The following is a 116,437-nucleotide window of genomic DNA, read 5'->3' as shown; positions in this document are numbered from 1 at the left end:
GAAAATAATGAAAATTAAACAGCTGCCTAGAGGTTAAAAGGCTTGTGGTGGTTCCCATGTAGCAGTTTCAGAAATGAGAGCAGAGGTGTGAAGAGGTTAAGGGCAAAAGCAGGGAGGGAAGTAGCAGGTCTTCAATGGGATTTAACCTTTTCTGTATTGAGCGGGAGCCCTCAAGGTGAATCTGATGGAGGGGAGCAACAGGAGCCGGTGAGATGTAGAGTTAGAAGCTTTCTGGAAAAAGAGAACTGCTTGCAGAAAGGTGGTCATTTAACAGTACATGGACTTTACTAGGCAACTAAATCTAAACAACAAATGAATTATTAATAATGAAATTAAATCCTAAATTATGTTCAAAAGGAAAATGTTATTCAGTTTTCACATGGTGAAGATGATGTAGAAATCAGCAGGGTGCAAATGTCTGCACAGGAGGTGAAATGGAGCCTCTCAAAACTTAGGAGTTTGTACTCTAATGAAACTGAGGCCAAGGATTTCATGTGCTCTTCTCTCTTATATCCCATCTGCTCCCATCTATTGTTGGCTGGGGAACCTAAAACTCTGCTGAGTTCAGCAGCGCTTGCCCAGGTGTGGCTGTGTAGCGTGAAGGAGACTGTAAAACCAGGAGGGCAGGGCCACGTGTGGGAGGATGAGAAAGGCATGGGGCAGCTTGACAAGACCGTGTGGGCGAAGGGAGAGGATCACTGTCGGCTGCTTTCATCCCAATGGGGCCAAAGAAATTTGTCAGGATTTGCATATTACAGAACAGGCAGGAAAATGATGGTTGAAGTACAGGAAAACCAGATTTCAAAGGGAGAGGGGTAAGGCCTGGCTGCTTTTAATGCTGCCTGTAACCTGTACATAGTCTGCTAACCTAGATTCAACAGTGCCAGCTATATTAGGCAAGAGTAAGGAAGCTAAATGATTTAAGTGGATGGTTTAAATTAAATTTCCTTATTTCTAAACTGGGGTTAGTAAAGTTCAGTGAAAATTGAAAATGAAAATGCATCAAGTTAACATCAGTATCTACAATAAAAGGTAAGAATAAAGCAGAAAAATATTACAGCTGAAAATCTGTTCTGATGAGAAACTCAAAAAATTTTAATTAGAAAAATGCATTAACTACATTAATATAAAAGTGTAAATAGAATTAGTATAATTTTATTACATCCTTATTGTATAATAAGCTATGTGCATAATTTCAACTGATGCACAAATTAAATACATAAATATATTAAAACCAATAAATTAAAAAAATGCATTTGCATAAAAAACAGAAGCAAGAAAAACAAAGTCATATAACAGTAGGTGGTTATATTAAGATGATTCCTCTTTCTTAAGATTTCTCCTCCAGTATTGGAAATTGTTAATGAAAATGTCAGATATTTCTCAGTGAAAATGAAAGATGTCAATATCTGGAGAGAGAGTGATACATCAGTAGATATGAGCTGAGAAACTTGCATTTTACTGAAGAAATCACAAGGACTTTTGAGCCAGCATTGAACTTAAAGACAAGACTTGCTTCTGGAAGTGGTGCCATCTGTGCCAGCAGCCAACTGCTTGTGGCAGTCGCTTGGTGGTTGTGAACAGGCACTTCTTATTTAACACTAGATGTATGACTGCAGAAACCATTTTAATTAAAAACTTCATTTCACTTGCATAATTTCTAAATATAATTAAAGAAATGGGATTGGTTAGGAAATAAGTAACTACTCATTAAGTATGTAGCTCCTCTTGGAAGCTATTTGCAAGCACATGAAAGACAAGAAGGTGGTTGGGATTTACTAAGGATGCACTGTGCTCCCCAGCCAGGCTGTTTTCTCTTGTGAGATGAGTGGGCTGGTGGGCAAAGGTTTTCCAGTTTGACATCACCCAATTTGACAGAGCTGGCGACGTGGCAGCCAGACAGGGAGCTGCACTTTGGCTCAGTGAGGACCGGGGTGATGGCTGGCACCTGAGCAGCTGGGACCACAGCGCAGTGCTCTGCAGGTGGACATCCAGCTGCAACCAGTATGGAGTGGTGTCCCTCAGGGGTCAGCACTGGTGCCAGGGCTGTTTAACATCTTCATTAACCACAGACACCGTGGAGTGGTGGTTGACATGCTGGAGGGCAGGGCTGCCACTCAGAGAAACGTCAGCCGGCTGCAGAGGGGCCCTGCAGACCCTCCCAAGCTCAGCAAGGGCAAAGGCAGAGTCTGCACCTGGAACAGGACAGCCCTATGGCACAGGACAGGCAGACCCTGCTGAACAAGTTGAACATGTCAGTAGTGTGCCCTTGCAGCAAGGAGAGCAAACCACATACCAGGCAGCATGAAGAAGAGTGCATCTAGGAGGCTGAGCAAAGTGGTTATTCCCCTTCATCCAGACTCACCAGGCCACATCTGGAGCCCTGTCTAAGAATTGGACAACAGGACTCCAGGAGTGCAACCATTGCTAAAGAAAAGCAGCAACAAGCCCGATCACCCACGCGGCTCAGCCCCATCCCTCAGCACACAACAGGTCCCCTCTGTTTCATGTCATAAAAAGCCCCCTGATAGGCCGCCTGCTGCACAGCCCTCCCCTTTTCCAAGCCCTAGACCTGGAAAAGCATGGAAAAATATTATGTCTTTGGTGAGACCAAAGAGGCACCATGAGGGGCCCGGAGGGGACCCAGGGCTGTGTGCTGCACGCCATGGATGCGGGCAGCCTGCTCCCGAGCCAGGCACAGCCGCATCAACTTCACAGGCTCATCCCCTGTCCCTCTTCTGCTTCACAGCAGCAAACCATGACAAGAGGAGGGCCATCAAGAGCTGCACATTCATACGTGTGTGAGCACTGTGTGTAGAAATTTCCCTTTGGGAACCCAGGGTTTTTCCACCACCCTGCAAACAAACTGACTCAGAGCTTGGTGTTTCCCCTGAAAGGCTGGAGGAAAAGTTTGGAATAAAAGGAGCAAAGATTTGTAAATTACAGATTTTCCTCTGTTTTTTTTTCTGAACAAAGAGTGAAATCTGGCTGCACAGAGCTGACAAAAGTCCTTGATACCTTTATTTACCCACAGAATTGCACAGGAGGCCAGGGGAACCTCTCTCTTCTTGACCATGTCCAGCTGTGACAAATATGGGATTCTCATCAAAAGTTTGTGTGTGTGAGTGAAAACAAGCATTGCTTTTCTGAAGAGGTTCATCAAGACAGGACAGCACGATGGCTACTCTATGGACTCTGCTGAAGGGCTCATGGCCACTGCAGTAATTTGTCAGGACACTTGTTACTGACCAGTGGACATCTCATGTCCCCACAGGGGGGTTGCTGGTCTAAGCACTCTCTTGCTTTAACAGTCCATCAGGGTTCAACCAGTGCCCGCTTTCCTCATCCAACCGTACTGGGCTGCCCATCAGCATCCAGCGCACTGCCACGATGCTCTGGCCTTGAGGTATTGCAGCCAGACCTGGTCCCTTTGCTGCGCCAACTTCTCAGCTTAGAGCCTTTTGTTGTGTTTAATATACCCAGAGTGCTCAAAGGTGGACTGATGTTTGCTTTCCCCACCTGGTATTTAATACCTGTATTGCTGACCTTGGGCTGGCCACTAAAGGGAAGGACAGCCGAAGGCAAAAGTCGTGCAGGAGCATGGGGGTAGCACAAGGCTGGAGGGGAGACCATGGCCCAGATTCCCCTCCTGGGGTGGGCAGCTGTGCTGGCACTAGTTTTGAGGGGAACCCAGGGCACGCTCTCCCACCCAGCCCAGACATGGTGGTGGGCAAAGCTAGGCAGGCTCCATGCATTTTTCCTCTGTTGCTGACTTAGGCGTGAGCAAAGTGAAACCTAGCCTCAGAGAGAACCAGACCCTCCAAAAAAGTAATGGAGAATGTGTTTGGGAGAGCCGCATCACTGTGATCAGAAGTAGTTGAATTTGTACGTACAAAGAGAGAGGTAAAGCCCCTTCCTCTCCCATTGATTTGCACAATTAGCAAGTTTGAGTAATAATCTTGAAGGCCTCTTCTGGAGCCCTACGCCTTAAAGGTTAGATCCAGCCTGAGAAGTTATCCCTTGGAGATGTTGCCCTGAGCAGGACTGGATGCTGGCAGGCCTCGGTCGGTGGTGGCTAAGCCTGCTTTATGCAGAGCTCCTCACACGCCACGCCTGCTCGCGCTGCTTTAAGTTTGCCCAGCACCAGATGGGAGCTCGGTGTCAATGTTAATAAAACATTAACTTCGTTCACTTGTGATAATGGCACCAATTCCTCCCTCCTGTGGAGGCTGTGCAGGAGGTGTGGGGTGGGGGTGGAGGGGGAAATACCAGAAGGGACAGGTCACTGCCTGCTGCCTTCCTGGAGCACCACCACTGCCATGCCGGAGGGTCAGCCTGCAGGTTTCGGGTGGCTCTATGGTGCTGCCTCTCCAAGTGCCATGAGCGCAGCCCAGCTCCCCAAAAGAGGTGTGCATCGTGTGCTGCCTTGGTGCCTCCCTGGTGTGTGACATGGACTGCACAGGCCAGGAGGAAAACCCACCCCGGTGTAGTGGGATGTTGAGGGAGGCTCCCATGGGCTCCCTCCCCGCTGTGCCTGGGGGTTATATGTTAGGGCTGACATTTGAAGAGAATCTCCTGTGGGAGAAATGAGGTTTATGTCTTTCTCTTTGGCCCGTGGCTGTCTTCTGTCAGCAGGTGATCAGACATGCCAGGCTTTCTCTGCCTTTCTCATGGGGATAGTAAAAAAAAAATTTCTGAAAATTTCTGAAATCTAGAATTTAGAGTGTAAGAGAATGCAGCAGAAATCATTGCCAGTGCCTCAGACGGTGGAGCATGGTGAAGGGATGCTTTTCATGTCCAGTGTTGTATTTTGTTTTATTTGATTTGGGCTTTTTTGGGTTGTTTTGTTTTTAGCGGGATTGTGTGTTTCACTAGCGATCCCTCTCATTTGCTTCTCTGTTGTATTTCACAGGTGTTGTGGTTTAAACCCGGCTGGCAGCCAAATACCACCCAGCCACTCACTCCCCCTCCCCCGCCCGGGGGATAGGGGAAAGAATTGGAGGGGTAAAGGTAGGGAGACTTGTAAATTGAGATAAAAAGAGTTCAATAATTTAGACGAAATAAAACAATAAAAACAATAATAGAAAGTACAAATGGGTAATGCACAATGCGGTGCTTACCATCCACCAACTGATGCCCAGCCCGTTCCTTGCTAGCGATCCTGGAAAAGCCAAGATCCCAAAATCACAATGCCAGAAGCAAGAGAGAACCCCTTCCTTCCCGGCCAACCCTCCTCTATATACTGAGCATGACACTACATGATATGGAAATTTCCACTGGCCAATTTGGGTCTGGTGCTCTGGCTGTGCTCCCTCCCAGCTTCTTGTGTACCTGCACATGGGCAGGACATGGGAAGTTGGAAAGTCATTAATTTCTTAGCAACAACTGAAAATGTCAGTGTATTATCAACATTCTTCTCATACGAAATCCCATACTGAATCCAAAGCACAGCGCTATTCTAGAAGAATTAACTCTATCCCAGCCAAAACCAGGACAGCAGGTTGACAAGAAGAAAACCTGTTGGCATTTTTCTGACTTGGGGAACACAGTTATTCTGCATCTGAGAATAAAGACATCAGATCTGCAGCCTGAGCAATTCAAGGGAAGAAAACAGTGAAAACGTCTTGGCGTTGAACTGAACTGATGTTCCGACTGTTTCCAGCCTCGGGGCAAGTGATAAGAGGAAGCAGGGGGTTTGTCAAAAATGCAATGCTGGGCTTATAATAGCACAAAATGATCAGGGCTGTGGAAAAGGCAAAGCAGCCTCTCTTCAGGGCTGACCTGCCGCTCAGCCTGGTTCTCCAGAAGGAATTTGGCTGCTCTCTGCTTTTCTCTCCTGCTCCTGTTTGTCTGAGGGCTGCTGACCCCACCACAAGCCCAGTCAGCTCCCTTCACACCCCCTTCACCTCCTAAGAAACTAAAGGAAATTATTGGTATGAAAACCTGCTAAGTTGAATGCAAAAATAAAGCTAGCAAATACTAGTGATGTTCCTTTCAGACACGGTTGAGTGCCAAAGCCTGCTGTTGTGGAGGCAGCATACTACTGCTTGCTGTCTCTTTCAGATCATGGTGAGTAATAGGGTCCTTGGGAATATTAAACACCCCATGAAACATCTCCAGAGTTCTGGCTTCATCAACTTTCACCAAAGGGATTTCTTCATCTGCACAGACTGTCACAGGCCATAGAGTTTCATGCAGCGTTGCAAGGAATTAAGTCACACACCCAGCCAAACACCCATCTGCAAAGCTGCACCCTGGCTCTTGTTACACTCAAAATCTTGTTCATGGACAAAAAGTATGCTCATCAAGTAAAGCCAAGAATTTGTTACTGTAATTGAAATCTTAAGAGTCTAATCATTATTACTGCAAATCTAGGTGTTGCAGGAAAGAATAATGATGTGGTTAAAACTGTACACACACTTTTTGGCCTCTACCCCTTTTCCTGATGTTATGTCCCCTCTTCCCACACTCCTTGGGATCCTGAGTTTGGTGGTGTCTTGCTGGTGGGTCTGGTGGGGTCTATGGAGAGTCATGAGCATCTGAAATCATGCACCAGGAGCAAAGTGATGTCTGTGGTGATGGTTTCTTTGGCCTCACTCAAGGAACTACATGGGGTCATTTTTATGTTTGCAAACACACTTTTACACCTTGTTCTTTCCTCACTGGTCTGCAGCTTCACATTGCATCTGAATTTGCTATGCATGATGTGTACTGTCTATGTTGTTACCAGTTATTCCACCTGTTAGGCCTGGTTTCTCCACTCTCATCCTGAGCCCTGAGGCCCCTTCTGCCCAGCTCCAGGCTGCACATCCTCACTTGCCCCACCATGAGCTGATGACATCCAGGGGAGTTTCTATGTATGAAACGATGGCTATATAATATGAAGATAATAAATAAGTAAAGCAAATGTGCCAAGGACACCTGGTCCACTAGAAAAGCTGCTGTTACAATTAAACCAAGTAACCCAGAGCTGCCAGCAGTTTGAGAGAAGCCCAGACTCAGCACACCCAATGGACTTTGCTCCTGAGACTCATTGACAAGCCTGTGGCCAGCCGATGGTGATGGCAGCCCTGTACCAGGGGCACTCCATCACCTCTGGACAGGTCAGACACCCCTTGGGGACCACGGCACATGGCTGCAGGGGCGTTGTGGGTGGTCAGGACCACTTAGCTGGAGGGAAATCCTATCGTATTTAAGTTACGGTGGGCTCAGCCTTCAAATCTGTCCAGCTGTGCCGGGCTGGACTTCGTCTCAGCTCTGGCCTCACCATGGCTGTAGTGGCACCACCACCTTGCGAGGTATTGCTTCCCCTCACCTTTCTCTCCTTCCTTTATGCCTCCCTGCTTCAAAGACTGTTGAGATATTGATTACCCATGCTATTAATAATTTAATAACTCTTTAATCTTACTTCCTAAGCCAGTTCTCCTACATTCCGTTACTGCCATTTTCCTTTGAACTTCTCCCACCTTGTCAGTGTCTTGGGGGTAGTAAAGTGCCCAACATTGAATGGTGTTCAAGATGTGGCCTCACCAACCACAAACCCACTAAAATCAATGGCAACATGCCCATTGGCTTAAATTTACTTTGGGATCTGGCCCAAAGAGAAGAATACTGCTTTTCAGCTTGGTAACATGATGTCTCAGCATAAGCCACTCAAAATTACTTAGGGCTTTTTTTTTCCTACAGAGCCCTATCAAATTGCAAATTTGCATGTACTTACTATTCAGTAAATTCTCCAAACTGCTCTGAGTGCTGCTTCTCCTCACAGTTCTTCCTCCCGTTGAATTTTAGCCATGCATATACTTGTCCTCTGACTTCGTATCTTGCACTTTGCCATGATGAAATCATGTTATTTTCTGCCCAGATTTCTAATCCCGCCAGACCTCCCTTTGTTCTTGCTCCATTTTAATTACCAAAGCCCCCTGCGGACAGGCTGACCATCTCTCTCGCATCAGTAGCAGATGCACGCTGATTCTCAGTTTTTAACTGAGATAAAAAAGTAACAGTGCAGAGTCTGGGTCTTAATTTTAATGTACCTTGCTTAGTCCTTGTCCAAACATGTCCAAAGAGCCTTGTTTTTAAAGGACACCCAGCCCAACTCCTGCATCTGTTTTTCAGAAATGAACTGTGCACCCAGCAGAGCAAAGGCAAGCCGCTTCAACATTTGTTTACATGCCAAGGACAAGAGAATGGGAAAACTGTATGTAACAGCACTCAAGCAACCCCTGCCATCGCACTGATGCATCACTCCCTTGTTCTGGCACAGCAGGTCTCTGTATTACAAATGATATCCTTCCAATTCATGACTGCACTCTTCACCCAGCCTCTGCTTGATAATTAATGACACTATTCAATAAAACCATCACTAACTCAGGTAGAGCACTACCAGTGATGTAATGGTAAGGAGTAATGAAGTACCAGTTCCTCGCTAAACCTATAGTTAATTTTTAGGGAGAAAGATTTATTCATTCAAGAATACCCTCCCAGTTTACAGGAAAGCATGGATAAGTACACATGATGCTTGAAACTCTTCTTTGGGAATAGGTTTTCAAATGCTTGGGAACTCACCTAATGGTTATTTCACCTAGATCCCACTATGAAAGTTTGCTTGGAGAAGTGCTAAGTGGAACAATTTAAAACCTTACCTAAACCAAGATATGCCAAGTTTACCACCTGCCCTCCTAGGCAAAGCAAGAAATGAGGCCAGTCTGGCATTTTCAGCATGACTTAAATCACCCTATGAACTTGTAGGTATTTATAAACTGATTGTGTAATCCTTTTTCTAGCTTCTTCATCTGCATTGAAGTGGGACTGACTCATTTCCACAGGTCCTTCATTTCTCTCTGTTTTTAAACAAAGGTGGTATATTTACCTGTCTTTGGGCCCTTGGGGAGGAGGCTGGTCCTCAGCAAGATTTTCAGAGATTGCTTTGGCACATTGCTTAGTTGTTGTGCTCCTGGCCAGATGGAAAACACTTGTTTATCTACATGTTCTTTAACCTGATCTCACTTTTTTCTGGCCTGCACCCAGTCTTGGTTTTGTCTGATACTGGGCTGCTGCTGCCTGCCGATCGCTATGTGAACTTCCCCCAGGTAATGGGTGAATCATGGTACAGTCTTCCATTCCCTCCCAGCCAAAACAGACGAAGGAGGTAACCTGATGTTAGCCAAAGCAGACACCCCTCACCCCCGACCATAGCGGGGCCCTGTCAGACCCAGGTGACAAGATGACTGTTTATCACATCCTCAGGACTGGGTCCTCAGCGGGGACTGAAGGCTCCAGCCCTGCCCGACACCACAGACAGCCCAACCCAGGTAAATGGGCCAGCTGCAATTGCCTGGAGGCATCAGGGTTTGTCTGTGCAGAATGAGTTTACGCAGCTTTTGGGTGTGCTGTTTCGGAAGTTAACCCTGCATCAGACTGGGTGGGAAAAGGTCAGCTTCAACTGGGTAAGAAATCAATGCCAAGTGAAAAGCAGCATCTCAAGCTGTGAGTATTAAAATACCATTGGGAAAATCTGCCTTTACAGCTGCCCCTTATACTCATTGACAATTTCCCTCAAGTATGCATGGCTGATTCCTCCTTGTTGTCAGTCTGAGTAATACCATATTTGTTAAGAGGTAAATCCCCATAGGCCTTATTTCCCCTACTAGTGCCAATGATGTATATATAGGTGTATATATATAGATATGAAAATATTTATGTGTGTGTGTATATATATATAAAAATATATTTATAAAGGCATTTTTTTCCAGGCTGATACAAGAAAATGAGGCCATCTAGAAAGTGTGGAATTATCTTTCAGTATAACCACAGCGGCTGTTCAGTGGTTAATGAGCTCACTTTAGCAAGCAGACATCCTTTTACACTCTGTCCCTCTGGAGCTGCTCAGCTGTCCTCCTGGCCTTGTTAAAACAACAGACTGATGCTCTTTTAATTGACGTGGCTCCTGTCGCTGCATAAAGAGATACTTGTTTGTGTCAAATAAAGTATTCTGAGCTATCAAAAAGCATGATGTAATGGTGCTATGCTATAAGGGACCCCAAAGGCAGGCCAGGTTGTTTCTCAAAGAGTCACCTCTCAGCTCCTCTTGTGGCAGCAGGTGTTATGGCGGGGCTGTGTGGCTGCTGTCCTGCACCCATACATGCAGCAGCAGTCCGGTGTTGGCATGGGCAGCCACCACAGCATCCCTCCGGGGCTGCCCAGAGGATGCAGAGCTGGGGGAACAGTCCCCAGGGTCCTCCGTGGTGAGCTGCGCATGATTGCATGGCTCTGGAAACCACTACAAATCTCCCTTTGCACATCTCCTGAACTATGCATGCTGAGACGTATTTTAAAATGGTGCCTAAATGGTTGAGGAAATGGCAAAAATAATTCACTCAGTCTTCATCCAGAGGCAGAAACATTTTTCTTGTTCCAGTAAATGTTGATAACTAGGAAAAGATGATGAGACTTTTCTTGATAATGTGACTGTAAGTGCTAAGGATGGATCCTCAAGGAAAGAGGAGGTGAGAGAAATCTGAGGACAAGGGCTGACCATAAGCAGGTTTTAGTATCAAATGATTTCTGTGTGCCTACTTGTGGAGCTATTGAACCACCAGTCTAAGCTACACTGTCTTCTGATACAATCTTATATTTAGGGACCTGGCATTAAAAAGGTACATTGCTATGGATGAAACAGTTCCACTTCTGGATATTTGGCTGCAAGACTTAGAAAACTGTGTCTTCAGAGAGACAAGGTGAATAGTTTTAATAGAGATACCATTAATACAAATGCTGGGTGAACCAACATTTCAAGGGAAGGCCAGAGTGAGAAAAATTATTCTAAAACTGAGTGTTTCACTAAAATCGGTTAGGAGCATTTATTGCACTTTTATGTTTAGTTGTCATCCTGCTGAGATGGGAACATTTCAGAATATGGCTATGCATCAGAATTTAAGTATCAGTGTGTCTTTATATTGATCTGAGTGCCTGGGATCAGCATCAGTAATGGATAATGAAGCTTGTGATCCCAAGGCACCGTTATGAAGTTCCGGTATTTAGAATTAACTACTGCTATAAGCAGAGGTTGTGGAGATACTTGTGAATATCAGGCTTGGCTCTCAAAATATATCCCAGTTGCTATAAAGAACTTGTTCTGTTCCTAAACTAGAAGACTGTCACAAAGATGTATTTGTTGCCTTCATCAGTTGCCTTGTACCTGTAGCTAGATTTATTCCTAGAAATAAGTATGAAGATTGGCAGACTTGGCGGGATCCATGCACAGATCGCTGGCCATCCCACAAGACAGTGAGCCTGTTTCTCATCTGACTTTTACAGCATCACCAGAAAGCCAAACTTGTAAACCTGGAACCATCAAATGAAGAGAAAGAAAACACCAGATCTGATTTAGCCTTCAATTTGCTCCAATGACTCAAAAGACCCTGTTTGAGATTCGTGATACAGATTTCAATAAAAATTTCCCCCTCTGCTGGGTAAGGATCTTCTTGCAGAGGGTCTTCAGTGAAGTGAGTCACGGCAAGCCTGTGGCAAGTCCAGCTTCTCAGCTGCTAGAGTCACATTTTAGTGAGTTTCTTTTACTGAAGGAACAACAAATCATAACATAGTTTGAATAAGTAAAGAGCTTTTGATGCCATTTTTAATGCTATTCATAAGGAAATATGCAATAGATTCAGTAAGCCCCTTCAGAGACCAGTGCTGGGCAGTTCAATATGTAGGAGTGTATCTACTGCCAGGTCGTTGGGGCAGTATTTGAGAATCTCAAATTCTCACCTCTACATTAATCACTGAGAGATGCCTGAATAATTATAGTCCTTAGAAAACTGCTGCTATCACGGGGAAAATATGTAATGGAGAGATACAAAAGGAAAAGTAAGAGATCACAGAATTGTTCATTGGCATCTTTTAAATAAAGGAGATAAATTTATCTTTTTATGTAGTCTATACAAATGGCATATCAACCAGAGGCACACAATGACACGGTCCATACCAGGGTCACATAGAACCTTTCCACAGGCCTGGTGGGCTCTGTGCTGTGCGCTCCCTTCCCTGATGGTGCTCTCTCCAGCCGGGTGTCACAGGCTGCGCTCCCACCTGCAGCAATGCCCAGCAGGCACCGGCAGCACGTCAGCACCCCACAGCAAGGAACCTGCACTGGGGTCCCCTGAAAATTGGTCATTTTGGTGGCCTGGGGAGGGGACCCTGGGGGTCTGATACTCTTAATGAGTAACAGCACTGCTTCATACATGGCAGCAGAGATCCACTTACCCTGGACCCCAAAGCATTCTCAAAAGGAGGGCCAGCACCCCTATGGAGTGCTTAGAGAGGGGGACACGGAGATGGGGGGGCATTCATGATACTTGCAAAAAAAATATTTTGGACACGACCATGTTTGGCAATTCTAGACAGGCTTTTTCCAGCCCTGAAACACGCATGTCCAGAAATAGATTTTATCTAGTATTTTTATTTTCCTCCCTGGACAGATTTTCAGCTGGGCATGAAAATGAATCATAAATTTATCTTTCAAGCTTAGAACAATCATTTCAGAGCTTTCAATGAAATTGTAAGAGCTTATTTATTTGCTCCGTGAGTGAGTCTGAGCAGGTAGTCATAACATTTTTTCAGGTTATTCTGATTACATAGATATTTGTACTTTGTATTCCAGGACACACCCAGGATGACAAAAATATCTTGCAGTTACAAAACTGTGATGAAGACCTCAGGCTGCAATGTGGCAGTGAATCAGATGTTAAAGATGGGGTGATAACTGTGGGAGTCTGTGCCTTTCAGTACGCCACAAATAACCTCTCACAGTTTGTACCGAATACTATTTCCGTATGAAGAAAAGTGAGTAGGAAATGTTTTCTAAATAACTGATTTCAGCAGTGCTGTAGGTTGCTGCCCGGAGGCATAATGGCACAGGGTCTTTGGTCTGATTGCCCCATATCACTGGCATATCTACAGATGGTACCCTTTTTTGGTTTTGTTTTTTTTTTTTTTTTTTTATCATTTGTGTTTAACAATTCATGCTTTTCCTCCTGCCCTTTAAACTCCAGTTTGCAATCCACCACTGTGAAATTGTTACAAGCGAAGTCTGACTTCGCACTTGAAATGCAGCTCAGTAATAATCGATCTTTTAGAAAGTGTCTCATGTAATAGCACTCAGCTGAAAACAGGAGTGGAATGACGCACAGCAGAACCAGAGGGAAACAGGCACAATAAGAGAGGACATAATGACCGATATGTACGACAGGCAACAAGATACTTTCCCATTAGACAGCCAGGGAATTAGCTGAAGAGTTTCTTTCAGTTTAGAAAGACATTAAGGTTTGTCCTAAGGGTAACCATATACACACAGAAATCCAATTAAAAAAATCTCTTTATTTCAATCAGTAAAGTGCAGAAATATCTTAACAAAGACATGGGGGGATGCTTTTTACAAGCCTACTATAGGACAGCAGAGAGGATTACAAAAATTCTTCAAGTCATCCATTGCAGACTGGTGGAGAAGAAAGACCAGGGCATGACTCATGGGGAAGTCAGGGTGGTGAGTAGCTAGTAGTCCTTTCTCTTAGTTACTTGTGTTATGTTCTTGGCAATTCTTGCTCATGCAGTGGATAAACAGATCTCCAAATGGTCTAGCACAGACTCTGCTCTTATTTTGTCATGGTTTTTTTGTATCCTCCTCTTGCTCTCAGCTGTGAATACACTCCACAGAGCTTCGGTAAAACTTAAGTGCTTAGATATCTTGGGGGATTCAGCCTGTAGGCATGTAGGTGCCCGTGCTTTGCTGAAAGTGGATAAACCGTGGGTGGTCAGGGGATGCATTTATGCTGCCTGCCTGCTGTCACAGGGATGGAGCACCTACGTGACCAGTCAGGGATCCCTGCAGAGTCAGTGGAGAAACAACACCCAATTTAGCTTATCCAAAACTGAGTGTGAATTACTTATTTGGGATCGTTTCTGAATTCCCAAGACTGGATGGAGGCCATCTTGGGTGAATTCTGGCCATGAAGCTCTGCTCATGCAGGGTTTGCCAGGGCAGGAGGGGAACTGTGTGTATACACACAGAGTGTCCCTGCAACTAATACCAATGTTATTGTGGCACCTGGGCAGGCATGTGAGGGGAGATCAGTAGCTTTATTCATAGGTTTCCTTAGCCAGATTTGGAAGTTTTCAGGTTCCCACACTGGGAACAAGCTCAGTCTCAACCCAACTTGAATCAAGGTGGGATCCAGGTACACCTTCCTTTTGTCTCCATGTTTGACAGAGCATGAAACTAGCCCTGCAGAGACTAGAGGAGGGAAGCAGCAGGTTGCAGCTGCACCCTGGATAGGCAAGATCCCTTGAGCATACAGCAGTGCATGCTTTTAAGTAAGTAAAAGTGATCTGCAAAATTCAGATCTGGGATGCTGACATATCCCTTCAGGCTAAATTTACACTTAGATGAAAATCCCTTAAAGCTCATGCCCATTCCTAGTGAAGCCCCATCATGACTCCGGTCTGAACTGCTGACCTACTGCTGAACTCCCAAGATTTGTAGATCCACAAGAAATCCCATTTCCCATTGTCAGGACACTGTACTGCACTTACATATGTGGGTCACATCACTGTGGTATCTTACTACCTTACAATACTTTTGTGAGAATGGGGGCGAGGGTTGTCATCACCATTTTCAGGTTGGGAACGGAGGCAAAGACAGGCTCAGCAATGAGCCCAAGGTCACACAGATAATCAGTGACAGAGGAGAAACTGACAGGTCCTGAATAACCCCTGCACTAATGGCTGCTCCAGTTGGTCATATGGGCAGTCATGACCTCAGTTGTATGTGGAGCACCAGAACGTCCTAAAATCCAAACCTGGCTTTCCTTCTTCATCTGTGACAGCAATAGCATCATTCAGTGCACGAGGGCAACAGAGCTGAGTAAGCTGTTCCTTCCTGTGGCCCCAGGACAGCAGCACCCTCTTAGGTGGGGATGTATGGGGCAGAAGGGTTCTCTGATGATCTTTGCTTTCTGCCTGCTTTGTGACTGTGCCCCTGTAAGCAGCTTCTTTTTCTTGACTCAGTAAAGTCACTTTAAGTGCCAATATAGCAAAATGCCTTTATTGATAAATGAGTTATTAGTGGGTGACTCTGAGGATGGGTAACAGGATATGGAGACTTTCAGCGAGAGGTCACAGGACTTGAGCTGAGGTCAGGGTGCCCCCGGGCACACTTAACACTTTGTGGCCCGTGCAGATGGCGACTGGGCTCCGAAGCTGGGCGTGGGGTGCAGCTATGTGTGTAGGAAGGCTGTCGGCTATTCCTGGAAAGGATGGCTGGGGCCAGACACAGGCTGTGCTGAGCTGGGGTCCCAAGTTCCCCAATGTTTTGCTGCCCTCCTCCAGTCAGCCAGCACAACTGCATGTGAGATGGTTTCCAAACCCTCTGATGTCCTAGTGACCCAGTTTACCTCACTGCCCTTGATTACCAGCTTTTTCTAACCTTGGATGTGTTTCTGCTGGCGGATGGGGGGGAGGCAGTATCTGGCCATTGCTGAGTTGGTGGAGACGGTGCTCCCCCGATCTTTGGGGCAGCAACCTGGCAGCAGTGACCTTGTTCCTGGACATGGCAGCTGTCTTCATGTCACAGGTTGTACTAAAGTTGCTGTGTTTGGGTGTTTCCATTTCAGTCACATTAACTGCTTGAGGGGCTGTCAGGGCCCGGACCACAAGGCAAAGTGCATTACCTGTGCTCAGGAGGCAGTATTCCCCATAACCTTCCAGCCAAATGCCCTGCAGAGAGGATGTCCTTGTGCTCGGCAGGTGAGCACACGCTGGCAGGCAATGCATACGCTGAAAAGCATTTACTGTCTACTAAGTGCCTGAAAAGTGTAGTCTTGCTAAAACTCTGTCTTATCTAGGAAGTAATCGAAAATAATTTTTGTAAATGTCCAGAGTGAATTCCTATTTACATCTCCACCAGTTCATTGCAGGACTCACTAACAGATACCAACACTCACCCAGAGCTTCTACACCCCCAGACATACTGGACAGAAAAGGGGTAGCTCTGTGTATAAATATACCCCCATTGCTGACTTGTATGTGGTCTCATTCCATTGAAACACATAAAGCCTAGTTGCTGGGGGGTATGGGAGGGGAAATGTGGATATAGACTGACAGTGCTTCTCCTCTCTTTATGTCCACGAGGAATGCATGCATATATGTGTGCTCCTTCCTAAGCCTTTCTGCAAATTTATTTATAAATCGATGTCATTTCAGCCAGTCAGTCAAGAGGATCAATAATCACTAGCACTCAGTATACTATATAGCATTGATCCCCGTCTCTTACCTGCACAATATGGAGTAAAAGCTGAGTATGTGGTAGCTGTTAGAAGTTGCCTTTCAAGCTATACATTTGAAGGATGTGCATGTGCAATTGTACTGATCTGAAGGACTGAGGGATAATTTGTGAATACTTACCTTCCTCCCAGACAGTGAGAATGGATGAGATGGCAGTTTGTATTCTACTGATCACACGTGTTACCTGGTACTGAATTTCCAGAACAGCATCACAGGTGCAAAGGTTCAGTGTGAAGAGCAGCAGATGGAGAAACCTGTCAGGTCATTTTTTTGAACATGGGAGTGATAGCTGCTGTGGGAGGGCCCTCCAGCAAAATCAGACCTGCTTCCGAGGGTGAGGAACTGCCTGTACAGGTGTCCTCAGCACAGAGCAGGAAGCAGAAAGGCAGAGCTTTTTGTACTGGTGTGTTGGACCATTCATTACTGATTACCTTGCAGAAAGGGTATGATTAATAGAAGAAAAAAATTATATTCTAAATGTAAAGTTATTTTTCCATTGAAGCTGCTTTTACTGCTACTTAGGGGACTTTACTGGCTGAAAGCTAGGGAAATTAAGTTTCTCTGGAGCTAGGTATGAAGTACTGAGTATCAACATTTTATGTGCTTATGCCCTCCTTGGGAACGTCATCCACAGGTTTTCAAATCAATTGTAAACAGCTTCTGAAACTGTAAGCTAGGAGATCACTCTTGCAAAGACTGAGTGACATGTGTTGTATAGCAAGGAGTGGGAGGAACCAGGAGGGCTTTCTCTGGCCCCCAGCAGCAGTATGAAGCAGTGTGGAGAGGCTAAGGAAAAGTCTGTTAGGGACGGGACTGAAAGCATAGCCTCTCAGCAAACAGGGCAAGTTCTGCCAAGCATTATCACCAGCGAGGATATGGACTGGGCACCTTAGGTCTCTGTTGACTGTTATTTCTTAGGTTCTAAGCAATGCAAGTCATGAAGTGAATATGCAAAAGTAAAATGTTCTTACATTTTAGTTATTTTAAATGTATTTTTGCATACTGGAAATTAATAAATTTCCCTAGTTGTCTTCTTCTCTCATTGATTTAATGGGTTTTCTAAGTTTAGATGGCTAAAGACAACGCAGTTTCATTAACTCCATCGGGACCTCCCTACATGCAGCACCTATGTTGACTTTGAGAAGAATTTTACACAAGGAAGAAAAGTGACCTTAGCTAATACATTATATTCAGGAAATTATGATTTTCTTTCCTACAATACATTACTCTTATTTTCCTTCAGTAGCAGTAATACAGCAGTTGGCTCTTACAACAGACATCCAGAAACTCTGGGTCATGGATGCTGTTGAATCCAGCAGGATGCCTTTCAGCTCTGCTTTTGCAGCCTCCCTCCATTTTGGCTCTCATGGTTGAACTCATACAGGCTTTTCAGTTGCCAAACCAAACCGATGGAATCATTAAATAATGTAAATCTGACTATTTGAGGAGCAACCTAAGGAGGGCATATAAAATGTCACCAGTGCATGTGCGCACTGCTGAACGAGCTGAACATGATCATGTGTGCTCAAGGGCCCAGGAGGGAGGCTTGGAGGCTGGGATGAGGGGATGGTCTCCCCAGCACACATGCTTTGCATTCAAATTATGTTTTGGGTTTTTTGTACAAATGGTTTGCAGGACATTGCAGAACAGCTATGATGTGGGTTTTGCCCCAGCTCAAGTGGCTGAGCACTGTGGGGGCCCTTGGTCCAACAGCCACCAGACAGGCAACTGCTCCACATCCTGAGACCACTCTCCCAGTAAGAAACAAGAGGGGCCCCCTCTGGCCTCATCCAGCCCAACCATGTGCTGTGGGGCAGGAAGCCCCGGAGCATCCCCACACTTAAGTGGCCACCACAGGCTGCGCTGGTGGTGGAAGGCAGCTGTGGGGCTCCTGGCAGCCTTCATCCCGCTGCCTGCTACTATGTCTGGTGTAAGATGCAGACCCAAATGCCCCTGAGGAATAAGGGGACAAGAGGGACACTTCTACTATCTGAACCAGTGGCGATGATTCTCTTTTCAACAGGTATGGGTGCCTTCTGAGCCCAGGTGACCTTTTAGCCAACAAAAGGCAGGCCACAGATTAGCTGCGTATTATGTACACAAGTATTTTTCTGCACTTTAAAATTGCTGCCTGACAGGTTCACTTGCTGACCTGTGCTTCTTGGATTAAAAGAGACAGCTGGCAGCTGTCCCCTGCTGGCTTGCTTCCTGCCATTCGTGGTTTTACTAATCTCCCTGATGCCACCCCTGCTCATCTTCTCTTCAAACAGAAGAGCCCTCCTTGATTTAGTGGTTTCTGGTGCAAAGGCCACTTGATACCTTTGATTATCCTCACTGCTGATGCCCAGATGCACCCTGATGCATCTCTGCATCTTTTCCAGTTCTGCTGTAGCTTTCTGGATGTGGGGAGAAGAACACAATATTCAACTTAAACATCTCCTCTCCCTAAAATCAATGTATCTGTCCACCACAACATTAATGGTGCCTATCAGTCACTTACAGAGAAGAAAGCAGGATGCATCCAGGAGGGGCAGACAGCTATTCAATCCCATTAAAGCCCAATAAATAAATGATACATTGCCTAGTAGAGCAATCTGGGCTATCAGATGTCCTTTCATAATAAGGGAATGTAAAGCCTTGTTTTCTACTGGAAGACAGTCCCCCTGCAAGCAGCACTAACCTGCCTGGGGAGGTATTACCAGCTGCTGCGTGTCACTTTGCTGTGTTCTGATGGAAAACTTTGCCTTTCCCTTCCTAATCCTGCAGTCCGTCACAATTTCTTTCAGTGCGTGTCACATTTTTTCCAGGACATTGATGAGATATTGTGACACAAATCAGCATATTTGTTTTCTGTTCAGGAAGCCACCAGTACACCACCACTTGTGCTCAACATGACTGTGCCATATGGACTGCATGGAGAATAAATACTGTCCTTTTCTGTATAATGCCATAGACTGTTTGAGAAGCACAATCCATAACAAGAGAGGAAGGAAGTTGAGTTACTTTTTACTAGATATCCCTTTTCTCTAAGTGCTTGACTGTAAGCACTCAGCAATTGATTCTTGAAGGGAACAGTGCCAGGGATGCTTCCTGAACACCGTCTATTAAAGTTGTTTGCAAAAGAAGAGAAATCTGATTACAAATTTGATTCAGGTAGATAAAATAAAACTGAGCTGGACTGAACTGGTCCAGCATACCTCATCTATTTACAAATCTATTGGGAAGCTGAAAACTAGAGAGGAAATTCATCTATGTGCAGGCGTGTACTTGTTGTTGTCAGTGTGAATGGTCCATCTGGGTTTTTGAAGCTAACAGTCCTCAGACAAGCTGCTCTGTGATGAGCAGAGTCGGCAAGGCTGTTTCCCGTGTTTCTCTCCCCTGTGTTACTTCTCTGGTGCCTCCCGATGTGGTTGGTCTCTCCTTGAAACCCTTCTGCAGTGAATGCACTAACTTACTCCCTCTCCCTTCATTATCTGGTTGCCTCTTTTCCCAGCTGTGTTATCCTTGAGAGGTCCAGCCCTCTGCCAGGTGTGTTTATGTTTGGCCAGTGGGGTCAAATGTTATTACAGGACAGCACAACTGCACAAGTCTCAGCTCCAGGGGAAACAAGGATAAAAATCCCCCAGAGGGAACAAAAGGGAGAAAAATAACCTGATTTAAGAAACTTCCAATCATTCATTGGCTAAAACATGGGTTGAGCAGGGCTTTCCCAGGCAATACTCTTCCTCTTAAACAGGTGGAAGAACATCCCTGCATTGCAGACAGAGTTATCATACAAGGCTGGACCTACAGATGTTGTATGGACAGATATGTATCTGCATATCAGCTAACAATAACCTGCAAGAGAAAAGGGCCTTACCGTTATTCATAACATAGAGACTGTAAAAAAGACATGAGTTTGGTGCCTCTGCTGTCTATTTTGAAGCGTGAAAGAATGGTAGACATCTCACTTAAAGGAGCCTCAATTTCAAAGGGGCCAAACCTCTCCCACGTTTCAACAGGCAAATCAGCTGCATGGAGGATTTTCATCTATAGCTGCACATGCAAACCCCTGTACTTTATTCACCTCATCTAAACCAAGCTCACTGGTCCTTGAACACTGTGCATATGCGTGGGTGTGCATGTATAAATGTACAAGTACTGTATATTCCTACATCAGAGATGCACTTCTGCCAAGTACTAACTCTTGTATCACGGGCCTCATCAGGATGCGTGGATTTGCTTTCTCAGTTCAGTGAATGTGACTTTGGAACCAGGGTCCAAAACATGAGAGCATTTCTGTAGCTGAGCTGAACTTCTTGGTGACTGACTATTTGGGAGGTAGGTATCTCTGTTTTCACCCAGGAAAAAGGACAGAAGATCTCAGATTCCTCCTCATACGGGACGAAAACTCATTTTTTCCATGCAACTGATTCTTGCTTTGTGGCTTTATTGCCTCTTTCTGCAATGATGCACTTTAGAGCATATAATGTATTAAACCAAGACTTTCTGAAGGAATAGGATATTACCCTGGACAGTCTCAGAGCTCCTAACTGGCAAACTAAGCAACCCAGCATTATTTATAAATGAAAGTAAAGTAATTGATAGCAGCAATACACACTCGGTATTCAGTTTCCCTGTCTGAAGTTTATGGCATTGCTGTACTCAGCACCACAGCTTGGAGCTGGCTGGGTATTCAACGAACTAATAAATCAGCCAATATGAGTTTAATTTTCATTCAGGATTTGCTATCTAACTGGGTAGTATACTTGCAGTATGTAGGGATTTTGGGTCTTTTTGCTACTCCAGAGAAGTCTTGCTCCAGTCAAGCTCTTTCTTGCTTGTTTCCCAGCTTCCAGACCAGCTTACATGCCAGGTACTTGCCAGTTTTTCCCCTTTCATGATCTGTAATATGAATAGATGGATTTATTATCTCTTTCATTTATTCCTTTCCTCTGCTCCAGCCTCCAAAGTGATGGCCTAATCATCTTCCTGGCAAGGAGGGCTGGCTGTCTCCTAGGATTTAAAAAATAAATGTATTTACTTCAATGACTTTGAGGCAATTCCTGTCTGGCTGTGTAGAGGGTTGGCGTGAGGGTTTTTAGAAGGCAATGACTGCATACATGAAACATTTCTTATGAGCGCATTTTGCAACCTGTGCCATGCACTGCTTATACTATGCCAGTGCCTCTGGACCACAATGCAAAATCATTGTTTCACCTAACACCTGCAGGCTGGCAGCCACCACTACATTTATATTTGCCCTGTTGAAGACAGGCAGGGCAATGTAGTACCAAAACTGATTCCCATTTTGTAGCTCACAGGACCTTCACTGTTGGACCTGCTGAGCTATTTGAAGACTGCCACCACATGCAGGTAGTGCTGGTTCAGAGTCTTCATTTCCTGAGGCAGAGTTTGGATCACCAGCGCCTGTAGGAACTGCCCCTGTTCTTGTCCAATGTCAGAACTCAACAAGCCAGAGCTTCAGGCAAGAGATGAACAGCACTAAGACAAGTGGAGCTGTCAAAATCCCCAAAATAATCTGTTGCACCCAAAGATGATAGGAAATAATTTGGTGCCTTGAGGCAGGTCTGTTGCAATTATAGAGAGGCAATGCAAAAGATGAAAAGCAGATGAGGGAAGAGATGGAGCATGATCAGAAGCAGTGGCTAATAATCAGATGGAAGGCACAATTAAGAGTGACTGTTCTGCCATGTCAGGTGGAGGAGAGGAGATAATCCAATTCCAGAAGCACTGTCAGAGCACCACAACACTCTGCCTGCCATTTATTTAGGCAGCAGGGGAGCACTACCAAATGCACATTATCATTATAGAAAAGAAGTGTTCATTTCTCTCTTGTTCACTGTGCAATTAATTTAAAAGTTATCTTTTATTTGTAAAGTCACCATAAGGTTGGGGTCAATTTATGTCTTGATGAAAGCACAATTGCTATTTGAGGAGTTAAAATGCTGCAGCTTTTATTACCTGTTTCCCTCCCAGCCCTCCCCAAATCCTCCCTCTGGCATTCTTCCTCCTCTACTGAGGTCTTGCCTTGGCCTCTTGGTCCTGTATGACCCTCTGTCCCTCACGATGTGTCCCTCTGTGCCTGTCCCCATACTTATACACCCTAAACACCTTAGAAGGTGTCCAGCCGCTTGTGTTATGTACGTTGAGCTGAAGTCCAGGGGTGTCCCTTTGGCCAGGGTTCAAAAGTCGTTAGTGAGACACCCCCCAAAAAACACTTGCAGGCAGCATGACTGCTTCAGCCACATTTCCAGAGGAGAAAATAAAAACAAAAGTCTTTTGAGTAAGCAAGACACGGGCAACCTCCAACCCAGTTAAGGTTTTCATGTCCCATTTCCTTTCTTTCAGTTTGTGCTTCTCCTTAGGTTTAGGCTTTCTAAAGCAGTCACCAGTCCTTCTTTATGAGAAGCCAGGACATGCTGGTTCTTGCATGAAAAGCACATACACAGCAGACTAACTGTATGTGTTCTCCTAAAGGTGTCCATCAATGTGAAAAAGATAGAAGTTTCCGTAAACAACTGTCATACATAAATAGATGAGGCGGTAATATTAACATTAAAGACCTGGCATCCTTGCTTGGTAGGAGAAATGTAGGATGTTATATAGCAGGAAATTTTTAACACAATAAGAAAATTGCAGCTAATAAATCAACAAGTAGCTCCTAGTTAAAAACCAAAAGTCTAAGTAAGAAGTAAAAAATAGAACAAAATGCTCTAGGAAGGAAATGTTTCATGTTTATTTATGGTGCACTATAGTTAAAAGGGCAAAAGAAATGGTAGGCATTTATGTCCAAAGCAGAACTGAACACCCACATGCATGCACGTGAATTGTTTGCTGAGAATTACAAGTCTCTGAAGGCTGTGTTAGATTAAGCTTCGTTGTCAACAGGTGGCCATAATCTTCCAGACTTATGAAGACCGTTTTGTTCAACTGTGTGTAAGTACTCTAGATTTATGAGGCTTCTGTAGTAATTAAAATTATTAAATGTTTGTGTTCAGAAAGGATGACCTAAATACATCAGAAATTAGAATGATGTGTATTTTGCCTCCTTTCAAAAGTTGCTTACATTATAGCAGGAATCTTGATCTCAGTGCTTGTTTTATTCCCATTGTTTATGCTGCTTTCATTTTTCAAATTCAATGTCTTTTTTTCCAGTGAAGTGGAAAGTGGCCTTGTGTTTATCATGGATAAAAACCATGCACATGCGCCAAGCAGGAATCTGATATGTATAAAATTTAAACTCTAGTTCAAACCATAGTAAAATGGATGTTTGCTCATAAGCTGAAGATCCTACAAGTTCTGCTTAGGTTCAGACCTCTGAAACAGAGGGGACTGTTATGCTGCTTATATGGAGTCAGGCCTTCTCACAAGGCATCCTAAATGTTGAGTACGCTGAGGAGGGACCATGAAGAGCAGTTTATAGCAATCCGATAACCAAGATTTACATACATCCCAAAAGGCTGCAGGCAGATGCCTCTGTCCATTTAGTATCCTTTATAGGGCAAAAATTCCCCACCTTTGCTTCCAAAGCATCAGTGGAGCTAACACTTTTCTATAAAGGCTTGGCTGAACACATGGAGACTGTGGAAGAGATGGAGTACATTGCAGCAGGACACTGTATTTTAGTGGTTAGAATACTTGCCTGGCATAGGGCAACTGTGGCCCATATGCCAAGAGCTATTTGTGCATTTTTCATTAAATACTGGCAGGATAAGAAACAAAATCAGTGCCTCCTTGCTGGTTGAGATAGTAATGCTGGTCCACCTTCATTAGCAAATGTAAGTAGTAACAAATGTACTCATCCCAAAGTACTGTTGGCCTAGTGAACACAGGCTGTCCTCAGACAGAGGCTTCCCACTCCCCAAGTGAGCACTCTTGCCATGAAACTATTAAATAAAATGTGGTCACCACCATGTTTTTAAAAGGCATGTGGGATGAAGAGAGGTGCTGAGCTTCTCAGGCTTGGAATGGCCCTAGAGGTGTGCAGAGGTGGCTTGCTGCTGCTGGGGTCAAGCAGGGACGTGCCTCCAGTATTACCTGGCAGCTGCCTGGAGGCTTTTAGGTCACAGATTTGGTCATCACCTAGCCTCAAGGTAGTTTCAGTTCCAACCCTTAAGCTGTTTCACAGAATCACAGAATCACAGAATCATCTAGGTTGGAAAAGATCTTGAAGATCATCCAGTCCAACCATTAACCTAACATTGGCAGTTCCCAACTACACCATATCCCTAAGCAGCTATGTCGACCCAACTCTTAAACACCTCCAGGGATGGAGACTCCACCACCTCCCTGGGCAGCCCATTCCAACACCTAACAACCTGTTCTGTAAAGAAATGCTTCCTAATATCCAGTCTAAACCTTCCCTGGTGCAACTTGAGGCCATTACCTCTTGTCCTATTGCTTGTTACTTGGTTAAAGACTCATCCCCAGCTCTCTGCAACCTCCTTTCAGGTAGCTGTAGAGGGCGATGAGGTCTCCCCTCAGCCTCCTCTTCTCCAGACTAAACACCCCCAGTTCCCTCAGCCGCTCCTCGTACGACATGTGCTCCAGACCCTTCACCAGCTTCGTTGCCCTTCTCTGGACACGCTCGAGTAATTCAATGTCCTTTTTGTAGTGAGGGGCCCAAAACTGAACACAGTCATTGAGGTGCGGCCTCACCAGTGCCGAGTACAGGGGTAAGATCACTTCCCTGTCCCTGCTGGCCACGCTATTTCTGATACAAGCCAGGACACCATTGGCCTTCTTGGCCACCTGGGCACACTGCTGGACCCCCAGGTCCCTCTCTGACTGGCAGCTCTCCAGCCACTGCTCCCCAAGCCTGTAGCGCTGCTGGGGTTTGTTGTGGCCCAAGTGCAGCACCCGGCATTTGGCCTTATTGAAACTCATGCACTTGGCCTTAGCCCATCGCTCCAGCCTGTCCAGGTCTCTCTGCAGAGCCTCCCTACCCTCGAGCAGATCAACACTCCCACCCAACTTGGTGTCATCTGCAAACTTACTAAGGGTGCACTCGATCTCCTCGTCTAGATCATCAGTAAAGATGTTAAACAGGAGTGGCCCCAAAACCGAGCCCTGGGGGACACCACTCGTGACTGGCCACCAACTGGATTTAACTCCATTCACCACAACTCTTTGGGCCCGGCCATCCAGCCAGTTTTTTACCCAGTGAAGTGTGTGCCCATCCAAGCCATGAGCAGCCAGTTTCGCCAGGAGAATGCTGTGGGAAATGGTGTCAAAGGCCTTACTAAAGTCAAGGTAGACAACATCCACAGCCTTTCCCTCATCCAATAAGCAGGTCGCCCTGTCGTAGAAGGAGATCAGGTTTGTCAAGCAGGACCTGCCTTTCATAAACCCATGCTGACTGGGCCTGATCATCTGGTTGTCCCGCATGTGTTGTATGATGGTACTCTGGATGAGCTGCTCCATCAGCTTCCCGAGCACCGAAGTCAAGCTGACAGGCCTGTAATTTCCCGGATCATCCTTCCGACCCTTCTTATAGATGGGCATCACATTGGCCAGTTTCCAATCTGTCGGGACCTCCCCAGTCAGCCAGGACTGCTGGTAAATGATGGAAAGCAGCTTGGCGAGCACCCCAGCCAGCTCCTTCAGCACCCTCGGGTGTATCCCATCTGGTCCCATAGATTTGTGTATGTTTCTATTCACCCTAAAAGACTACGGCATTTCATACTGAGTATAAACACTCAAGATCAACCTAGAATGGCCAAGGGAACAGAAATAATTTGATGTTGTAGGTTGGGTTTTTCAGTCATCATCTCAGATGTAACATGTGACAACCCCGCTGGAATTTCTCCTCTCTCATACTACAAATGAATCAAAATGGGGCTGATTCTGCCCGGGGATGTTTGTGCTGGCAACATGTTCCAAATGCATCCAGGAGAGAGAAGGTCTTGTATTTCTGTATCCCATCGTAGACAAGGGCTACTGAGGACCTGGATTAATGGTATGCCCACTGTACAAACCATAGCCCTGTGACACTCAGCTATCTGCTGCTAACAAGATAAGATTCGAGAGAATAATGCCAGCAACTTGCAGAGAGAGTTAATGTATAGGTATGAAATGATGCCTGGCAAAAGGAGCTTTTCCAAAACCAGATCTTTAAAAACACTCTGTCCTATAAGTTGATATTAAATAACTCTCACATTCATATCACAGTTTACGAGTGACTTCTGTTGGTGTTCCAGCTTAGTTCTCTCTGAGTGTGTTCAGGAAACCCTGTTCAGTTTGAACCCTGAATACCAACCATACTTCCCTTGTTTTTTTCTGAACTGCGTGAAGTTCTGGTTTCCAAAGATTGTGACTTCAGGCTTAGCTCATTTGACTTTGCTAACCTGAACTGTGCCAAATTCTGACATCATGTATAAAAGCTTCAGTACAGATGTAGGAGGGGCCAGACTCAAAATCTTAAATTATCCTAAGTGTACTGTCAGGGCAGAGAGCCCTTGGGTCTGATGCCACTGCCCTCATGCACACCAGGCTGGCATCACGCTTAGCAGGAATTTGGATGCAAAGGAAATGCAAAATCCATAAAAGCAGGCTTGGTTTAGGACATAAATGCTCCCAAGTGACTAAAAAGTGACACTGGAAATGTGCATCTTTAATCTCTGCTGAGAAATCTCTCCAGGGACAATAGCCAAGTGGATCAGTAAACTTAGTTATTACTAAAGAGTTATGCTGTGAGATGAATGACTTTACTTGGAAAAATCTAAATCAAAATTTCACAGCCAAATGAAGGCCCTTTTGAAAGTTTTATTAAAGGAGAAAGCCATAAGTACCTGTAGCACTTGAAATAAGCTGCTATATTCTAGTAGCTGTGATCACATCTACTGACTCATTTGGACCTTGGGGCAAGTATTATTTAAAATGAAAGACATACATAGCGTGTAGAGAGCTGGTTATTCAAATGCAGAAAGCAGCTATTTTTAACTAGGTCCTCATCTTCATGCAGTCCAACAGATACAGGGAACCACAAAACTGCACCCTTCCCCAAAGCCAGAGCTCTCTTTTGGGGATGTTGATGCAATTCAGGTTTGATGCAAAGTCCAGGTTTCAAGGTCTGTTGGTTTGTTTTTACTAGAATGAGTCTAGTACTAAACTAGATTCACAAACATTTCTTCTTTATAACTGCTAAATGTGTAAATTTTGTTACATGTTGTTCATAACCTTTGTGTGAGTGAGATTTTTTGCTTGCATAGAAGCTCAAGAAATGGCTATTCTCTGTACAAATACATATACTGATGAGCAAACAATAATATATGGGGTATGTCAAATTGTTACTCAAGTTCATCTTAAAAGGTTTATTTTCCCAGGCAAGGTGCAGAGGCACTGGGACAAGAGCAGGTATGTTTGTCTAATGAGGGCTGAAACCTTGGGTTTGGGAGCCATTGGGTCTTCCTCTAGCATGGCAAGGAAGTCGCATGTCTCCTTGCACCTCAGCAGGCATAACACGAGGCTGAGAGTGTACAACCACACTGAGGGAGTGTTCTGAGGGGAAATCCTTCATTTCTTCCTTCTGGGGCAATCCCATGCTGCGACCATAGGAAAGCCTTGGAGGTAAATGACTGACCACACACAACAATGTTGTGGAACAACGAATAGATCAAGTGAATGGCTTGTTTCTTATATTAAATTGTGTCCTTAGGATTAATTATGGTAACAAATATATGTGTAGAACTTCGGATCAATTCACAAAGAAAGAGTCAACGTAAATTCAAAGATTTAGAATTAGCTGCAAAAATAAATCCTACTGGCTCTGAGCCCCACTAAGGACTTACTTATGGCTTGGCTCATGTTTTTATGAATCCAATAGCATGTTTTAATGGGACACATGAGCATGTCTGTATACATATTTAAATAGAAATAGATATGCCTATATAAGGGAGTTATGGTAGTGTGACAGCTTTAGCTACATGCAGTTACATTTCATTCACCAGGCATTTTTCAAAGCCTCACCTGCACCCTGTCCCACTAATCTGTATCCTTTGGGCCCAGTTTGCACACTATAAATCCCTGATACTTTCAAACTGCTGCTGCCATGAAGAAGGAACAAGTGATACCCTCCCACTAACATGAGCTCTCAGCAAACGTTCCATTTCCGAAGATGGATCTTTCACCGACTCCATCTCCACAGTGTTTTTCTGCCTGTCCTTGTGCCCTTCCCCATCCCTCCCAGTCAGCGAGGCGATGTAGCATCCTTTCCTGAAACAGTCAGGTTTAAGACTTGAAAACTCAACATGTAACAAAGCCAGGACTGAAGGCTCTGTGCAAAAAGAAATGGAGAGTCCCACCTGTATAGCTGATCTCATGACCGATGGCCCAGCTCCTAAAATTGAGGTATTATTCCACATGGAAAAGAAGTTTTAAGTAACTGTCAAAGAATTCAGAAACTTACCAGTTAGCTTCTCACTCTCCTTTTAGCCTGGTACCTCTATAGTAAGGCAGATGACTAGAGAGTCACATGAAAACTGTCAGCAGCATAGTTTCTTAAGTACCTTTGCAAAGAAGTACCTACAGCAGTTTTTCTACCACTGTCTGGTAGACATACTGTACCCTTTAGGCACTGCTTGGAGGTGGTATGTGTTCTGGATGGCCTGTCTAAATCCTCCAGGCCTTTACCATATAACGGTTGCTCAAGCATTTGCCCAGTCATGTTAATAAATCTTTATTACTGCACTTCTATCACTTCTTTCTCTATATATTGGGAAGATACAAGCTTAGAGAACTCAGTCCTGCACTGACGTGTGTGCAAAGAGTATTTATACGTTTTAGAGACCCTCTGAAGCCCATGGGTCAGGCTGAAGTCAGAAAAATTTGCCTGTGGGTTTGCAGGATCTGTCTTCAGGGTAGAACCACAGTAGAGGCACTGGGTTGTGTCCATGGAAGCCAAAGGGATGAACCGTAGGGCAGGATGTTAAGTAGATGCCTGCTAGGTTGCTGGATGAAGGTTTTCAGCATCTATTTCAATGGCTTCATTGGTAACAACAATCATTTAAAAAATAACACTTTCAGATGTGACCTAAAAAAATATCAAGGTGTTACAGAACTGTGCTGAGGTATTCTCTGTTTTATCAACTTAAAGTTTCACAGAAGATGGGAAGATACAGCAAAACATAATAATAAAGACATGCTGTTGACATGCTCTTTAATGTCATTTGTGAGTTATTTATAATAACTGGATAATATCAAGGTTGTTCTTGGAGAGAGACGTGAATATTAGCATAAATAAATATTCAATATTGTATTCTTGTTGGAAGAATCTTTTTCTAAAAGTTCCTTGCATTATTTGCATAACAGATTCACTGAAAAATACCACAGATTGAAGATGATTTATTTAAAAAATAGGTTTATTACAGCTTCATTTATCTTATCAACATAAACAAAAGCTCAGTTTGCAGACAGCTGACCACACTCTTGTAGATTCTCAGGAAAAAGGGCCAGAAATCTGTGAAATCATCTGTTGCTGGTGTGTTTATGCTGGAATGAAGCAGATGCTGTGGTTAAGGGGAACAATCTGAAAAATGTTGTCTTGATCAAAATCTGGGAAGGAACTGGAAGGGGCCTTGGAGTAAAACCCTTAACGACTACTTACCAATTTAAGTTTACATTTGTTGAAATGAACAGTCACATGAGTGGAAAGTTAATGTAATATCAGATGTAAACCATCATTCATAGTTTGTGAGATAAAATTATGGCCTCATTTATCAAGGTATCTCTTTACTATGAACAGTCAGCTGATCTCCAAATATAACCTATTTTTTCCTTTAAAAGTCTATGAAATCAAGAATGATGCTGGGCTCCATTTACACATTTACCTCCACAGGTGTTTCAGTGCTTTCAGCCCCAACAAGCTGATTGATTTCACCTCTCACTCTGTTTTTTCCTCACCCATATTTCAGTGACCATTTTTTTACTGGCACTGAAAAAGTGCATGATAGGGAGACTGGTTTCCTGCTCTCATTCTAATTATCTATCTGCTTTCATCTGTGCATAGGCAAAGAATAGGTCTCATTTTGTTATCCAGTGCTGTAGCTTGTTTGCTGAGGAGCTATACAGCAGCTAATTAAAAGGTGGCTGTCTTCAAACTCCTCCTGAGCAACTGCATTTTGTCACCTTTTGAATCGCCTCCCTGGGCTGTCACCCTTCAACTCTCCTGTACCGCTGCCAACACTGGCAGGGCTTTCTTCCAGGGCAGCAGGCAGTTCTGCATGAAGGAGACCAAGGAAGACAGAAGGGCTTTGATTTTGTCCTACTCCTTCAGGAGCACTCTCTTCACCTCTGCACAGCCCCTTGCATCTGGCATCTTAAGGGCTCCATCTGCAGTGGTCCACAGACAGGAAAGAAGGAGATTTATTACTGGGGTCGCAGGCCTTGCAAATACCAGTCTGACTCATGGCTGTTTTAATCCAGGCTCAACATTTATTCATGGCTTAAATCTTTTCAGTGTAGAGAGGTTTCTCTTGTGGTTGAGGTTCTTCTAGTGGGTGCTGTCCTGCACTGTGGAATATATTGTTCTTGTGGTCTAACCATGTAAAGCACAGGGACTCTGCTGCGTAAGTGACAGCTTCAAGGTCAGGAGAAATGTCTACGACTGATAACTGAAAGAAACAAAAATTAGGGACAGAAGAAACCTAGAAGTGATGTGTGCTTCCTAGACTGAGTTTATTGTTATCATTAGCATCAGAATATGACAACTTCACCGAACGCTTAGTTTGGACAATGAAGTTGGAGGGAAAAAGAGGAAGACATCTAACATGTTCCCCTTAACCACTCTGAATATGAGGGCCTCAAAGCTGAAAAAAAGAGGAGGGAAAAAGGAAAACACTTTTAAAAATCTCCAAATGTAGTTTTCTTCTATGCATTTTTTTCCTTTGTGAAATGCTTTGGGCTGCAGTGGCTCTGCGTCTTTTGTCCTCTTCTTGGATGTTTAAACCTCCATGGCAGCAAGCCATAGTCCATCTCCTGGATTGTTAAACCTTCCCAGCAGCAAGTCATGGTCCACCAGCTCCTTTTAACTCTTTTTCCTTTATTGACAATTTAGTATTTTACAAACAAGGTGCCCAGAAGGCTCTGAACTGGTGCTGAAAGTGTCTTGGCCCTGAAGGTAGAGAATGCATTTTAAAACCTGTCACCTATTTTATTTCAACCCTACATCTCCTCTTTATCTCTACAAGCAGCCCATGTCACCACATGCACCATTAATTCTGGTACTTTCAAATCAAGCAGAAGAAATAAACCAGGCTCTAGCCCTTCCTTTGTGCTGCCATAATGAACCAAGCTAGGAATTTGGAAGATAAAGTGCTGACATTTTAACTTTTAATTGAAGAATTTCCTCCCCACAGAGGTATCAATGGGGAATGGAACATCATCCTCCCTTTTAAAATTAAAGGCCAAGTTCCTCAGCTGTTTTCTAGCTAGCATGGGTACAGCCACAAGTGGGATGGTGTAAAGGTGACCCCTTTCCAGGGCTGAAAGGCACAGCTGAGCTAAAGCAGTGACTGCTGTAAATCACTAGCTAGTGATAGCTAGTGAGACTGACGGAGAGCCACCTTGACTCCGACACACAACACTTGCTGTTTGCACATCCTGCACTGTCTCCAGCTAAATGTCATTCACCCTGTTCACTGCCTTATTCTGCCAAGTAGCCAGGAATCCTCATCTCTCCAACGTCACACAGAGTCCTGCAGGAGGATCCAGCCCCTAAGTCAGGTTTTATGGCCTTCTTTCTGTTACACCTTCATGTCTTTACTAAATCCTAAACACACGCTTTTAAGAATTGGCAAGCTGCTTCTCTCCTGTGTGAAATAAATCCCACAGTTGTGATCTTTTCAATGGATGTGAGCACTGTAAAAATGCTGACACTGGACTACAGTAAGAGCCCACCATTTTATCCCCCTCCAAATACCTGGGTGGTTCCTAAGGACCCTTTGAGAGGGAGAAAGAGACCCACTCTGCCGTACTGGGATACTTCTCCATGGCTGGTGCATTTCCTTCTAGAGGAAGCTTCAAAGGCTGGCCCACTCATCTCTGCTCACCCTCTCCCTCTGCTTTCTTCTCCCCAGTTGACCCACACTACAACATTCTCCAAACTTTGCTGTTCTCCTTACCAAGATGTTTTTGATACAGTGGAAACTGCAGTGCATGTCAGAATATTACTCTGATTTCATATTTCATTGTCCAAAGTTTCTGAAGAGTATTGTCAGTTATTTACGTTTAAGGAGTACATCAGTAAAACAATTAGGAGATCAGTTTGACAAATGTTGCAGTGGATTACAGCTCCTGAGTGGGTTCTCAGTGGCTCTTGGCTCTGAGACTTGACTCTCCTCAGTTTCCATTAAACTGTAAAACGGCCTGTTAAGAGAAAGGAGGAGAACTGAGACTGAATGGAGCAAAGCTGTTCAGAATGTACTGAGGAAACAATGTTGCATGGGAAGAGAGGTGCAAGGAGCTTTCCTCCCTCACTAAGACTGTATTATACATTGACCTTGACTTTAACAGTGTCTACTACAGCATACATGAAGGGCACCTGACTAAATTAGGCACCAGCTGATATGAGGAAAGGTACAGGATGCCTCACTTACTTCTGGGCTTTAACAATATTTATCATTTGAACGGCCAGTATAATTCACTGTGCTATTAAAGGAATTTTTGAAGATACCTTGAGATGGGCAAAATAATTAATCAAACTTTATCTTTACTACTTAGAAATGTAAGTGAAATTATGCCCATTATAAAAATATTGTTACCACATCTGTATTTCAGATTGATTTATTCTTTTGGTGATGGCATATTTTTGAAATATAAGCTGCATTTTCCAGAGGAGTTTCCTCATGCATTCCAAAAATCAATGACCTGTTCCTGTTTGGATTGGTACAAATACCTCTATATACACATTTTTACCTATGTGGGAATTAATGTAACAGTTCACAAGACAAACTAAGGTTTCTTATTGTTCGGTCACACTTCTGATGTGTTATTGTTGGTGCATTTCAAACATACCTTTATTAATCATCTTGCAGAGGTACATATCCAGCTTATATAAACTTGGGCTCTATCAATATAAGAATATTTCAAAAACAGGTACTTCTCTGAAAACCTTTTCTTACTTTAGTTTTCAGAGATTTTTTCCAATAAAAAGGCTTTCTATTGTGCAGTCTTCACTGTAACACTGGAATATTCCTATCAAGAGGAATTTCCTGACAAAGGTTGGGTTATGTTATTTCTGTACCTCTCAGTTGTTGACGTACAACTACCCAAAGTCACTTTAATCTATCAAAGACAGGTTCAATTTTCAGAGATTTTATTGCTGTGTTGAGTCAAAGATTTGGAAGGCACCTGAAAGAGAAGATATTCTCATATTTTTACTAAAACCATGTTGGCTGCTCCATGAAGTAAAATTAGCATACAGTGACTTCATTTAGTTGTTACAGATTTACACAAATCCTTAGCATGTTTCGAATTTGTAGTAGGACATTCATATCATGGGTTGTTTGTCTTCTGATATTTCATGTCTTCATAGTCTCTGTTAATGGGGACATATACTTATTAGGACTGTGGATACATTATATTTGCCATCTTTGCATTTTGTTATGCCTGTCTCCAAACTACTGCAAAAGACCATCTCTGCCTCTTGGTTACCCCTTGCATTTTGTTTTGTCTTCCTTTCTTAAATCCTTTGAATGAGATGAATTCCCTTCTTTCACTGAGCGATAAGATTTTCCTGAAGGAAGCAGCGTTGTCATCAGTCCAGCTAAAAGACAGTTGTCAGTCTTCAGCAAAGTCAAGACCAATTCTCACAATACTGTTGCCTTGATATAGTTATGAGCTACACCACAAGAATGGTCTCTAGTGCATCATCCATACGACTTCTCATTATCTAGCTTTATTAAGAGACAAGTAACATAATGACTTTTGGTATCATGTAGGAATTGTTTTTTTGTAAGGGCAACATACCTTTCCTCAGGTACATTCGCCTATGACTCTAACTATACCTGACATTTAACCTGACTTTTACCCTGCTCCTTTCAATTTGCTTCTTGCTCCCACTGGGATATCCCACTTCTCCACACAGCACACAGATATCCGTGGAGCTCCTTGTCACAACATGTTGTGAATGCTAAAAATTTATAGAGTTCAAAAACTGACTGCGCAAATTATAGGAGAAAAGTCTACTGAAGGCAATTAAAGACTTTAAACCTGCTTTTGACAAACATGCACCCATGTGTCATTCATTTATCTCAGATGCGTCTGAACAATATTATGAATAGCTACACCTTCTCAAGTCCCTTTTTAAGCTGGCAGACAGAGCCTTTTAAATCTTCTGCTCATAAAACCACAGCACACCACACCTTGGAAACTGGCTGTCGCCAGGAAGCAGAATTTTTGAAGTGAATTGTCTAGCAACTGTCTTTTAATAGCCATCAACTATTTTAGCCAAATAGTCAGTGGCCATTAACCTCAACCTCATGGCTACTTCTCTTGTTCCTTTCACTTCCTGCCTGATTTCTTTATACTGCCCAGCTGAAGTAAGGCAGTGTATTCCTAGAGGGACTGTACCAGTAATCATGTCAGTAAATACTATTTATAAATTATGAACAAAGGAAATCTACTTACCTCACTGTCATGACCCTGTGTGACAGGGCAAGCTGGCTTGTTAAGGATCCCGAGTTTAGCCTCAGCAATGACTGGCTTATCTTTCTGTTGGGGGTTCAAGTAATGGGAGGAGGAGATAGGCCCCAAGCTTTTTGAGGAATACAAAAGCAGTCTGAGTACTATGGTGAAGAGTTAAGAGCACAGGGGTCATTTAAGGTGCTTCACACTGGCCGTCCCTGTGACTGGATCTCTGAACCTGGGCCTAGGAAACAAACCCCTGCTGAGAGCAGGAGTCATGCAGGAGGGCTGGAAGGAATGGGTTTTTTGCTTTGAATTTTACTAAAAACAAATGACTGTCCCCCAAAGACAACACCACCACCACCACCAAAAGCCCACAATGGATTTTCAGAAGGGGTTACTGAGAAAATAACTCTTGCAAGAGAATGAAGCCAATACAACAGGACTTAGTACCAGACCAGACCCTCCTACAGAGAAACAGTGTAAATGACAATACGACAGAAGGGATGAATAAAGTAGGTGGAGGGTCACGCCTGTCAATGGTCCTGGAAGATGGAAAGTGCTGAGGTGCTGCCATTGTCTGGTACTACTCAGTATTGTCACTGGTGGCCTTGGGTTATAAGGTATACTAAGTTTGCAGAGGACATAAATTTGGGAGGAATTGTTGAGTATCTTGGAGGAAGTATGCTGGTAGTCAGACTTAGAATTCAAAATTATTTTTAATGTTGCCCAGCCATTGGGCATCACACTTGAAGAAAGATGTGGCCCACACAGAGTGTGATACCACAGACTAGGGGGAAGCAATGGGAATGTCCACTAGCCTACAAAACATGACCTGTGAGGAAAGACCCAAGAGATTAGTCTTGTTTAAAATAAAGAAGAAAAGACTTCAGGGACACGCAGGATACAAATTTTATGTGTGACCAACCTCAGCTCCAAAGCATTCACCAGCATAATGATGAACTGTAGGACAAAAGGCAAAAACCATCAAAACAGCAGTGTGCCACAGGAAAGGAGCAGGAAAGATCAAGAGCATCATGGAGGCCTTCAGACCCGGTGCTGACAGGGTACTTTTTAGGTGAGAATGCAAAGAGTGTCTTGACAACACACACATTAGAAGAACTCTTAACAGCCTTGCCAGCCTAACCTTGGAGTGTGGGGACTCCTTCTGGGCACAAATCTAGCAAGTTACTTAATTTTTACATATGAGCAAGGTACATACATTTCTCTGAGAAACAAAAACCTTAAAAATATTAAGATAATTCAGGGCCAAGTTACACATCAAAATGGGGAAAAAAATCCTTTTGGCTTTAGAGACAACTAGCAACATAAATATAAAATGAAGTTCTACCACACTTACAATGTATTGAGCTAATTAACAAGTGTTAAATAACGCATCCTAGAACACATCTGTTCAGCAGTCTTTGCATTGGCATCATGCAAACACTGTCAGTGATACACAGATCCCTCCTCAATTTCACTGAGCTGGGGACACTCCAAAGTTACAATAAAAGCTCTCATTGTTAGTTTTCAAGTGCGTAAGCTCCACCTCAACCCATTTCTAATATGTTAATATGCTCCTGCTCCCGTAGTAACAGCAATACCTACCAGCTTCGTGATGGTCACACACTTCATAACCACACATACACTCCTTAAACCCAACACCACTGGTGATCCTGCTTCAAGACTAGTCCCTGAGGTGCACCTCAGACAGCCCACCTCTTTCAGTATCTTAGCTTCCCTTTAGCAATCTCCGTACATGATGGTGACCTGTACTTGTAGCTGTCTGCTTCATGTTAAGTCATTTTCTCTGAAGGACTCTATTAAATGTGTAAGATAATCCAGACAGGTTTGCTTCACTGCATTGCTTTTGTTTCAGGAATCACTTACCATATCAAAGATCTTGTTAGTTTGACATGATCTGGCTTTGATCAACCATACTGTAGTTGAACCCATTTATCACCTACCTCTAAGACTTTCCGCAGTCAAATTAGCTGGGCATGGAGTTGCTGTTCCCCTCACTCTCTCTGCCTTTCTGTAAGAGAGGTTTCCTGTTCTCCAGTAATAGTGCTTCACCTCCAACTTGGCTGACTCATTGAAAATGTTGCTTAGGACTTGAAAAGATAGCTGCCAATTCTTTCAATATTTGGGGTGCAGTTTTCCTAGGCCCAACACAAGAAACAGCCTAAGTTATGCTTCCACTTCACATCTGCTAATGTCATCATTTATGTTATCCTCATTTGTTTTGGGTACTCTGGTAATAAATTTTTGATTGAAAACCGAGGCAATGTATTCATTCGAGATTTGGAGCAGCCTCAATCTTCATCCCATGCCTGGCATTTAGCGACCATACGTCTCTGTTCTTTGACTCGTTTTTATTTATACAGTTGAAGAATTCTTTGTCATCTGCTATCCTTTTCTTTGCAACACCTGGCTCATCTAGATTTTTATCCATTCTTTCTCTCTGGTTCTGCAGTTTCTAACCCTGCAGACTGTAGGTTCACTCACTACTTTAATATCCTCTTTAAGGTAGTTACTTATCCACTAGGTCTACAGTTGTTCTTGACCTATTCCAACCTCTTTTAGGGGATGAAAGTGGTATAGAGGATTTTTCATTTTGGATTTAAAGTCCATGATTATTCCACATCCAAATGCTTGAGTTTTTCAGGCAGTCTCACCAATAATTTTTCCATAGTTTCTTAATGTTTGCCCTCTGATATCCAGGACCAGATCTATTTTTGATTCTTATGAAATTTGCAGTAGAAATGTCACATAAGTCATTCATCAAAGGTTATTTTCTATAATCAAATTATTTTTAAAAGTATTTATAATATCCTTTTTGTTTACTGAGAAGAATTCTAGAGCAGCTTCCCTTTGGGCCATTGTGTCTGTTTGGTGGCTGCTGGTAGAAAAAGTTTATTGCCCATCACACCCAAGAATACAGGCTGCATATGGTATTTGTTTTCCAAACTGTCTGGGGAATTAAAGGCTTTTCCAACCCTCCCTGTTGATGGAAATCTCTATCCACAGCCACCCATGAACCTGAGGGCCTATACCAGATTTTGGGGCTTTTTTATCACTCATCCATGGTCACTTTCAAAGAAATGTTTTATTTGTACCATCACCTTTTCTGTCTTCTCAATGTATTCTTTCATTAATTTCTATTAATAATTAGTAACTAATAGTACAAATACTACCTCTATCCTAATTTTTCTCTTCTTCAACACCTGCAGGTTACAGGATGCAGAGAAAAAAGTGGCTTTGTGGTTGGCCTTAGCTCCTGGATTACTCGCCTTCATAGGCTATGGGTGGTACCTGATGGTGCCTACTGCATTCTGAGGAAATCAACCAAAGACTGAAGAATTTAAATACATACATGTGTATACATTTAGAGGTTTGAGCAAAAGAAAAACAAGAATGTTAAACAGAGTTGTGTTTGTTGCAAGTGGGAGAACACACCTTAATGCAAGCAAAGCGCTTGGCAGCCTATCAAAAACATTGTCCACAAAAAAAACGTTCTTCTGTTCTCTGCTATGGGGAAGTCCTGCAAAAGGAACAGCAGGCACCAAAACAGCACAGCAGCTGTTGGCTGTTTCTCCTCGGATGTTCCCACACTCTTTCAGACAGGAGTCACAAGTCCCTGCGGTTGGTAGCACTAGAAGCAGCAGTTAGCAGTTCCTGGGGAGCAGCAGGACAAGCGGCAGGATCTGCTGTGGAAATGAAAACTGAGACAGAAGGAGAGAGCCAGTGAGAAGTTGATAGACACCACGTAAGAAAAAAATAGCCCTACAGAGTCTCTCGACTATTGACATTACCTGTCTTAGCCTATGCCTACCTTAACCTATGTCTCCTAGATGCCTGGTTTTGTTATTTTATTAATATTTCTGTTTGTTGTGGTATTTTATTTCTGATTGATACTGATTTTTTTTAAAAAAAGAGGAGAGGAAAGCAGAAAGGAAAGCTTGGTAATTCCACCAGGTGACTAACTGGTCCCCTGCCATAGGCCAAGAACAAACCAAGAAGAGATGCCAAGTCTGGGACACAGGTAGATCCATGTAATGAATTAAGATATTGACCGACATGCAAATAAGGACCTAGTGTGTGTCCCTCCCTCCCTCCCCTCAGGGTCAGCCTGGACATGAGCTGCTCCTGCTGCCCACGGGTAGGTGGGAGGAGAAGGGTGCTGAACCGAAATACAAGGAGAGCTGTGCCTCGTAAAGGAGAAACCAGAAGGCAGCGAGAGCCGACCTGTGGGACTTTGTGCCACATCTTAGTTTTGGGACAGGGCGGTCGAGTTTTCGCCCGGGGAAGGCGAGGCGTGGGGCGGCTGAGGGACCCTGGGCCGAAACACCCAGTCCTGCCCACATGTGCCACACGGGAGCCCACCCTTTTCCAGGCCCCGGGTCAGGAGGCGCAGGCCTGGCCCGCTCTGCTTTACACGGCCTGGAACGGGGCCCTCCAGCACCGGCCGAAGCGGTGCCCAGACCCCTGAGGGGCTGTGGGCGGGCGAGGGCGGCAGGGCGGCGGCAGGGCGGCGGCACGGTGCCCGCCGGGGCCTCGCTGAGCCCGGCGGCGCGGGGCGCCGTTCCCCCCTCTGGGCTGTGGGGCCCGCCGCCGGTAGCCGCGGGGCTGGCGAAGGCGGGCGGGCAACGGCCGGTTCGGCGACAGGAAACGACCGTCGGCGGGGGCAGCGCCGCTCGCCCCGCCCCCGCCCCCCGCCGTGCTCCCCCGCGGGGCGGGTCCGCCGGGCCGCCCGCACCCCGCGGCTACCACCGGCCGCAGCGCGCGCGGGGCGCGGAGCGGAGCGGAGCGGAGCGGAGGCGCCCACGGAAGATGGCGGCGCCGCCGCCCGCCCCCGCGGTGCCGGCTCCGCTGGCCGTGCTGGACCCCACAGGTGAGCCCCGGCCCCTCGCCCCGCCGCAACTTTCCTGCCCCGCCGACTGCGTGAGCCCCGCGGACCCAGCAGCGGCGGCGGCGCGGGGCGGAGCCCAGCCCGGCGGCTGAGCGGGAGAGCGGGGACCGGCGGCCGGCCCGGGGGAGGCTGGAGGAGAGCGGGGGGCTTCCCCCGGCGGGGCGCGGCTGCCGCCGCCCCGGCGCTTCAGTTACCGGGCTGGAAGGGCGCAAGCGGGGGCTCTGCCCGGGCTGTGCCCCGCAGAGTGCGGGCACCGGGGGGATCCAGCCTGAGGTGGCCGGCGTGGGTCATGCTGTCCCTGTCCCTCTCTCAAAAACTCTTTTAAACTGGTGTTTAAAAATACCAGTTTTTCTTTTGAGCTTTCCGCCGGGCTTAATGAATCGCTGTGCCGATCGTTTAACATTAGAATGAGGAGCTTTATACGGGACGTTGCTAGAAAATGAATGTAAGCGGTATCGTACTCTGCGTGGTGAAAATGGCCAGTTGCTATGCTGGAGCAGGTGGAAATGTCAGCGGGGTGCGGAGCTGGCGTGGGGCAGGCGGCTGGCCGTGACAGGTTTTCGGCTAGTTCGCGTCCGACCCGGGTGGCAGCGGGTTTCTTTCCTCCTGTTTCTATAAATTTAGCGGTTCGTTGCTAAACTGGTGTGCTGCTTGTACTTACAGCGTACATCCTGAAAAATAAAAGTTTATGCAAAAGCAAGGACAAATATTTGGGGGTTGGAACCAGATGATCTTTAAGGTCTCTTCCAACCCCAACCATTCTATAATTCTATTTCACTGTTCCAGTGAAATTCATTAAAGTTGAGGAAAAACAGAACTTACTGCTAGGAGTTACTCTGCCTAGTGATTTGAAAGGATAAACAGAGACTTTGCAATGTACCCAAGGATCTTAACAGCCACTTAAAAAATGTGTTAGATCTTATTTTTTTTTGTCTTAAACTTGGAAGAAAAATGGTATCGGTGTTGAAAAGGTAACAGTGAAAGATGTGCTGTAACTTAAAAATGTTTTCAGGTAAACAGTGGAAGAAGAAGAATATGCTAGCTTTAAACTAGTGATTAGCTGCTTATTAAATTATTTATTAATGAAACAATTGCTGCCAAAGCAATGAAGTCATCGTGTTACTGCCTGATATCACTTACTGTAGCTATACTACATTATATAGCAGGGCTTGCGGGTTTGTTTGGGTTTTTTTCGTTTTGGATGGGGTTTTTTTTGTAACAGAATTATAGAAGAGCACAGTAATGTTTCCTGTGGTCTTGAATATCTAACACACTCATGGAATCTTCCTCAACAAATTCATAATAAAGATAAGAAACGGGCCTGATAAATGCTGCTATCTTGTGGCTTGAAATGAACGCTGTTGCATCTGGTTTAATTAGTTCAGCACTCTGGACAAGTCAAGCGTTTAATCAGAAAAGGGAAAGTAATCACCAATAGCAGGTGGGAATATCTCTTTTAAGCATCTCAGTCCATCATGTTTAATTTTGGGAGGCAGTGTAGGATTAATTCAATTTTACTGGCATAAACCGTTTTTGCAAATACACAATGAAAACTGTAGCCAAGAGAGAAGTGGCACTGGAGTGAGCACTGCAGTAATTAAAAATTATTAATTTAGCTCCAAAGGTCTTCCCTTAAATATTTTCTTGATAGCAGCAAAGCAGCGGATACCTCTGATACTATGCTCCTCTGTCTGTGGTGAATTTCTGCTTAAATTATCTTATTATATATGCTTAATGCCATTCTCTGAAACATGCCACAATTTTTAGTAGTATTCATAAGGTAATAAAAACGCACTGTTTCTTCTGCTACAAAACCTTCCTCCCTTATCTTTTTCCGTATTAGGATGCTAATATACATCAGGCTGGGGCATTATTTGAAATAAGTTTTTCCATTTAGATCAGTTTAACTAGATCAAAGAGGAAGGTATGAAATTGTGTGGTGCTAATATTCAGCAAATGTGATTGTGATCCCAGCAAATTGCTATGTCCTGCAGCGATTCTTTCCTTGCCAAAAATCATTCTACACTTTTTAACAGACTTTATGATGTCTGAAGCTAGATTTTAAAAGGAGTGGTGAAGTTAGCAAAGTATAGTTGCCTTGGTCTGAATGTAAACTTTTTTTGAGTTAAATTGAAGATCATATGCAAGTTTTCCAACAGAGATGCTGTTTCACTCTATTCTTTCTTTCCCTGGACCATTGGATGCATTCCATACCAGAGACACGTTTCATCATTGATTTGTTTGTTCTTCTTTTAAACTCACCCTTTGCTTCATTCAAACCCAGACCCTACCATTCATCATTAGATCCACCACTTTGCATTCTACCAGCAATCTGATCTACACCCTCCCCACAAAACCATTCATTTTCCACAGTCTTCCTAGAAATTGAATTTATCCCCCAGCTATCATGAATGAAGCATTGTAAATATAATTTTGTTTTCTGCAGCTGATGAACAGATAAAAGATTTTGCTGAGTCCAGCAGAGCTTGGTCTTCAGCAGGCACTTTTTACTCTCTGGAGGCTGATCTCAATTTCTCTCCTCACAGGCCTTTCTCTGTCCCAAGGAGGCAGCAGTCTGGTGTCTGTCTTGCTTGTCCTGATGGCCTTCTCTTTCCTTCCATTGGGACAGCAGGGCTGAGTGGTTCAAGCAGGTACTTTGCTTGACAGATGTTTAGCAAGCAAAGCAGAGAGTGTTTCTGGGACTGGTCCTTTTCATGCACAATTTAAGTCTATGCCAGGCAGAGCACAAGCCAGTGATGTGGAAGCAGAATTACCTCTCTAATTTATCTCCCAGTTTTTACTGTAGTGCCCATTGCTGCAGTATCAAAACTCAGTTAATACTTCGCTGGCCAGAACTGCTGAAGAATGTTGCCAGTAGAAGGTAGTAACATGTTCACACCTTCTATCGACCCCAGCTTCAAGCTTGTGCTAATAAGGATATGATGGGAAGATTTCTTTCTACACTCTTGCTTTTTGGTATGCTAGAGGTAAGAATTTGAAGCTATAACTAGATTGGAGTAAGGTCCTGAGTAAGAGTTTATAATGTTCATACTGAATCATTGTTAAATAAGTTAAAGGGGCTAAATGTCAAAATTAGTCTGAGAGTCACTTCAAGATTAAAAAATTGGAAAGTCAATAGCCTACGTGAACTGTTTCCTGCACTACAGGAACATCGGTGTTGGAAAAAAATTCAACCTAGAAATACTGACAGCAACATTTCCTCTGCTCTTAATTTATCTGCTATTCTTGTATATGGTCAGCCTTCAGTCCAAGCCCTGCCCCAGAGAATGTCAGGGAAGAAGGCTGGGCCAGCCCCTCTGTCTGTGCTGTGGATGGGGCTCCCGAGGAAACAGTCTGGCATTGGGTTTCGGCTGGTAGGTACATTAAAAACAGATCCAAAAAACTGCATGGCAACTGCTACAAACAGCAGTAAACAAAGACTCAAAAAATCTTGGGAGCCAACATGACCGAAATAGCAGAAGGGAGCTAATAGTAGGAACCCTTGGCAGCTGTAGCCTCTTTCATCTGAAGATATTGTGCTGCTTTACAAATACGATGTAGGCCTCACAATATGCTGGTGACTTACATACATGTCATTATACACATTTTGATAGATACAGCAAAGATTTTTATTGATGTGACTAAGGAAACCCAGACAGCCAGAGCAGAAACCAGTTTAGACCTGGTGTCTACCCATCTTCTCTGAGCATGTGGCAGTCTTTGAGAACTAGGTCTTGCATGTACCAGAATGGACCTTTCTGTGCTCTGCCTGTAAGTCATCTCTCCTAGGGTGGAGTTTATAGATAACTACATGTAGTTATGAGAGTTTTCAAACTGGAGTATGGAAAAGGAGAGATATGATTGGGTATCTGCCTCTGATTTGAGATGCAGGTGGTAAAAGGTCAATGAATGTGAGGATTGAAGGGTATCACATGTAAATGCCTTCTGACCCATGTAAATTTCAAAGTCAAAGTGTAGTTCAGTCCAAAAAATGACCCTGTAAATAATGACATCCTTTTCTGTTTTATCTCACTAAATCCACATCGAATTTACTCTAATTACAAATAAGAGCATGCTTTTCCTAAGACATTTTCCAGCAAAGTCAGTCTGGGCACTCAAACTCATGTCTTTCTTTTTTGCACATCATTATTGATAACAAAAACTCTGGAGGGCAGGTTGCACCCTTACTTATCTCCATGCAATCTGATTAACCTTTGCCAGTACAGGTATTACTTTGAGAAAAATGTGAAGACTTGGCTCCTCAGGCACTTTTCATTAAAAGCATTCGGTGATTTCAGAAACACTTGGCTGAGGAGTGTCTGTCCCATTGTCTTTCAGAAGGTTTGTGTAACATCCCTTTAGAGTATGTCTACATTGCAGATGCAGTTACATAACAGTGGATATGAGCACACATACCCAAGCACCTTTAGCTGTCTTGACTATCATAAAACCATAGAATCATAGAATAATTCAGGTGGGCAGGTACCTCGGGAAATTGCTAGTCCAACCTCCTGCTCAAAGCAGGGTCAACTATGAGGTCAGACTCGGTTACTCAGGGCTTTTGTGGTTGAATCTTGAAAACCTCCAAGGATGGAGACAGCACAACCTCTTTGGGTAACCTGTTCCAATGCTTGACTGTCCTAATGTTGAATTTTTTTCTGCTTATACCCAGTCTGAAACACTTGTATTTCAGTTTATGTCCACTGTCTTTTGTGACATGAGAATGTTGTGGGATACCATGTTAAAATCCTTGCTAGATTTAACATAAAAGACATCCACTGCTCCACAAGTCCAGTCATTCTGTCATAGCAGACAGCTGGGTTGGTCAGACATGATTTGACTCTGGTAAATCCATGCTGACTGTTGCCGATCACTTTTTCGTTATGTGCCCAGAAATGGCTTACAAGAGGATTTGCTCCTTATTTTTGGTCCCAGCCTCCCAGGAACCAAAGTGAGGTTGATTGGCTTGTAATTCCCTTAATCATCATTTTAGCCTTTTTTAAAGATAGCCAGAGCATTTGCCTTTCTTCAGTTATTGGGGATTCCTCAATCTCCATGAGTTCTCAAAGAGGATAGAGTGTGGCAAGGACATCAGATATTTAAAATCTGGTAGATACATTGAATGAAGCGTTTTAGTTTATGGGAAGGGCAACTGATTTGTGGAGTTCACAAATTCACATTGTGAAGTCTGCTTTACCCTCTTGGCCATGTGAACTGGCTTCGGGGAAGGAACTGCCTTTAACCCCATACACTTGCTGAAGAACTGATTGATAGTGAAGAGCCTCTTCACTTCCATGTCCCCAGTGACCTTCCATGGATTAACAGGTGTGGTGGTTTAGCCCCTGCCGGGGTCTGAGACCATGCGGCCGCTGCCCCTCCCCCACAAAGGGAGTGAAATACAAAGCCCCAAGACTGAAATAAGGAAAGGTTTAATACAACAATGCAATAGCAACACAACAAACAACAACAATAACAGTAATAGTGATAGCAATGAACAGAGCAAAATAGCTACCAAATACAGCAGTGGGAAGCACGATGTACAAAACCACGAGTGCACCACAGCTCCAGCGCCAGGAAAATGTGACCTGCCAGGATGTGACCTCGGCATGGTATCTGAATAACCCGGCTAGAGCTCCCCCCCACTGCTGGGGAAACTTAACCCTATCCTGGTTAAACCAGGACAACAGGGAATTGTCAGAGGCAGACAGCTGGGGCGCAGGCTGGAGGGGAGGTGTCTGGAGAGTCTTGATCTTTAGCAGGAAGATTTTGTACATGCAGATGAAAGAGAGTTGTGTAAGCTCAATAGATATTTGTCTTCAGTAAAGTTGCTTGTGTTTCATACTAAAAGACTCATTTTGGCTGGTTGTTCTACTGGAGAAATGTCAGCAAACGTACAGATTTCTATTATAAATGCATTTAACCGAGTTACCTGACTTTAAATTGGCCACGTAACTCAAGTGACTCATTGCAAATGGCTTCTGCTCCGTTCTTGACTTTCCTGCATTTCCACTGCTTTTGCTTACAGCAGCACCCTCAGAGCCTGATCCACATACCTGCCTTCCCTTCTCACCTACCCCTGCCTGGCAAGGGCTGTTGCCTCCAGTATTCAGTGCAACACACCGCCTCTGCCTCATCCTGAGACCGGGTGTGCAGGCAGTGTTGTGAGGCTGCAGCAGGGAGAGACATCGTCCCTGTGCTGCAGACAGGTCGTGCTCTCGCTGGAGCTCTGTGCTGCCCAGTTGCAGCCTAGTGTAGCACGACATCGCATGGCCCAGTGCTCCAGGGGTGATCCTGCACACTCTTGCCTTGCCTTTTCAAGCAAAATCACCAGAAGGGGGGACCACAGTTTGATTCATTTGTATGCCTTTTGTTGGTTAGGGTCACGTATCAATTGCTGTTTTTAAATAAGTCTTACATCAGTCTGTGCTATGGGCTAGGGCTCTGGTGTTAGTAACCTGTGGTTGCAGCTCTGATAGGCCACCGCAATAACAAGGTTAAGTGGCTTGAAGCAGGCTGAAAGCAGTAGATGAACCTGCCGTTTTTCACTTTTGGGTATCTGAATCCAAATCCCAGTGAGACCGAATCTATTTCACTGAGCACTTACTGTTTCAAAAGGTAGGCCCATATATCATTACCTTTGCTTCAGAGATACAGATTGGGTTGCTTACCCTAGTAAATATGAAGAGCACATTCGTTTGCATGATAGCATGCAGAGCTTCTGCTAATCTTGTTTAAAATATAAATTTTTATATTCTGTCCCAGTAGAGTCAAATCGGCACTTCAGGTAGGTAAGCATTTAAGACCTGCAAGATCTGACTTACGGATGTGTGCAACATTTAGTTATAAATGTTAAGACAAGGCATAATTATCATTGTCAGTGACTTTCAATTCAGCTTAATAAAAACTCATCTCATGCATGTACCTGATGCATGTGCATTAAGCTATGCTAACTCTGTTTTTTAGTTTCTTCTGTTGTCTGCCAGCAATTTTCCTTAGTGGGAGAACAACAGTGGGTTAACAACAGAAAAGATTAACAAGATAAATTCTTCCATTATTTTGTATTTGTTCTGCCGTGATTGAAATGAAAAGCTCTCTTTTTTTTTTTCCTCCCCACTCCCTACAGGACAATTTGCAAAAAGGAAGAAGACTTCGCTTTGGTTCACAGTCGCTCTGCTGGTAGTGTCTGTTTTCATACTGACCATAGGTCTGGCAGCTACCACAAGAACAGAAAATGTTACCGTGGGAGGCTACTACCCAGGCATCGTTGTGAGTAAAGAAACCTATTATAGATTATTAGGTACATCAAGATAAATTATTACCCCCTGGATATGGGAAGCTCTGACTGATTTAAAAAAAAAGATCAGTCCTGTTACATTTCACAGGAGAGAGATGCTCCTTAGTTTTGGTCTGGTTCTAGTGTGTGATAAGGTAGGGGGGTAAACTCTGTTTTTCTGAAGTGCCCCAAAGGGGAGGTTGTTAGGGGGCAGAAGGGCATCAGGGTTGCACTGCACAGCAGTATGCTGGGCTCAGGGGCCACTGACAACCTGTGCTTGACTTCCCACTGATCTCTTAAATGTGGGCGTATAAGTGACTGGACAGTAGGCATGGGGTAGATTTAAAAAAACTTTTAGAGGTTTACTACTTTGATGGCAGAAAGAGCCACTCTGCTCTTGTGTCTGTGTGCCAGGAATTCTGCTGGGTCCATCACAGGGAAAGCCCTGTGGATGGGCATGTGGAAGCTTCTCCCTGGAGCCTTCCTAACATCCTCTTATGCAGTCTTCCTGCCAGTCCTCTCGTACAAGATCCCCTTCCAAAATCCTTAGTCTTGTTTTTGCCTTGGGAACAGACTGCTTAAACGTGTTCCTGCACTGGACACAAGGTTTGAGTTGCATCTACTTCACCCTGTGGTGCCTCTGTGACTTCTGGGGAGGGGTAGCCCTGCCTGTTCAACTCCCATGGCCCTTTCTGATCTCAGAAGAAGGGATCAGTCATATCCAAAAGCATGGAAACCCCTGGAGTCAAAAAATTTTTTGAAGTACGTGGGCTGAGTTTTAGAAAAGAGGAGTATGGGTGGCAAATGGAGAAAGGCCCATCTGCCTCATTTGGTCTCCCTGAGCCAGCCAAGAGGAGTCAGAGGGTGCAAGGTGAAGAAAGAAACTCATGCACTTAGAATTAGGCACCTGCTTAGGTATGTGGCTCCACCACTACCAAATATATTGTAAGGTACCATTATTTCTTGTTCTCTGTGGAATGAAATGCCCAGAGGAGAGGGATATGTAGCCTTTAATACTGTGCATACATTTTGCATTGCCATTAATAATTTGTGAGTTAGAACTGTTTCTCCTAAGCAGGTTCTCTTATATCTTAGTGTCATGCTGAGAACAGGTCTTTCAGAAAGATAATTTTGGGATAATGATCTATAAGGATTGGTTTTAAAAATAGAACAAAAAGTAGTTCCAAGAATAAAACCTTAAGAGGATGAATTTTCTTTTCATTAAGATAAAATAGATTAATACTGCTAAAGGTCCCTTCTTCCATAATTTGAATTAAAATATTTTAGAAGACCATATTATCTGCATTCATTCTCTAGAAAGGTTTAATTTTCAAACTGTTGTCTTTAATAAATGTAATAAGTAATAAACCCATGTGCACAATACATGTTATTTCAGCATTTAGTTTCTTTTAGGAAAAACACAATGTCTGTTCGCTCAGCTGAAAAATACAATTTCCTAAAATATTTTTTTTTTAAATCTTGGAGTCATTAATAATCAGATAGAATATCTAGAATTTTATCAGAGCACTTTGAAAACAAAACCTTTTATTAATAATTTTCCCCCTCAAAAGATTGTTGAAGCTAAATAATTTTCATAAAATTCAGAATTCTTTTTGTGCACATGTGATGGATTGTTGAAGTAACTGAGAAAGAGTGATGGGTAATTGTCAGTGTAAACTTCATTAATACACTAAATACCACAAACATTTAGAAAGAGTTAAAGATGCAACGCAAACTTTGTATGGTATCTTCCCAAAAGCCTAGTCAGCGGTGTATGGCAGCACTGCTGTGTTCTTGTCTCAGTACCAGAGGTTATTGACCCCAGTGCAGCATTGGCAGATGGACTATGGGATGGCCTCTCCTCCGCCTGTGCCCAAAGTCTGCCACTTCTTTCAGAATGAGCTGAATAACCCTCAAAAGGTGCTTCTCTTCTCCGCTGACAGTAGAGGGAGCTTAGAAAACCGACATAGCACCGATCCCAAACTTTCAGATACTAAAAGCTAGGGGAGTGAATTCGACACTACATATTTAACTATTGGGCTCAAAGAAAAGAAAGACTATGAGGAAAGACAGTTAAAATTTTAATTACAATTAAAAATAAGGTCTGTTTCTCATAGAATTCAGTAGCAAAATATGAATTTCAAAGCTGGTGGGTGAGATCTAAATCTCCACTGACCTTAGGTAAGGGATTTTGGCCTTAAAAACCATGCAGAATTAGGTCCTATCTTGCAAACACCTACAAATGTGAATAAGACTATCCACTTGCATAGATTTACTTGCATCTAGAAGATTTGCAGAGCAGGGCTTCAGCACTAGATCCTTAATATAATTTGGGCATCTGCTTAGTTCTCTTCAAGAAGAGTTAGGTGCCTTAATTTCTCTGCATATGTGGTCACTTGTCATTTGTTTTGGAAAAAGCTTTTCTCTAAGTACATCTTTATAGTGCTAGGTATTATCTGGATTTAAACATCCAAAGTAATTGAATATAAAATATTTCTGAGTGTAGATGAGTTAGTATAATGTTCCACTTTGGAAGGTGTCTGCATTTAGTAGATTACTGCTTCATCTTCAGTTTGGGTTTAGGGTTGTCTTTGTGGAATGGGCTGCAAAGCCAGCATTGGAGCTTCTTCAGCCTTACTTCCTCATAAATATTGTTTATAATTTAATATTTATTGTCACTTCTCTATGACTACTGCTTGTATTATTTTCATTTGCTATTTTTATAATATTTTAACCAGAAGTCTACATGATCCAATTGTCCCAGTCACCATACTGACCTGGACTCCTAGAGTTCCCAACCCAAACAGCCTATTGTCTAAACAGGCAAAAAAAGTAGAGCATATGGCCCTAAACCAATCTCAGCAATGCCATGGCTTACATTGTGATCTCTAAGGTTCTGCTCCTTCTGATTTAATTGCTATTGTTCCATATTTGCTCATTTTTTCTTCACATGGATAATATTACTCCTCTCCGTGTCCCCTGCATCAGCCATAAATGGGTCTTTATGAATTGTTCCCGTTGGGATGAAAAATGGGGCTTGGAACCAGGTGCCATTTTCATGTAGTTATCTTAATTTACAAAGTTGCTGTCCCATGAACAGAGTGTCCTTGCAGATAGTTCCAAATCTCTCTCCTATTCATCTGTCAGCATGGATGCACTTATGTACTCTTTCTCTTTCAAAGTCTCTGCTTTTAGTCCTTGTGTCTCCCTTTCACATAAATCTTCCCAAAGCACTCTATAGCAAATCTCCTTCTCCTACATTTGCTTTCTTGAGAGGGAGTGATGGATTCCTGTTGTGATGCTGAACGAATAAAGTACTTGCCGGGGATTTGCTTTCTGCTGTGAGTGATTGTGCATAACAGCAAGGAGTTCGTGGGCATTGCTTAAGCCCTTGGCTGGGACATGTAGTCCTTAAAAGCATAACTTGCTCTTGGAGGAGAGGCCCTGAACCAGATTCAGAGACCTCATTCCAGAAAGGGGCTTAGATTCTTTAGCAGAAATGTCATGCCCTGTCTGTGGGATGGGTTGGGTGGGAGCTGAGGGGGTGACTGGGGTGGTGTCTGGGCAGGGAGGAGTGTCAGCCCTAGTGAGGAGGGGAGCAAGGAGTATGGAAGTGATGGGGGACTGAGACTGAGGTGACTGCAGGGCAGCGTGTGGCCAGGCAAGGCAAGGAGGGAGCGCTATGGAAAGAGCCTCTTGACACCTGCACTGCTGCTGTGGCTACTTCTGAGTCTGTGGCCAGCTCGACTCAGGTGTGTGGCACCAAGGAGACCCCTTTTCTCCAAGCCCACATGAGCCCAGTGGGAGTCCTGACTTCAGGAAGGTCTGATGAAAGGCTGGGTTCACCAATTGCTGCTTTACCTTGTGTTAACCACAAATACAAGGAATTTCTACCTCTCCAAACCTTCATGGGCCCATCATAAGGAGGGGGCTTTTCCTGCCAGCCTGGTGTTGAAGCAGCGCTGGTAGAAGCAATAGGGCCAGCTTACCCCAGTGTCCTTTCCTCCTCTCTCTCCTGTAGCTGTTGGTGCTGCAGCTGTCCCATGTTGAAACTAACTGTACTGGTCCTTTTGGCATTTTAGCAAGGACTTTCTTCTGGGATGTGTGATGATGTTTAGTCATTAAAAACAAACAATCCCAACCCTAAGGGTTTGAACCTGGTTCACTTGCATAGCAGCAGCCCATCCATTTTTTGAGGAAAACTGTTTGTCTGCAGTTGCCTAAAGCTTTGCAATTTTCTAAAATAATGATGCATGGGCTAAATGTAAGTGTTCTTTTCTCCTACTTCTCCTAATTCTTGCTTTACAGTGTGTGAAACTGTACATGACTGGTAACAGTAGCCGGGTTGTAGAACCCAATGTCTGTACAGGCTTCTGTTTACTACATGATAAGTTTTGCTCTGAAATATCAAAGAGCTGCAGTTCTGGTCATTCCCCATGACATTAAATGATGTATGTCCAGCAGAAAATTCCACCCTCTCCCCTGACCCACCCCAGTTAGCCCATCTGTACAATACATCAGCTCAGATATCACTGTAATGTGTTGGTATGTTGCCCAAATAAGCTGACCTCATGCATTTCTGTTGGTTTTGTTCTTTGCCTTAGCTTGGCTTTGGATCTTTCCTAGGGATTGTTGGCATCTACCTGGTAGAGAACAGAAGACAAATGGTAAGTAACAGCCCTTTTTGTTTTCATTTTTTCATATCAGAATGTCTTAAAAAAACAAAAAGCAGGGATTTTCACTTGACTTGAAACTGCTGCATCTGCCTCAAAATGTCAGTCATTTGTTTCACCATTTCTGAGAAGTTAGTTGCAGAGAAGCATGAATTGGTTGGTGACTCCATCCGTACGAGACAAAGGATGGTTTCACTTTTGACAGAAGCAACATGTTTTTTTTAAGTGAATCCTTTTGCTTCTGGTTTAGTGAGTTGAATCGACCCAGGGCAGGATCAGATGAGTGCCAGAGTTTGGCCAGGGCCATGTAGCTGGGAAAAAGTTGGGGAGAGAGACAAAATGCACAGGTTGTGCCAATTTGGGCAGCCACACAATCAACTCAACTGTGACAGGTGATCTCACCCTGCACAAGAAGTTTAAGTCAGGAGCACTTTCCTGAAACTATATGTGTTAAAAAGAAGAAAAAAACACAGAGCTCTTGCTATCAAGATTCCCTGGCTAGGTCAGACAGGATCTGATGACACTGTGTGGTTCGGTTTTAGATTTAGCTTGGCTTTGCAACCCCCTTGCTTTTATTTGTGTGAGGAAGTCATAGAATGTCCTTGAGCATCTGGGTAAAGGAAGGTGTGTAGGACTGGATTTGTGGAAAGTCTTACACTTTCCTTGCTCTCGGCAAAAAATAGCAGTGTCCTGGTTGAGTAACAGCATGTCCAATGTGCACTTTACAGTAGACTGATTATAGCCAAACATCATGAAATATGATTAATTTCATAATGCAGAGCCTTCACTGGTGAAAATCAAGACTGGTGTTAAGCTCAGAGGAGGAAATGATGGATTTACCTTGCTTTTTACTAACAAGTAACTACTTTGTTTACAAGTAGTCTGTTGTGATTTCCTGTTTTCTTCTTCGTAAATGCAATCTTGTTCTCACTATTTGTAGACAAACTTCTTTCATAATATCACTTTTTTTGCATTGCCTTTAAGTTTCAGTGATGTATTTGCAAGTATTCCCCTGCTTTTAACTTTTGCTTCTAACTGGGTTTCCCAAAGGAATGAGATTTATAAAGTCATGATGTTTGTCTGTGTTTTTCTCTGTTCCCCATTCAATTTTTTGAACGTGTTGACCAATTTCAGGTGAATTCAGCAGGGAGGTAGAGACTTCAAAGGTGTGCAATTCCCTCAGGTTTCATGAAAGTTCACAGGTGGGTAGAGGAGAGAATTATGAATTAGTTCCCCCATGGTGGTAAAGGCTGCAATGTCCGCTCACCTCTTGTTAAACACTAGAGAATCCAACTGGGACATGACCTGTGAGACAAAAATCTTCAGCAGGCCAGGCCTCATTAATTTTGCTACTAACAAAACAGTCTATTTGTTTTTAAGAACTATTACCCCTGATTTCTACATCAGAGACCAGGATGAACAGCAGGTTCCAACTTGCAGACTCAATGGTGGGCAGGTGAAAATAACTATGTCTTCCTTAGCATTCTTTACTTTACTAACAGGCATAACATTTTAGGGTTGTTTTCCTCTAACCTGCCTCTTAGTTTTCTATCACTTCTGTCCTTAGCAGAAAGTAAAATGGCTGAAAAAGACATAAGGTAAGCAGTGGTTAAACCATGTAATACTCAATGTGTTGTGTCGTTTACACAAGGACTGTGGAGAAATAAGCGTCCAGTATGTTTGGTATTAGTGCCTGTTTGCATTTGCCAGCATGGAACAAGAAAAACTGCTTTCTGCTAATAACACTTAGTGATGATCTGGCTGTTGAAATCTGGGTTTCTAGGGAACAGACCAAGAAAATAACTGGAAAGTTTAATTATGCCTCTTGTCTTGAGTACCATCCACAGTGGGCTAAGCCTTTTAACACTGTCTTTGCTAAGGCTGAGCTGCTTGTTTTCAAATGTTACGGAAATGAGATTGAAAGGGTTTATGTCATACTATAACTGAGGGCAGTAATTATTCCCTGGGGTGTAACTGAGTATATTCGATTGAAAGGCTTTAGGGCAGCTTTAACAAATTTACATCCATCAATAAGATTATAAAGACTTATATAAGCACAGAAATGTAACAGAAATGTCATATTCCTGTAACTAAAAATTCTATGCATTGCAGTAGGATAAAAGGGGGTGGGAAGGAAAAGAAGTTGTTTGCTCAGTTGCTTCTTATTTTAACTAGACTTCCTTTGAGCAGTTACTGCAGTATAATTTGAGTTTAACCCAGTAGCTCTGACAATTGTCTGGCCCTTTTAATGACTCAATACTTCATTTTTTGCTCTTTTAAATTGAAAATGAATGTAGATTCAATTACACTAGAAAAAAAATATCTATTTTAAATTGACCTTTTCTCCATAAATCTATTTCTCTTTTTGTCTTGAAGTTCTATTTCCTTGTGACCTATCCTCTGTAAGTCCAGATTTATTCATGGCTGATGAAATGCTAAGTGCAATATGCAATATGTAACGAGTAGCAGAACTAGTACACCAAAACCCCAGCACTCAATAAATGCGATCATGGGGTTTGAGAAAGTACAAAAGCACAGTTAGGCAGAATGGACAATGGTTTGTTCTTAAAACACAACATTAATAATGTTGCACCTCTTTGACCTTGTTCTTGGCATCCCGGGGCACGCAGTGGGAGTTCAATGTGCTGACCAAGGTGTAACCCTTAATTCAAAGGAACGGCTGCTTACAGAGCCAGGCTCTGCCTCATTGACTAGCATGATTTCACTTCAGCTCTTAGCATTCGTGCTTGGCTCTGCTGTACAGAACTTGGCACCAGCAGAACAAAATTTCCCTTTGGCTGAAGATTTGCACTGATTTCAGTTGTTTCTAACTGGCAAACAGCAGAAATGGAAGAATAATGTTTTACTGTCCCTTTTTGCCTCTCTTGCCCCCTGCAAAGCAGGTTGTGGATTGAAGAAGAGAGTATAGCTGTAAGTTGTTTTGTTCCAAAGGCACACAGTCCAGCCAGATGGGTGGAAACTGTGATACTGCTCAAATCAAATGGATTTGATTGTAAGACATGAAGTATCCTTGCTTGTTTGCTTGCATGCCATCTCTTTACATTACAATACAAAATATTTCCAATTAGAAAATGAGATGCTGAAATTGCATACAGAGATGAGGAAGGCTGGATGCACGGAGTGTTCATGGCAGCAGAGCTGAGCTGAGAGCAGTGCTGAGGGAGTGCTGTGAAAGGTTTCTCCTCAGATATGTGTGGAGGTGGCATGAGCTAGCACCCAGAAATGAAGCACTCTTTAATGTGCAATGTTGATAAGACACCATGCGTGTTGTCTTAACTAACCCGATGGATAAACCAAGCACTGGCTCACAGTTTCCACTCACACGTCTTTCCAATCACAGTCTCATTGAGCCATACTGTTCATGAGGCTGAAAATGAGCATGCGGAAACTGTGGTGCCTACGAGAGTGAGTGGGAGATGCAAGGGCACATAACAACTGTCAGGGTTTTGAACATTTGCAATATCACAGTGCTGCCTGCAAGAGCTCTTGGTAGGGTCGTGGGGAGTCACCGTGACAGCAGCACTGCTACAGCAGAGAGCAGCAAAGGCAGGAGGGGGGTGGGGTGGGAGGAGGTACAAGAGTGTAAAGGACACTGAGGGGATGGGGAGGGGTCAGAGAAGCAGGAGTGACCCCTCAGGAGGTGTGAGTTAGTGCAAACCTCAGTACTACTTACAATGAAGATGGTTGTCTGCAGCACATCTGAGACCTGAATTCATCCATTGCTGAGTCTTGCTTGTTTTTTCTTCATGCTAACACACAGTTCATTTTCTTGCTGGCATGTCTAGGACATACTCAGATATAAATCTAATGCTCAGCTGGCTCAGCCTGGTCCTTGACTTGTTCAGAGAGATGGTTGCAGTGATTTTAGCTGAGGAGACATTGCTTCTGACAAAAGCGGAATTTGGAAACATGAGGGAGGTTAAAATATTGAGCTCTGCACACAAACAGAAAAGGCAAAGCTATTTCTTCAGACTTCTCAAGGGATGCTAAGTTTAGGTGCCTTGATATGCTTGCTTCCCGATCTCTGTCAACAGTAATTAGATTTCATATTAAGTGCTGAAAAGCAACTACAGCAGAAGTTGGAGAAACAAAGCAATAATTTTCTCTTCTGTTTTTAGTTGATAGACTTCCCTGGCAACGCATGTGTTCCTACCCTGCATTGAGATGTATGTGAGGTGGTATTTCAATATTATCTCTGATTATTTTGTTGCTGCTAGACTTTGATCTGTTTCGAAAGGAAAGCCTTTTTAAAGGAGTTGCGTGTGTGAGCCAGTTTTCAGAAGAGCCAAACTTCTTTTGCTTTTCAAAACTGATATATCTTGTAAATAGATTATGTCCAACAGAAAATGCTCACTGGACATTTTGTGTAAAGGTGGTGGTTATTAATAAGTACACCAAAAAAAAGATACTGATATGTATACCTACTGTGCTCTGTTCAAACATACTGTGTTTCATCTACTTTTTTGTGCAAATCGAACATCCTGGAAGAAACTGGCTTTAGTGCAGATTTTAATCAATGTTAATTGCTGATAGATTCCATATCACATATTGAGCTAATTAAAGCAGCTTGTTTACATAAAGAGAAAAAACATTGAAATTCTGTAGATCTCCTGAGGCTATATTTGATGTTCCTGCACAAATAAATGGAAGAAGTCTTTACTGTAGTGTAGGGGAAATGCAGATAATGTAAAGGCAATCTTTGTCATTACCAAGGTATTATTTCTCCCCTGAACTCAAGCTTCGGAGAAAGTCAACAGCACTTCTTTTTTTCAGTGATTATTTGTGGGCTCATATTTCACATAGTTCAGGGAAAAACAATTAATGCTGATGTAAAAATGATAATAATGGAACAAATTAGCAATCATCCTTGTGCTGTTTAGCACCTTTAGAATGATCAAAACTGAAAAGACCTACTACTATCTTTTCATCATAATTGTGCACTAGATTTTGTGGTGTGATCTAACTGCACACTTCAGAACCAGACAAGGAGATTTACATAAAGATAATAAGTATAGATTGACACTGACACTTGTATGGCTTGAGCATGGCTCTTCTTTAGGTATCTGCATTCATTTCAAAATGTAACAGCATCTTATTAGCTGGTAAGATCGAGCAGCTTATTCTTTGAGAGCATCTTCCTGCTCTGTTATGCCTAGCTTTTAGACCTCTGTAGTGAGGTGCCCTTTGGAGGTGTCCTGTTCTCTCCTTTGGTTCTGGAAGGAGCCTTGAAGAGTGATTTAGACTAGACTCTGGAACTTTAGATAGTTAAAGCGTGGTAAGAAGAATCCCATGCTAAGTGACAATTATATTTCTCTTCTATAATATTGAGGAGATTACAAAAGATGCCATACTATAACTCTGCCCGGTTTTGAGTTTAGAGCAGAGCAGCCTATGTATAGACAGTTCCGTCTCCTTTTGTGCTATAAACATGGTGCAGTTTTGGGTATTACCTGTCTTCTTTGACAGGAATCAGCTTTGTGACCCCTTTTTAATCCTTTTTGGGAAGGATTTTGAATGTGGTCTGTCCATGGAAGGTCTAGGAAACCTATGTTATTCCTTGGAATGCAGGAGAATATTCAGCAAAGTCATGGGTAGAAGTTAGATGAATAACTGGAGATGTTTTGAAGACTCGGTGATTTCAGCTGAGGAGGAGAAGGAGGACAAGTGTATGTCTGTGGGTATGAAAGCACCATCCAAAATGAAGTCAAGTGAAATTAAAAGAAGAAAGTTTTATGTGCAGTAAAAATGTTAATAGTTGAAAAGTTGTTTATAATTTGTTTTAGTTAGTATAATATTATGTGAGGCATTTTGCTGTTATTAGTATTATATATTCCATGAATGAAGGACTGAGTAAAATAATTTGGAATTTTTTTGATGCAGTTCTTTGACCTTGTGTATTTAAAATGAGGATTTCCAATTTATAATAAATATAAATATCCACTGACACAGGGAGGTCTTCCTTCCCTCTCTTCCCTCCTTTCCTCCTTCCTCTGTCTTGCTGCCTCCTTCTCTTCCTTGCCTCAGCCAAAAATAGTTTCCATTGGATTAGTGAGTTAAAAGGTTCATAGCCAAGTGAGCATCAGACATAGCAAAAGTAACTGGTGGTGCTGCATGGCCGAGAGTAGAGAGGAGTCTGTGGGAGGAGGGAACAAGACTTGTCCCTTTTGCTAGAAATAAAGTGTTACATCAACTCAGTGTGCCATGAAACCATGATATATAACATGTAAAATAATGTTCACATGTATATGTGTATGTATTTACAGCTGACATGTACTGGTAAATACCTGGCATGATGACAAAAAAGTCTATGCCGCTATACCACTGACACTATGATTTTATTGTGCAAAGTGCTTTTTTGCACTCTTTATGGATGTGTCTGCCAGGATGGTTTAGCTAGTAAAGCTGTAATGGGAAATACAGTCAGGTCTATAGTAATCTTTCTGTTCCATTGTCAGAGCTGTGTCTGTCTGACATATCTAGAGAGATGCCACCAAGTACATCCAGCTGCAGCTACCACAGTAGTTCTTTCCCTCTCGTACAACCCTGTGCTGGTCCGTTTGTTGTACCAGTCCCAGGTCTTGTCCACCCAGGTTCCCCAACTTGTGACCCAACACAGCATTAGCTCAGTCTCAGATAAGAAAGTACCATGTTTTCATTGTTACCATTGAAAAAGAAAGAAATGGAAAATTTATTACAAAGGGAAAAATTTAGGAAAGAGAGAATTTGGTTTCTATTTGGAGACCTTTCTTGGCAACCAGAATGGCTTCAGTTTGCTTCTGGAAGCTTAAATTCTATAGGAACAGAAGGGAGATACATATATACGTATATATATATGTATGAAAGTATGCATGCACCAGCATAGCTTATCTTCAATAATCCATTCTTTAAAGGCTGTTCTTTTGAGTCAGGGCCAAGCCACCAATTCAAGACCTCCATCTTATTAAGTGGAAGTCTTAGCATGTGGTTCCTTTAAGATCTGTGCTTGGAAACAGCACACAGAAGTAAGTGCATAATAGGACACTTTTTAACTGCCAGTTTGTTTTCTTGTGGTGTTTATGTAATGAAAGCATTACTGTCACACAGCTGAAAACAAAAGTAAACTTTATGACCCATGAAATGTGTTTGTAGAACAATAAAGAAATTGATTACTCTCCCTAGCAAGCAGGAGCAGGGGATAAAATGTCTCAGTAAGGAATCTGGGGTAAGTGCTCATGTGTACATGGTGGGGAAGGTGAGGTGGGATGTGCCCTACAAAAAGGACAAAGGGTTTCTGATCCTCTTGTTGCAGAATGAGATCAAATGAAACAGATGAGTATCCCTGTTGGCCAGATACAATCTTCCAGACTCTGCAGGTAGAACTTCACTACATGAAAGCTTGTAATTTAATTGTAATGCATTTCTGATAAAGAGGGTGTGTGTCTTGAGAAACTAATGCAGTCACTGAAACGTGAAAGAGGATTTGTAAAGGCAGTAACAGACTTTGGTGTAAAAAAAGTTCCTGTTGCTAAAACAGTGTTGGCTGTAGTAGTCTTGATTTATGTCAATTCCACCATTTTTTACCGGGAAGCATAAACTTTTATGACACATGGTATGCTATTTATTTCTGGTTTATTGTTCTCATACTGCTCTGAACAGCTGCCTCTGTTTAAGTGATTAAATGAGCTTGTTCCATTTTAATCAATAAAAGAGGATCCATGAAAGGAAGTATGAGATGGATTCCTATAATGTCAGCACTGCTGATCAGTGAATCTAAATTTGTGTTTTACTTTTGTCCCCTTTCCTTTCAATGCTGTATTTAGTTTTTGCTTCTTGACTGTATTTGGTATCCTTAAATCTGTAATAATTTTTAACCATTCTTAGACAAGTGCTTTTGTTGATGTTTACAAGGGGGAATTCTTATGTCTGAAGTACCTACTGGACTAAGGCTTGCTTAGGCTGGTTCCAAAACCATTAGCATTTCTCCAGCTGTGGAATCCAGCTGATTTTTTTTTTTTCTTTTCTGTATAACATCACTCTGTCTTCATCAAATCCCAGGCATCCTTCTCTCCTTCCACATTACTTCCTTCCCTCCCTTGCAAGTCCCAGGCAAATGACTGAAGGAGAGTTCTGAAGTGGAGAAGAGAAAGCACAAATCAGAGCAGCCAACATCAAAGAAATGAAAGAAGTATTGACAAGATGTTGGTTTTGGCAGCACAGATACTTCCTCATCCAGGCTCCCTCTAGCCAGTGGAAAAAGAGATCCCATCAGAAGGTAATTCATCCCATTCTACAGTTGGTGTAGAGGGTATCTGGAAGCGTCTAACTCTCCACTGGCTACAGAGGAGCACAAATGAGACAAATACTTATATTTTAAGTAGCTGGAATTATGTATGATAAAATCTACCCCTTAGGAGAATTTTCTTAGCAGCTTCACCACATACAAAACACCACAATTAGTACCACCCAGCAGCCTGGATAAGAACTACTGCTTCAGTTTGGATGGAGCACTACAACATTCCTGTTTCAGAAATACATATTTAGTCTTCACACCCTGTACTTCTACTGAGGAGAGCCTAGCTGATTCCTGAATACAGGCCCATCTGCTTCTATGAAGGCATGCTGTTCCCATTTTTTGTATCCCCCCGTCTATACTTCTATCTGCACAAATGAATCAAATCATGAGTATATAATACCAAATGCTTCAATAATTTTGGTCTCAAAAGTAATCTGGAATCAGTTCATGTGATTTGCCATAGAGTACAGCAACACACTCCTATGAAATAAAAGGCTGAAAACCATACAGATGTAAAAAGGTGAAAATGAATTTAAAAGTACATTGCCAAAAGACAGCTCTTGAAACAAAGTAGTAATTTGGGGATGCCAACTCTGTTTCTGAAAGTGACTTTGGATGAGGGAGGCAAGGACTCACAAAACCAGGAGAAGATGTCCGGGAAGCAGCATTGCCTGTAAAAGCACACTACACCTGAACTGCCCTGGGAAGCCTCAGTGCTCTTCTACCTAGCAGTAAGGAGCTGAAACAGAGGGAAGGGGCTTGATCATATAGTCAGCGCCCTATTTAATGAGCTGAAAGAAAAGTAGAGCAGCTATTTAAACAAATCTCTTTAAAAGCAGCTAAAACATGGTGGAGCAGAGCATATGTATGGCACCTGCTCGCTCTAGAGAGAGTCAGTCATTAGGGTGGTTGTATCAGCTCAGACTAGGGAGAAAATACAGCAGTGCCATTTGAACAAGCTGAGTGAAGCTGAGATGCGTGGCTGCTAGAAGGAAATCAGTAACTGTGGTAATGACTACTGGGATATGAGCACGGATCCTCAGATGCTGTTGGGGCTTAGGAGAGCACCGATAATAAAATTAACCCTGCCCCAGGAAATTTAAAAAAATTACTTTTTTAGGTTGCCTTCTGTTTCTTGTCTTGGAAAATGTGTACCAAGTACAGTTCAGTCTTTCTTCCAACATTATTTCAGTAACATCTGCTGGACTCCAGTGGCTGGAACTCCAAGACTCCCAAACTCCCAGGAGACTTGATAGTGCATCATCAGTGGTGACATTTTTAACTGAGTCAGGCAAGCATTTACTCCTCAGTGAATGAATTATCTTGAATTTAATATATGTTCATTTACACATATATCAAATTCATTCTCTGATTGCAATGTAATGGTAACTCCAGTTTTGAAGTCTAAGTGCACAGAAACTGCTTCATATAAGTTATTTCATTCAGTAGATCGGTCATTCTAGTAAAGATTTGCTAGTAAAACAATTTGAAATAATTTCCTGGCTGGTTTAGGTCTGGTTTTGTATCTGATACTAGATTATGAGAGAAGAAATAATGTATTAATCAGGTAACCCTTCTCAATAACTTTGTTTCATGTTTCATAATGGCTATTGATTTTTCCCATTCTTTCATTGCTTGAAGATAAAAATACAGGAAAATTCATCTTTATTTCATATAGCATCTTTTACAGAAACTGTATCTTGAAATGCTTTAGCAGATTAGAAGAAAAAGCAAGATAAATTACAGAAAGAATAGTGCAAAGTGGACTGGTATAAATTAAGGATTAATGCTCAAGAGAGTGTTTCTAGAGGGTGAAGTCAACTGAGAGACCTAGACTAGGGAACTATCAGAGTTAACATTCAAGGTTTTTATTTGGACAGTACAACGTTAAGGCAGAATGTTTCCATAACACTTCTCTAGATAACTGGAGTTGCAAAAGACTTAAGCTGCTGTACTCAGCACCTGTGAGAACGGCACAGCCACTGCTAGCTGACAGGGAGCGGGGAAGGAGGACAGGAGAGATGCTGTTTGTGTGGATAGCTGAGGAAACCTTGTGAGGAGCTTGACAGCAAGGGTACTAAGGGACAGTTTTGAACCGTGGGCTTTCATGCCCTAAAGAGAAATGGCAAGCAAAGATGGCTGTGTGATCCACCTCCTGTTGTGGGACCCAGCACGCCCATCACACAGCCCTGGGTATGTGTTGATGTGATCAGATGCTAATTTCTTCCATCTCCATAACTATCTGTCGCAGCAAATGGCACAAATAAAGTTCCCAATAACTCAAGAAGTCTGTTTATCTGTTCAGTTCAGAAACAGTCCCTGTCCTAGAGATCTCAGTGTGTGCCTGGAGGGTCTGGAGTAAGCAGACTTAGAACCTGTGCTCCTTTTCTTGTCTTACTCAACTGTGCTCCAAAAGCCCCCTTGGGCTGGGGGAGAGCTGGGACCATTAAGTCACCCTGTTGTGTATTTCCTGTCCGTGGGCACTTCTGTGGTCCCTTGCCCTTGTGAGTAGCCTAGTTGATGAATTGTCTGCAAAAACTGAGCATCAACACCACTGGAAGAGAGAAAGAGAAAGCAATATGCATTAACTATGTCTACATATGATATAAATTAACTGTGAGTATCTAAGGCGTAACAAAAGATATTGCGAATTCCGCCTTTCACCATTCTGCCCTTCAGGATGTGGGGCAAGAAAAAAAAGAGGAATTTTCTGAATGAAAATGCCACCTTCATTCTGAAAGTGGGTTTTGATCTTATTTTTTCTCCTTGGCATAATAATTGATACTTCTCATGTGGTTTCTGTATTCTTTCCCAACATTTGTTTATCTAATTAATTCTGCCTTTTTATGCATGTGAGGTTGCTTAAATTTCTCATGGGACCTCTCCCCTGCCTGTGTTACACCAACTGGCCTTTTCATGTTGCTATTTTTCCTAATTATCCCTGACATGGTACAGGAAAACAGCAGACTTCTTTCTTCATGGGCAGTAAAACAAAATTCTCCTTGACCACAAACAGCAAAATAACGCCAGTCCTTATCATTTATTCATTATGGCTAAAACCTCACTTTTACTTTGATAATCCCTAGGAGTGCAAATTACATGAAATAGGTGAGCCAACCTAATAGTTGCTGCCAGCATTTCTACCTCCTTCCCTTCTGCCTTGGCCACATGGACTCACTCTGCTCATTTGCACTGGGTCTAGTGTTCATCTCTCCTTACAGTTACCTGATTTAACTCATTTGGGGGAACAAATAGTTTTCTGCCTAGTGAGTGAATTGCACTGGGTTGCTGTGTACTTGGGCAAGCACAGGAGCTGGTAGGCAGGGACGCACCCCTTTGGGAGAGGAGCAGGAGATAGGGCTGGACAGCAGGTCAACCAAACTAAGGACAGGTGAGCAGGGCACTGTTTCAGATGGCAGTGAGCAGTCACATAGGCTCAGCTCTATGCCCTGAGGTGCTGTTAACAACAGCAGGAGGGAAGAAGACCTGAATCAAATATCTGTGTTGTTGCTGATAATATTCAGCAACATATGACTGGACTTAATGAATACAACAGTTACGATACTGCAGAAAGGCTGTAGGTTTCTAATTTGGTCACTTGATCTAAACACAAGACTTGATCTAAACATCTGACAACATCATGTGTGCAGCATCTCTGTCTGAAAGCCTTCTTGGTAATATAGGTTATCAGTTGGGGGCGTTGGCTACGTTATTAGGTATATTACAGTCAGAAGCAAGTTATGTGTTTATGCACGAGATCCTAGCCCCAGTCCTTGTCTTCCTGAGCTGTACCAAAACTGGTGCTCTTAAAACCAAGAGGCATTTTGTGTTTATTTCTTCCCTCCTTCATCTGGAAGCCAGTCTAGGAAATAGTTCTTCAGGCATTTGGGCAGTCATAAAAGTCTCTCATCATTATGTATTTGTGTCATTGTAACTAGTGCTATGACTGGAAGTGGCATTAATGAATAACGAACATGACATAATCCTGTCTCCTGTGGTGTGACAACCCTCCAGAAGAACCTCAATTACAGCAGTGCTGTTACTGAAGAACCAACCTTTGGAAAGAATAAGTTGGCAGGCCATAAATTGTGAAGCACATTACCTGGTGTAGTGAGAAACCTCCTAATTAGCCCAGTTGTGAAAACCAACATAGTAGGAGCCTTGCCTGAAATAAATTTTCATCACAGCAGCAAAACTTCTGTCCCAAGGGCAGGGGAAAAAGTGGCCATTGTGGGAGAAGGGGCCACACAGGAGAGGACTTCCCAAATTAGAGAAAACCAAGTCAATTAAAAGTACTTCTATACTGTCTCACCTCACAAGACAGGCAATGTTTAGTTGATGGCAACATCTGAAATGCAATGCAATGACTGTTATTATCTTAGTTTTGTGGGCTGTTAATCTACAGCCCTGCTGATGTGCCATGGTAACAGATGCAGATCCTGGTTGAGATTGCACCGGGGGTGGAAGGTCATTCTCTGTTTTGGATTTGTGATACAGTTTTTGTAAACTTCTGCTTTGACATCTTCATCCTCAGCATACTGAAAAAGTGCAGCAGATTTATTTAAGCCTGTATTAAGTTCTGAGCTTGGAGACAGGGAAGTCAAACCAGTAAAAAGGCCCACAGAGTTAAACTGTGTTTTGGGGAATGTAATATAGGGGTAGTCTACAATAAACTGCCCCATGCATTTCTTTTCCAAATACGTTTGCTTGAACCTTGGTGAGGATAAAAAGAGTTTTAAAAACCTGTGGCATAACATTTACACAGCCATCACTTTCAGATCAAACGGTATTGGATGACAGTATTTCTAAATTTACATCAGTGAGGGTAATGGTGATTCTTCCTCTGCCTGTGTTAGGTGTTGGAAACATGAGCAAAGCAAACCAGAGAGATATCTGTGAAACACACATTTCCTTGATGCAGGGTGCCCAGAGCAAGCACAGGACAGGATGGAGGTCCAGTGATTTGTGTTTGTCGTGGCGCCAAGGAGGAATGCGAAGAGGGGTGTAGGCTGCATGGTCCCATTCTTTCACTCATTTCAAGGACAGATTTATCTCCTGCTCTACTTTTTTCTCTCAAGGGATGATTTTTGCGGTAGCCTGCTGGCTTTGTTCCTCATCCTCCCTTTTTTCTCACAAAACCCAGCTGCACCCCTTGCATCGAGCCAACCTGGTTTCTCATCCTCCCTTTTTTCCCACAAAAATCAGCTGTACCCCTGGCACCAAAGAATATACTGTCTCGTTACTCAAAAGATAATGGCTTGACTACAGTCCCACCCACTCACACATACAAACTAAGATAAATACTACCCCAAGTTTTTATCTAACTTGGAGGGACAATAATCCGACACCAAATCAGAAGGACAGATCGACGGTTTGTGCTCTCGCCCCGCGCCCCAAAGGGACGCCTTTTGGTAAGATTTCCTCGGCTACGCCGAGTGTCTACCTGGGAACTTAGTGTGTGTGATTGCAATCATTTTTCTTTTGTGTAGTGCTATATAGCCAACCTGCAGTTTGTGCATTTATCGTAAGCAATCTTAAAGAATCTGTAGATGTTGCATAAAAATAAACTGTACTATTCGTGAATCTGATTGCTTCTCTTGAATGCAACCAGACTTACAGTATATGGGCTGTTTGGGCTGGGTCAGACCTATAGTGACAGCCACTAATCCACACTATTTGTGAATCTGACGGCTTCTTTTGAATGCAACTGGACCTACAGCATACAGGCTGTTCGGGCATCCGGGTCAGACCTATAGTTATGGCCCCAATTGGCATACCTATTAAGAGAAAAGTCCAGCTGTCCCTAGCCCCTCTAATCTCTGAGGACCAGCTAGAACGCAAGGAGATTTATCTCTTACCAAATTTATTCTCACCCTAAATGCAACAGCCTGGAAAAAAAACCCCAGAGAGTCTTGATGAACAGCACAATGCTTGGAGACACTGGAGACTGAGCAGTGAAAAAGTAGCCATTTAGCATGAGCAAAGTGGGCCTATTAGAATAATGTAACTTACGTCTGATACAGAGGTAATTTCGAAAACAGAAATCCATGCATTTTCCAAAGTCTTAGCTCTACTTAGTCTAAATCAAGAGAATGAGGCATCTCACACAGCATCTGGTGCTAGAAATGATTGTCATTATCTGAGCAGTTGTGCCTTTTGACTGAGAACAGGTAATGGCTAAATTAGAGCCATGAGGAAACCAGGTATGTGTGAGAACAGAGACCTGGAGCCTAGCAAGCCTCTCAGAGGTGTTTCACAGGGATGTTGGCAGCAGCCAGCGAGGTACCAGCCTGTAGCAAGCAGGTGCTTATGCTGGGGGGCAATGCGATTTTCTGTGCATCTGCTGGCAAACATTGACTGCATGTCTCTGTGTGTCACACAGCAGTGACACGGTGCCAGCAGCCTGTGATTTGGCACACAAAGTGCCTGGGGACCTGAGGTGTTGTGGTTACCTGAGAGTGTGGCTGCAGCCAGGGCGGCCACATCAAACTCCCCGTTACGTCTGGTCTGTGGCCAACTCTTAACTCCAAAACCATGCCTAGGAATCATTGTGGGAGACTGTTGGTTACCAAGTACCCATTCCAGGTGCATTTCTGACAGCTGAACGGTGTCCGTGACCAGCTTCCATGACCACAGGGTGTCCCCTGGCTCTGTTGCTTTCACTGGGCTCGCTTGCATGGAAGAGTGACCCAGTGCAGCCAGTGGTGCTGTATGCCTTCTGAAGGACAAGAGGTTGTCTAAAACAGAGAAATTCCACAATAAAATGCATGCCTTTTCTGAAAGAAGGCAGCATGCAAGAACTTAGCAGTTCAGCCTTTCACTAGTTTTGCATTTTTGAGTGTTTTCATATTTCTGTGACACGACTGAAGAAATGTAACAGCTCTTCAGTCAATACTGTGTGCAAAAGTCCCTCATTCCAAATGCTATTTTGCTCTCCTTTTTGCTAAACCACTTCTGTTAAACAACTGGCTTTGGGGTTTGATTGTTAGGCCCACACAGTACAGTTTTCATTGCTTAATAACTGGCTTCATGTTTCCCTTGTAAATAACCAAATTGTATTCTGTATCAGAACCAGGAGTAAACATGTCTGATAATAACAGCTGTAGAGAAGCCTGGCTGCACAGCAATAGAACAGCAAGAGCAAAGCTGTTTCTTGAATAACTGTTAAAATGTATTGTTATAAATAATTAATAGTTTTCCTGACAAAACATTCTGCTATTAAAAATGGAGATGAGGTGATGGGATGTATCAGTATTTATTTTTTTAAAAGTGCTATTTCTTTTACCTATCAACAAGAATTCTCTATGTTTAAGTGAACTGCACTGCTTTTCTTTCTTGACAGTGCTAGGCTCATGATCTCAGAACTCCAGCAATCACCTACCACTCAGGAAAATTAGCTTTTGAATTTACAACAGTTCTTCATTTGGCTGTCTTGCCCACAATTTTTAGAAGTAATTAATTCTGTACTTTGTTTATGTGTTTCTAGCATTCTCAGTAAGCAATGGGAGGTTTGAGAGAGAATATAAATCTGTAATTTTATTTTAAGGATTTTTTTTGTGTTGTTCTTGTATTATTACTTCTTTTTTCATTCAAATACATATGTAGGGCAATTTAAGTGAAAAGAGCCTCTGAGTCTCATATTCTGCCACTTTGGCATTGTAATAAATATTACTTCAGTCAAGAAACAGTCCTATTAATTTCAAAGGGACTACTCACTGAAGTAGTTGCTAGACATGGATAAGAACAGCAGACTCTGGCTGACAACCTTCGACTTGCACGCAACTCCTTGAATGGGTAGATGGTCACCAACATGACTGAGGAGTACAAAGCCAATTCCATAGCTCCTGTCTATACTACAATTTACTGTGCACCTTCATATGCAGTCTCATAGGTATATGGTAAAACTGAAAGGGCAGCGTACTCATTAGGTGATTTAAGCTATCTCCATGAGTGGAAAACGTTGGTTTGGGGATTGTAGATCATCAATATAATTGCTCATGTGTGAAATGAAAACCCACCTTGAGGTCAGCTTCCAGTTAATTCATCCTGACTGAATGCAGGCAATTTGGAAACACCTGGCTAAGCCCACTAATTATTTGATTGACTGCTATGACTTGAAAAACAATATAGAGATATCAGACATTAATGACTTAATCTGAACTTTTAAACGCTGCTGCTTTTTCAAATAAAGAGATCAGGGTCTGGAGCAAATGCAGCTGCCACAGGGTAGCACAGCCCACTGGTCTGCAGTGATAATAGCTCTCTACAAGGAGCCCACAGCCTTCCTGATCTGATGAGTTGCCTGCCAAGATCTTTAGACAACCAGATTCATGAGACATGACCCACCATACTGGAAAGCCAAGAGATAGCGGAGGTTGAAGGGCAATGCAGCCAACAGTCCTTTCCTAGGCTTTCTGCCTCCTTACAGCAGGAGGGAGCTGGCTGCAGCACATTCCCAAGATCAGCCAGTACCATCAGTCTCAGCTACTTCTGTGTGCCCTTCCTCCCCACACTGAGGATTCTGATTACACAGCAATCCCTGTGGCAGTGCGGACTCGCCTCTGATTACATGATCTAAGAGCCATGAGCTAATGAGAGATTAAAAGAGTGTATCAGAAAACATTTGAAAGCTGTGATTCTTCTGCTTTTAAGTTGTACTTTTTGCTGATTCACTGAGAGCTCTTATTTCCAAATGTTTGATATTGCTTTGACCTGTGTGTCCAGTGCTATGGGCTTATATGGCTGTGATTTCTTACTAGCCTAGTATACATTTTTTTGAGGAAGTCACCAATGCTGTGTCCTCTATGGACACTCTTGACATTGTGCTGTTCTTAGCCTAACATAGGCCAAAAAGTCCGTTTTTCAAGTGGACTTGTGATGCCTTACAAATTTTACACCTGTGAAAACAGTTTTTAGGTAATGCCGATATGGATTTTGTATAGGCAAAAAGGATATATGAACTGTATGGATATAATTTTGGTAATCTATACCTGGGCATTTCTGAAATACATATTGTGAAGGAGCAATTAATGACTAGTTAATAACAAAGAGGTTCCAAATTCTGAACTGAAACCCTGGTCCATGTGCTCTATCAATTAAGGACACTGTTCTGTCAGTTTTCAAGGGAATTTTTTAATCTGTTGCCATTACTAACTATAACTTAATACATTGTAAATTAAAATTAACCTATCCTGTAGGATGTTTCAAAGGGTTCCTCTTGTGACCTTGTGTGAGAAATGTCAGAGGTGTGAGAGATGTACATTAAATTATAAAAAGCATAGCCAGAGAACGTATGCAAGATTCGCCTTATCCCACTCATCCAAACTCAAGCTGCAGAGTCCTCGAAGTCACAAAACCCCCTAATCTGAGAGAGGAAGGAGTGACAGCATCTCTCCCTCATCTGATGGCACTGGGGCTAATGAGCCCAGGGGGAGCACCTTCCCAGGCATACCCAGGGTTTCTCTTTCAGCACTCACTTCATCTCACTTTGCTCACAGCACTGCATCCTTCAGACATGCCCTCAGAACAGACCAGTGTTGTCTCAAGAGTGTATGCTAACAGCACACTGACTGGTCTCTGAGGGGGACGCATACCAGTGCTCAGCCTTTCCAAGTCCTATTGCTCTCTTCAGAGTGAATTGGGCAGTAAGCTTGCCATATCTGGGCTTGTGCTAGCCCTGCAGTTGCTGCTAGAGCTGCAGCTGAGCCGTCCTCGGAGATAAAATGAGCACGGCTGGCAGGGGGCTGAGCATGCCCAGCCTGCACAGCCTTTTCCCCCGGGCCCTCCATACCACCACCACCACCACCACCTGTGCTGGAGCCGTGCTCTGGCATTGCGTCATCTGCAGTCCTGTTGATAAAGAATAACGTTTAATGAACGAAGCAGCCTGGGAGGTAGAATGAGGTCTGAAGCTATGGCCAGTAGGCTAACAGAGACAGTGTGCTGACTCTGCTGCAGCTGGGACATGTACTGAGCTCTGTTGTGCTCTGCCATGCCCACTCTGAGACTGAAGGACAGGCTGGGAGCCCCAACAAGGCCAGGGGCCAAGGCAGCACACCCCAGCCCTTCCAGAGGTACCAGTCCTATGAGTCTCTGACTTATGTTGTGAGATAAGTTATCATAAGCTATTTAGGATCATAAAAGCTTTCTGAGAGTTGTCAGGCTAGTTATTAACTTACTACAATGTCTTTATTTGTATGTGTGAACTGCTACCACTGTAGTAAAGCTCTAGAGATTGGTGTGAGCCAACAGGAACATGGCTTTTTGCCATGCTCCCTATGGACACCACTGATGGTTTTTATTAAATAAGTTGCTTTAGAAGAAATCACCATTGAATTTAATAACTCTTACAACTGACCTAATTTTCTCTAGAAAGATTTAAGCTTTTCTGGTAGACTTGATGGTATGTCAACTCAGCAGCAAGAATTTCTGCCTTTTTTCTAGTGCGTGACTGGCATCCTGCCACACTGATCTAAAGTGAATTACAGCAGAGGGAGCTGTCATTTAAGAATACTAGAAAAATTAGTCTAATTGTTTTACTTAAAGAATTATATTGAAAACATTACTCAATCTGTTTTTCTCTTCTCAGTTAGTAGCCTCCATCGTGTTTATCAGCTTTGGCGTGGTTGCAGCATTCTCTTGTGCAATAGTTGATGGAGTGTTTGCAGCACGACACATAGTAAGTACAGTGATTTTCTGTCATCTTTCATTTTTGATTACTTATGTAATTTCTAGCAGAAAGGCATTTTCTTTTGGTTTATGTCTAGCAGCATATTATTTTTTTTATTGTTCTCCTTGTTGGAGAAATGTCTTTTGGCAAAACACCGACAGGAAAGCCCATCATGCCAATACCCACAGATGGTGCCAATAAGCATTCACCTCTCAGGGAGTTCCAAATACAGACGTGATGTAAAATGATGTAATGACAGCTGTGCTAAAATGCATATCTGCTTAGGAAAGGGAAGATCCTTCAGCCACCACCAGCATTAGTTTCCTTTTGCACAAAGGCTTTGTGGGTAAGGATTTGGAACGCGCCAGACAGTGATGAGTACCAGAAGTCCCCATGGGATCTTTAGAGGGAAGTGGATTGCAACAACACAAAGGGAACATTTTGTTGGAGCAAAGACAGCAGAGGAAGTGGCAGGCTTTGGTTAGAGGTAGTGTGAAGGGGAAACATACTGAGGGACAAACCACCCAAAATTCACCACCTGCCTGCCATCAAAGGGTGGGTGGGTCATTCAACCAGAGCGACTAGTATTTCCAGTGTGTCTTCAAAACCCAGTCCTCCTTCTTTCCCCAATCCTATTGCCATCTCTGCTTCAAAAGGACATTTGTAGGCATTCACAGTACTGCAGTTGCAGTAGCGTTGCTAGTAGTTCTTTACTGTCTATGAGTGCCTAGGAGTCTTTCTCATGACCTTCTTGTGTAAGCACTAGACAAACATAGAAGAAGTTTTTTTATTTTGGCTCATGGAGTTCAAATTAAAATACTGGACAAAAAGGATCAATAGAAGAACAAGACAGAGTAGGTTGTGGGGTCTTCTGAATATGCCAGTTTACATGTTAGATGTGTGTTGTTTGCTGTTCTATCTTTTGTGATAGAATACCTGAAAATCAATCTAAATCCAACCTTTTGATTGAGCTTTGATTTCCAAAAGCATCAGGAAATAATTACTTAAATATTTTAATAGACATTAGAACTCAGATGTAGTGTGCTACATAATACAGCAAGTATGATGGTATGTGACCCCTCACTGCTATGAAATACTGTAGGCCTGTTCATCTTTCCACTTATGTTCATTGTGGGGCAGCATACCACCACTGGCATTGGTAGAACTCTACTTAATTTTCTGTTAGCAAATGCATCAGAATAATTAGGCCTTGGATCACTTGGAGCATAAATTTATAAACTGATTTCTTTTTTACTGTTATTGAAGAGGACTTTAAACCAAATGAGGGCTTCAGAACCTCACGTGCATTGCACAAGGAAGGGCACATCTATTGGTATAAACAATGGAGTTGTGCAATGTGAGCATGAATAAACACTCTGGACTTTAGTCATGTTTTGTGCTATACAGACCCTGTATGATGCTGAAGTGGCCTGCTTTTACTTGGATTCACCCTGCTTTTGCTCTGGATGACATCTGGTATAACTTTGTCTCTGATTAGTGTAAGCCCAGGGAGCCTTTCCATGGAACCTGCTTAAAAGAGGAGGGAAGCAGATTCCTATTTAGGCTTCCTGCTCCTGAAAATTCAGTGGTTGTACCCCAGAAAACCATTGCTGCTTATTCAAATATTGGACCTGTCTCCTAATTTCTCAGGAACCAGTCTTATTTTTGTCCTGCTTTGATGTGATCATTAGGAAGTGTTCAGATGTAACTTGTACAGTCTTACACCTTATAACTACAATGCAACCGTGTAGCCAGAGCCCCCCACTGCTGAGGTTAGACAAGGTGTTGCATCCTCTGAGGCAAGTTACTGTGTCAGAGAACAGTGTGTGTGCTTAATCTCAGAGACAGGCATTGACCCCCATCATCTTTCTAGGTGTTTCCTTTGTCAGTTTGCACCCTTCTGGCTTTAAGTTCCTTTAACATATGTTACTTAGCTATTCTAGAAATGACTCTGCTTCCTATCTAAATCAAACAATATCATATTAGAATATTATTATACCCTTATATCTGAAGAAACAGCATCTCATATGTACTACCTAGAGTTTATATTCACCTCCTCTTTATTGTAGCATAAATAGCTGCGTGGCATTGCTTGCTGTCATGGCATGCCTGTGATGTGTCATTATGGACTAAAAGTGATTCAGTTCATTGCAGTGCTGTCCAAGGAGAAAGTGGGCCAACAAGTTGTCATAGGAGAGCACAAAGGTGCAAAGTCACTGCACGCACCCAAGAAGAAAGTATCTTACAGTCTTGGGTGCAGTTCTGTATCTGGTTAAGTCAGTGACTGGGTATGACTGCATCATCTGTGCAGAGCCAGAGGCTGGAAGGGGCTGGTCACCATCCAGCCATCCCTCTGAGGGCTGGAAATGTACGACCCACTGGCATGAACCTGAGACAGTCATGTCGTGACATACTTCATGGAAATCCATTTCCAGCTGCTTACATTTGGGCTGAGTTTTGTTTATCAAATCTGTCTCTTCTGGTCTCCTTCACATATTACAGAACATATACTTAGTAGTACCATTTGTTGCAAAACTAATTTGTGTGTCAACATGGTCACACTGACTTCATCTCATTCTCCTCCTCTGTCTAATAAAGCACTTCATAGGATCAGGTGAATAAAGGTGTACATCACCTGATTTCTCTGAGTAACACACCGGGAAATCTGAGGGATGGTGGTGTAAGTACACTCCCAATTTGATTTGCAGGAATGGTGAGGCCTTATCAAAAGAAGGTGTGTTATGCAGACTACGGTGTCATTGCTACTGCATTACATCTCCTTTGCGTCACAGCTAATTTCCTTCAGGGAGAGCCATAACACCACGTTCAGTCCATTCCCCACAGGCCAGTACCAACCATTTTGAGACCTGTATTGTGCTGTTGCTACTTTGGCTGCTGCCTTTGGGGGATAACTGCTGGAGAAGAGAACTAAACTGTCCTCCATTCAGGGAAAGGACAAACTCTTGGCATGTCAGAGCAGATGCCCAGGTCTACACTGAAGCCATAAAGTTTTCATGAGGAGGAATTGGGCAGCGTTCACTTTTCTGTGTGCAGTATCAGGGTGCTGATACCAAAGCTCCAGGTCCCTTTTCTTCTGGAGGGAGAAGTACTAGCTGAAGCTAAGCAGGCTTCAGACTGACAACAAACACAACATCCTTCACATCAATTTGGAATAAGAAATTACTCCTGTTTTTCATTTTATTTTTAACTTCATTTGAGTTGGGAAGGATGTGAAGAGGACAAATCACGTAATTATAGGTTTTTCTTAGTGTGTACTTGCTGTAGAATGGAGGCTATTACTGTTGCACATTTTCTCCTGCTCTTGTAAAACTGTGGATAGAATAATAAAATACTTTCTCTTTTATTTTCTTCCCAAGAAGACATAAAATTGACAAAAATTCTTCCTGGAAATGGATGCATTTCAGAAAAGAGATATTTAAATTATTTAAGACTCATTTTAAAACACTTTGCTTAATAGAAAGCTCTGGAGCACAGCACTTATAAAATTAAGAACACTGAAGGCAAAGTAGCTTGGTTTAAAATAGCAGTAGCTTACTTAAAAAATAATGCAGATGTAATTTACTGTGTAAAGTTAATTTCACCACTGGTCCCTTCAGCTGCACTTTTCATCTTAAAAAAAAAAAAAAAAGAAGCCAGAATCAAGTGAAACAAATCAAAGCCGGAATTAGTGTGTGGTGATGTTATTTCAGAAAAATATGGTGATCACAGGAATCTATTATCTGCATTAGTGTTTGCTTGAGACATTTTGTTACTTAGCAGATGAGAATAGCCCGGTTGTGCAACAACTAATGGAGATCATTCAACAGCTTCCTCTCACCACACAGGGAGACTCCCTGTCCCACCTCACATGCACATTCTCTGCAGTACCTGCTACCCTCCTATCCATCACTGCAAGCCTTGACCATTGCCACATGATCCTTGCAGTTATCCCCCAGGCAGAACCTATTATAGCCAGCAGCAAGAAATCCAGTTATGAAGTGAGGAAATTGCCTGCAAGAGCTTCCCGAGAAGGTTAGGAAGATGACAGGTAGCAAAAGCATGGGCAGATATTTTAAGCTGTGAAGACAAATGCTTTGTATCATCTTTTCATATGCTCAGCTGGGAGTCATAGAACATCAGTACTGACACATGGTCAGTCACATTTTCCTGAAGTATAGGATAAAAAGAGACTCGGACATGCCTGAAAGCTCTAGGAGGAACCAAGGGCTTAGGCAGGGGAAGTCCTGTCTGCTTGACTATAAGAATTGCTTTTTAATCTTGTTGAGTAGAATTCACAGACCACATCCAGACAAATTTATTAGAGGACATCCACTAAAAAAGAACAAGCAGAGCTGAAGAACTTGGGATAATACCAGTGAGAACACCAGAAGATACAGCAGTGAAATTGCAACTTGGGACTGTTGCCATTATAATTTCTCTACACACTTCTTTGGCTTTGTCTTCTCTATAACAATTCTTCAGGTAGCTCAATACGGCAATAAATATACCCTTAGGCCTTCCTTTCTCTTCATTGAACAAGCCCAGTTCCTTCAACCCATTCTGGTGCATCCTGTCCTTCAGTCTTCTGATCATTTAGTGGGCCTCCACTGGTCATACTGTAATTTCTCAAGGTCTTTCTTATACTAGAGAGGAATTGGACACCATATTGAGATGTGGCCTCATGAGCATTCAGCAAAAATGTATAATCACTTCTTCCAGCCTACTGGTGGTGGTTTGCTAATGCAGCCCAGGATGCAGTTGGCCATCACTTACTTGTACACAAACACATCTGGATTTTTTTTTTTTGGCAAGCTGCTACCTAGTCAACTTGAACTGTTGCCTGGGGTTATTCCAGCTCAAATGCAGAATTGTACAAAATGCAGATACAGGATGCTGTACAAAAACTAACAGAATGCAGTTGAAGAATTTAGATTCAGGTTCAACTACTTTTAAAGATGCACTAGATTTCTCTTCTAAATTTCTATCACCAACAGAAAAGAATAAAGAGGTTTGAATGCTCTATTAATTGCCATTTCATTACCACTTTTGGCTTTCTTTTAAGCATGAACTGGGCTAAATTTTCTGTGTTTATAAAGCCTAAACTTTGATAATGACCCTTATGTACCTTATAATTACTACTACATCCTCTTAGCTGAGGTTTTGTTTTAATGCCGTTTATGGTCAGGCATGAACTTGCTTTAAAAGGAAGTGATTTTTAAGAGAGTCCGATTTTATGTGGAGCAATGAAGGGATAGCACAAATTTATGGATGAGAACTGCTGCACATATGCACTGTCCTGTCCCCTTGTGCTTGCAGCTGTGTTCCTCTGCCACGGAGAGCTGTAAGGTCCAGTGAAAAGCTCAGCCAAGAGCTGTGTAACTAAAGTATCTTAGAAGTGCTTCCAAGATGTTCCTCTGAAATAGCCATTACTTCAGGGGCCTCCTAAAAGCATCCTCCATGTTTTTTATCCAAGTGGACTGATTGGACACATCTTTGAATGAATGCTTGGATAATGTAATGGATGGTGACCCTTCGAAAGGTTATAAACTACTTACAACTTCTGATTGTGAATAGTGAAGTGACAAATTGGCAGAATAATCAGATGCACTTCAGGTTAGCTTTTACAGGTAGCCAACAACGTGGCTTACTTCATTACTTAATACTAGCAATTCAAGAAAACACTATGATAAGGTACTGTATTAGGAACTGAAACCTGAAATGGGCTATGCTAAGGGAAATTATAAGAGCCTGGGAAGCAGAGCATCTTGCTCCGTTGTTTTGCAGTTTCAGACCTCTATTTTTATACAGATAGACCCTAATCCATTCAAGAATTTTCTTAAGTGTCAACAAATAAGAAACTGAGAAAGTGATGGAATGTGAAATGTTGGGAAAACTGGTCCAGAGAAAGGAAGAAAATCCATTTATCCATAAGATTATCCTGCCCAAGATCGGTGGGGGTTTGCTGATCTTCACTAGAAAGCACAAACACAAATGGTTGCTTTATTTATAGAGATATGGGGACTTTTTTGTCTTGCTACAGACTGCCTTGGATCGTAGTAGTGAAATGACAGAGGAAGAAGAGATCATCTGAAGGTTTTTTGTGATGTAGGATAATTCTGTAAACAGTAGTTATTCTGAAGGAGACTAGATCCCAACTGTAGTGCCTCTGGGATAAAAATGTGTTGCAGCGACTTTGAAATCATATTGTATCACACATGGTAAGTGATCTTGTCTAGCTGAAGAATTTTAATGTGAGTGTATATATAGAGAGGATAAGCTTCTTGGTACCTTAGGCATGACATCACTCACTTCAAGCAAAGGTTGAAATCACATCCTGCCTAAAAGCAGAGATATGTTAGATCCTGATTTACAATAGCAGATTTTCACAAGCTGTTCTCAACACCTGAGATGTGCAAGAATTGGAACAGAAAAAGAGTCAGGCTACAATCCTGGACACTCTTTCTGACTTTATGTCTATGTGCCAGCTTTACACGGATGACTGAAGTTCTCATGTAAATGTTAGAAGGATATGTGTATAAGGAAAAGGGAGGTGCTGTGGAAAGGTGGAGTTGCTTGTCCATCATGAGATCTAAAATGCATATCAAACCAGGCAGTGTTAAGTGGTCGCTTGGATTCCTCTCTTCTTCTGCAAAGCCACTTCTGTGTCACACTGATTTAATTTCATTTTCAGCTGATCTATTTTCTTCCTCTTGATAGCAGTGGCTTAAGGAATTAATTAAAATAGAACATTTCATCAGGGCCTAAGCCCTGAAATGAACCTGTAGCTGAACCGGAGGACACTAAAACACCCCTAGCCTGGGCTCTTCACCCCCATGGTTTAAATGCAGCTTGTGTATCAGCTGGGTAATTACCTACAGATTTGGGAGTTTAGAAACTAAAATTGAGGTATTTGTCTTCTCTTTATGTATGTTAACTTCAAAATACTGTTTAATAAGCCAAGCATTTTGTAAACTCAGCTTCTGGGAAACATAGAGACATGGCAATGGGAAAATGGAGTCTTTCATCTGGGGAATGCTGATGCAAATTGAGCTTTGGTTGGTAGAGCTCAAAAACTGTTGTACTGAATAATATCAAGATGGCAGCCCCCATCCAGTGAACAAATAACTTACATCATAAAACTGCAGTCCCAGCCAACCCCAGCAAAAAACAACATGAGTGGGTGTGGGTTTTGGTTGCTTCAGCTCGTCCAAGGGATTTAGATCAGGGCTGTTTTGCACTGTACCTTTCTGTGCTACAGAAACCAGATCAGGAAGTTGAGTGCTGCTTTTTTTCTCACAGAAACCATGTGTAAAATAGTCTTAATTGTGTAGTATTTTATGCCTTTAGACTGAGAAGCAAAATCACCATGGCCACTTGGTGCTCTAGCTTCCCTCCCAAGGAGAGAAGTTCCTGAGAACAAGGAAGCTGCATTAGCACTCTGAGGTTTATCAGCCTCAGCAAACATCATCGCTTTCAGTGTTTTCCCAGTTACAGAGTACAGGTCATCTGTCCTCAGTAAAAAAAACTTTTTGGGATTCAGATAAGAATGGCTCAAAAAGTGGTACCCTCCTTCCCCTGGTTTCATGAGTCTGCCTCACCTCTTGTACTAGGGCACAGAGCCTGCCTAGGGCAGACTGAAGGGAAAACTTGTCCCTTGTGTGCTTTCCCCCACTGCTAAGATGGCATCCAGCAGGATTGCCCGGTATGGTTTATCTCAGGCAGACAGACAACTGTTGGTGCCAGCCCAAGGCAAGCAGTGGGGAGGTGTAGCTGGGAGCTGGAGGGAAGGTAGGACTGGGTCTTGGGGCTGCAGAGTTCACTTGGCTCAGCCTCAAGCCAGCGTTGAGCCAAATTAGAAGCAGTGAATCCAATGATGACTGAAACAATCAAATATTACAAGGCCTCTGCTTGGGATGTTAGTTAGTCAGAGAAGTACAGTCTGAAATGCCTTGAAGATTTGATGATTTCTGCTGTAAGCACAGGACCCCAGGCAGGGACACCCACCCAGCAGTGAGTGGCAGGTTTCCTCCTGCTCCCCCAGGCAGAAGAGGCGGGTGGTGCATGTGTGCACTCAAGAATTGATTGCACCTTCTGATGGTTGCACATGCAATGGCCGAGAATGTCAATCCTCTTCCCATCTTTGAAGCTTCTCATACAGATTATAGACACTCAGTCAAGAATTGCAGCAGGGGTGCCCAGTAGCTTCACTGATGACCACTGCATTTTACTACAGAGTGACTTCACATGTATGACTTCACACTATGACATGTAACACGGCTTGCCGTCACAGCCCAAAGCCTTGCATGCCTCAGGCCAGATCTAAAAAGCCATTTGGAAATGTTCTGGGCAAGCCTTTTGGCCTTTCCTTTGAAGAAGAAACCAACTAGTTGTATTCCATGTCTAATAAAGTTGTTACCTTGACGACTGGTGGTAGAAAACACAACTCAAAGAATAAGTAATTTCTCATTGCAATTAAGTTAGTGAGTTTCCCTGGAGAGGAACATTACATGCATTTTACTTTCTCCGTGCTGCTACATGAGACAAAATTACAGCTAATTACTTTTAATTCCATTTCCATCCTGTATGACTCATTAATATAATAACATGGTGTAGCATATACCATAAAGAGTTTTGTTGGGGTTTTTTTTAGCAAAGTGAGCACTAAACATTTTTATCTGAAAACTAGCACTAGTTCAGTAGTGATTTTTATATTGATGGTCCACTGAGGCGAAAAATGTTTTATTGATGAACTTCTTAAATACAAAGTGCTTAAGTTTGCAAGCAGTGCATTTTGAAGCCGATGGTCAACTATCCCACATTATTAATATAGTATTAGATCTTGCATCTGACACTGAGATGGGAAGCACAAACTTCATTCCTACAGTACCAATTAATACAAGGGGAGATTAATTCTTTTTTAGAAACTTAATTTAAGGGTTGGAGCAAAGGAAGCAGCTTAAGCCAATCTGCCAAGATTTCTCTTTTGTACTGCAAGATGACCACATTCGCATAACAGTTATGTTCATGCATCCAAATGCAGTTGAGTATACTTTAAATCAAAGGACTAATACTTTGAACATCACAATCCAGATTGTAGAGGAGCTCCTCATGCTGGACAGGGTTCCAGCCTAATTGAGAGTTACAGATATCTACAGATATCTGTTATAGATATCTGTTATAGATATCTACAGATGTCTGGTGCTTCCAGCCACTTCACAGCCTGAAAGCTCTGTGTTGCTGTCTGCTCTGGCACTCGCTCAGTCAAAATCACCTCTTTTCGGGTGAAGATCTGGGCAGTAACCACAGTTATATTGGTGTTCTTGTAAGTTATTGTGGTTTTGCCAGAAGAATCTTCCTGGGCCAGAGGAGGGTTTTTTGGATGCCTTTTTGCCATGTTCATATTTTCATCTGATACATAAGGAGCAGAGTAGAGAAGAAGGACATCCTAGCTCTAGGATGAAGCCACTGTGTTTTGGAAAGCAGCAAGTCTAAGGAGGGATGAAACATCCATGTGGTAAAAAATCTGAACATAAAGTAATCTTCCAGGGACATACTGTAGCTAATTGAGCTAATGTAACCCAAATTACTGGACAGTAGTGTCTACTAACAAGATGAAGCTGAGTTACCTGTAATGACAGGTATTTTGTAAGGTATTAGGGGTCATGCCTACTCAAACTAAACTCAAACATCAGACCTCTGTCTAAGGGTTAACTGCCACTTCAGCTCAGTTTCAGACCACCCCCACAAGCTTTCTTGAAAACAAATCTGAACTAGAGGGATAACACTGAGCTGTGTGGTTGTGAGCAGTGTGGATGGGACCATGTAGCCTCAGGACTGGAGACTGGTCTCTGGCTTTCATTTGGCAATATAGATATAGCCTGTAGAACCATTGCTAGATTACTGACTCCAGCTCTCGTGTTTCTTTGTGCGTTGCAAAGGACATTATCAACTTGGAAGTTCATAAAAGAAAAATCTGAACTTTGGAATGGCACCTTTTAGCAACAGTACTCAAGTTTGATTTATTTTGTTTATCAAAGAAAAGAGGTGAACTGAGAGGTGAATTGATGTTGGCTTCTCTAAGGTATCTACATAATCAAAGGTTATCTGATAACAGAGGGCTTTTAGTCTCTCACACAAAAGCACCAGTAAGTGCTGTGGGTTGAAGTCAATGCTAAACAGATTCAAACCATGAAGCAGACACAGTTTTGACAATAATGACTTACAGGAACAGTTTTGTCAAGGGTATGGATGGTTCTCTGTCACTGACATTTTTAAATCCCAAGGGGTTTTTTACATGATCTTATGAAGCTTATCCAGAAGTTCTGAACTTGATGCAGATGTCTTGGGGTGAAATTATTTAGCCTATGTTATTCAGCAGATCATTCTAGAGCAGGGTCTTCAAAGAAGGGTCCTGTGAACTATTTTTATGGTCAGGTGGAAACTCTATTGCCTCTTGTCAGCAGGTCTCTGTGTGGTGCCAGGACCTGTTCCCTGCTGGAAAATGTTTAGGGGTTCACAGATTAAAACCAGCTTAAAACCATTTATCAAGATTTCTGGTCCAGATTTGCTTGTCTTCAAATCTGCAAAGGAAATACAATCTTTAACATGAATATAACTGAAATAATATCTCTACTAAAAACACTATTCCTCAGATACTGGATAACACACAATACAATCCAATCATTAACATACTGGTTGTATCCAAGAGCTTGTCAGGAAAACTGTCATCTTGCTAATGTTTTCTGGGCTAGAACACGGAGACGGGGCAGGGCTTCAGCATATTTGTCCCCACAAATCTGCAGTCTGATATTCCTCTGTTTCCACACAGGTAAGTACTGTGCACACAGCCTGAATATATTGACATTACAGAGGAGCTGGTAGGATGCTTTAGTTTGGTTGCCAGATATTTTCCAGTAAGAGAAATGATGGCAACCTTTTTTTTTGGAGAACCTCTTGAGATCCCCCCTCCAGTTTGCAGAGTCTCTCACATTGGCAGGGACAAAACCCCCTGGTTATACAGCTCCTCTTTCTTTTTTTTCACTGAAATTCCTTTTTAGCTGAATTGCAAATTCTTTAAAATCCCTTTGTTCTTCCCTGCTGTGAGTTATTTTCCTGAGGGAAAAGGGCTGGTATTGTGCCAACCAAACAGAAATGTCTAAACCATTAGGCAGCACATAGATTGTGTTTGGATGCCAAAGAGCAATTCGCTTGTCAATGGGACAGAATAAGAGAAATTCCCAGTTCCTTTCCCTACAGCATTTCTCTACATCTACCACATGGTCTCCTTGTGCTGTTCTGCAGCCCCAGGACAGGGGCAGAGAGATAAGGCTGTCTCAGGCCCTCTCGGTTCTTCATCAGCACAACTGTGTAAGACAAAAGCCTTCACTGCTAGCAAAACCAAGAATTGTTCCAGCTCCCCCTAGCCCTGTGACACAGACATTGGTCCATTGGCTTCCCTTGTTGAGATGTAACAGCTCACATTGAGATCCCTTGTTAATGTCATTATTTTAGCCATTCAAGCTGCAGTAATGCATCTTTGAGGCAAAAATTTCTTGAAGATGCAAGTAAGGGACATCTTAATACAACTGCATGCAACAGAGAGGGAGGAAGACTGCTCTTTTATTTTAAATTAGGAGTTTGCACTTTGAGAAAACATTGAGGGAATGACCCACACATATGAGTATATGAAAGCTGATGATTAAATTCCACTGCCATTTATTTACATGTTCCTGTCTCACAGAGAACACAATGTCAACGCACAACAGCGCAGAATTTTTGTGCATTGGGGTAATAGCAAATCTGGCACTTCCAATTTCTTTGGCTCTGAAAATTGAATAATTTTCTTTTAGCTTTCCTTCCAGTGTAATTAGATAGGTGTGAATTCCACTGAGTATGTTGTAAATCAACTCCAGAGATATGAAGGGAAATTCTACACATTTTACTCACATTAATAATATCATTTGTGCGAGAAATAATATGAGAAGTGAGAAAGTGAGCAGGATTTGATCCATGTTTAAAATGACACTGGTATTCTAGTTTCCATAGATTATAGTGTTCTGCATCTGTGTGGCTCCTATACATTCAACAATCAGTTCAGGGGGGAGGGAGGGATTTAATTAGCAATGTAGAAAAGCAGCTTGGATCAGGGGAGATTTACTGTCTACTTCCATCTTTAACCTTACTTTGCAAAGCACTAGCCATGATGCAATTTATGCAAAGCATGCAAAGCAAGTTAATTATAGTCTAATTCTAAAAAAGTTAGGTGACTGGGGCAAAGGGATTGCAGTCTGCTCTGAAAAGCATAATCTACTTCCCTCTGATGTGCTGCCAGCAGAAGATAATTTTCCTTCATTGTTTCCTATTCTCAGAACTGTTTCTAGACTATCAGCAGATGTTTCTGTTCTGTGAAAAAAATTCAAAGCTATGACACAGATACATAGAGGGGAGAGGGAGTAACCACCTGCAGAGTTCAGACTACAGCAAAAATACTTGGCATTTTTTTGCATCATTTGTCAAGGGAAAAACAGTGCTTTGAGTTGCCCTGTGCAGAAACTAGTGAAGTAAAAAGAATGGAGAAGGTGCTGTATATTCACATGGATCTAAATCAGCAAAGCATGTAAAAGTCCTTAAATTCTACTAAAGTAAAAATTTAGGGTATTTAAGTATGCTGCATTTTGCCCTAGCAAAAGATTTCAAAAAAACAGAGGTTTTATTTGTTTCATCTTTAAGAAGAAATAGTGATTAGTATGAATAATAATATCATGTAGCAGGAATTTGTCTCTCTGCAGGTGAATGATTATTCAGTTACAAGTAATGTCCATGAAAAATATGTTCCCAGGTATTCAGTAAAGTTTTGACTGATGATTATTTATGCCTCTATTAAGAGCTTATTAAAATATATGTTGCGCCAATGTTGATAGGTTATGAAAGTTCACAGTTGTAATATATTTTAGTCTTTGGTGAGAAATTCCAAGTTTGAAAACGTATGTTCTTAAGTTATCAGAGTTAAAAAATTTTTTTACTGAACCTGCCTAGAATTTCCTTGTGTGTATGCCTCAGTGCAGTTCTCTCCACACTCCCAGCCAGCAATATATCCAGTGGCTTTCTTGCCTCTGGAGCACTGAGCACCAGGTATTTGAACATCTCTGATCTTCTGAAATGCATGTGAGCTTCAAAATGACAAGCCAGTGGAGATGGGGAAAAGCTAATTGAGCAATCTGGGTATGCATGAATCATTTCACTATCATTTCACTAATTGTTTAGACCATCTCAATTCTGTAACTCATGTCTTTCCATTCCTCCTGGGGCTTCTCTCATGGACTTTTTACTCTCATATTTTGGGGCCTAGTCCTGCAGTCCCTCCCATTTGGATGAGCCCTGTCAGCCTGACCTCTAGTGTGCTGTGGTGTGTGTCGCTGGTGGTCTTCCCTTTACAGGGGTGATAGGGAGCTTTGATGGTAAATTGTTAGGCATAAACATCTACTTACTGGGTGATTTCTACTCAATACCTAACATAAAAATTTCATACATAAAGTTGTTATTACATTACTTAGATTATAATGGGGCTATTTAAAGGTCCCTGTCAGTGGAGTGCCATGCTCTGAAAATTAAAGCCTCCAGCATTTTATTTGTGTATGTAGATATACAGTACATGTATATTGCTCAACTAGATGCATTTAATGCAGCCTCTTTTCCTTCTCTTTAATGTAAAATAAATCCAAAAGAGCATTATAAATGTAAACCCTCTACATTTCAGTCAGCAGGATATTCAGTATTTCAGATGTGTAAAGGTTAGTGTCTTGCAAAATTACATTTCTTGCAGTAGTATACTTAGAGACATATGTTTCTTACATATTCTAGTAGTATTAAGGCAAAAGGGAGGAGATGGGTTGTATTTCATGTATTTGAGTTACATTACCAGAAACAGAATAAACAGTTCTTGCATTCTTGTGGAAAAGTTAATTACTCACATGGCACAACATCATTATAATCAAGACAGAGCAATCAGTTCATATAACAAACCCTATAATCAAGGTAATGTAATCAATGTAAGTAATCAACTATAATAAGCAATTAAATATCTAACTGCATCAAGCAATAACTAAAATTACAGCCTTGAATAATATCAGCTAATTGCATCATTAGAAACTTGTGTAAAAGCCAATGGTAAATCTAAGTTTTTAACTACACAAAATATCTGTTGCAGGTATCATGGGAAGGTCTACAGCCTGAGAGACATTAGCTAGCAAAACTTGACTAAAGAAAAGCAGTCATATTCCAGTGCCAGGCTTGGATTTGCCAGAGGTCTGGGGTATTAAGGCAGGAGTAGGCTTCCTCGCCGGAGCCTTGTATGGCCCCAACTCCCCAGTACAGCCAGAGCAACTGTCTCTTATGACATATTGTTTTGCAGCACAGCAGCCCCAGAGCAGGCAGGCACGGTGTTGCTCAGCAGCTCTGCACAAATCTCTTTTCTTCCTGCCACCACCTACACCTGCATCGGCTAAAGGCACTGGGGCTGCTGAACCTCCATGGGGATGTGCAGGGGAGTCAGTTCCCATTTCTTCTATTTGTCACACTGCACTGCATATGCTGATGGGCCTCTCCTCCTGCCTTCATGCCAGGAGGAGTGTGGCCAAAAGTCACTGAAAGAAAAAAAACCTATTTGAAGAGGATTTAACCTCTCCCAAGAGAACTAGATCCATCTGAGAACAGACCTGTCTGTCTACACCAAGAATAGATATGTCTGTGCACATCATCTAGCAATGGGGCAGCTCCAGCATCTGGAGGCTTTTCATTTGACTGTAGCAGTACTACCAGACCAGAAATCTCCCACAAGTAAAGGAGAGGGGGACTGAGGCTACCACAACAAAATATTTTAAATAGAAGAAAAATCAATGACGAAATACAAAGTGAGAGAGATCCATGTATGTGTGCTTTTCAGCCACGACGGTATACAGGTACTTTAAGTACTTGCTGGTTTGAAAGACCTGAAATGAATATCTGCTTCGCCCAAGCATTAAGAGAAGAGGATTCTGTAGGATCTAGTCTTTCAAATGGAATAGAAATCCTAAAAAGAGCCCCTGGAAAGCACAATGTAAAGTAAATCTGGTTTGTGAAAGTAAAGAAATGTTTAAGCCACACCAGCTGCTTTTCCTGCTTTCAGCACTGGAGTTGGGTTATTTTAGCTTAGCAGACAGGACAGGCAGGGTCCCTAGTTTGGAGCCCAGCATCTCTGGAAGAAGATTAGATCCTAAGTTAAGTTCACGCAGGGCAGATGGAGAAGCACGAGAAAGGGTAAGTGCTGACTGATGTCTAGAGTGAAACTCTCAGCATTGCTCTTATGGCATGGCCTCACCCAAAGCGTGTGAACAAATACTGCCTCCTAGGTATTTAAACAAAACTGGGAATGTATTATTTGCACCAGGGGGTCACTAATATGTTGTAGTTGCAGTAGGAGTATGGAGTGGACAGAAGCATCCCGTCTCTTTGTCTCACTCTACATCACTTTGAAGGGTTCAACTGTACATTTGGGAACCCTTGACTTTTAAGGCAGGGTCAATACATGTAGAAACTGGATCAACATCTTAGGTCAAAAGAACATGTGAAACCATAATTCCATGGCTTACAGTTTCTTAATATAGTTCGGTAATTATCAGCTGAATTTTGAAAAAATGGCAAAAAAATTGAAAACATTCTGTTCCTGATGGTCCAGTCCATTGCAGTCCATGGCAGTAGCATAACCTCAGGGCTGCTACGCAGATGTAGGACTGTGGGAGTCCAGAAATGGCGTGCTCTTTTTTTTTTAGCACTCGCCCTTCCAAATCCCAGCCAACATGGACTGTGCATTCCCTGACAGCCCAGGACTTTCTGTGTTGTCAGTCAAGGTGATGCTCTCAAGAGGACGAAACACAGAAGAAAAAGTAGGAAACAAACACTAGTGTTACAGGGGAGGAAAACTGCTGAAATGCAGAAACGGAAAGACTTAGGAGGCCCACTTGAAGAGGTAGAAGTAAACTTGACATTTGGATTCAAAAGCTGATGATGAGCTTGTTGGCAATGAGATAAAAGCTGTTAATAACTCTAGAAAAGACTCTCGGTGTGTGGTCAAAATGTGAAGCAGGTAGGAATTATCATAGAATCACTTGTGTTGGAAAAGACCTTTAAGATCAAGTCCGACAGTAAACTTAACACTGTCAAGTCCACCAGTACAGTTCATTTTCTTTCTATAACTGTACTTTCCCAACTTCCCTAATTTCGAATAAAATTCAGATTTGTTTTACAATTCCTGTCTTTCAGGCATCTCTCCACAGTGTTCAGGACTTTATTTTCTAGCATCTGGACTTCCTTTCAGGGTCATAGTTTTTTAAAACCTGGGGTTCTGTAGCAACCACAGCACTCCAGATTGCTTTCAGCCAAATGCTTGCAGCCATTTTATTATGTATTTTGAGTTTCTTAGTGAATGAGAGAGATGGAGATGCAGTGGCTGGTTCAAGTACCAGCCCCTTGTAGCAGCACATCCGCTCAACCCGGTGCAGCACAGGCCAGGAGCTGATGCCTGGCTCTCCCATAAGAGCAGTCCCTGACGTTGAAGGGAGAGAATAGGAGCCTGCTGAACCCCACAGTGGTGGTAGGCAGCTCCAGGGCACTGGCCTTTCCAAGAAGGCACCTTTTCCTGTGGGAGCACATGCTCAGAGTCTCCTGTAGTTGAGCAGTGACCCCTCTCTTCCCAGCTGCTCTCTGAAATGCAAAGGTTATGAAAATAATGCCATTACTTACAGAAGTATATTTCAATGAGGCATATGAGGAGTAGTGTTTTAATAACTATGTAAACTATGTGTACAAAAATTTACATCTCATGAATCATGGGTAAGACATTCTGTGGTCTACCAGGAGGTTAAAGATTCTTTATCAAGCACAAGGGAAGATACACATCTATAAGAAATTGGCTAGTTTAAAATGGGTATTGTAATTAGTTTATTTTCTTTTCCATCAGTTGATGTGGGTTCAATATTTGGAAATATGGGATTGGAGAGTTCAGGGGGGGTTATTATTTCTACTCTTTTCTTAAAATAGTGATATTATGCAAGATAAATAGTTTACTGAAAGCCCCTTCTGCTCCAGAAATTGCAAACTGAAAACCAAATTGCATGTTTAGCTGCCAACCAGTAAAAGTCCAAAACAATTGTCAAAAACACCCACCCTTTTTTCTGATTCCAGAAGGTATAATCATGTGCTTTATGTGGGAGTTGCAAGGCTGGGTAGGAAACAGAAGTATAAGATGGTTTGTTTCTTAAAGCTGATACCCACTTACCACAGTATTGAGGATACTGACCTGTACCTTAGACTCAGATGTTCCTTAATACCCATCTTGTCACAGCCAATATGGAAGCTGTTCATAACATTTTTAAAATGCACATTTTTTTTTTTGTTTATGAGTGAAAGCACAAAGATGTTTGTATTAATCACTCCTATGAATCCCTGGGATTTCCTAGCAGTGGCCTTCCTCAAGTGACAACCATCTCATTGAGAATGTTGTTGAAAAAGACTGAGAAACAGCTCTTAGTCAGAGAAAGACAGAAATGACAAAAGATCTTTAGCATTTCCTCTCATTATTTGTACAGGGTCAATCAGCTTTAGCTCAGGTCCCCAGACAGTGATCCAGCCTGCCTGCTTTTCCAGACTCCTAATATGTTGGCACCTTCTTTCATGAGATTATTCTGTGGTCTGAAAGCTCTCAGGTCTGTATGCTCCCCATGTGCCATGTGCTCTCAGATAATCAGTGTGAGGCAGACACAGATACCTATGGTCCATCTAGTCCTCCAGAAAAGCATAAAAGCTACTTGCTAATGACATCTGTTTGTTCATATTTGCATGCCTGCTTTCAGAAAGTTAGCAGAGAGCCTGATCTCAAAGGGAGTGATAATCTCCAGAACACCCAGCTGTTGGCACACGGCTAAGCTGGCACTGAAGGGTTATGTTTCGGTTTGCTTTTAGGATTAAACTTGAAAAATCTTGGCAACTCCCTCTCCTATTCATTGCTAGCTATGCTGTAGATGAAAAGGACCTACAAAAATGTTGTAGGAAGAAAACAGAAAATTAGAAACTTCAAGTTAATGAGCCACTAAAAACATTAGTCTGATTTTGGACTCCTTAGTTTTATCTGTACTCATCTTTTACATAAGCCCAGGACCGTTCAGTGGTCCCCAGGCCAACTGGCATGGTGAAGACCACGTCCTTACTCTTAAAGTCTCTTAGAGTCACAGGCAGCATGGCAATGTCCAAATTACTTACTGGGAATGGTTCTTGGCCCATGCTAATTTCCAAACCATGCCCAGAAATTATTTTGGAAGGGTGATAGTTTGCCCAGGCCAAAGCCATCACAGGCACAGTTCTAACAATTTAATGGGCTAGATGATCAGGTTTCAGGCCTGGGAACATTCCCTGGCACTGATTAATCTACACTTCTATCAATGCAGCCATGGAAGCTAAGACTAAATAAATACTGTAATTGGAAAAAAATAGCCCTCACCAGATAATTTCAAGAAATTATTAGCCATGTTTTGTGTCTGTAAAGTATGGCATAAATTTCAGTCAATGCAGTTTATGCTATATCTCAGTTTTCATAAAGTGGACTTGCACATAAAGGAGATGGAATTTTCCCTATGTTATCCAAAATATATGTGTTCTCCAAGGAAACAAATACTGGAATAGAAAAATCTACTTTCCATACCTCAGTCAAGAGCCATACAACCTCCTCCCCACAGACATTGTATCAAATCCACCAAAGATACTGTTCAAAGAATACTTTCCTTACACAAATAATGTATCGCAATGCTCCCACCATCAAAGTGGGTTTTTTTATTGTATGCTCTTAAAAGAAAGCAACCAATGAAACCAAAACCCTCTATATTTGGACCAAATCTTCTCTTCCTTGGCATAAAGCCTTCCCTCTTAGCCGTCTGTTCATCACTCCCAGGTTCTAATACACATGCAAGAAAAATATTGAAATAAAAACTGTGCAAGAACAGGGAGAGCTACAGTTTGCTCTGTAGGGTTCAAGGCTGAGAATTTCTGATTTGCCTGAAATGAAAGGGAATTACTGGGTGTTTAGAATTTTTTTTGACATTTCTGAAAATTTTCTAAACTTAGACTGATGGCAATCTGACTGTATGTGCCTATTATACACAAACACACTCATACATAATTAGCTAAGAAATCATCTTTACCAGTGCTCAGAAAGATTGAATAAAACCCATCAATTTTTCCTTTACATTAGTAAATAAACCCAAGCATGCAACTACATTTTTATACAAAATTCTTCCTCTTTTTGCCAGCCTACTGGTGTTTGTCCTCTGCATATATCAGCAGAGCTGTAACCAACAGATCTTTCCCACCTGCCCATTTTCAGTTAAAGAGAGTTACTCAAAGAAGCAGAGAAGGGGAATGCATTATTTATTATATATTAATATATTAATATTACACATTAGTGATAGGTATTGCATAGCTCTGTTCCAATAACAGTGGTTGAGGAAGTTCCTAGTATCAAAGGATATCAAATCAGTTAAACAGAATATTGTTGCTATATACTTTAAAGCAACTGTTAATAGATGAAATATGTATATACTTGCATATATAGTATGTAAAAGTAGCTCTGTCTCTACCAGTGTTTCTATAAGCAGTGGAAACAAATAGAATAAAGGACTGTTAGGTATCCTATATTCATACACAGTCTGCAGTGAGCAATATGAAAATATAAAGTATTTTATGAGCAGTCTGTCAGGAATACTTTTATAGCTTTGAAGTATTTCTCATTTGTCTTTGTTATTAGAGAGGCCTGTAAAATCCAGCGGGTGTAATGCGGTGTGACATACTGTTGGATAATTTTTAAACACTTTTTAATGTCTGTGTGGTGCTTTATTCATATAAAAGCCTCAGTAGACAGACAGGCCACAGCACCTCTGTCGCATAAAAATCTAATTCAAATGGAAGCTTTTACCAGTGCAACCATTCAGCATCCCCAGTGTACCTCTACTTAAAAGCTGCATGCTGTAGGTGTTCTGTGGGTGTCTAGATAAAGTCAAAGTTACCTAATCTTTGTTACTTTTACACACTCAATCATTACTCATTTATTTTGATTTGGATTTGCCAGACTGATTGCACATAGAAATGCATTTAGAAGAACAGACTGAATGCAGAAATCTGGCTTTACTAGTGCAGCAGGCTTCCTTTTCGAAATTAGGTGCATGAAGGAAAGTATACACGTGCATGCAAATGTATTAACTATATTCACAGTGGTCTCTTCCATGTCACAGCTCTGACCTTTTTGCTGCACAGCAATATGAAGCGATAATAGCTGGTATGGATTAATCAATCACCTCTCTCCTCAGGGAACAGTGCTGCTTCCAGTCACAAGCACACTTGGATGAAAAGCATGTTTGTCTTCTCCCTCAAAGACCAAATCAATAAAAGGACCAATTTTTTTTTTTTTTGGTAAGAGGAAGGAGGTGTAAAGGGTAGGAAAGCTGTGTGAGGCAAGAGATCAGGGCCAAGGTGCAGGTCTTCCTGTACTTGATGGAGGCAGGTTAGACAGCTATCTCACTGCCTTTAACAAGATACAGAGATGTCTGAGGGGAGGATTTTAGCATGCAGGGCCAGACACAGCCTCGTGGTGTGATGTGGTGGCATCACTCATCAGCAACCTGTAGTAAGGGCTTGCATGCCCAGAAGGTAAGGTCAGAGACCATCTGTCTCCAGGTGCTAAGGTATATTTGCTAAATTCACAACCTATGATAGTTTGAGAGAACTTGTTAGTGTGCTCATATCCTGAGGTAGGCTCTGACCCTCTTCACAAAATCACATTGTTGCTGAGGCTGGGCAACACCTCTGGAGACTGTCTAATCCAACCCCCTGTGCTCAGAGCAGTGTCAACTAGAGCAGGTTGCTCATAACTGTGTCCAGTTGGGCTTCGGGTATCTCCAAGGATGGAGACTCCACAACCACTCTGGGAAACCTGTTCCAGTGTTAAATCACCCTTAGAGTAAAAAAATTTCTTCTTATGTTTGAACAGAATTTCCTGTATTTCAGTTTGTGCCTATTGCCTCTGTCCTTTTCCTGGGCACCACTGAGAACAGTCTGGCTCCATCTTCTTTAATTCCGCCATCAGGTAGTGATAGACATTAATAAGGTACACCTGAGCCTTCTCTTGTCTGGGCTGAACAGTCTCAGGTCTCTCAGCTGCTTCTCTTATGACAGATGCTCCAGTCTGCTAATTATCTTCATGGTCCTTTTCTGCACTCACTCTAGTATGTCCATGTCTCTCATACTGGGGACCCCAGCGCTGGACCCAGCACTCCAGCTATGTCTCACCAGTGCTGAGTAGAGAGGAAGGATCACCTCCCCAGACCTGCTGGTGATGCAGTTCCTAATGCAGACAGGGATACTGCTGGCCTTTTTTTGTCACAACGGCACACTGCTGGCTCATGTTTAACCTGCTGCCCACCAGGACCCCGAGGTCCTTCTCTGTAAAGCTTCTTTCCAGCCAGTCAGTCCCCAGCCTTTTGTGGGCCATGGGATTATTCCTTCCCATGTGCTGAACTTCTTGAGGTTTCTGTGGGCCATTTCTCCAGCCCAGGTCTCTCTGAATGATAGCACAGTCCTCTGGTGTTTTAGCCACTGCTCCCAGTTTTATACAATCGACAAGCTTGTGGACAGTGCACTCTACATATCATCCAGTGCAGTAATTAAGATGTTACATGATATTGTCCCTAGTATTGACCTCTGGGGTAGACCACTGTTGAGTGGTCTTCAGCTGGACTTCATGTCACTGATCACACCACGACGCCAGCAGTTCTGTCAGCTTTCAGTTCACCTCACTGTCCATTTATTTATCCTGTACTTCATCAACTTGTCTGCAAGAATATTATGAGAGACTGCCAAAGGCCTTGTTGAAGTGAAGATAAAGAACATCCAGAAGCAGATGAGTGAGAAGCTCCACTCATCCACTGTTACGGAGGCTCCCAAATGAGCAACCAACCACCAAAAATAAAAAATTAATTATTAACACAGTTAACTAGCTCTCCGTAAATTACAGGTTTGAATGTCTGTGAGAGGAGAACAGAACAACTTTCTAGGGTTTAACGGCAACCCAAAACACATAACAAAGAACTCTATGGGGTTTAACGGCAACCCAAAATGCAGAACAAAGCCCCACTCCCTAGGGTTTAACGGCAACCCAAAACGCTTTATCACTCACCTGACAAGTGAGGGCTCTCAACCTTGAGGACCTGCTCAGGGCAGCGTCCCAACCCAAGGCACCTCGAGGAGTTTCCTTGGGCAGCGTCCTGACCCAAGGGGAGAGTCCTCGACCGCAGCCTGCTGCTCCAGGGGACGAGCTCCAAATGGCTCCCCCAGGGGACTCCATTTATACCCAGGCCGAATCTGACCTGTAGGCAATAGCGGCTCCCATTGGCCAAAGGCCCCAATTACTGCGAAGCCCTGAGAACAAAGACAGTCAGGAGCTGCTGCACTTCAGCAGCCAAGAAGCTCTGCCACATCCACCAAGCCAGTCACATGCTTGTAGAAGGCTAACAGGTTCATCAGACATGACCATTTACCCCTTTGTAAATTCATGTTGACTACTGCCAATCACCTTCCTGTCCTTGATATGTTCGGAAACGGTTTCCAAGGTTATTTGCTCCATTACCTTCCCACCAGCATGTAGTTCCCTGGATTCTCTTTCTTGCCATTCCTGAAGATGGGAGTGACATTTGCTTTCTTCAAGTCCTCAGAAATCTTCCCTGAACACCATGACCTTCCAAAGACAACTGAGAGTGGTTTTGCATTGACATCACTGAGCCTCCTCAGTACTTATGGGTGCATCCCATCAGGTCCCATGGACTTGTGTATCTCCAGTCTGTTTAAACATTCCCCAACTTGATCCTCCTCCAGCAAGGGTATTTCTTGACCCAGATTTTCCCATTGGTCTCCATTGAAGACCAAGGCAAAGAAGGCACCTTGGCCTTTACCATGTTTTTTTCACCAGGTCAGCTGCCTCATTCAGTAGTGTGCCCATATTTTTTCTAATCTCTCTTTTGGTACTAATACACCCATAGAAGCCCTTTGTGTTGCCTTTCGCAACCCTTGCTGCATTGAATTGCAGGTGGGCTTTGGTCTTCCTAACCTCATCCCTGCACACTCATATAATTTCTCTACTTTCCTCCCTGGAGACTTGCTCCTGATTGCAATTGTTTTACACTTCTTTTTTATGTCTGAGTTATATCAGGAGCTCCTTGTTCATCCACGGAGGCCTCCTGCTGCCTTTGCTTGATTTCCTCCTCAGTTGGGCTGAACTGTTCTTAAGTTTGAAGGAGATGATCCTTGAATATCAACCATTTCTCCTGGACCTCACTGCTCTGCAGGACATATCCCATGGGATTCTTCCAAGCAGATCACTGACTAGGCAAAAGTCTCCTTTCCTGAAGTCCAGGTTTGGGATCCTTCTTTTTTCCCTGCTCCCTTCTCTTTAGAGTCTGTACCCCACCATCTCATTATTAGGGGCAAGGCTGCCCCTGACCTTCACATCCCTGATCAATCCTTCCTTCTTTGTAAGTATGCGGTCCAGCAGAGCTCCTCTCCTTGTCAGCTCCTTGATCACCCATGTTAGGAAGTGGTTATTAATGCACTCCAGAACTTCCTGGATTACTTGTGCCCTGCTGTGTTGTCCCTCCAGCAGATACATTGTGCCTGCCCCAAATATTGGGGTAAAGTTCTTTACTACTTTGAAGTAATAAAGTAGTTAAAGTACTCTGTGAGCACCAGGGCCTGTGAGTGCAAGGCTTGTTCCTGTTGTCTAAAGAAGCCTCATCTACTTTTTCCTGATCAGGCAGTCTAATAGCAGACACCCACCACAATGTTGCCCATCTTGGTCATGGTTTACTCTATGGTTTACTCTACAAAAGAAGGGCAGCACAGCCTTTGGCTGATACTATGCTTGCTGTGCTAGCAGAGAAACTACAATCCTGTTAGTCCTCCCAACCAGATCTGTCCCTGGAAGTCATGGATAAAGGCTAATGCTTTCCCAGGCCTATAGAAGAATGTTGTCCTAGTTCAAGACATGGTATGCTGTTTGCATGGTATTTGCTTTTCCCCTAGAGAAAAAGAGTTACTGAAGCATTTTTTCTTACACTTGTGTAATATAAATAAATATTTTTGGATGCAGGAAGCTAACCTTTCCCTAACCCTTGGGAGTTGGTGTCCAAACTTCCTTGGGTTTGCTAGAGTAATCAGAAAGGCAAAGAAGCTGATGCATGAGCTAAACTCATTGACTGTATTCCTGCTTAGCTCTGCATTTTAACTGGTTATGTATTTTGGGTCAGCAGATTTATACAGTTCACACTTCATTATCGAACAAGCATAGAATACTCAGAAGTGACCTAAGTAGTACAGATCTTTCTGCAGTTTCTGGTTTATTCCTGGATGGGTCATAAAGCTTTAAAATGCAGTGAAAGTTAATCAACACAGATTTCTGCTAACAACTTAAGTAGTCCTTTGCTTGTAAGTTAGCATGGAAAAAGGAGATGATGGGTAGTTGGTTTCCATCTTCTCTCTTGAAAGTGGTCTGACTGACATATTGGGGAACACTTCAGTGCTTTTGAAGGCACAGATCAGGACTAGATAAGTGACAGAAAGTTGAAAAATACTTTTTTGCCAACATAAGTCATTCCCACACTTTGTTTTGGGATAGACATCTGATCACAGATGAAGATTTGTCTTCAGTCATCAAATTCTCCCTAGGCAAATGTGGTCTGGTCCTGAAACTGCACCCTCTAGCCTTCGAAGTGGCCATTTGCCAAGTTCAGAAACACACATCTTCCATCTGGCCAAAGATATTTCACTGTGTTCTTCTTTTATATCAACTTGTGGGAACTGTTACAAGCAAAATATGAAATATAAGCAGTGAATGCATCTTTTGCAATAAGCATAAACAGAAAGTAAGGCAAAACCAAACAGTGCCAATTACTTTCCCTTTATGCCTTCATTTCTTCGTTATTCTTTGATTTGCTTTTGGGTTTGAAGTGTCGGTAGTAAGCGGAATGCTTAAAGTATTAGCTATTTTACTTTGTTTTCACAATGGACATTGTTGAAATCCTTTAAAAAGAAAATCCCATATCTTGAAGATAAATAGCAAAGTAATTCTTTGTGCTAGGTAAGAAACTGTACCACAAAAGAGTGACTGGACCATTCTCATAGAGACTATTATTTGACATCAAGCAAGAAAGTGGTTAAATGCCAGGGGTGATGTCTTCTTAAAAGAGGTGACTGGTACAGAGAAAATTAAATGACACTCGTAATTTAGTGGTGGAGTGAGGAAGGAAAATGTAACCCTGAGGAGAGCCATTCTAGAAAGAAAGCCAAAACAGGGGTTTGTGAGCCAAGTGTCTGCACTGGCTTCAGCTCCACAGAGCTGTAAGCATCTGTCATGGGGACATGGGACATGGTGCCTTCATGCTTCCTCCAGACTGAGTACTTTTTTGGCTGTTTTTCTTTTTGCAGGAACCCCGACCTTTGTATAACAAAAGGTGCCAGTTTTATTCAAGTGGAATAGGATTCCTATATGATGCCTACCAGACAGAGGTAAACAAACTCACCTCATCATATGTTCATTTCTCCTGTGCTTTGAGGGGCTGGGGAGGAGGGAGGCAGGTGTTTGAGAGCATGTCTGTGCACATAGGTGATGGGTTGATAGAAACCCTACTGATTTTTCTCGTACAAGTGACTCCTCACTTGTCCAAGCCTCTGATGATTGCAAATCATTACAACTAGTGAGGTTTTGAGTCATCATCAGTGTTTCTATCCAGTACATTACTCTGGGTCTGGAATGATTCCTAGACCATCCATGCTGTATAATAGCTGTCTGGAATGTATTTGTCACATTGGCCTCTTTCTCTAAAGAGGTTTTTGTAGACTTCAAGTGACATAGGAAATATCTAAATGAATCCATTTGCATTGTCCAGAAGACTTCAAATCTTCTCTGTATTTATCCAGCACAGGCCAAGAATGTCAGTGGTTTGAATGCAGCTTTTTTATTATTTCAATGACATTAACATGGTCGGAAAAGTGCCCGTACCCAAATGGCTAGCCTCCTGAGAAGTTCAGATTTAGTTTCTTTTCCTATTTTTCATTTTATTATTGTGGTAAATTTGTGGGAGTGAGAAGAAAATCAAGGAGAGCAGGATTTAGAACAGCTAAACAGTGGTATAACTTACAAGAAGCCAGATGTCCTTCATCACCACTCCTCCCATGGTTAAGAAAAAGTATATGGGGAATGTTACTGTTAACAATTCTAGACAGTTTAGCGAAGTGTATTACCAGGTTAAGCAGTTAATGCATCTTAAATCTTGCTGCTAGGGCACCCCATTATTGATTCCAGAAAATGTATGGCAAAAATATTTCATTGACCTCCTTGCATAAAGACCTACCCAGACAAACTTATGATCTGTGAAAACACCCTTTCTTGTAAGTTTTACTCCATCCTGTTCTAAAGTGTGCATGCATACTCAGACACAGACATGGCCTGAGAAATGCTTCTGATTCCTGTAATAAGCGTGTAGCTGGCATCACACTGACCACAAGACCCTGCAGGTGACCCCAGCCTCAGGCTTCTGGCCAGACAGGTTTCCCCAACTCCGCAGATTCTGGGAATGTCTAAAATTGGGCCACCCACAGCTCCTTGCTCCATTCTGGCAAAATCCCTGTATCTTTTAAAAGTGTAGTTAGTTTGTAATAACATTCTTGTCTGGTTGTCCACTGATCTAAAGTCAGCATGTGCTAATTCAGAGTTAATGATCCATGGCATTTGAACTTGGCTTTTGCTTTTCCAAAGTTAGCCAGCTAGTGAGCAGGGGACATGCTCTGCATGCCAGGTGAACACCTAACTAGGAAGGCAGATTATTTACTTACTGAGTGCGAGTTTCCTTTTGATTGCCATCTCTAGCCAGTGAGTGGTCTCCAGCTCATGTAGTTTGCCTGTTTCAGTTCTTCTCTTTGCTCAAAGCAGAAAGAATTTTATTTTCTTGCAATTACCATGAGGTGAGAACATCTCATCTAGACAAGCACAAACAGCCAGAACATGAAAAAGCTAAATGTCTGGTCACTGGCATGAAATAATAGATCTTGACATGCAGAATAGCCACAAATGGCCTGTTTCCATCACCTTTGCTCACACCACACAGTAATTTGTTTGTTTTCGTTTATTCACTGTTCTCTTAAAAAGGAGTGTCTTGCTCTTTGCATGTTTTAAAAATGCAGTGATAAAAATAGACAACTACAGTAACTCCCTTGGCCAATAATATAATAAGTCTTGTAGCCTAGAAGCAGCTAAAAACATGTTAAAGATTTTGCCAGTCTCCCACTTTTGTACTTCTAGCCTTCTAAAGTAAAAAGGGGTAAACTGGTCTAATTGATGCTTGAAGAGGGGAAAAATACTTTTATTTCCTATCAGAGGTGATCCCCAAAGCCAAGCATCAGAACAAACCACCTCTTTAGCTCTCTCATCCCCATCATGCATGTGTAATGGAAAAAGGGTATTTTAACTATGCAGGTCCTAGCTGTTTTGACTGCATATACAGGGGGTCAAAACCAAAGTCTTAAGTTCCAGTCAGTGTGAAAACACTATGGCATCCCAACAAAAGGGCTGTGGTAGCAGATGCATTGTCACACTCTGCTCCAGGATTGGTTTTCAAACTGCGTTGAGAAGTAGCCAGGTGTGATGGTTCAGTCACTTCTGAGCTGGATCTTGATTAAGCCAACGCAGTTGTTGACGGTAGCGCACTCTTCTGCAGTAAATTGCAGCTCAGGCTGAGGACAGCTGCAGCTGAATGTGACTTCAGGTCAACAGAGCCCCTCCATGAAATTCCAGTAAGTTTAGACACAACAGAACAAGACTGATGAAATGAGGTCCTATCTCAGAATGAGAGATTCTTGTGACAAGTGGGATATGTCTGTATCAAGCTGTGAGCTCCATTTCCAGATTGCAACCTAGACTGAGACCATGTTTTTATAATCTAACTTCCATTTTGGGTTAGAAGAGCTGGTTTATATGAGACACTAACCATAGGTACGGCCTTGTCCTGGGCAGCAAAGCAATCCCAAGGCTTCATTTTAACTCCCTTTTAACTTTAGCTTTGTCACCGAACTTCCACTGCTCAAGCAAATCCTGCTAAGGACAAGTGTGGCAAGTGTGAGACCAGCTGCAAGATGAACTTTCTCTGGTGCTGTGTACATTTAAGTCTTTCCCTTTTGCTGGGAACAAACACGTGAGTCGTACACACTCATCAACAGTGGCAGTTTTCACACTAAAAAGGATGCACAAATCCAGAACTTAGGAGCTGAGAAATATCTGGTTTAACATCTCCTGTGGAGACTATCCCACAGACTAACACATTCATGGCTAAGCAGAACTGTCTGACAGAAGCTTTTCAAAAGCAGGCATGTATTCCTAAGCATGCTTCTTCTACTTTTTCATCATGAGGAATTTTCCATTCAATAATATATTTTATTTGCATTTTGCAAACAAAATACTTCTCAGTGGTTACAGTACATTTTTTTCTAGCAAAATAAAAACTATAGAAAGAATGTATTTTCTGACCTGCTAGCTTTTAAAACCTGAGAGTTCTCCAGGATTTCAAAGTCAATAAGCTAAAAATCTCAGGAAAAAAAGCCTTACATATGAAATATTTCAATTGGTCTGTAGAGCCAAATAGAAGTGATTAATGCTTACCCCACTTAAGGAGTTGTTAAAATGATTTCTTGTCTGGATGGAGAGTGGCTTATGTGTGCCTACCTTTATTGTTCTAACATCTGTCCATCCCTACAATTCCTGCTCACATAAATAAACCTCTTCAGTTTTCTATTCAAGAGCCTGCAGTAAATGGTATTTATTTGCTGGAGTGCTTGGATCTTTTCTGAGCAGTTTTGTCTGTGGGTTTGGAGATTGTTCTTCTTCTTGTTGTTCCTAATTATTTCCTTCTTCAGGAGGGCATTACTGAAAGGAAAGAGCTCCCGTTTATTGGAAGCTGTTCAGATAAATTGGCTTCTTTGCCCATTTCCCCACTATAATGGAGTAGTATTCTTATCCACTTCAGTGGCTTGCTGTGGGGTACGTCTCAAGACCCATGGTCCCTGTGTCACAGACATAGGGATTCACATCTCACAGCTGCAGACTCTGGGTCTCAGCAAAATAGCACCAGGCAGTGCAGCAAAATGCTTGAAAACTCTGGCAGCCCCAGCTGCAGGTCGGTGCTGGGGGGTCTGGGCTCCATAGTGCAAATGCCCCAAGACTCAGGGATGTCCTTCTGCCCTGTAGTCATGGGTTTTAGAATCTCAGGATCTTTCTGCACGACAGTAAATAAAATCTGATGTTACAGTAGCTGCTTCTTTGGGGTCAGTAGGATGATTCACATATTGCACTGAAAGGCTGAGAATAAAAGTCTTTTCTTTTTTAACAGGTCACATGTTATACCTTAAACAGCAAGTGCCAGCTGAAAGTAAAGAGTAACACATGCTATTGCTGTGACCTGTACAACTGTGAGAAGTAAGTACCTGTGTGCAATGGCCTCTGAGAGATCCTTGGTTGTTTGTCCCTCTTCTTAAATGATGGGGTTTGGGGGGTGACCTTAGGCCTGGAGAAGCAACACAAGGGGCTTGTATGCTGAGCAATCCAGTTCCTCTGCGACTGAAGTCCTGATGCCAGCAGAGAAGAGGTCAGGGATCGCATATTAGTGTTGGCATTATTTCAGTTTCTTTTTCTTCAAATATGTCCATAAGCGCTTTGCTGTGTGATCAGAATTGACCACTCAGTCATTACCCTGTCAAGATTTACTGTTGATCTTGCAATGCAATTTTCCCACTAGATTTAATGACTCCTTTTTTTTTTTTCCTATCAAACCAGGGCAAACAAAATGAATAAGGATATAGGTGCCCTTGAGCAGAGATCATGTTGTAGACATATACAGAGCTCTTTTGTTAGCAACAGCCTCTGTAGGCATGGGATTTTGCTAAATTGTCATAGGATAGATACAGAGGGTCTTGTGAGTGTTTTCTGAAGCTGTCCATTTGACTTCATCGTTACCAAAGCATGAGATGTCAGAAGATAAGAGAGGGAATGTCTGGATATGCTTGTGAAGATCAGTTGAAGATTAGCACAGGGTTGCCATCCAGCTGTTTAACAGGAGTAAGAAAGGTGGTTAGGAAAACTACATCACAGAAAAGTCCAAGGGTTTATAATGTGGAAGACAGATGAAATGAACTCGCACAACTGACTGGCCACCTGGCACATAGATTTCAACTGCAAGCAGCATCATGTCTTGCCACATACAAGACACTGAGGAGAATTTCCCAGAACAGCCTTCTCTTCTCTTCTCTTCTCTTCTCTTCTCTTCTCTTCTCTTCTCTTCTCTTCTCTTCTCTTCTCTTCTCTTCTCTTCTCTTCTCTTCTCTTCTCTTCTCTTCTCTTCTCTTCTCTTCTCTTCTCTTCTCTTCTCTTCTCTTCTCTTCTCTTCTCTTCTCTTCTCTTCGCCTCCCCTCCCCCCTTCCCTTCCCTTCCCTTCCCTTCCCTTCCCTTCCCTTCCCTTCCCTTCCCTCCTTCCCTTCCCTTCCCTTCCCTTCCCTTCCCTTCCCTTCCCTTCCCTTCCCTTCCCTTCCCTTCCCTTCCCTTCCCTTCCCTTCCCTTCCCTTCCCTTCCCTTCCCTTCCTCCTTCCCTTCCCTTCCCTTCCCTTCCCTTCCCTTCCCTTCCCTTCCCTCCCCTCCCCTCCCCTCCCCTCCCCTCCCCTCCCCTCCCCTCCCCTCCCCTCCCCTCCCCTCCCCTCCCCTCCCCTCCCCTCCCCTCCCCTCCCCTTCCTTCCTTCCTTCCTTCCTTCCTTCCTTCCTTCCTTCCTTCCTTCCTTCCTTCCTTCCTTCCTTCCTTCCTTCCTTCCTTCCTTCCTTCCTTCCTTCCTTCCTTCCTTCCCCTCATTTTCATGTGCCACTGAATAACCTCAGTCCTCTGTAAGCCTTGGCTAACATGCTGCCAGACACGAACATTTTAGCTGCAGGGGAATGAGGCTGGCGCAATGGTTTTGCTTAAAAAAGTAGCTCTTGCCCAGATCCTGACTCAACTAGAGAAGCAAAATGAAATTTGGGACTAGAGGGAAATAATCTATGCATGTGTATTTCTCATGCACACAAGAAACACAATGTGAGTGCCATTGTCAGCGATCCACAGTGGACAGCAAGATTTTATGGCACTGGCATGGATAAATCCAACGTAAAGAAGCGGTCTTGCTGCTCGACAGACCTGGCAATTCCAGTTCATAGAACAGCTACAGAGAAGTAGGAGGAGACATAGTCACACAAAGTGACTTGGTGTCAGCTATGCAACAGACCAGTACACAGTCAGGATTGCAGCTGGGATTTCCTCAGCCTTATGGCAGCTAAAGCTATACCTTTAATTAGTTAAGCAATGTCTGGGCTCATGATAGGGTCCAGGTGAACTCAAGAGTAGCAGATCTGCAGTACCAGAAGGATGCCCCACAACAAGTGATTGGACATTTCAGGAATTACTGTGCTTGGCTTGGTTCTTCCCAGAAACAATGTTTCTCCATGCTGATAATTACCTCTGCAGACCCTTCCCTAACCACCATCCCCACTGCTGCCCCACGTTCTGGGGCTGGAGGAACAGAAGAGTGAACACTGCTCACTTCCAGTTTCCACCATAAACTGATGGCAATTTCCTAACAGTGCAAAAACAGACTTGGCATTTAAAACATCTTTCCAACTTAAATAGCTGCTTTAGGAGCTCATCAGTGGGCATTAAGGCAGGTACTGGAAAGAACTGCAGGAAACTGTGGTTTCAAATTTTGCAGTAGGATATTTCTGACTTTCGGCAAGACGATGAGGATTGATTTCACAACATGCCTGATTTACAATAACCACTGCAGTGTAGAAATATAAACAAAAAAAATTTCTGGATAGTACAATGCATGGTTTAAAGGCACACTTTATACTGTTGCATCTGTTAATTTGGAACCACAGACACCATAATCAAATGTAGCCAGCTGGCAAAATCTCTCTTCCTGTGGTTGAATTAATGCTTAAGCAACTTGTCTTCCCCAGTGTTAGAGATGCCAGCAGATTTCCAGGTGAGCTGGGAAAAAAAGCAATGCTAAGCATGCTTTAGCTGGTAGCTAAATGACAATGGCAGCATCCATATGCCAGGACTGTGCCTGTGTTCAGAGACCCTCAGAAAAAAAAAAAAAAAAGAGTCCCTGCTGGTGCACAACATCGATCAGCAAACTAGGGTTGGTATTAGTTGGACCACAAGTTTAATGCTGGCATTAGCAGAGCCAGTTTCTGTCTATGGTAGAGTTTTCTCCAGTTCATCTGAGCAGGATTTGGTGGGAGCATGGATGAAGTATTTTGCCAAAGAGGAAAGTAATCAAGAGGGATTCAAATCATCTGGTGATCTGTATTATGTGCAAAACCATTTCCACAGCAGTGACGTTGTCTGCATTCCCTTTCAGTTCAGAGCAGTCTGCCAGCTACTATGAATTTCATGGCGTGAACAGCTGTCAGGATGTGGTTCACCTGTATAGGCTGCTGTGGTCCTCCACAGTCCTCAACATCATCGGGTTGTTTCTGGGGATTATTACGGCAGCCATTCTAGGGGCATTTAAAGACATGGTAAGGCTCAGTCTTTTGCCTTCTGTGAGGATTTCTGTGCTTGTTGATGTTACCAGGTGAGTTAAAACCAGGGAAGCATTAGTGTATGAAGGAGGCACTTTAAACATGTTTCCTGTGTGATCTGGGAGTCTGGAGTCATATCTTTGGGCTAAGCTTTTGCCAGCTGCTCACAGCTAAGTAGGTCAAGCCTGGTCAAATATATGAATGGGAGGGAAAAAACAGGTGTCTGTGTGAACAGATGCTGGCAATTCACTTAGTGGCATCTTTCTTTTTCCTCCTAATTTGACACTGAATATGTGGGCCAGCACAGAGTTGGAGGATGCTAGTTTGTAGCTAACGTGTAAAACTCAAGTCCTAGGTGTGACTATTTAACTTTACCTAGTTCTTTTCCCAAGAATGGGGATTAACTCTGAAGTACCAGTCACGTTTTTATATAAACAGTTGTACTCAGGTCACATGAAATTCCTCTTTTGTTTCACTAAGGAATGCCACCCTCTAACTGCTCCCTGTGTCACACCACCACGTTGTGCTGATGTGCACCACTGCATTCGGAAGAGGCTGTGCGCTAGGAGGGATGCTGTAACACAGTGCCTCATCTGCCTACATTTTCTAACATGTTAAGGGGGTGAAGTATTTGTTCCTGGAATTATCACTGACAGTGGTCCTGTTTGCAGTGCCTAAAGACCAACCAAGTGACTCAGGAGAGTAGATGGTCCCAGTCCCAAGAGCTTCCAAACTAAACGGGCAGAGGCATGAGGATGAAGGTGAAATGCAGGAGCTGAAGGGAGGTGTGATAGCAGCACAGGTGATCTTAGATACCTGATGTTTCTGGTGACTATTCCAGAGGAGAAAACTAAATAGAAAGACAAGTGAAAGGAAGGAAGAGAGGGATCGAGCAGGGAAGAGAAAGCAAGAGAGACAGGTGAGATGTACACAAGGGTGGGAAGACTAGAGGGAAGGGACTGCTCAGAGCTGGCAGCCAGTGAGCAAGGACCCAGTCAGACTGGAGGCCATCCAGGCCCTGCTCTGACCACCCAACATCCCTTAGCAAGCATGTCCAGGCTATCTATAACATGTGTTGGGTGCCATGTGACAGAGCAGGGCCATACAAATTATTTGAAATTCACCTTTGTTAAGAGTTACAAAATGTTTGCTGGAAATATTCCTCTCTCTAGCTTAAGGCAAACAAGCACACTGAGCCTTCACATTGAAGAAGTGTGCAGCTGAGCTGTCCTTTATGAGGGGACTCTTGCAAGGAGTTCATAACAAATTGCAGCCAGCCAGTAAAAAGTTGTGGCTGCCAGACAGGAGAGAGTGGAATTAGTTTTCCTAGCTTAATTCCTCCCCTCCCTGTGAGAGAAGCAGTGGCAGAAGGATAGCAGAAACTACTACAGTGGGAAACAAGGGAAAGAGTGGCTACATGAGGAGGGGAAGGCAGGCATCATCTACAGTAAGTCCTTGGTAGAACACTGCAGCTTTCCAGTGCTGCTGAGTATTTTCCCCTAGCAGATGGGTGTGAGTGCCTCCACCAACGGCAGCTGTGGGAGTTGCTAGTGCTCCCCTAAGATGAGGAAGGGTGCAGAGAACCAGCCTAAGTGCACCTAGTCATCTTGCACAAACTGAGGCTTACACAGGATTTGGGCTGATGCTTCATAGCAGGGTGAGCTCCAGTCCAGGCACACCTCTGTGCTGCACAGGGGCCACCGCTGCACTGTTCACAAGGGACACCAAGCCAAGGAGATGCTCCTGGGAGAACTGGGGTCTCCATGACCTGTCATGTTTCCTTTCTGGGAGGCAGAGCCTGCATCAAGGTCTGAGTCCTCTGACTGGGTGGCATAAAGCCATGCTAGGAAATCGCAGCAGCAGTGGACGTGCAGCTTCTCCTCAGGCTCGGCTGGAGCAAGTCTGTCTGGGCTCCAGCTAAAAACCTGATCTGAATAAGCTCTTTCATGTTTTCTCTGCAGTGGGAGTGGAAAAAACCCACCTCACTAGCTTAAGGGAAAGATGAGTTTGTGTCAGTTACCTCAGCACAGGAGCCATGCTATGCTTGTGAAAGTGTTACTAAAGCAGCAATCCAAAATGCAAGGACCACTCCTTGCTTTTGCCTGTGCTTTTTCAGGGTCCTTTTGAGTGACACACCAGAGCTGGTTTGCTAATCTGCTGCTCACTTTTGTTACTAAAGGAGTAACTCTTGGGGGAAGACAGGGGCCAAGAAAACATCAAGCAGAAGAGGGAGAGAAAGGGGCATTGGACTGAATTAAGGAAAAGCTTCAAAATGAGTGGGAGAACAATTTTCTTTCTTTCTTTCAGGATGTCACCTTCCCACAGAAATGCTCACTGGCATTTTGCAGGGAGAGCTGAAACGCCTCGGGGCATTGCTCTGAGGTTGACTTCCAGAAAACACAGGGCCAGGCTGACTAGTCAAACAAAAAACATCATGTTTATCTCTGGGGAGTGTCGGCAGCCAAAACATGTTGCAAAGGGGAAGAGTCTGCAAAACAGTGCCCTTGCCTCTAAACCCATCACAGTTCCTGGACAGAAAAAGAGAAGTGTTGTTTTGGTTGTTGTGGGTTTTCTTTCTTGTGACAAATTCCTTGCAGACCCTGGCATGCTCCCTGTGGTTTTGCTGCCTGCCAGATGGCCTTGCTGGCTCGGTGGGAAACATTTCATCCTCTCGTGACCCCCAAGGTGTCAGCTCTCAGTGGCTCCTGTGTCACCCATGCGGCCATCCTCTGTGATCTGCTGGGTGCTGGGGGAGCTGCAGTGGTTATGACAGTACCCTGCTTTTCAGATCTACAGTGTACTTGGATATAGGATGCCAGCTAGGCAGTTACCTTAAGTCACCTTTAACAAAAAGCAGATTAAGATATAATGTAAATGATATAATTTATGTACTTGGAGTATCCAAAATGATAAAACACTGTGATTATTTCTTAGAGAAGACAGAAGTAAAGAAATGCATGGAAAACTTCACTTGCTGGTATTAAGAGCTGATCTAGAAACTCTCTTCCCTGCCCCATATTCATCTGATGACTTGTAGATGTTTTCCTGACACACCTTGCCAAGGAATCTGCCTGCCCTGAGTTTAGGCTTGCATTAATCAGAATCACTGATGGTCCTGGGGGAGGTTGTTGACATTTTTTTTTTTTTTTGGTTAGTCTCCTTGGAGTCCTCAAGGGAATCTGAACAGATTAAATATCATTCCCTTGAGCCCTCTCCTCTTCCCTCTCTAAATAGGAAAACAAAATGAACCCCTAATTACTGAGCTACTTGCCATGCATTCATGTTTTAGCACTCATGCAACTAAAAGTAAAGTCTGAGGTTAAAAGTAGTCGTAGCTCAGAAATAAATGCTTTGGCAGGTCTGTATCAGATCAGTGAGCTGTCCTGCCTTGCTCTGCAACCACACGGCCCAGCACACAGCAAGCAGCAGCTTATGTGGCCGGGTGAGGGGCAGCCAAACAGCCCCTCCAGCCACCGCCTGCTTTCCCCACGCTCCCTGTCCCAAGGTGCCAGCCTGGCACTGGCAGCACACCCTGGCCATTTCACAGCTCCTTATCTCTTTGGCTTGGGTGGTGTTTCAGTTTAAAACGCCTCCACCCACCTATTTTATGTGACTAATTTAACATAATGTCATTACTGGAATACTTGATAAAAACATTTAACCAGCTTCAGCACCTGCAAATCGTTGCTGGCTCCAGGCTGAGACCAGATAGCCTGATAATAAGGTACTTTGATCAGTGGATTTGGGGTGGATGACTCCTCAAAACTGTCTTCTAGAACTGTTCTGATGTTCATTCTTAGCAATTGGAGAGCCTTGCTGCTACGGATGGAGAGAGCTGAGAGGGTTGGACGGGGCTTTGAGCAAGCTGACCTAATGGAAAGTGACCCTGCCCATAGCAGGGAGGTTGGAACTAGACAGTCTTTAAGGTCCCTTCCAACCCAAACTGTTCTATAATTCTAGGTTCCTGGGAGAAGGACAGCAGCACCCGAAGGGACCTACACCAGAAAGTTGGTGACAGATGCAGAACAGGCATCCATATTTCATGTTGGGCAAAGCAAGTGTTTCTTGCTGCGTTTACATCCACAGCCAGAAGGGTCTGATCGTGCCAGGGCCTCCCTCCTCTGAGGAAGGGCACGCTCTAGGTGCAGGCCCAGCCCTGGCCAGGGTGGGCTATGTCGCTTTGGGTCCGAGGCAAGCTCGTTAGATGCTTCTCACTACTCCTGTCTGAAAGGCAGCATCTCACCATTTTTCCCCACCATAACCACCCAGCAGGGCGGGTAGAAAGGAGGTGTTTTGAGGAGGGTGCCTTGAAGATGAGAGCCTTGCTGTCTCCCATGAAATAGGCTCTCTGCTTTTGTGCCCAAACTTCCTCTGCACCAGCTCCCGGGGTGCTAAGTTTCTCCAGAGAGTGAAGGCCTAGATTGTCAGGTGGCTTAGACGATGTTTTCCATGTACAAACACAATCGATATACCTCTTTCTCAATCACAGAGAGATCTCACACTGTCCAGAGGATGCAGTAGATTACGTCTCTCACTGATAAATCTGAAAGGAAATGCCAAAAAAAAAAAAAAATCCTGGCTGCTGCTTTCAGCATTTGTGTGGCAACCACTGTATTTTATTATTTCAGTGAAAAGAAAATTCCATGCTCTCATATAGAGGAATCTGCTAATAAAAACAAAGGAGAGAAAAGAAACCACTGGATTTGTCTCGCTTTGCAGAGCAGAGGGACATGAAAATCTTTCACAGAACTCTGCTGTCCTTCACAAATGGTTATATAGCACAGGGTTTTGGGATTTAACACAAGCGCCCTTTCACATTTAGCTTTTGCTCCTTTTTTTTTTTTTGTCTCTCCAATTGTATTAGCTGGTTTAATATGAGCTATTACTTCTTCCTGCAAACCTCATCTCACATTGCAGTTAAGGGACATGCCAATAAAGCCATGGGATATGATGAAGGATTTTATGCAGTAGGAATGAGATATGCATGTGGGGGATGGTATTGGACAGCCAGCAGCAAACTCCATTTCACAGGTGAGAGGGAGCTGTGAAAGAATAGCAAGTGGTCTGCACAGGGAGAAATTTGTATATCTGTGTAGGAAAGCTGAGAGAAAAGACATGAGGCCATCAGTTAGTTGTTATTGGAAAGAGTCTGCAGCAAATTATGAAGGACTGGGTGTTGGGTGCTGGAGTGAATAAGAAGAGGCGGTCAAAGCTGTATGCTGTGCTCGTCAGGGTGTCTCAGGTGTCTGGAGACCTGCCAGTGCTTCTGTAACTGGTGCTAGGGAAGCACCAGGAGTCATTTTCGAAGGGAAGAAGGCTAAAGTAGCTGTGTACTTCTAGTCAGAAAATTCACTCCAGATACACCCTCCTCTCATTCTGGCTGTTCCTTGTTTTTCTGTAGTATCAGTATTGTGTTGGAAAATAGAAAGTTGTTAAATTGCATAGTTGCTTGTTTTAGGACCAGTTTCTGCTCCAGCCCCCTCTGCGCTGTGCTGATATATTGTTGTCTTTTGTGCTCAACAGGTACCTCTGACCCAAATTGCTTTCAGTGCTGCACCTCCTCCTCAGATCCTGTACAATCCTGCCCAGCAGATCCTGACATACGCTGGGTTCTGTCCTTCTGCAGCAACTATTTCTACTTATCCATCCTACCCGTTACCTCTTCAGGTATAGTACAAAATGGCACCCCTCTTACTCCATCAGTAGAGCATAAGCTGCTACTCAGTACAAACTCTGCAGTGGTAGATCTTGGCTCCTGGGGGTTTGAAATGAGGCAATGAAGTTGGGTCCCAACTCACAGACTCGTCTCTGGAACGACTTAGTCTGGACCTAGTTCTCAGGTCTATTCTCAGGTCTCAGGCTTTCTCTGGTTGTCCTTTGGTCTCTGTCTGTTGACCAGGAATCCCAGTGTGGGATTAGAGCTGTGCCACAGTAGTCATGAAGGTGAACACATCTCCCATGTTGGGCAAGATAAAGCCATAACAGAAGCATTGGGGAAGCCAAAGGAAGCATCTGATACTCACAGGATTTGGCAGAAAAGTTTACACACCTTAGCCCACCTTACTCTTAATATGTAGATAACTAGATTAGGACTCATCAGATGGAAAGGACGCAAGAAAGGAGAGGAAGTAACAGGTCTGTGAAACTGAGTGATATGGAAAGGACTGTGGATGGATATCTGTGATAACTTCAAAATTTTGGTTGCCCCAGTAAAGCTATTAGGTAGTAAGATAAGCCAGAAATAGGAAGGTTTTTTACACACCAGAGAAGATTCAAATGCCACAGGATGTTGTGGAAGAGTATAAATGAGGGGTTAGGATCAGCTGCTGTTAAATACCGGAATTCAGGTGTCACTAGCAGCCCAGCAAGTTCCCAAATGGCCTCCTGCCATAAGAACCAACAGTGGCTCACCAGAAGATGGAGCCCTTCTTCTTTTAGCCTCCTGTGAGCATACAGGCCACCACTGGGAGACAGGTACAGAGATGCTATGGCAGTTGGTGGAGGTTGATGAGCTTTACTGACCAGAGGCAGCTGGCCTGAAGGCGGGAGAGAAAGCTGCTGGAGGTGCAACTTTCTCTGCTTGCGGGAGGCGGGGATACGGTGTGAGCTGAGTAAACGCTGCTTCGCCTCCTTCAGAAGGATGAGGTGCAAGTCATGCTCCAAGCCTGTGCTGCGTCCAGCCAGAGCTGGCCTGGAAAATGCAGGGAGTGGTGCTGAGGGTGGTGGTTGCTTTTTTTTTTTTTTTTGCCCTAGAGTGAGATGAAGAACGTAGGGTGAGCTGGTAAGTAACTGAATGTACTGAGACCCTGGAGCGATCACAGGACTTTTTAGATTTTTTTTAAAGCACAGTAAGACTGCTTTGTTCTGTCCAATGGCTTGTTATACTTTGGCTGTGTAGTGCTAGACCAGCGGGTACCACAAGTTTTGCAATACTTCTTAATTGAAAACATGCATGTTTAGCATGAACTAGCTGTGGACCAGCTCCCCACAGCCTCCTGGGCTACATCTGTTCAGGGCCAATAAGGTACCAGGCACAAGTACTGGGACATGATGATCATCCACACAGTGAATTGTTAGCATGCTCCTGGTATGGGTTTGGCCCAGACCACCTAACAGTCTCCCAGCAGCACCCAGGAAGGGGTCAGAAGACAGCAAGGGCAGTGGATCGTTTCCAGTAGGTAGTGTGCATACAGACACTCACACTAGTTTGGTGGTAAGAGTTCAGCCATAGATATGTGATATGTGCTGTGCCAGTTGGCTTCACAGCCAGAGAACAGTCCTTGGCACGTCTTATTTATTAACATAAATGGGGCCAGGCACTTTCTGTGACCATGGGTTGAGAGGGGAAAAAAGAACATCTCTTTTTGTTTGCCTTTAGCTGAAAAGCTGTGCTGTTCTGCAGAGTTTAGTTAGCACGTAGCCAAGAGCAGGGAGAGAAGGGGATAAAAACAGATGAAAGAAAGCAATTCAGCTGAAAAGATGCATGTAAGTAGTCATGAGGATCAATTGTAACTGTTCACTCCTGTGTCCAGTGAGAAACAGAAATACATCCTATTTACCCCAAATTCTTAACTGCATTCCAAAACAAATACAGTTTTTTTCCTAGATTTCTAATTTTTCTAAGTGTGTTAATTTGTATTCTCTCTCCTTCATAATATTCAGAGGCAGACATCACCAGCTGTCCCCAAGCCAGCAGAAGTTAGCGAGAAGCACTGGGCTCCAAAAGGGAAAGTGCTTAATCCTTTTCCTGGAAAAAAAAGAAAAAGCAAAAAAAAAAGCTGCCTTCCTGCATGTATGAGCTCATTATGTTGTAGTTTGGAGAGAAGTAATTTCTGCATCAGTGTATGAGTTAAGACTCATAATAAACTTGCTCAAAGCTACAAATGGTGAATGTTAGAAGCAGGCCCGATCAGGAACAGAGAGAAGCTTAACCGTCATCCGCTTCCATTATTTGAGAGCTGTGGGCTGAATTCATAGGGCTGGAGGTCTTGACCCATCTGAGTGCTCCAAGCAGTGCCCAGCTGCTGGATTCAGGCCTTCACAAGCCCTGCTTAGCTGGTCCTAGTCCTTAAGGCAATTACAGGCCCTGGGTCTGGCATTCATCTGGCTAAACGCAGGGACTGTTGGCATCTAGGTAGGAATCTAGAGCTGCCTGATAATGAGATCAGGTAGCCACCTGGCCCGTGCTGCCACTCCGGGAGGGCCCAGGTCCCGTAGTCCTTGTGTCACATCTGTGTGGATGTCTGGGATATGCCATGGCATCCCAAAAGGGCTGGATGCTTAAATGTCAGCAACTGAATTGAACTGTAGCTGTCCATAGGGAGAAAGACCCTGCCTGAGCTGGTCTACCCTTTAGAGTCCACAGAGAGAGCCACACGTGGATTATCTCAGGCTAGAGATTTATGATGTAAATGGTATGAATGCACCCTAAAGGCCTTTCCACTGACTAGGGGTGTGATTCAGTTGCTACATGTTACTGTGCCTTGTGCTTAGATATCTGTGTTGTGAGCCTTCAACTGAGACATCAAAACTTGAGACTGAACCCTGTATCCTAGGGGTGAAGTTCAGTTGCCTAAAGTTACGGTGTCTGAGATGGCCTGATGTTTGCAAGACAGGCATACAGGGCTGGCTGATGTAAGCCAAGGTCTACATGAGACTCACACATATTTCTGGAGCAGAGGGTGACCTTGGGCATCTCAAAAAGCATAACGTTTGCTTCCACATAGACCAAGATCCACATAAGGGCCCCAGGACACACCTCTCTTCTTAGCATTCCCTTTGGCTCACCGAAGCCTTGGCTAAACGCTGTTCCTAAGCCCCTTGAAGTCACATTGCCCTGCACCTGCCCCCACTTGGGGAATGATCACACGCGTGGTGCTTCAATACAACAAAAGGAGCAAAACCGTCTTTAGCTAAAAGTTAGGGGTGACAAAAAGTGGATTGATGCCAGTTAATGAAGTAAAGCAGTTAGCAATCAATTACGAACTAATAACTCCATTTTGAACTCTCATCTCAACCAGAGGAAATCCACAGCCATAGTTTCTCCTTCTGGGAACACATCCCACCTTGGGTTAGTCTGGCATGCAACACACCTAGCCTAAGCACTGCCCCCACTCACATGGACTGAAGCTCCATTAGCTCAAAGGCTACTAACCTCAGTTCACCTGTGGCTCCCACCACGGACCAGATTGATTTCTAGTCCTCTGCTGAATCCAGTATCTCACTGAATAAATGCTTGCTGGAGTGGCAAACAAAGTCTTAAAAAGTCACAACCTGAGGTGATGGTAAATGCTCCTCAGTTCACCTCATGCTTCCTTGTCCACAACCAAAAATCAGCCAAATGCAAAAAGAAAGGGTGATAACAGGAATGCATTTTGACAAGGATGTAACTAGCATTTCTTTTGTTTACTGTGGCATGTGCAGTTCAGTCACAACTAGTCTTGGTAACAGGCCTGCCAACTGGTTAGGTAAATGTGCAGGGACTGGTGGTGATGACAGCAGTAAGGGTTGTGCCAGTCCTTCCTGCCAGACGAAAACTCATTACAGAAGCAATTCCAGGCAAACAGATGGAAACAGTGGCTGCAGTTTGAGGGGGGAGAGAGGCAACAACTCCAAAATAAATAAAAAACACAAACCACCCAAAACCACAACAACTAAGTTTGGAGCTGATCTAGCTAGCAGGTCTGTCGGTATACCTGCACTGCCTCCTGGAGAGTTAAAGGGCATAATCAACCTTCCTGTCAGGTCGTCCCCATTCTCACTCACTAAGTCACCCTGTGGTACAAATGCAGGACAACATTCTCCTGGCCATGGGGGTTTGACCCAGGGCAGCAGCCCCTGCTCACCCAGAGCCCCCTGGAGAAGCCAGGCACCGTGGCGTGGGATCTGCCCAGCCCTGGGTGGCTCTGAAATGCAAGTGCCAGCCCTGGTACTGGCCTTCTAGATGGTGACTATTAATTTTCTTAGCACCAGGGAGTAGCATTTACTTGCCTAGATTTTTCATTTCCCTTGAACAAGATCCATGATTACTACTTTTTGTTTTGTTTTATTTTTTAAATTCCAGGCACTTTAGGCCTGAATCTGAGGAGAGCTGAGCACAACTCTTCTGATGAAGCCCATGAACTGGCATGTGCTGGCATATGAGGGGAGGGGTGAAATCCTGGTCCTCTTGAAATCAGTGACAAAACTTGGTTTAAAGCAGTGGTAGGATTTCATCCAGAACATCAGTCTCTACATGCATTCTTTTATTTTAACAAATTCTGCTTGTTCCTGAACTTGGGCTGCTTCCTAAGGCCACTCTATTCTTCATGCCTCTTTCAGCCAAAGCGCCATTATAGCTGAAACAGCCAAAATGAAAGACTTACAGGGAGACACATGCCTACCTGTAAAATTTTCTCTTAAGAGGAGTCTGCATTTGGCACAGGAGTAAGACCTGACATTTATGCAAGTATTATAACTGAGATCAATTACATCTGCGATAATTTAAATTTCACAGTGATGCCCGGAAACGAGCAGCTACACGTAACCCAATCAGCCAGTCAGGTGCAGCGCATCAGCCAGGAAGCCAGAGCATCTTTTCCTGCAGAATTCCTGTTCTGCTCCATTGCCTAGCTGTATGTGTAATGTCTATTAAAAATGACTTGGGTTACAGATGGAATCTGTCTTATTTCACTGGATACCATCATTGCTATACTTAAGCAGGTGCTTTAAAACTAAAGTGAGCGTTGTGCTGCAGTGCCTGGGAAATTTAATCGTGGGGCTTATTATATAACACTTACATGGCAAACAACGCAGAGCTGTAAATGGGGTTGTAATCTTTTACTGAAGAAGGTATTTTTCTTTATCTGTATACAGCCTGCCAGCAATTTTCCAGGAACATCATCTACTGACATTTCCTTATCGGAAGAAACTCAGCCTCCATCTCAGTCCAGCTCCAGCTATGGTCTTCCCCCCAATGCTCCAGCCCTCTATACACCGACTTACTTCTTGCCTGGAGAGAAGCCTCCACCATATGCACCATAGAACAAATAATTTATTTTAGGTAGCTGGTAGACTTTTCTTTTGATTTTAAGAAACCTCTGGAAACTGTGCTGTGCAGACACTAGACTTCCCAATGAACCCACCGCAGAGTGTGTTACGATCACTCCGCTTTTACCCACATCTCACTGTGAGCAGAGCAGAACCCTGGAAACGTAAGGGCAGGCACATCACCAGTGGGGTGACCAGTCACCACCCAGTTTGCTTGCAGTCAAGTGCAGTGTTGCTCTCTGGCTACCGTAAGCATGTTTCCTTCTCAGTACACTGCAGAATGAATTTTCTTCAAGAGGAGAAATGAAGAAAACACTCTGGATACGTGTTCTGCTTTCATAAACCCATATAGAGGAGTTTTAGTCTGTGTTGTCTGAGTGGGTAGTCAGGAGCTCTCTGAGTCAATCATTTTGGGTAGGAAGAGACCAGGTGTTTGTTTGCTTGTAGTATTTATTTAATAACCCTTTTTGGTGAAAGTGTTCTCCCAATAAAAAAAGTGTGGCAATTATTTTACAATAAAATTAACTGTGTATATTTATACTGTACCTAAGACTGTGTATATTTGTAAGGACACAAAAACACAGGAACAGAGGAATATTTCCCTCTTTCAAGTTTCAAACAGAAAGATTAATTTTATTGGGACTATTTTATCCAGACTTTGTGCCAGTCTAGTCTGTGTAGTAAAACATCATGTCAGTGTGCTAAAGATGCAATTTCCAGACAGGTGTTTTAAACTGCACTTTAGTGTTTGAATTAATTCCTTTCTAGTCAAAAGAGGGCCACAACCAAAACCACTCTATGTTAAACCCCAGTTATTTATTTTTAAACTGATGAAGACCTAATCCAGGCATTTTTTACAATGACTGAAACAGAATGGATGAAGGGTCAGAATTCCTTCATATTTTTTTTTTATTTTCTCCTATTGTATAGAGACAAAAATACATTGACAAGGCTAAGCAGCAATACCTGTAGCAGTGCCACTGACAGGAGCAAAGTCTTGTCCCTGTTGTGTGCACTCTGCCCCCTCCTTGTGCATCACATTAGCTGGGATCCCTCTTAGCACACGGCTGCCATATTTTGGGGCAGGAGTGGCTACACCAGCATGAAAACCCACCAGACTGCTGCATCCTTTCACTGTATTTTGCTCCTACAGGAAGGGTGGTGCTGCTGCTTGCTCTATAGATCTTACAGTCTAGACAGCAATGAAGCTATAGAAATTTCCTGAAAGGCCAAAGAGCAAAGCAGTGGAAAGGAAGGTATTTCCCATTAACTTTTTAAGCAGCTGCTTTGTATTATGAAAATATTTTAAAACCCTGTATAAACAAAACCAGCCTACTTGACAGTCTCCTTTGCAAGGAAGTGACACCATCATACCAGCCGAAAATAGAACAAAGAATGATCATCCTTTTACATAATACTTTCCAGAAATTTCTGTTAATTCATGTGTTGTACCTCTGTGTATAAAAAGCAGATTCAGTGCTACTACATATAAGATCAGAGGTTAATTTATATGGACCATAAAAAGCCCTATTTTGTTCAATTAAGGTTTTTCTGAGATGTAGTTTTAGGCCAGTGATGTTAACATCAGTGACAAGGTGCCTTACATGTATTGCTGACAAGGTGAGTTACATAAACCTGATTGAGAGAAACAAAGTCAGAGCGGTGACCATTATGTTTCTTTTAAACATTAATTTAACACATCCAAACCCCTTAGTTCTTATGCAAATGCATGCTGTGAGGAGCACAATCACCTTGATCATGACATAAGTGAACTACACATTTACTTCTTTTTACTTGCTATGAATACTACCAGGGGAACCACCTTGGGTTCATTTTGGGGGCTCAAAGCCCAGAACAGACTTGCTCCCTTTGAGTTGAGCACCTAGACTGCTTACAGAACAAAAA

At 43.0% G+C, this 116,437-nt stretch overlaps 1 protein-coding gene across 2 annotated transcripts; it reads left to right on the top strand.

Annotated features, from left to right (window-relative positions):
• The first annotated feature begins 39,739 nt into the window (after positions 1 to 39,739).
• Positions 39,740 to 115,077, top strand: TMEM255B (transmembrane protein 255B). 2 transcript variants are annotated; one of them, XM_074816922.1, is made up of 9 exons: positions 39,740 to 39,859; positions 47,001 to 47,143; positions 51,755 to 51,817; positions 70,705 to 70,794; positions 96,337 to 96,417; positions 100,290 to 100,375; positions 103,342 to 103,501; positions 109,028 to 109,171; positions 114,359 to 115,077. In XM_074816922.1, exons 1-9 carry the CDS (start codon positions 39,799 to 39,801, stop codon positions 114,524 to 114,526), a joined length of 996 nt encoding a protein of 331 aa, XP_074673023.1. In that variant the 5' UTR covers positions 39,740 to 39,798; the 3' UTR covers positions 114,527 to 115,077. The 2 variants fall into 2 exon arrangements, with proteins under 2 accessions (XP_074673023.1, XP_074673024.1); XM_074816923.1 differs by lacking the exons at positions 39,740 to 39,859; positions 47,001 to 47,143; positions 51,755 to 51,817 and adding exons at positions 59,151 to 59,196; positions 59,879 to 60,095.
• Positions 115,078 to 116,437: the final 1,360 nt, after the last annotated feature.

This window comes from Strix aluco, chromosome 2 (assembly GCF_031877795.1).
Source record: "Strix aluco isolate bStrAlu1 chromosome 2, bStrAlu1.hap1, whole genome shotgun sequence".
Classification (NCBI taxonomy): Eukaryota; Metazoa; Chordata; class Aves; order Strigiformes; family Strigidae; genus Strix; species Strix aluco.
Note: the sequence above shows the minus strand (reverse complement) of the source record. Positions and strands in the feature narration are given on the sequence as shown.

What these genes read in the sequence shown, in the direction of transcription:
- TMEM255B (XM_074816922.1), top strand. Translation starts at nt 39,799, where the DNA reads ATGGCGGCGCCGCCGCCCGCCCCCGCGGTGCCGGCTCCGCTGGCCGTG. An exon ending in TGTTTGCAGCACGACACATA is followed by an intron (nt 70,795 to 96,336) that starts GTAAGTACAGTG and finishes TTCTTTTTGCAG; the next exon opens with GAACCCCGACCTTTGTATAA. An exon ending in CCTACCCGTTACCTCTTCAG is followed by an intron (nt 109,172 to 114,358) that starts GTATAGTACAAA and finishes ATCTGTATACAG; the next exon opens with CCTGCCAGCAATTTTCCAGG.